This window comes from Quercus robur, chromosome 8 (genome assembly GCF_932294415.1).
Source record: "Quercus robur chromosome 8, dhQueRobu3.1, whole genome shotgun sequence".
Classification (NCBI taxonomy): Eukaryota; Viridiplantae; Streptophyta; class Magnoliopsida; order Fagales; family Fagaceae; genus Quercus; species Quercus robur.
In genome coordinates this window covers 63,271,696-63,413,592 of record NC_065541.1, presented here as the reverse complement: position 1 = coordinate 63,413,592, position 141,897 = coordinate 63,271,696, and the positions used below count along the sequence as shown (strand labels likewise).

The following is a 141,897-nucleotide window of genomic DNA, read 5'->3' as shown; positions in this document are numbered from 1 at the left end:
AGTCTAACTTATAAAAATTTGGCATGAATTAATAAGAGATAGTAAAAATAATGCTGAAGTGATAAGTAGAACTAAAAAAGTTATCTCAAATAGCTCCACATCCTATAAAACAATTTCTTGACTGACAATAGCAAGACCCTATATAAAAAAACCTTTAAGAAGCTTGACCAATTAATGCCTTCACTTTAGTCCCTCCTTAGAGCGTCTACATTAGTGGAGGTAAAAATTTAACAATTTAAGAGCATTAGCATTGGGGAATGCTAATGCCAAATATAAGGAATATTTGGCATTTCAAGCCTTAAAATGTATTGCATCAGGAAATACTATTACTAAGTATTGCAAATTTTTTTGCAATAATACTACAGTGCAATTCTATCTTTAGAATTGCACACAATTCTATAAAAAAAAAAAAACTAATATTTTATTGTGATGGTGATTGGGAGAAATATTATTTTATTATGTAAATATATTATTTTAATGAGTAGAATAGGAAAATAAAAGTTTGGGATGGTGGAAGTATTGTAAAATAAGATAGTATAATTAATAAAGTAGCTTTTTTGGAATGGTAAAATAGAATAGAGTAGCATTTCCTGATGCTAATGCTCTAATACCATGAAAAACTACTTGATCTATTTTACCACCTTACTTTACAAAACACTCAACATTAGTAATTTTATTTTAGCATTCAACACAATAAAATAACATATACAACACAATAAAATAATTTATATATATATATATATATATATATTTTTACCTTTTTAGCTGCTATGTACAATCATTTTTAACTGTACACTGTAATGTAACAGCCAAATGATATGGCTGTAACTCTACCAATACACTAACTTTTTTTTGCCACTTTAGTTATATCTAGTCGCTAAATTTAGCATTTTAAGTACAGGACTCCACCCATACAAATGCTCTCAACCGACCCAAAAATCTAAGCTCTCTCATATTCCCAAAAATATACACCACGTGTCAATCTGAAAGTGGAAAATGCAATTACCGCCTTTTAACACCAACTTTTTTATAACACCAACGTCAATCTTTGCACAATTGCACATCTGTCAGCACGCCAACCTGCACGAATATTCGCAATCAAACTAATCAGATATTCGACAGCGAGTATTATATTATGAGAGATGCTACGTCTACAACATTTTTACAATATTTTTACAACAAATCATGGGTGGTTAGTTGTTATTGGTTCAAATTTAAAACTAACACTAAGATTACTTTTTTGCCCCAACAAAAACAACCAGTAACAACTTGCCACTTAGGATTTGTTGTAAAAATATTGTAGAAATGTTGTAGACATAGCATTTCTCTTATATTATTGGCGGAACTGATTCTATTTTATCACATTGACAAGACTCGTGAGAATTGAGTTGAGATGCTGTAAGCACAAGTTCTAGACATCAGACCAAAAAGTGATTCAATGCATTTAGCAGTAAATGTAGACTTTGGTACTTTGAAATTTTGTTCAAATTCGTAATAATTCACCTGCCAGGCATCGAATTCAGCTTATCAAAAAGAAATTCGTTAATATCATAATTTAACAATAAAAAGTACTCAGCAAAAAAAATTTAATAATAAAAAGTAATAAATATGAAATGTACGTCACATATTTTAACCCTATCATAATTATTAGAAAAAATTACAAAATTCATTACTGTATTTCATTTTTAAGGGAATATTATTCTATTTATTTTATTTATCTATACTACCATTTAAAGAATTTTTCTGTTTGAATTCTTTATTTTTTTGGTCTAAAAATGCCCATATACTCTTATGTTTCAGCAAAGACAAAATTAAAGGACAATTAATATAGTAAAAATGTAACTCTAACTCCCACTAAAACAATACCTAAAAAATAAAATCACTCTCCTGTCGATTTTTAAATTGCTTTATCCACTTATAAATTAGATTCTCAAAAAAAAAAATACAAGTTTTTTTTTTTAAAACCTCATAGCACTCGTGAAACGCATATGATAAGACTAGTATATATAAATAAATTATCATAAGTTGTAACCCATGAAAGATGAAACTGTAAACATGACATGTTAAAAAGCTTAAGTAACTTCAAAAAATTAAAAAAAAAATTCTCAAAAATAAAAAACTTTAGTAATTTATAATAAATTTTATAACAATTGGACAAATGAACAAAATAAACACCTTTTAATTTTTTCAACAGTGAAGTTATAAGTTATAACCTTTTAAAATTGAAGAAGAAAGGTATATCTTTGACTAAATTTTAAAAATCAAAAGTATATTTCACCAAACAAATTAATAACGTCAAGATTATAAGTTCTCCTTGTGTATGCCCATTTTTATATCAAAGTTGTTTTTTATACAATATATTTATTAATTATGCCTTGCTTATAGTATTAGGATCATTGGAAATTCAAAATTTTCTTTTTTCTCACAAGACGGTTTGTATGAGAAAAATAAAAATAAATAAACAAACAAACAAAAACAATTCCTCACATCATGCCATTGTCAAAATTAGAAACAACGTCACATCATTTAATATAGGTCAAACTCCTTGTATCAGTACCATAATTTGTTTTCCTAAACAAAAAATCTTAACTTTGCCAATTCCTCACGTCACTTAATATCTAATGGTTTCCAGATGTTAGGAATCAATATCCTTGAGTAGGACTAACGTCACACCATTGCCAAAAATAATTCAAACTCAAGACTTATCCTACACTAATACCTTGACCGTTAAGACAACTAGGCAAACTTTTTTCTTTTTTCTTTTTTAATATAAGGGTCTATTTGGATACCGTTTACTGCTAAAAATTGAAAATATCGTAATAAAATAATTTTTAAATGTGTGAATAATATTGTAAGACCCAGTTTTAAAGTTTTTTTTTTTAATAAAGTACTTGCAGGTCCCGTAAACAGTGCACTAAACCTATTGGAAAAACATAATTTTGCTTTCTCTTCCTGCACTGTAGCCATGGGTCCCACGTCTGAAAACGTGAAACGCTCTTCCAAAAAACAAAAAGTGAAACGCAGACACAAGTTCTTTTCAGCACTATCCAAACATACACCAAGTGAATTCCCTTCTCTCACCTCTCCCCTCTCCCACCAAATTCCCTCAATTTGAGAGAAGTACAAATGAAGGGTTTGGATGGGTTCAAATCCTCATGGTGTTTCAAACAAAAATGTCTAGGGCTCAAATCTCCATCTATTAAACTGTAAAAAATTAATAATAAGGGATTTGAAAGGCTTTCGAACCAAGATTCTTTAAACCTTTCTCATTCTATTCCCTTCCCTCTACTTCTCCTCCATCCAAATACACCTTTAAATTAAGGGGGCATGACCCACTTTACCTTTGAGATGATATCGAATTATGATTGAAACCATTTGAGGGAATGTCTACATTCTTTTCTAATCCAAGCCCTTTAGGTTCCTTTGCATATTGTGAGCACTTTGTCAAAATTGATCACCTTGCTCTTTACTTATGAGAAAAATAATAATCATCCCAAAAGTTAACAAATTCGTGATTTCAAAATTCAATTAGTGGATTATGATTTTATACAAAATTATTAGATCAATTTCATTATGATTTTAAGAATATCATAAAGAATTTACTATAATAATTCTATTATGATATTCTTAAAATCTTATCCATATATTTCTTAAATAAATGGATTAAACTTTATCACATTATCAACATCTAAACAAATGTCAACTATCATTTAATTTCACAATGTTTATTATGTACAAAATCATTATATAATTGATTTAATGTAAAAATTTTCAATTTACTTTGATGGTCTAAATGGAAAAATACGTAGGTATTTATATATATATATATATATATATATAAATAAGATAGAAATTCTACTCTAGTCTAATTTAAGTATATATGTGTATGAAACTCCATTTTGGATACTTGAACCTCGGCCCTTGCCCCTAACACCCTACAACCACTTATACTTAAATACTTATAGAGTATATCAAAATGGTACTCTTTCCTCTCACATTTATAGTAGATTCCATCATAAATTTAATGAATAAACTTCATAATGAATATGAGAGAAATAAGTACTCCGAGAGTACCTAAGAATTACTCTCTAAACAATGCTAATATATATAATCAATCTTTAATGTTATCCTTGCATAAATATATAAATCTTGAATGTGGATAATTTCAAAATTTTAAGGAAAAAAAATCCACCACAGCACGTGCAAAGAGGCTAATTATTTAAATATCTATTAAAATTATTGATTCAATAGTAATATTAAATCATTCGTTTTAATATTTAAGATTTGAAAGAACTTGATGTGATGAAAGGTGAAAAACCATGCTAATCAGCCTAGAAAGTAGAACTGCCCGTACAGAAGCAAAATAGCCAAGGGGTCGGTGAACCCTCGCGCACAAGTCACAACGCATTCCCGTACAAGCTAGGCCCACTCCAAAACGACGTCATTCTAAAAACAACGAAAACGACGTCGGATCCTTTCGCTTTCCCAATTCTCTGTGCCCTTTCAAATTAAGCAGAGAGGCAGAGATCGCTAAAAGAAAGTACTAAAGAAGAGAGTACCGTACGCACTACGCAGAAGACCTGAAAAGCTCAACACAGAAACAAAATCAGATAAAGAAGAGAGAAATCAGGTTGAAATTTCTTAAATTCCAAGGGCACACTCTGAGTTTCTAGAGAGAGAAAGCGAAGCAAAGCTTAGAGAGAGAGAGAGAGAGAAAATGCAAACAGAAGCGAGAAGAGGAGTGGTGGTAGAAGGAGGAGGAGGAGGAGGAGGAGGAGGAGGAGGAGCACAGAGAGGTCTGAATTCGAGCCACGTCGATGGCGGTGCGAGGAAACTCTCGCAGATCGGAACTTTGTCGCAGCTTCTCGCCGGAGGCGTCGCCGGCGCTCTCAGTAAAACCTGCACTGCACCGCTCGCTCGCCTTACTATTCTCTTCCAGGTTCGCCCCTCGCTTTTCTTCGTTTTCACTGTTCGATTATTTTTCTTTTTTACAATTTTGTTAAAATTTAGGTTCTGAAATTGTATTGGTTAGGGAATGATGTGTAAATAATGAAATTTTGAATTACTTATTTTTAGTTTTAAGAATAAATTTCTGATTATGCTCATAGAAGTGGTTATGGTTTATTTGATTTTTTTTTTTTTTTTTTGAAACCGAAATTGAATTGTTTAGGTGCAAGGTATGCATTCTGATGTTGCAACAATGAGAAAACCTAGCATATGGCGCGAGGCGTCGCGGATTGTTGGTGAAGAAGGAGTTAGAGCTTTTTGGAAAGGGAATCTCGTTACAATTGCTCACCGTCTGCCTTACTCTTCTGTCAATTTTTATGCATATGAGCACTATAAGAAGGTTAGCAGAAATGTGTTACATATATATATATATATATAGAGAGAGAGAGAGAGAGAGAGAGAGAGAGAGAGAGAGAGAGAGAGAGAGAGAGGGCAAAGTTTAGCTACAAAATTAATGGTTGGCTAAGGCTACAAACTAACTTAATAAAATAGATATTATTATATATTTTGAAAATCTAACCGTTAAATTGCATGTTTTTTACACTTTTAATACACATGTCAAATTTTGTGTCAATCGGATATTATTTACTATATGATTTATAAGCTTATATTTTATGCATAATTTGCAATTTAAACAATTTATTGATAACATAGCTATTGATCTTTAATTTTCTATAAATTTTGCAAGCATAAAGGATATAAAAAGAAGATGTACTCCAACGGTAGATTTATCAAAATTCACTTCTAATAAAAAGATATTGGGTAAGTTTTTAGCCTTAGGCTACAACTAATTTTGTAGCTAAACTTTGTCCATATATATATATATATGTAAATATCATTGTATGAAGTTAATTACTCGAGGAATTTGCTTTTAGATAGTCATTGTTAGCTTGTACTACATTGATTAGGCTGTATTTAATGCGATACAGTTACTAAAGATGATTCCGGGACTGGAAAACCATAGAGATAACATCGGTACAGATCTTTGTGTGCATTTTGTAGCCGGTGGTTCAGCTGGAATAACAGCTGCTTCGGCTACATATCCGCTGGATCTTGTGAGGACACGCCTTGCAGCTCAGGTAAAGACCGTTTCACTCAAAGGCAGAGTTGCGTTTTCTTTTACCAGTGCCAATCATTCTCATTTAATAGGTTTTTTAAGCATTGATTGAAACAGTTCTATTGTTTTTTGGTTATTCCTGGTGTAGTTGCTGTTGTAATCTTTGTTGTCTTTTTTTTGTTGTTGACATTTTAAGTTAATGTTTAGGTTGCTTACATTGAGCCAAAAAAAAAAAAAGAGTTGCTTACAGTGTGACATAAACATGAGATGTGTTGACTGAGTGTATCGCTTTTCATTTTTTACTATGATTTTTTGAGGTTAAATACATCATGAGTAGAATCAGTACTCCTTTTACTTTTCCATATTTCTGAAAAAGTTTATGTAGATGTATACGTATTTTCCAATACTAATATGAGTTTTGTTCGGCCATTACACACAATTCATATATTATATAAATTATCCCTACAATTGCTTTGAAGTTTTCATATTGTAACTTGTTACTATTAATTTAAATGACCCCTTCATACAAGCCATTAGTTTCCAATTTTCACATCATATGCCTCCTTGCTAGGTTTTGATTAACCTTATTGAGAATGGGCTTCAGCACTTTTGGAGAGGGCATGTGTGATTAAATTATGTTATTTACTTAGATAGCAGTGATATGAATCATTTGAAGCTTTATCAATGGACCTTAAGTGATGGTCTTTCAGCCCAAGCCTTGATTTGGCATTTATTGGGAGATGTGGGGCCAATTTGGGACAGTACTCCCAACTCCATCCACTATTTATAAGCTGTTGTTGAAGGCCATATACTTTTTCCCTTATAAGATAGTTTTAAGTTGGAGTTAAGTATATAACTTTTGATATTGAAGTATCTATTCTCAAAATCCGAGTATAATAAAAAAAAAAGGAGTCAAGAAATGTTTGCGCAACTTTTTTCTCCTTGCTAGAAAGTCTTGATTAGCAGTTTTAAGTCTGATTTTCACTTTTGATATTGACGTATTTATTCTTCAAATCCAAGTATGATCAGAAAAAGGGAGTCAAGAAATGTTTTCCCAACTTCCAGTTTCAAATTTTCATTTATAGTTATGACTTGTTATTTTGCCTGTTCAATTTTCTTCCCCATTTACTCAATTAGTTGGAACTTTGCAGACAAATGTGATGTACTACAGAGGTATTTGGCATACTTTACAAACTATTACCAAGGAGGAGGGTGTTTTGGGCCTCTATAAGGGACTTGGAGCAACTCTTTTGGTATGCTTATGATGTTAATTATAACAATATCTGCACTGAGCCCCTTTTTGGTGTGTAGTTGATTGCTGTTCTGTTGTTAATGCAGGGTGTTGGGCCAAGTATAGCAATCAGTTTTTCAGTGTATGAAACATTGAGATCTTTCTGGAAGTTGCATAGGTAATCACATCATAAATTGATTCTGTAATTTTATCTTTCTGACATGACTTCTTTTGATTACTATTGCATGTATCCTGTTTTTAGGCCTAATAACTAATATTCATTATCTTTACATCAGGCCCGATGATTCTACTATCCTTATCAGTCTGAGTTGTGGAAGTCTTTCAGGAATTGCATCATCAACAGGTGAGTTGTCTTAGACCTGATATATCCAAGTTTCTCACAAGTTTTGAGAGAGATCCTAGTGTTTCTTGTTATTTATATGAGGGTGGTTTTTGTTTTTCATGCAAACTAAGTCCAATTTTGTTGTTGGGGATTTGGTATTTTGTCTGGTAAATGGCTTACTATCTGTGTGCTAGTTGCATATTTTCTCTGAATAATTGCCCTTTAGATAATATTTTTCTATCCTCTATTGGTAACAGAAACAAAAGACTTTGCTGTATATAACTGTCTTTTGCATTTCTGAGAATGTGCTTTGGTTTTATGATTCTTATTGTACTACTTTCAACTAAACTTTTTTATCAAATGCTAATTGGCAGCATTGTTTCAGTTAATGAGCTTTTGGTTAAACTATTTCATATGTTCAATTAGCGATTGTCAATATTTAATAATAGGAATTAATACATGCGGCTGTGGCTATGCTTTTGATGCAGAGAAACAGGGTGTGGTGCAGCCTCTGCACCAAGTATCTAACCAGATTGACTGACCCCTAGAGCCTGAGACCAGACTGGAGTTGTTTTTTTATCTGGCATTTGAGAATTTTAGTAAGGAAGTCAACAAAAAACTACCAGTTTTTGTCATTCATCTAACTTTATCTTTTATATAAAGATATTTCTTGGATTAACTTCATTTTTCAACACTTCCTCAATAACCTGTCTCCCCAAGCTTTGCAGTTGGTTCCATTATGGGGTGGCACTACTCTCAGATGAACCTATTTTTTCCTCAGTTATCAAATGTGAGAGGCGTCCTCTTTTGAGGTATGCTTCTCAGTCAGGCTTCCTTTGCCAATTGCTTAATGGGTGTTGGTAGCCTTCCAGCCTCTCCAATATGTGTGAGGATTCCATTCATTTGTTTCTTTCAGAAAATGAAGCAAGCAATGACTTCAGCAGGAATTAAAAACAAATCGGTTATGCAAATCCGCAAGTAAAATCCAAATTAAAACTCTTATCTATTTTTTTGGAAGCAAAAATCAGTTGCCTCTGATTGAGTAGATCTGTTGCATTTGTCAAAACCATTGCTATAGCAAATAAAGACATTGCATTCGTAATTTTTAATGCACTTCAAATTCTCATAGCCTGTCCATAAATTGTGTCAAAAAAATTCAGCTTCATTGGTTTGCCTGGAAGTTTCTGAGGTGAGTTTATGGTTCTGCCTTCACTTACGGCCTTATCCATGGTAGCAGTAGGCCTATTCCTGCTTAAGCCATACCGGATCTGGTTATTGTTCAAACACTAGTATTTATCTTCTGCAGATGTTGCAAAGTGAAGTGTCATATTATCTATGACCTCATCATCAAGTATCTAACCTAAATTTTTTACACATGCGCCCAGTAGGACTTGAACCCATGACCTTACCTTCCAACCAATTATTATGGGAGAAGGAAGTGCCAGTTGAACTATAATTCATTGGCAAGAATCTAACCTAAATTAGTGTGCAAATTTGAAAATCATTCAAAGAGTTATATTATTTGTCTTTATGTTGCAACAATAGTTTGGTAGAGCTTCAAAGTTTCTCAAAGAGTGCCATCTTGTTTAGCAGCCCAACCATCAATTACTTTTCTCCAATGACCATAATTTGCTTCTTCATTATAGGAAGCTGCTCATGAGTTCACATTTTTCCTGATCATACGAATATGATAGTTTTGTTACCGCATCTTCCATTGCATGGCATGCTGTTTATAGTAATTTGTATATTACTGCAGTTGAGAATTGATTGTGTACCACCTTTGTATTTGAGTTTCTCCTTTCTTTAGTAATATTCTTTTGTACTATTAAAAAAAAAACTAATTGATTTGGATGCTACATGTACCCAAAACATGATAATTCATATGTGAGGTCTTTTAGATAGTTTGTTTACTTCATAATATGGCTCTGTGGAATTATAATAGTGGTTTCTCATTTATGAACCTTCATGTTTGATGAGCTTCAATATTTTGTTTGCGTTGAGAAAATGAGATTGTCAACCATGAGACCTAAAGAGGTTTCATGACCTTGATAAATATAACATACAAATTTCAGTTCAATGAGTACCCGATTACACAAGAGTGTCTATTCATTTTTCTCCACCACAATATGCAGCTACATTTCCAATTGATCTTGTGAGGCGCCGTAAGCAATTGGAAGGGGCAGGTGGCCGGGCTCGTGTCTATACAACAGGCCTTTTTGGTATATTTAGGCAAATAATCCGGAATGAAGGCTTCCGTGGATTGTATAGGGGGATTCTGCCAGAATACTACAAGGTGGTGCCTGGTGTAGGTATTTGTTTTATGACTTACGAGACACTGAAGAAGCTGTTGACTGATACTACTACCAGTTTGTAGTTGGCTCATGTCATTGTTGGTAGTCTGATATGCAACTGAAATGATGGGATGGGCATTGTTATGTAAGCTCATTTCTTTACTTGGGTCTTCTCACGGTGGTTGAATTGCAAATGCTGTGGTGAGAATTCATTTTTGCAATGTATAGATACAGAACAGTTAATTCTATACCTAAGTGTACTGACAACGTGGTTTGTCTTCAAAATTGTCGTAGATATCATTCATCATTCTTCTCTTACAAGTTAGTGAGCTACAATACAGTACTTTTAAGTGGAGCTTTTTGCTGCTGCTTCTTTTTTTAATTCATGATTCCTTTGTAAACCTGAAATTGTAGTGTGATCTAATGTCAGAACAAATTGGGTTCAATAAGCTATATTCCATTGTTGGTGGTCTTCTTTTCAGAGCTGCAAATATTGTTTCTGCACTGCAAGGTACATGGGCATCAGTTGCAGAGTCTTGACTCTCGAGTTATTTTTGATATATCATATGTATTTGGCTATATACCTGAATAATTTTTTTCCTTTCTAATTGGCTAGTATTATTTGAGTTAAACCTCGTTGGTGAGTCCAAGAAAAATATGTTCTTTTTTAGGAAATGTAGCTGCATTCTCTTCTTAGATTGTTACATAGGTGATTTAGTATAGCTGGTGGTGACGGGACTCCCAAAAGGAAAAAATGATTTTTTTTGGTATCAATTATATCAAATTATTTACATAACAATCCAATAAGTAAATACACTAGTCAATATGTGATAAGTTGGTGGGATCAATTTTGACAGGAGTATAAATTGAATCACTCATGGATTGTTACGTACTTACACGGGTGACTTGGTGTAATTGTTACAAGAGCTATTGAGAGTCCCATCACCATGAAGTTCGAACTACAACAAGCCTAACTTCTCAAAGCCACGAGTTACTTGGTTGCTTACCTGATCCTATCCTCATCTTTTCCTATACATTATGTTTAGGAGTTTATAAAAGAATAGAATGAAATGAATAGACTGTAAAGAAATGGTATGGAAATAATGTATGGGATAAGTCATGCAACTAAAATTACACAAGGATCCATGTCTCTTTGATCACCATACAACAGGTTGAAAGAAGATGACTCCAATTCAACGGTTTGAACTGAATGGACTACAGCTAGTATTGAATGAGAATTTTTTTTTTTTTTTTTTTTAATGCTTGTCTTGACAGCCTTATGTAACTTATTGTCTTGTCTCATGTCTCATGTCATGTTTGTGAAGCACTGAAGTTTAGCTTTTATTGGTTGTGATGAATCTCAAATAGTCATTCTTTCATGTCATATCTTGACAACAGTTTTAATTGTTTATAACTTTATATCTATAATATATTGATTATTAGTTTTGGTACTTTGTGCTTTATGCACCTAGTATCAGGACGTAGTTTAAATATGTTTTTAGCGAATTTTTATAACGGGTCGGGTCATGGATTATCTGGATCGGGTCACAGGTTAATCCGTTTTTGCTTCAGGTAAAAAAATCGGGGTCAGGTTAGGTTTTTTGGGTCGGGTCGGTCAGAGTATTGCCATGTCTAGTTTGAAGCTAAACTTAAAACGAGATGCAAACGTACATAGAAGCGAGGCAAACGTACCACTCAGCCCAAAGCACACTGGAGAATTCTAATTGGGCTCTTTTTTATCTTCTTTCCCTTTCCTTCCTTTTTTAACTTTCGGCCCAGAAGACCGAGGCCTCGTTTGATACACATACCCCGATTAGAACTAATTTATTACTAGTTAAGACTTTAGACACTTCAGCCAGGGGAATCGGGAGATAATCATTCATACAAAAAAATCTTTACATCTCTGAGAAACCAAAGAGGAAAAATGGCTCCTCTAACTCTAATCACCTCCCAATCCAACCTCCTCCTCCGAACCCCTCTCCTCCTCCCACCACCAAACCTCACACCCAATATTCATACTCACTCCTCTCCCCTTTCCCTTTCCCTAAACCAAAACCCCAAACCCTTCTCTCTCCACCTCACCACCAAACGCAACCCAACAACCCTTGTTGTTCTCTCTTCTACTTCTACTTCTACTTCTTCTTCCACCATCCCAACCCCACAAATCTCTCACTCATCACCACTCACCAAAACTCTCACCACCATAGCTTCCATAGCCTTGCTTGTCCTCCCCAAAATCATTATGGGCCCACAATCTCACTTAGGCCTAGTAAGCTCAGTTGGGCCACTGTTCTTTGCGGCTCTGAAGGACAGGCCTTCTGGGTACCTGAACACGCCGCTCACGGTGGTGGCTGCTGGTTTGGCTAAGTGGCTTGATATCTATAGTGGGGTTTTGATGGTGAGGGTTTTGCTGAGTTGGTTTCCCAACATTCCTTGGGACAGACAACCTTTGTCGGCAATTCGTGACCTATGTGATCCTTATCTCAATCTGTTTCGGAACATTATTCCACCAATCTTTGATACTTTGGATGTTAGTCCACTTTTGGCTTTTGCTGTATTGGGCACACTTGGCTCCATTCTCAATAGTAGCAGAGGAATGTATTGATAATTGATTGGGTATGGAATCAATTAGGTGTTTTTTTCTTTTCTTTTCTTGTTTTGGGTTTTGCATTTTGTTATGTCTCAAATGTCATGTAAGTCATATATAAATAGATGAATTTTAAGAGGTTTAGAACTTGTGGTTTGATCATGTATGTGTATCATTATGGTTTTTGTTTTCTAATCTTGATTGCTCATATTGGCCTTAGTTTCTGATGTTTATGTGTTGGAAATATCAGCAATATGTAGGCCATTGTTAGAATTCTGAGGAGCTATTGCCTATTGGTAACAATCTTTAAGATATTGACTTTAATTTGTACCTAGAAGTTCTATGTTGGTTTTACTTCGAAAGATCATTCTCTTAGCAGAGGGGGACAGGAGGTTAACAGAGGGCAAGCAAGTCATAAAAGTTTAGGATCAGTTCATATAGTTTTATTTTGAGCTTGAGCCAAGTTCGAGCTCACCACCAAGTTGTACATGATTAGTACATTAATCCTAAGGTGTTTTTTGGATGGCATGGTCTGAAGACCACCATCATCTTTAGGAAAACTGCAGTTAATTTGAGCACTTACCAAAGCAAGTAAGCAACCTCAGAAAATCATAAATAGCCTACAGATGGCTCAGTGTCTCTATTTGCTTGTTTACACGTGTAAACTAAGGTTGTGACTCTCCATTTGCTAGTTTAAAAGTTGTGAAAAGCATTTAGGAACCTGTCTTTTTTTCTCCCAAAATATTTCCATTAACAAAGCAGACTTTGTCCCAAAATTGTATTTTTATAGTTGGTTATGAATCTCCAGTAGACTAGTTTAGGATTGACTATACATATTCTATCTATTTTTTCTATACTATTCCCAACGAAAGAAATGTTAGCGACAACCTGCAGACTTGTGAGTCCGTGACATGGAAGTTTTCCAAAAAATGGAAGTTTTCCAAAAAAGTGTATCGAGCAATGTTGCTCAATCTGGTAGGCAATTGTGATGCAGATTGTCAATAGAGTATTGAAATAGAAGATTTACGCATTTACTTTTACAACTCAAGTAAAAAAGGCATATTATTAGACGAAGTCTTATTTTGGACGTATGCCCCCCCTATGAAAATTGAAGGGGGGGTGTTTTCCGAGCTTCTGTTCTCAGCTCAACTCTTTTGAGGAGCAATCAGTGTCTTTAACGGGCATAGGGAAGGAGGAGATACAACCATTGAGAACATTTATTTTCATTACAATGGGAAATTTCTGGTTATACGAATGTGGTCCAGAGTACTACGTAAACCATAGTTATTAACAGCAGCCTGAGCAGCCCTATATCCTCCTCCATATGCTAGGGAAGCATCGTGGGCGATTTGGTGCAAGAAGAATTCACCCAGTTTATTTTCAACATCAGATTTTACACCTTTTTTTGATGATGATGACGATGATGATGATGAAGCTGCTGATGTAGATGGCATGCTTTTATCAACTGGCATCACTTCTGTCTCAAGCCACATGTGTGAAAGCACCTGACAGATACCTTCCTCTACCTCAGGGTTAAGATTGTGGTAGCCTGCATAAATCAAAGGTGAATGAAGATCCAATTCTGTATATCCAGAAGATGATCCAATGAGGGGATTCAGAGGGGCATACTACCTTTAAGGCGTAACCAGCCATGCATCAACTCGTGAGCAAGAATAGCACCTGTGAGTAATCTGCATTCAACAAGGATATCAAACATTATGTGAAGAAATGGATCTTGTTAGTGTTAATGTGTTTGTGAGCCTGATTTACATTGTTGGTTCACTGATTGACAACCCTAGAATAGATGGTTGCTAACATTATTGTCTGTGAGGTCCTGGACTCAAATCTTGATTAGTAATCCTCATTCTGTTACATGTAAGGCTCTCTGTTGTTTTGGTTTTGTTGGGTCACATGAGAGTGGTGTTTAAGGTTTTATGATAGATGGTGTAAATTTAAAAAGTACATGAAAACTTCAATAGAGAAAAGATTTGAAACAGAGCCGCTTTGTCTATGTCAACACATGGGCATTGCGACTCCATGCTCTATGTAGTTAATTCTTACATTTAACATCGATTATCCTCATATCACCATCTATATGAGATGCCACATTATTGTTCAATAGGACTTTTACACACTGAATAAATGACAGAAGAGCTTTATGTTCAGAAAGTATAACATGGAGGCACTCACCCAAGATCAGTGCTACTCCACTCTAATGTCATGCCATAAGTAAATTATAATTGGAGACTGGATAAAAATTTAGAAAGAAAACACAAAATGCAAGAAGAATTTAGAGAAATTTACCAACCCCCCCCCCCCCCCACCAAAAAAAAAAAAAAAAGAAAAAAAAGAAGAAGAGGAAATTCCCATTGACAATCACCTTGGAAGACCATATAGAACAAGAATGGCAGTAACTTCACATCTTCGAATCAGCTTTTGGGGTTGGGTTCTCATTCCTACAAGTCGGTGACCACCAATTCTCGGCCTTTTTCTAATCTGAATAACATATCAATACCCTTGTTAACTATTTTCAAATTTAAGAGAGTAAAACCACGTACAAATTTCTGATTACATACACTGGTGACAGTCTGCTCTTCAGAAAGGCATAAACCCCTTGTCTCAGGCATGTGATGAAGGCCCTGAAAAGAACCACTTCAGAATCAAAGGAATTCCATGAAATATATATATACACACAGACACACAGACACACACAAACATAGACCAAGAGTTCATTTATTACATTCTTCTCCCCAACAATGGCTTCATTAAGTGCTTGTCTTTCAACCAGAAGCATGGGAATTTGCTGATCTAGCCTCATGTTCATTCCTTCATAAAAATCTCTTATGGAATGGTAAAGGGGTTGACAATCACCGGTATCCATGATGGCAGATTCCATGCACTCTAAGCATAAACTCCGTCCATCTTCCAAAGAATAGAATCTTGCATTCCAGGACTTCAAGAGGGCGGAAAAGAAAGGGAACAAAGAGCAGTTACATGCAGGTCAATGTGATTCAATAGTCATTCTGTTTCATTTTATAAAAACAAATGGACATAATGTAATAATATGAAAACTCTATTCCACTGCTTATATTATTACCTCTAGACGTTCACAACTACAGCACCGAGCTGTGTTATCATGCTCATGTGATGGACAATATTTTTGAGTCCAAAATGGATGGCACCTATACTCGATCAAACCAGCAGAATTTGTTGGGATCTGGAAATTTTTTATATAGCAAAAGTAAGAATGTAAATAACCTAAATGAAACAAGATTTAACATGTATCAACTAAAAAGAATACGATTATTTTTTTTCAATCTGGCCTACAAGCTTATAAAAGAGATTAACTAGCATTCCTGTTTTCTCAAATATTACTAAAAGGATTTGATATATTTGTGACGGATATGATACAGATTTTCATACATTGCGGAGTCATTATGAAACATTATTCATTTGCAAGATATAAAATTTCAAACATCTCAAGAGTTCTTTCTTTAAACTAGTCCATTTTGTGTTGCAGTACACAAATGAGATGTTGAATTTGAATGTGAAAATTTTATTTCAAATTTAGTCCGGATCCTTGAGAACAATTATAAATCCCCGTCAGCATGCCCCAGTCAGGTAGCGGCAACCCAGTTCTAAAATTACACAAACATACTAGTATGATGCAATTTTTTTTTTTTCTTTTTTCTTTTTTTTTGACAAGATAGTATGATGAAAATTTATTAAAGAGTACTTTTACTTATTTGAAAACTAACATTATGGTTTAAAAATAACAACAACAAAAAATGGAGATCAAATACACCATAGTTAACTTCTCTTACAAATTGGTGGCAAACTTCACATTTGGGATGGTTCAGCTCTTTGAAACAAGACTTGTGATAAGGGTCCCTTCCTGACAAAGAAAACTTGGATCAACGGAAAAAACCGTAAGAGCTAGATGAAGGAGAAGTGTCATCATCATTACTTGTATGGTTATTTCACATCCTTCTAAAAACTTAAAAATCAACTGTTACAGTACAAGTCAAATATGGAAAGAAAATACTAATTAACAAAAAGAAAAGGTCTGGAGAAGGAAAGAGAATATTGATTACCTCATGCTCAGTAATTGGGTAACCACAAGCACGACAGCAAAAGCACTCTGGATGGAAAAACGTTCCCATGCATCCCAGATAATTGCCATAGCCTATGTCACGTTTGCAACCACCACATATCCTGCAAGTTATCCGCAAAAGTACACTTGACCAATCAGATTCAAGATTGTTAAGTTATGACTTTCAGAGTAACAATTGGATTTTGTATATTGCTATTTAAATCATTACATGAAATCAGACAAGTCCAGTAGCAACCTTTTGGAGATAAACATCAATCTGGGGTTCAAGCAAACCATGTACAGCCTAGACTATAATCATCAAAACTCTCAATAAAAAACTAAATCTTGTAAGCAACAATAGTAAGTTATCTTCTGAAGTTATTACAAGGAAAACGAAAAATAATAGTCAAATGAATTTAAACATCTGATAGATTGCTTATGAAACCATAGGTAAAATGGTGTGGTCTTACAGGATTATATATATATATATATATATATGCTAATTCTCATTAATGACATCCATGCAAAAAAGAAAGAAAAAAAAAATCTAAACAGAGCAATATACTTGTAAAATACAATTAATTCGAAGTTAAAACTACTATATAAAGAAAAAAGCATTCATCAGGATCAATTGGCAGAACACTAACAGGTTATTACTTACTAGTGCCACAGGTCAGTCAATCAGTTACGTGTACTTTTTATAAAAAGGGAAGAATCAGAGAACTTTTCAGGCCAGAAGACATTAATTTCTAAAAGTTGGCAAAAAAAGTGGCCCATCTTGGCAAACAGCAGCCACTCACAAACAGGGCCGGCTCTATGGTGGAGCAAAAAATGCAACCGCCTAAGGCCCCAAGTAAAAAAAAGGCCCCTAAATTTTAACTAATAGGATTATTTATAATCAATAAATAAAATAAATTTTTTTATTAGATGAAAAAAAATAAAAAAATAGAGAAAAATGCAACATCGTCCACAATATTTTTCACAACACTTGTACAACTAATGCTAAGTAGCAAGTTATTACAGCCTATTGTTGATGGCAAAAAAATAACTATAGTGATATTTTCAAATAAAAAACAAAAAACAGTTTAAAATCTAGGATATGTTGTAAAAAATATTGTGAATGTTGCACTTCTAAAAAAAAAGAATAATAATAAGAGTTTAATTAGCAAACTTTTACTAGTTTTCATCTAAATCTACCACTAACACCACTGTTTTACTTACCACTATCAATCTACCACATCAACAAGTATGAAAAATTAAGTCAAATTTTTTTTGTCTTAAAAATTAAAAAAAAAAAAAAAAAAAAAATTCTATGTAGTTCATGTTAATTAGTAGTAATTTTGCATCTAAATAAGATGATCAATTTTCGCCTTAGGCCCCCAAATGCATCAAGCCGCCCCTGCTCACAAACTTCAACTATGAATAAGGGATCTTGGTTTTTTTTGTAAACATGAATAAGATATCTAACCAGAAACCCCTGATGTTTGACATGCACACACCGCGCATAGTTACAACTACGACTAAGAAATCTAACCTGCCACATCTACTGGGATAATATGGTGTAGGGGCAAAGGGGGGATATGGATTTGGATTTAGGGCATCCCGAATTTCCCTAGAAATATCATCGTCATCATCTGTCCGCCATCTGTATCCTGGGGAAAAGAGAGCAAAGAATTAAAAACTTGACATTAAATCATGACTTTTTGTGTGTGTGTGTGTGTGTGTCCGTGCAAGTGCATGAGAGAGAGCATAAGTGTAATAGGGGAGCAACATTTGTGATCTTAAATATTAATAACAGACCATTTGATCTCTTGGAATCTTCTGCCAGGGAGAGTGCAATTGCACGTTCCAAGTCCTCTTTATCCTTTTGAGACCTAGCGCGATCATCCTGATCACATTAGAAGAATTAGTTATAATTTTTTTTTTTTTTAATTTCTTACTAACCGAGTGGTGAAAATGTAATCGAGTTCTTACTAGCGCAATCATCTTTTTTTTTTTTTTTTTTAATCTAGTTCTTTATTTGCTAAATGAACATCATCACTGAAGGAAATGTTAGATATGAACCTATTGCATTATTCGTGAGGGATTCTTTAACAAAGCAGAAACAAGCATATCTTACAGGGTTTAGTGAAAAAGAAATGGCAGAGTCTATCAGACATTTTTTTCATTCCATGTACCAGCTTGATTCTGGTTATACGTAAACATAACTCCACAATATGTGGACCAAAAATTTTTAAACATGACTACACTACATTAACAAAAGTTCATCCACAAAACCATGGTTCTCTAATCCAATTATAAATCACCACACCATCCCCAATAGTAAAAAAAGAGAAAAAGTGCAACCATTTATTTTAGACAATTTGCAAAAGTGTAAAGCATTTTGAAGACTCATATACTAAGAATGATATAATTTTCTCTTTACACATGCACCCAATGGTTTATGAGAGAAGGACGTGTCATTTGAGCTAAAACTCATTGCCAACCATACTTACATTCAAACCAACATCTAAGATTGATTAAAATAACGATAAAAAAAACAACAACAATGATAATGGAAATTAGCAAGACAAGGAAAGCATATTGTATTGTTTACCAAGGATCTAAACGGTGCACGCCAAGCCATGTTTTCCTCACCAACGAGCTGAGGATGATGGCTACTACCACTACCACCACCACGATCGGACCCACTCTTGAAAAGCTTACACAGCCATCTCATAAAGCGAGACTTTCTATCTGCATACGAAGAACCAACGTCCCCTGCTTACACAAATTAATTTCAACCAAAAAAAAACCAACCAACCAACCAACCACCATGTCCAACTATTAACAAATCAATCAATCATATAAAAAAAATAAAAATCTCTATCGAACAAAATTAAACTATTAAACAAGTCTCAGAGGCATTTCATCGAACACGTACAAGGCAAGCGTAGAGTGGGGCGTACCGTAAATACACGGCTGAGATAAGTGGTTGATACCAGAAGGAGCCATGCGGATCGAACTCTATGTATAGAGTTTCTCGGGAAGGCGAAAGGAGAGGGAAATGAAAAAGGACGATGAAGAGGAAGAGAGAGAGAGAGAGAGAGAGAAAGTGACGTCTTGGAGAGAAAGGAAAAGAGGGGGGAGAGAATGTAATAGACATCGTTAATAGTGGATGGAAGATTGAAAAAGGAAAGGAGGGAATCTCTGAGAGAGAAAGGAAAGAGTTTTAGAGGGGAAGAGAGATTCTTGGCTTGGAAAGGAATTGAAGGGAAAAACTAAAAAGTAAGAGAGTAGAGAGAGATAGCTGAAAGTTTAGGAACGAGGGAATCTGCTGAGGCGGAGAAACAATAAAGTAACGGTGGAGGGCTACGCAGAATCCAACTCTTTTTTTCCAGGATTTTGAAAAAGGAAATTCTCAAATTCTCAAATTCTCAAATTCTTGAGAAAAAGTTTTATGCTGTGTGCAGTAGTGTAGTGTGCACACGCATGGGGTTTAAGCTTGAAGGTTTTTTCTCTTTTCTTTGTTTGTTACTCTTTTTCTTGGGAATATGATCGAGTTTTGCCGGGAAAAAGAAGGGACAAGAACTTGTAAATTTTATTACACACACTTTATTGTAGGAAATCATGTTTTCGGCTACAAATTATAATCACTAAAATAATGAAGGATAAAGAATAAGGATAACAGGTGGCAATTGTTGGAGAAATGAGCTTTTGCTCTTATTTTTAATTAAAAATATTTAGCCAAATGTGTTTATTTTGAAACTATTTAAGAGAATGTGTTTTTGAAACTCGATTTTGTTATATGTATATTTTTAAGTGAAACTTGATAATAGCAATGTTGAGTTTCACTTAAATTTTCAAAAAAAAAAATTAAGTTACAAAATATGCATAGAATTCGATTTTTTTTTTAAAAATTGAATTTAAAAATAAAGACACAATGCTTAATAGTTTCAAAATAGGGATATTGTACTAGATATTTTAAAAAATGAGGGCAAAATCCCATTTTCACCGACAATTGTTAATAAGGGAAAAAGTTTTTCTTTTTTTAGCTTATAAAAAAAATGGAAAAAAAAATAAGGATATATTTTAGAAATTTTTATAGTAAAAAAATAAAATAATAATTTTTTTAAATTTTTTTAGCGGTGTCAAAACTTTTTTAAAATGATTTATTAATAAAAGATGGGTGTCATTAAGATAATTTATTAATAAATTATTTTTTTTATAAATGTTGACACAATTTTTATTGAAAATATAAAAACCTTTCAAAAAAATTAATTATTATTTTTTCATAAAAATATTACTTAAAAGGCTTTAGGATATCCATTAATATTTTTATGAAAAATCGTGTTTTTAGCTAACGTGGCATTTTGTAAATAACTGTTACCACTCCAACGAGTTTAATACTTTAATACAAATAGCTCCGTTGAACTGTTGAAGGACATAGAATATTTTCCGAATAGTATTTTTTAAGGAAAATTTTAGGAGAATAGCATGTGACTAAAGTTATTTAGTTATGTAGACTCTTTTTGGAACTTGAGTTTAACAAACTCGAGTTCCAACTCAAAATCGAGTTTAGCAAACTCGAGTTCCAATTTGTTATACAACGTCAGACTGCCATGTAATTTAAACTAATTGAAACTCAAGTTTATACGAACTTGATTTTGGGTTGAAACTCAAGTTTGACAAACTCAAGTTTCAAAAAGAGTCTACATAACTAAATAACTTAGTTACATGCTATTCTTTTAAAATTTTTCTTAAAAAGTACTATTAAGCAAATTTTGCCCTACATAAGTGCCATTGCATGGCCTTTATTTTATGGTCAACCCCTTTACTAGCTGGGCCACGGTTTCGAATGCCCGTTGCCCTTTTCCTTTTCTAAAAGAGATAAAAGATATAAAATGGAAATACTCCAAAAATGATAATGAAATCACTCTCAAATTTTCATTTATTTTTATTTTTTACATTGCTATCAGATGAATAAGGTTGTAAATAAGTTTTTTTTTTTTTGGTTAAAACTAGAGATAAGCATAAATTAGAAATTAATAAGTTTGTTATAAAACATATCAACCTTATCAAAGGCCAATAAACTTTCCACCACAGGCGGTGGTTTCATAGCACTCGATCCCATTTTAGCCAATACATCAGCAAATTAGTTGGCTTCACGCTAGATGTGCTCTATTCCATTGTTGCATGGGGATATGTTCTAAATAAGTTGAGTCAAGCCAAATATCAAGATATTTATGTTTAATTTATTGATTTGAAATGGAATTTATCTCGTTATCAATCATGTACCTACTCCATGATGGTAAGAAGTTTTGTTGATAGAAATAACTAAAACCAACCAATCTATATTCAATTAACTAAATAAACTAATTTAATGCACTTTTAAATAAGAAATTTATGTTTTTATTAGAATAATAGTTAATTGATTATATTTACCATTGCTTGTTATTTTAAAATTTTTTGTGACAAATAAAGATTTAATAAGATATTAGAGCAGGTGCTCTTGAGTGGTAATTTAACTATTTCTCTTTTAAACGCTGCATGTATTAATAATTAACTATAAAAAATTTCATCTCTAACGTTCACAAACATATCAAACTAAGCCTTTATTCAAGTTTGATTATGTAAACTATTCGAATTTCAAATTTGAGTTTAAACTTGGTTGATTTAGTTCATAAGGGAGTTCCAACGAACATCTTAACAAGTCCAGATCAAGTTATTCACAACATTTTATTTATTTTGGTTTCTTTTCTTTATGAGTAAACAAATAAAGAGAAAGTTTTGCTTTCGTAGGTACAAATTTTTGGATCAAACTTTGGACTATATACCTTAATAAAGAGATAGGCTTTTTTTTTTTTTTAAGTGCTGGGTATATATGGCCTAGTTCTGTTGAGAACCATACTATTAAATCTAGTGCTAGATTATATACTATGATCAGTTGTGGTCCATAAAGAACTGATTCTGCGCCAATTTCCCTTGTTTCGAATAATGCTAGTTTTTTCTGCCCCCTGTATTTTCCAATTCCTTTGTTTCCGCTAAGAAGGACAATAAACACTTGTTTACTTCATTTTCAACGAAGACTCATTGCTAATTTTAGTGTCAATATCTTCTTTTCTAGATTTTTCCACTTCCCAGCTGTGACATTCTCTAAACAAAAACAAAATTCCCCTCTCCATATACAGTTCAAAGACAGGATCTACTTTTATCACTTATTAGAACTTTTAGAGAAAGTTTCCTATCTGTCATGAAAACTACGCATTTTTTTTCGACCTTCGAATATTTTAAAAATAACTTCAAGAGGTTAGTTAAGTGTTTCCTAAAACTTCATGATATCTATAAAACTCTGGGTTCAAAACCTCTATCAATATGTTGGGCCACTCATTAAGATATTCTTCTCTATAATAACTTGGTATATATGGAACGGGGGATTACATACATTTAAGAGAATAGTCAAATACTTTAAAAAGTCTTAATACCCTCCTTTATAAAAAGAAATGCAAACTTTTGAGAGATAAAATAAAAAAATAAAAAAGTTTAGATTTGAGAGGCTGAGGAAAATCACCTATGTTTCAATTTATACTTTTGGTATCATTTACCAGCCTACAAAGTGTATAACCCATATGTCATCTTACAATTTTGTTCAGCACAATTTCAACTTAGATTCTTCCACAAGTATAGCACTATAGCTACAAGTCCAACTCCAAGATAGGGATGAAAAAGTCCATCTCTTTACTTGCAACAATCTTTTTGTGGTCAATGTTTGTGTTTGCCCTCTCATCTTAACACAGAAAAATGATTTGTTTCTCGATGACGCTGAAATTATCTGTAAGTAATGCATAAGAATTAATGTTCTCTAATTTTCAACTTGACCAAGGTAGAGAACTTTTTGATGCAATCAACCTTGAATAGCTATGACCTAGATCAGCATTTGAAGTGGTGTCATCTCAAGGCTCCAGGAATAGCGATGAGATGAAGATTTTGCAACATTCAATTAAAAAACCAACTTGCTATTCATGAGTTTTATTATACTATTTTAGCTAACTTTTACATTTATTTACAATACTTTTAGTAAAAAAATTTTAATTTCAGCAAAATAAACAGATTCCAAACAAATCCATATAGTATACATATAAACCCAAGTGCTAGTACACAAATACCATTTAGCTTCAACTTAAAAAGTGGTAAAACTCAGCAAGGAAAAAAAAAGTGGTCTGAAAAAAAAGGCTTCAAAGTTCAAATTAACAATCTCTACCGAGCAAGATTACAACTTCACAGTAGTTTCTACTTTCTACGATGAAGCTTGCAATTTAAAATTTTAAAGTAATAGAACTTATATGGTTGTCAGTAGCAAAGGAAATAAAGAGATAGTGTGATATTCAAGAAAATATTACAACATTTTTGGTGGACCACCAACAAGTTACAACTAGAATTTTTTAAAAGGAAAGAATAAAGGCTTTTACAACCATATTACGTCCCTTTTGAAGTTGTATAATACTATCTAATTATATAAAATCACATAGACCTGCCTTTTTTATTGAACAAGTAAACCTGCCTTTTAGGTTGTCATAGTTTATGAAAACTTCCATGTAAATTAAAAAAAAAAAAAAAAAGAACTGAAAATTTGTAACTTTTTTTTTGGGATATGATAATCAAAAGGTTATTATAAATTAAATTGTGTCTAAATGCTTTATTGCCAAAGGTCTGATAGAAGTTCATTGTGAGTTGTCCGATCTATTTCTTAAATCCAACTGATTCTTCGTCAAAGAACAATTCCGGCCAGTTTCCTACTTTTTAATGTTCTTTTGATAAGGCAACAAAGTCTCTGCAGATTTATTAGTTATAATATAAGGGCCTATGTCAACAAAATAAAAGCAAGTCTACGTGATCTTTTGCCTGTTGTATGAGGCTTTTAATTTGATGTGCCCCCTTCTGTTATGTATGCGGGACGCTTTTGCTTCATCAAAAAAGCCATAGTGAATGGAATGGCCACTTTAAAACATAGGTTTAGAAGTGAACCATTTTAAAACTTATGTCAATCTTGGTACAAGTTTGTTTCTCTAAAATGCACAAATAAATAAAGTGGTTCTAATTAGTTCAACTTATAAAATCTCTAATAGTTAAATAAGAAATTTAGGGTTTAATTTTTACTTACACCAAAAATTGATCGGTGTCTTTGTCTAATAACAAAGAGCATATTGATCAAAAGTGGACATCATAAGTTGAAATTCTAAAAAAAATATACACAAATATAAATATCAAATCTTTTTGCCAAGCTTGAGTACTTAATTTTAATCTTAATTTGGGTTTATAATACTTATTGATATGAACACGTTATGTGTCAATTTGGGAACAACTTATTTAACTGAAACTGAAAACATTTTGCTGAAAGTACTATAGATAAAAGTAAAAGCTAGTTGAAATAGTATAGTAAAACCTATGAATAGTGTAAAAAAGTGAAATGAAACTCATGAATAGTAGCAAAAATAAACGAAATAGTAGCAAAAAAAAACTAAATAGTAAAAAAAGCTGCACTTTCAACCAATACCAAACGCAACTATATAAAAAGAAAAAAAATATGTGATTTATCACATTTTTTATTCAGCCTTTATAGAACAAATTCTTGACTCCACATCTTCCCCACTTTTTAAAGTTTAAACCTCATAAGATCGATTGAAGTTTCTTGGAAGTTGGACTATAGAATTTCTAAAAATTCATATAATTCTTCATAATAAAATGTTTTCCAATTCCTACCTCTTTTGATTAGGTATCTAGTGCCGACGCTTTAGTTCACATTGCCTGCAATAAGAAAAGGTTGCTTTTATTTAATAATGCAATGCACAGTGTCATCGTTTGTTCATGCATTTCGGCCTCTTTTGTCACACACAAGAAAATGGAGCCCTTTATCATGATCTTTCCATTAAGGAACAAAACGATTCATGCAATTTTGTCTGGTTCTCTAACTCTTTGTCACTTTGCCTTGTAAAAGGCAAGGTTTTTCAAGTGTCCTTTTGTTACGTATTCAACACGTTCATCCCATTTGTCACGTAACTAGTTAGCATCAATGCTATTGCTAAATCCTCGTATGTTATTCCTTTAATTTGATTCTTACCATTTTGAGTGACAAATTGAAGCAACTGTAGGTTATGAACTGAACCATTGTGTCTGCGTTTGGTTATGTAAAATCCAGGGATTGATGTGAACCCTATACCTAATTGACAGCTGCGAACCTAGAAATTAACTTTCTGTGCTTGTGAAGAAAGTGTCGGGAACAATTTTATTCCCAGCTTTAGATTTCCCAACTTTTTCTGAAGGAAGATGGCGATGTAGAAGTGGTCGCGGTAGATGCCATGTTTCTGCTAAAAGGCAAGGCCTCTGACTCAGCCACATGTAACAGAGCGCACCGTGCAGATACCTTCCTCTATTTTATGCTATTCAATCTACGATAGAAGTGAACTAATTAGAAAAGAACATGAAAATAAATTATTACATTTTGATTGTATTGTAAGTCATTTTTTTTTTTTTTTTCTAATTAGAACTGAACTAAGTTTTCAAGCTTCTTTTTTTTTTCTTTTTCTTTTTTGCTTGTATTGTAAGTCATTTCTTTCTTTCTTTCTATTATGTAATGCTTCACATTTTTCACCCCCAACCAAAAAAAAAAAAAAAGAAGAAAAAAAAAGGCTCCTTGGTGATCCCCAACACACGCACAATCATCAATGGTGGAGCCAAAATTTAAGTTCGCGGGGGGGTGGGGGGAATTTATAAGCAATGCATACGGGCACAAACACAAAAAATAACATTAGTATATTTTCTATACTGTATTTTTCTATCGGGCCTCGGCGGGAGGCCCGCACGACGGGCTATTAGCTCAGTGGTAGAGTGCGCCCCTGATAATTGCGTCGTTGTGCTTGGACAAAGATTCATTTACACATGAATAATTTTTTAATTAAAAATTCCATTTTTAATTCTCATAAAAGATTTTAGTAGTTGGAAAACTCAAGTACAACTCATATGAATATGATATTGTAATATTTTAAAAACGAAATTGTGAACTTACACACACTTGAAAATTCAAAGTTTAACATGAAAACAGTATTGAGTTTTAGAATTTATTATATAATTATCTTTACATTTTATTGCTTACACAAATTTTATTAGCGAAGAATAAATTACTACATTAGAAATTTGTGATTCTTTTATCATTTTTATCAGGCAATAATAATATATTATTTCAATCTTTTCGATTAAAACATGTGTTTCTTAATAGTTCTTTTTTTTAATCTTTTTTTTTTATATATATATTTTGAGCTTTAAAACACATTGATAGATTATTAATGATTTTATTTTTCTTTCATATTTAATGAAGTTTCCATTAAAAAAAAATAGTCCAATGATTATTTTATAAATGAAAAAGAAATACATAAAGCAAATCCATACATGAAACAGAACAAGGAAATAAATGGATACAAAAATTAAGATGGGCCAGCCATATGGAGGGGAGGGAACAAATTGATAAAAGGACAAAAACTTTGAAACTCACACATCAGTAATTACACTTGAGTTCTATTTCCTCATATTCCTGTTATTTAGTGTAGGGTGTAGTCATATGATTGGAGGTAGCAAACTCATGACATATAAGTAAATCTCTTAAAAAAATTTGGGCGAGCCAGGGGGCGCAATTGCCCCCCTCGACCCCCTGGCTCCACCCCTGACAATCATATATATTTAGAAGAAGGCAATATTATCTACCTACAATCCTTAGCGAATCCATTCAAATTTAGAGCACTCCCATCAGGTGTGCTAAATGTGCCAAATGCCAAATATTTGGCACATTTAACACACCAAACACAAAAACAAGCTCTCATCAGCCGTTCTATATCTCAAAAAATTTAGAACATGTCTACAGTACCGTCTCAAATATGAGACGGTACGAACAAAAATGCTATACACTGTTTACCTATATTTAATTCGTTTTTTCTCTCTCCTCCCTCATTTGTCTCTCTCGGTCACTCCATCTGCAACCCATCACTCTCTCTCTCTCTCTCTCTGGCATTCTCGCCTCGCCGTCTCGCCGCGCCGTCTCACCAAGACGTCTCGCCACGTCGTCTCGCCAAGCCGTCTCGCCACGCCGAGAAACAGAGATCGCCCAGGATCGCCACTAGTCACTGACCCACTTCCATCAGCGACGGCGACGGAGACGGTTTGTCGCTCTTGAAAGGTAACAAACACTGAAGGAAGAAAAAAAAAATGGGTTTGTGCCGATTCAATTTATGATTTAAGTGTAAATTGTAATTAATTTTATAATTGATTTGGTGGATTTGGGATGTGGTTTGTTTAAGGTTTCTGCTGGTGGTGGATGTGAATTTGTGCCGGTGGTGGGTTTGGGTTTGTGCCGATCTCTGGTTGTGTTTTTTTTTTTTTTTTTTTTTTTTTTTTTTTGAGGCGGCGTTGGCGGATGTGGGTTTGTGCCGGTGGTGGATGTGGGTTTGTGATCTCTCTGGTTGTTTTTTTTTTTTTTTTTGGTTGAGGCGGCGTCGGCGGATGTGTATTTGTGCCGGTGGTGGGTTTGGGTTTGTGCCGATCTCTCTGGTTGTTTTTTTTTTTTTTTAAGGCGCCGGTGGTGGCCGGCGATGTTTGTGCTGGTGGTGACCGTTGGTGATGATGATGATGATGATAGTGATAGGGATAGGGAGGAGGAGGTAATATATTATTTTAATGTGTAATAAATATTATTTTAATGTATAGAATTGAAGAATAGAACATCTGATAAATGGTATGTTGTAAAATGATGTGTTAAAATGATAAAGTGGGTTTTTGGTGTGTCAAAATAGCATTTTTTTTTAGAGTGCTGATGAGAATGCTCTTAGTGCCACATGATATATCTATAAATCTATATTGATCGTACAAAACTCATCATATTGCTGCCACTTTAACTAACAAAAACCTTATAATTACATTATGGTTCTTATACCATAGCAATTGTCTAGCTTGAAAATAGACTATAATTACTATATTATAGCCACCGTACTCTTTATTCTCCTATCCTACCCCTACATGGCTCCATCTCCCTCCATCCAAAAATACTATGAAGTCTAAATAAATTGTGTTATGGTCAAATGTGTCTTGTGTTGGCAAACCGTTTCCAAAACTTCGGTTAAATGTAAACGAGTTGTTACTTTTTAGTGTCTAGAATAGTGATTGAAAACTTACATTGAAGACACAAAAAACAACTCAATAAACGGCTCAAAATGAAGAATTTATGCTGCCTCAAGGCCCTCGACACTAGGCTCAATTGCATGTCGACAAATTGGGCTTAATTAAGGTTTCACTCCCGTCAATTGATTGAGGGAGTGTTTGGTACATATACTTAAATAACAGTTTTCAGTTTTTTTGGAAATACGTGTGGGTGAAAAAATATGTGAAAATACGTGTAATGTTGTTTAAAAACTGAAAATAGTTGTTTGAGTTATGGTACCAAGCGGGCCCTCAAAGATTTTAGAATTTGTTTTCTCAAGTTGCATCCCAAGATGATCAAGAGGCTTTGGGTTTTGTGCACTAGAGTTCCGAAGGTGTATTTAAAGTCATATTAGGCTGTTGTTAACATATGGAGAATACTATGTGAAGTGGAGATCTTGTTACGATGACTATGTGCCTAGAGTTTTGTACCAAACATTATGTTCAAAGTTCCATTAAAGGTTAATGATTTTTTCATAGAAGACCTTGCATCATGACTACTGCAATTAAGCTATTGTGGTGAGTTAGACATGGATTAGGTATTCATGCATCAAAAAGATCCATAAGATAAAAGAATCCAATTGGATTGTTGCTACACATGGTCACGTGAGTAAATCCTATTTTAGGAAGCAATACTAGGATCGGGTTATATTTCCATTTTTGTCTTAGTGGACTTTTTAGTTGGTAGAGAGCTTCAAACCACCTGTTGGATTTTTTGCGTTAGGGTTTTTCATTGTAACCATATCATTGTATTCAGATTTATTTTCCATTTGCACCTTTGTAATTTACAATATTGGTTGTAGCAATCACATGCTAAATTTGGACATTTGCATAATTAGTATAATTAATCAACTTAAAATCAACCGAGTGATATAAAATAAATCCAATTCAAAACCGATTAGGTTTTACTATTTGACCATTTCAATTTACATCAAAGTAAAACTAGGCTAGTTCTAAAATCTAACAAACATAAGAGCATTTTTAGCAGGTTAGACAAATTTTTGTACTGTTTGGAGAATGAACTGTGATTTTTACCTTTTAACTACCCACTTTTTCAAATACACTTTCCAATAGATTCTCTATCCCATTCTCTATCTCATTTAAATATTATTTTTTCATTTATTATTTATTCTTTTTTTAACAACTACACATCTTCCAACATTTTTTTTATTCAATACTTGATTATTATAATAAGAAAAAAAAACATTTGAAGAATGAATAGTAATCCATCAGACTTGATTCATGAGCCAAAAAAAATTTCACATATATAGAGTCCATTGAAAACCTATCTTGTGGATTTACTCTCTACAATGGAGAAAATTTTATGTTTAGAGAGTCTATTAAAGATGCTGTAGCTATGTTTGAGATTTTTTTCTTTCTTTCTGGGGTCTAGTTGGACTTTTGCTAGGGCTCCTACTCAAGTTAGGTTTGTTTGCCATTATTTGGGCCCATGAAATGAAATCTACGACCCCATCCCCCATTTCCACAAGGTCCACAGCTCGATATGACTGATTTATCTTCAAAAAGGAAGTTTTGATAGACAGACAGAACAGCGCCTGTCCGTGAAATCCCAAAATTTTAAAAAATTCCCACAACACGACACCGTTTCATGACCGCTCCCCTTTCACTTTCAGTCCACAGATCCTTAATCAAATGAATTATAACACCGCAACATATGACTTAGCAGCCGTCTCTATCTTCAATGTTTTTTAAGAGTTTGACACTTCCACCTCTCCCTCTCAAAAGCTTAAATAAATTAATAAAAAATAGAATCTGTCATTTCCTTTCCTTTTTTCCACTCTTCTTTCCCGAGAAAATACTTTTTATTATAAACTCACCAAAATAGACAACACAAAAATAAATAAAGTCTCAAACACTGAGAGAGAGAGGAAAAAAACACAAAAAAACAAAAGTACCAACCAAACCAACCAAACCCACCCCCTCTCTAGGGTTTCCTGAAATCGTAGCCGTTCCAAGGGGGGAGGGGGGAGGGGGAGGATCTGAAAAAAGAAATCCAATGGCGGCGCAAGGTCAGGTTACGATGGACCTTGCCGTAGTGGATGATATAATCAGGCGGCTGACAGAGGTCAGATCAGCGAGACCGGGTAAGCAAGTTCAGCTATCGGAGAATGAGATCAAGCAGCTTTGTGGTGCTTCCAGAGACATCTTTCTTCAACAGCCTAATCTTCTCGAACTCTCTGCCCCTATCAAGATTTGCGGTACTGTCTTCTCTTTTTTTTTCTTTTTTTTTTTTGCTGAATTTGCGGTACTGTCTTCTACTACTACTACTGCTGCTGCTTTTTTTATTTTATTTTATTTTTTTTAAATTGAATTTTATAATGTCTATTAACTTTTTACAGCGAGTCGGTTAAACAGAATTTGTTTATTAGTTTTTGCTACTTACCGACATAAGTGGGACCGTTTGAAGCCGAGTTAAAATAACACTAGTAGAAATAGTTAAAAAATGACATGTATGAATGATAGAAAGTCTTGGTTGTTGTAGGTAAATTAGCTGATAGGCTCTTAGATTAGGGTGGTTTTTTTTTTTTTTTTGGCTTTTAGGAGTAAAGAAATATGTATGGATGGTGAATAATTTTTAAGAGGTTTTGTAGTTCTTTCATTCTTCCATAAGAATGGGTGGAGGGTGAGATCGTGAGTTCAAAATCTACTAAGTGTGAGTAACTTACCGATAAGAAAAAAGAGGATTTTGAATGAGTTTTTTGGCTTGTGTTGTGTTGTCATATGGTGTGAATTGGCAATGATAATTTTTGTGTGTTGATACTTGGTACTGCTGTGCAACATGAATATATATCTTACTCTATGCTCAAGATAGTGCCATGTAAGAAGTAGAACTTTAACTTCAGTGAATAGTACTTTTAAAGTTCTGGACTTATAAAGCATGAATAGTGAATTGGGGTTTTTTCCCTAAAAACTTGCTAACACGCAAATAGACGGGCTCATAGAATGTTTTTGTTCCTCAAGTGGTTAATGTCTCTTTTCGATTCGTTGAAATGCAGGATGTGTACTTTCTGTCTTTGTAAAAGATGGTGGTTTGTCTGCTACTCTACTTTCTTGTAGGAGATTATGATTATTTCCATGAGTTGAACAACCTTGATAATCTAACATCTTAATAAGTATGTTGGAACTTGGGTGATGATGGACCATGGACCTTTGTCTTGCTGGTATTTTTGGGGGGTAGGGGGTGCAAGGGCTTCATAAGTCATTAGGGTCCATGTCTACTGACTTATTGTTCAGTTTTTTTCTTCTCTTAGTTTAGTCTCTTGATTGTTTTCTGTGGTGTTCTGTTTTGTGCTTTGCTGTGTTCATTCTCAGGAACACATTGTATGTTTCTTTTTCCATTTTCATCAATAATAATTCTTATATTACCTATAAAAAATAAGAGTCCATGTTTATCGACACCTAATCTAATGTGGCCATGTTTGTTAATGAGTTTTTGAAGGAACTTTGGTGAATGGCAGCATGGATGCTTAGGTAGTAAGCCGTTGTGAAAGAGATCCTTGTTATGCTGTGGTTGTCAACAATAGAAGGATTAGGACAAGCTGATTCCTTTATCAGAATTTAACCCTCTTTTTTTACTTATAAAAAAAAAAAATTTATCCCTATTTAACTTTTAATGAGTAGAGTGGGGTTTGGGCTATATTTGACATTTTTAACAAATCCAAGAGGACTAAGAGTTAATTTGGCGCACATCTTCTCCTTGTAAGATCAAGGTATAGTGGTGCGGACACGAGGTACAAGCCCCCAATTATACGCATGTATAGGAGGAAAAGCAAAAAAAGGACGGCCCAACCTGTGGCCTTATGGATGGAGCCTATTAGTTATTGGGCTTGAGATTAAGCAAGCCCGAGTATTTAATAATTAGGGTTTCTTTATGCATTTTATTGTTAGCTATTTAAGCACTTTTTTTTATTATTGTAAGATAGCTTTTTCAGAATTATTAAAAATGTGTGTTTTCTTTACATTGGTGCCGACTCTAGTTTTGCTTGGTGTTGACTCCAAGCAACCCTTAGGTGCTGACTCCTAGGGTTTACCCTTTTGTTCTATTGTTGTTGTATTGTTCCATTGAAATAGTGTGGTTATCCTATGTCATATAGGGTGAAGTTGTGGGTTCAAAACCCACTAGGGTGCCATTTAAAAAAAATGGACTAATCTGCTCTAGAGCTCATGCTCAAGAGGCAATTATGATTATTCATTTTAATGAAATAACTGTCCTAATTTTGTGGATTTGAATCTCACCTTGTGAATTTCTTCTTTCTATTTTCAGGTGACATTCATGGACAATACAGTGATTTATTAAGGCTTTTTGAATATGGGGGTTTTCCTCCTAATGCAAATTATCTATTTTTAGGGGACTATGTGGATCGTGGCAAGCAGAGTTTGGAAACAATATGCCTCTTGCTTGCCTATAAGATTAAATATCCAGAGAATTTCTTTCTTCTAAGAGGAAATCATGAATGTGCTTCTATTAATCGGATATATGGATTTTATGATGAATGTAAGCGGCGATTCAATGTGAGACTTTGGAAAGCCTTTACAGACTGTTTTAACTGCCTTCCTGTAGCAGCTCTTATAGATGACAAAATATTGTGCATGCATGGTGGCCTTTCACCTGATCTGACAAACTTGGATCAAATTAGAAATTTAAGTCGTCCAACTGCTGTTCCGGACACTGGGTTGCTGTGTGATTTGCTCTGGTCAGATCCTGGTAGAGATGTTAAAGGATGGGGAATGAATGACAGAGGAGTCTCATACACCTTTGGGCCTGATAAGGTGACAGAGTTCTTAACAAAGCATGATTTGGACCTTGTCTGTCGTGCCCATCAGGTCACTGACTTTGCTCTTCTTCCCCCCCCCCTTTCCTTTTTTAAATAATAATTTCCCTCCTGTTCTACTCATTCTGGAGTTTGGATACCTGAATAATTATTATGGTATAGGTTGTGGAGGATGGGTATGAATTCTTTGCTGACAGGCAACTTGTTACGATATTTTCCGCCCCAAATTACTGTGGTGAATTTGATAATGCTGGTGCAATGATGATTGTAGATGAAGATTTGATGTGCTCTTTCCAGATTCTTAAGCCAGCAGAGAAAAAAACAAAGTTCATGATGTCAAACAAAATGTGATGGTAGCTATATACTGCTCCTTCATCTTTACCAAGGTCAGTCTTATTTATTGCTTCCTTCCTTTATTTACTAATAATGATGTGTGTTGCACACCTCCAGGCATAGGAGCATGAGGATGTGTGGGTGTGTGTCTCAATTGTATAAATTATATTTTACTATTGTTATCTTGTTATTTCCCATGCAGAAGAGTTGGAAGCTTTTTTTCTTTTTTGTGGGTGGTGTGGTTGGGGGAATCAAGTTGGTTGGTTAACTTACAAATACTTTAGTATCCATCTAAAGCCCTGAAAATATCAAACAGTGGGTACATAGTTGTTATTAAGAGAAAGTGTCTTTTCTCAGTTTGATTTCTTATAAAGAGAGATTTTTGAGAAAACATAGTTATCAAATATTATTTCTTTCTTGTATTATTTTTTTTGTTTCAATGTCTGTTTAATCTTAATTTGTACATAAATAAACACAAGGGTTTTGTTAGTTAAAGCAGGGATTGTGTGTATCGGCGTTGTGCTACAATAAGTGCACTATGTTTCCGAAAGAGTTCCCTGCAACATTGATCGGGGGAAGGTGGGCAGTTGTGTTTCATCTTAACCATTGATATTATCAACAATCATCTTCCCCACATTGTTTTTTATTCTTTCTACAGTCTTTATAAAAAAAAAAAAAAACTATTTCTTTCTTGTTTCAACCTTTTTTATTGCCACTTTAAATTATAGAATGTATCTTTGTTTGAAAGTAAAATTGTTTGGATGGGGCAAGACAAGTTGGGTGGCTCATTTTTGCTTGGAATACCACATAATGTACTTTGTTTATGCTGTACTCATTATTGAGAAAACAACCGAGTGAGCAGGACAAATAACTTTCTTGAACTTGGAAATTAATCGTACCTGACTCATACCTTTAATGAGCATCAATAATCTCATCTTTGAGTCAAAACACACAGGGGAAAGAGCCATTTGATATGATTATGTGTACTGTTGGTACTGGTTATGGTCTCTGAGATGTTGATCTGCATTCTAAATACATTATACGTGTGACTTGTATCTTATTGCTTGTTGTCTCTGCATTTAGTAAATTAAAGGTTCAACAGTCAAACATTCAATAATCACAGCAGCTCTGTTTCTCAACTATTGCCTCTTCTCCTTCATTTATCTGTTTATTCATTTTCATGCAGAGGTCCTCCTCTTTTTTCATGGTGAATTGGCTGAAAATGAAGATTTCCAACATCGTAGGTTCCTTCTAACTCAAGGAGATGCAAGTGCCGTCTGTTGTGCTATAACTCATGTGAGTTGGGGAGGAGGAAGTTAGGTCTTGGGACTAGTGTGGAGGGCACAAGGCAGAAAATTTTTATTTTGCTGGTTTACCTTTCTCATTACCTCATCATCTGTGACTGACACAATGTGTACATATATTTGATGGGTAATTCATAGTTGTGCTTTCCATTGTGGGCAACGGAAATTGCCTCATTTACATTTCGCACGGGGTTTGCTGAACTATTTGTGAGCTGTTTATCTCAAATATTTTAGGTTTTTTATTTTTATTTTTCTTGGTTAAAAATATTTTAGGCTTATTTTGATGTTGAAGAGGTAGTAATATGCGAGTGGTGGCTGTTTATTATTGTATTCCAAAGTGTGATTTTTATTTATGGATGTGGTCTTGTTGGCCATCCATGATTATTGCCACTTGGATGTGAGTGCCACTTGGCATTTTGATTTTGCTGCAGCAGGAATGTTGTGATTCTTGCCATTTTGGTCTGGCTGAGCATTGCCAAAGGCATCTCATATACACAATATTCCCAATTCTAGTTCTGTCAATCATCTAATTTCAAAGCAGCTTTATGCCTTTGCTATGCTTCAACCAGATCAGCTACGACGGGCCAGGTCTAGCGAATGTTATAGAGCTGGTATTTTAGTGACAATATTTTTAGCTTAAAGCACATTTTCAGTCTTAGGGTTTCGGGTTATATTTTATTATTTTTTAAGAATTGACCGATAAGTGAAATAAATTATTTTCGTTAAGACATATCACTCATATAATATGATTTTATTTCTGTCATTAATTTAGCTGTTAGCTTTGTCAGATAAGTGTCACCCGTTAGAACATGTTTTCCATAGTATCAAGTATCATTAGATTATTAAAGAAAATGGATAACATGTGCAATATGAAAATAAAATCAAATATAAAGGGTTAAAATAAAAATTTTGTAATGTTATGAAGCAAAATAATAATAATAATAATAATAAATTCATTCTCAAAAGAAAAGAAAAAAAAAAAAAATCCTTTGTAAAGGTTGCCTATAAGTAAAGTATTGGGCAAATGATGCCAAAAAAACATGACAAGACATCTCTATTCTGAAGAGAATGGTCCAGGGCTATTGCTTAGAGAAGAAAAATAATAGTTATGATTTTTTTACACTATTTATTTTCCAATTTTCTTTCAGGAAGATTATATATTTTCAATAAAGTCACCTGTGTAATTTTAAAATTTAGTGGGAAAATATTATTACCAATTTTGTTTTTAATGAAAACATTATTATCAATTAACGAAATGACATCCACAAAGCTTAGATTTGGCAACGAATCCCATCATAGTTCAATACCAATTTCATAAAATCCAATTCCAAAAAACACACTTTTTACTTTTTTCGTAGATAGTAATTTTTACTAAAGTAGATTGAAAGGAAATGCATTTTAAGGCAAATATCATCACGCAAAAGTGGGAAATTAAGCAAAAGATCATTTTACTGTTTGCAACCGACTACTAGGCCCAAGTTTGTTGTCAACATTATGATTACAATTTTCCTTTTCAAAAACTTAAAAAAAAAAAAAAGAAGATAAAAGGAAAGCTGGGCTCCTTCAGCATAAAGGCGCTCTCTCATTTTAAATTTTCGTCCCAACGGCCCAACCTCTCTCTCTCTGCCTCTCTCATGTAGGGTTTCTCAGGGAAAACCAAATCCCAAAAAAATTGAAAAAATGTTTGAAAAAACGAAACGAAGGAAACTCCATTTCCATTGAATTTGAATTATAATCAAAATAGAATGCGTTGATTTGCTATTTCTATTGCTGAATTGATTTTCCTGGGAAAATTTTAGTGGTAGGTGGTGCTTTATATTTTAGTAAAGTTCGCAGTGAAAGAGTAAAAGAGAGAAAAAGAAAAAAAAAAAAAGAAACGATGAATTTATCGGATCCAGCAATGGCGTTATTGGCGGCAAGCGGAGGAGACACTGTGAAGCTCTTCGATGTTTCGGTGAAGGCCGGCGATCCTTGCGCTTTGACCTACACTCCCTCTCCTGGTTGCTTAGTCAATTCAGTGAAGTGGAACCACACCAGTCAGTCTCTCTTTCTCTCTCTCTCTCTCTCTCTCTTTGGAAATTGCATTTCATCAATGTTTGATTTGTTAGGGTTTTTTTTGGTGGCTGAGAAAATGGATGGAAGTGTTTTTTGAGTTTTTTGAGAATTTGTTTCTAGGTTACTATTAAGTGATGGTGGCGAGAAAAATTAGAGCTATGAGTTGTTTGATCCATTTTGGTGGTATGTGATTGTTTTGCAGATTTGGTTGTGGCGAGTGCTGGAGATGATAAGAAGATTTCGTTGTGGCGTAAGAATGGGCAGAGCTTGGGGACGATTCCGGTGGCCGGAGCCGATAGTGGAGACAACATTGAGGTAATTCTGGTGTTTTCGGTGAAGTAGCAGACTCTTGCAGTGTTAAAATGCTGAAGATATTATTAGATTAAGAATTGCTGTTCCATTCAATTTGCTTTCTGCTTGGGATTGAGATATATAGGAATAGGACTAGTATTCAAATACACATTGCGTGTATTAGGAGATATGTGTATGCGTATGTGTATGTGTATGCGTATGCGTATGTGTATATGTTGGTGTTTGAATAAGTTGAATTATGCTTGATAATAAAAGGTAATAGCTGTTCAGTTGTCGATGTAAAACTTCTGAACTAAAACGCTGTAGATACTAGTAGGTTCAGAATTGGAGGTCCATTCAGTTATTCAAATTCACATGTGTGTATAAGGAGGTATGTGTATGCGTATATGTTTGTGTTTGAGTAAGTTGAATTATGCTTGATAATAAAAAGTAATAGCTGTTCAACTGTCGATGTAAAACTTCTGAATTAAAATGCTGTAGATATTAGTAGGTTTAGAATTGGAGGTCCATTCAGTTATTCAAATTCACTTGTGTGTACAAGGAGATATGTGTATGTGTATATGTTTGTGTTTGAATAAGTAGAATTATGCTTGATAATAAAAAGTAATAGCTGTTCAATTGTCGATGTAAAACTTTTGAACTAAAATGCTGTAGATATTAGTAGGTTAAGAATTAGAGGTCCATTCAGTTTGATTTGTGCTTGGGATATATAGGACTAGTATTCAAGTGCATGTGCAAGTAGATATGTGGATGTGTATATGTTTGTGTTTGAATAAGTTGAAATATGCTTGAGAATGAAATGTAGTAGCTGTTCAATTGTCAATGTAAATTTTATGACCTAAGACAAATAATTAAGCTTTGAAAACCAGACATGAAGGATATTTTTTCAAGAAATAGTGTGGAGTGATTGGATACCTTGCATAGCGTTGGTGTTATTAAGGGTTCAAGGTTCATTTAACTGATGAGGTCTCTTGGAACAGCAATTAAGAATGTTTGTATATCCCATGTGTGTGTATATTAAACTATGAAGCACGGGTGCGGGTGCGGGACTCGGCAATTTTTGAAAAAGTAGGGTGCGGGTGTGGTGAGACTCAGCGATTAAAAAATTATTAAAAATATTTTTATTTATATTTTCTATATATTTTTACAATTAAAATATTCTTAAAAAACACATTAATATACCTTGATTCACAAAACAAAGAAAGAAGAAGGCAAGAAACACATTGGAGGTCAGAATTTCGGCTGCTCCGACGAGTTTCAAGGCCGATTTCGGCCTATTTCGGCCGTATCCGTCGCCGGCTGATACAACTTGATATGGCTGATACGGCCCGATTCTGGCCGAATCAGCCCGGTTCGGCGTGAATCTGAGAAAAAAAAAAAAAAAAAAAACTCAGACGCGGCACCGACGCGCAGTCAACCGCGTCAGACTCGGGTGCGGCACCCTCCTAGCCGCGTCCGTGCTTTCTAGATATTAAATGTGAATGTTAAGATGGTTAAATGGAGATACAAGGAAAGAAAGGATTTGAAATGAGGAAATTTGCTTTAAAATAGGGAGGTCCCTATTGATGAAAAGATGAGGGAGAGTCGCTTGAGATAGTCTGATCATGTTCAGAGGATAGCAATTAGTGCACCACTGAGAAAGAGTGAGTTGATTAAAGTTAGGGGAGCAGAAAAAGGTAGAGGAAGACCTACAATAAGATGATTAGAAGTAGTAAAAAGGACATGTCAATTAAGAATAGAATACATGTCAATTAAAATAACATAGAGTATGACTTAAGATAGAATAGAATGGCAGAAAAGAATGCATGAAGCCGACCCTGACTAGTATGTTAAAGATTCTTAGCTAATGTCAAAATTTTGGGACTAAGGCTTGATGGTTGTTGTGATGTGTGTGCATAAAAGGTCTAGAAGCTGAAAAATTAAATCCTCAACAAAACTTGTGAACATTTCATTCAGGAAATGAAACAAAAGGAATTTATAGAAACTCCATCAATCCTTTATTCAATTACCAAAAATGTAAGCAAATTATGTTATACTTGTGGGTGGGGACCTCCATGCTTTTGGCATTAAAGTAGACACATGGAGCTTTTGTATATGTAAGACTGCCATGTATAATTTCTAGGATGAGTGATCCAACCTTGTAAGGGTTACAAGATGGGTTGATGGATGAATCAACTAATGTAGCACCTGGTGGAGAGAAGTTAGGGTGCTGAACTCTTGTATCATTATAGAAGATGATCTATTGATTGTGATCTGTGTGTGTTTATGCGTATCTATGTGTATGTTTCCTTTTGTATTTGCTTTTATGTGGTGAAAATCTTATTGATTTGCACCCATACAAGAATCATTCACTGTGGTGAGTCCTTGATGGTCATCATTGAAACTTAATCTGTACACCCAAGATAATGAATTTTCTTGGTTTAGTTTTATGGTCGTGGTTGATTATAAATAATTTTACAGGAGTCTATAGCGGCTATCAGCTTCAGCAATAAGGTATCCAGATACATATGTTCTGGTGGAAGTGGTCAAGTTGTAAGAATATGGGATTTGCAGAGGAAACGATGTATTAAATGGCTGAGAGGTCATACCAATACAATAACGGGTGCAATTTACAACTGCAAGGATGAACACTTGGCTTCCATAAGTCTTAGTGGGGATCTCATACTTCACAACCTTGCATCAGGTGCCAGGGCTGCTGAACTCAAGGATCCCAATGAACAGGTTCTTTGATTTGTTGCATCTTGGTGCTGTTGTTCAGGTGTTTATGGTTTTGAGTTCTGGTTTTCAAGCTAATTGTTTGTGTTTGGGATTGTAAGATCAGGTATTGAGAGTGCTTGATTATTCCCGGATTAGCCGACACCTTTTGGTTACTGCTGGTGATGATGGGACCGTACATTTATGGGATACAACAGGTCGCAATCCAAAGGTTCGCAGTATGTTACTGATTCATGTTTAAAACAACAAAAACTCAGTATCACTAAGCAAGTTATATGCTTCTTTAAATTTTCGTATTCAATAAACTGAATAAAGTCATAGTTATGCTGCTGCTTTGATTCTGGAAAATACCTGTTTTAACTGTTATTGCACTGCATTTTCTGAGCCTTTTTTAGATGAATGGCATTATGGTTTACTGCCACATATTTGCAGAGCAACATCTAGATATATAAAGAAATTACTAGCTTCCTTGGCAGATATTTTTAAACATTGTTTCTAGCACTTAAAAACAAAACCTGTGAAGCCCACTAAAAAAAGTATGCTCACTGTTTTGAAAATTCATCTTAAAATCATGTCCCAGAAACAGTGTGCAGATGAGTTTTTCGAGAACCTTTTCTTAATGATGAGAAACAATCTGAACCAATCAGGAAAGAAAACAAAAGGTTGGAAGAGGTGAATGATTCCATCATAGTGGAATGATGTTGCTACCTTATTTAAAAGAGAGAATATTTTATAACTTTTTTCTTCTTTCCATTAGTTTTGTGATTAAATTAGGTTTGCAAATGATGCTGTAGCCATTAATTGGACCCTCTTTCTTTATCTTTTTGCAGGTTTCTTGGTTGAAGCAGCACTCGGCGCCAACAGCTGGTGTTAGTTTTTCACCGTCCAATGATAAGGTCTCATTCTTATGGCCCTGTTATGTTTATATATATATATATATATATATGAATGTAGTTTTGTTTTATGCCATGAAATTGTGAAGATTTTTTCAGGGTCAGAATATGTATATATAGTTAAGCATTCTGCCATACCAAATTTTTTCTCATGACAGATAATTGCTAGTGTTGGTCTGGATAAAAAGTTATACACGTATGACTCAGGGTCTAGAAGGCCCTCATCTTGCATTCCCTATGAGGCACCTTTCTCGTCATTGGCTTTTAGAGATGATGGCTGGACTCTTGCAGCTGGAACAAGTAATGGTCGGGTGGTATTCTATGATGTCCGTGGAAAACCACAGCCCTTTGTAGTTCTCCATGCTTATAGTAGTTCAGAGGTACATTTCCTTTCCTCATTTATTGTGTCTTCATTTCTGGTTTTCACAAGTTGTCATGTTCTTGCAATTTTTTCTATATAATCACATTATGTTGCTTTCTGCTGACAAGTTTCTTTTCTGCTCAGTGTAGCTTTTGTCCAACATTGGCTTAGTGTACTAAAATTTTTCTTTTCTCTGTAACGCTGTTTTTAGGAAGTTTATATCTAGTCTTGTAAATGTTTGAAAAGTTTTTATAAGGTCCTTCCAAGTTCCCAATCACCTATTGTGCCTGTCATCATCATGACGGAGTCAGGTGATAAAGGGGAGATAAATGTCCAATGAACTGCTTCTATTAAAGAGGCATGATTCATGCACAATTACCATTTCAAGATTTTCCACCAATGTTATGCCATTTGTAGTTGTAAAGAAAATAAATAGAACTCGTAATTTTGATAATTTAAAAGATTGAAATTGAAACTTTATGGTAAATTATATTGTTATTGAAACTTTATAGTAAATTATACTGCTTAATTGAGTTGCATTTTCATCTCATACGGCTCCTTTAGAGCCATAAATACATCAAGGGACTGTACCATTTTTCAGCTTCACAACTCCCCTAGCTTTGCTTTGTAAATTTTTTGGAGTCCTTGTGTTCATCATCATGAACATGAAGTGTTTTTAATTTCAATATGTAAGGACCAAGTCTGTATTATTTATTTTGATTTGTAGGAGTGATTGTGTTCTTACTTTTAGACCATGGTGATGCTTTACACCTTTTTATCTTCACATTCATAGTTGATCTCCCAAAGCTCTATGCATACAAATAATTTGTTTAAATCATTAAATGTCAGAAATGGAGATCCAGCATGCTGCTCTATTTTAAATCTAATTGAACAATACCTTCAGTCCCGACGTTGGTACTTCATTAATTACAATAGCCTTTTTATTTTCATAAATTCATTTGATGCCGTGCTTAGGCTTTTGGGAGGTAGGGAATGGTGCACATCCTACTTATGCTGTACTTCATAATCATAAGTAGATGTCTAATGCCTTTCAATTCAAAGTAAATTAATTGGAAGCTAATGGTAGGTAAAACTATTAGAGTTTATTATAGGAATGCATTTCCCAGCAAATTGTATCCACTTGATCAGTGGCCATTCAAGAGTTTTGCCTCTAAGAAACAAGAAAAGGGGTTTTTTCCTTTTAAATAGTTCACATCAATGACATAATATTATTCAGTTCAGAGATTTGTGCTTCATAAACCTTAATGTTCTTAATCTTCATTTATAGTTTATACTAATCATTTCAAGTGTTTTTCAGGCTGTTACAAGTTTATGCTGGCAGAGATCAAAACCTGTTATCGTAAATGAAAGTAATTGCACTACTGAGACTGCTCTTGTAGGAAATGCTGTTGAAGACTCGATTCTTATGCCTGACCCACTTCCTTCTGTGACTTCATCGAGCCTTTCTCTGTCTACAGTAGTATCCAGTTCTCGAAATTTGGGCCGATTGGGTGCCTCCATGGAAGCATCTTCACTTACAGCAACCAGCAGTGCATTTGCATCTAGCACACTCCATACGTCTAACACAGAGGAAACACCACATCGAAGCCATTTAAGGGCAGGTGGTACATTGGCAAGGTTACAAGCTCCTCGTTCTAGTTATAACTTCAAGGATGATATGGAAGTGTTTTCCCCTCTTGTGGATGTTCAGCCAATAACACCCTCACTTGACAAGCTGTGGGATGACAATGAAGGAATCAAGAAGGATCATCTACTTGTAGATAAGAGGCCTCCATCACTGTTGTTTCCTTCATCCACCAGGAGATTCCCTATTGCAGATGATAGTGGCAATGACCATCCAATATTTGATTGGAAATCCAGCTCAACTTCCAAACAGGTCTGATACTCCTTTTAGCCTAGTTCCATTGGATGACTGCACTGCACAAACACCTATAGAAAAACTGGCACTTCCTCCTCCCATAATATTGGGATGGAGGGTGATGTCATGGGTTCAAGACCCCCTATTGGGTCTGTAGCTTACTAATAAAAATCCTCCGCACTGCACAAGATAATAAAAATATATTGAACTTTTGAATTTCAATGTAGAGTTTGAAGTATGAATCTTGACATACATGCTCATGCCCTTTAATTTTATGCTGTCTTTTTCATCAGCGCTTATCATTACAAAACTTGTGTGAATTAAAGAAATAATTTTTGTTAAAAAAAGCTTTATGCCTTGGACTGTGAATTGAATTCACTAAGATCACTTTGTTCAGTTGTCTCTTATTCTGCAATGCCCTAAAACTTAAAAGCCTTTCAGAGGAGAGTTGTAAGATTTAGTCCGCATTTTTAAGTAACCAGTTTTGGTTTCTACTTTCTTGCTTTTGAGTGAACAATTGAAATTCCTATAAGTATGATTTTTGGACAATAATCTCATTCGACAAATGTTGAACCATGAAACTGTAAAGTGATACTTAAATAAATATAGGGGCCATCTATTTTTTCTTTTACTCATTTCCAGGATTTCTCATATATTGTTTTGCTGAGTTTTATTGGCCCAATCAACTTTTTTTGTTATAGGTATTGCCGTATTGCCTCAATAAACTTGTGTTATGAGCACATCCTGTATTTTGAGTGGTTCCAAACTATATGCACTGTTGATTTAAATTCTGTTATAGACTTTATTGTTTTTATCTCTTTTTGTATGTTGTGATTAGAGCCTGTAATCTTTTAGGATTATTTTGTGTATACATCTTGTGTGCACTAAGTATCTCCTCTTTCTCAATCAAATTTGGTTACTTATGAAAAAAATGAAAAATCTTGGTCTGTGCAAATCCTCTATGCATCTGTAAATTGAATATTCTTAATGGTGATTTTTCTTTTATCACTTTGTGCAGGATGACACCCGATCTTCCTTTACAATTTTGGGTTCAACTCCTAGTCCATCTTCAAAAAGTGAAGACTCCTCTATCACTCCTCCAGAAGCTTGGGGTGGTGAGAGATTGTCTGATAAATATACTCACCTACGTCAGCCAATTCCTTTGCCATCTCGTTTTGGGACCTTGGCCTCTGGTGGCCAGTCATCAGGAGGGTCAATGTTTAGTGGATTACAAGATCTGTCCTCATCAACAAGTCAGACGAGTATTAGCTCCTTGACAAACTCAAACTTTGGTTATGCGAATTTTCGCGCCAAAGATGTCTCTTCAAATCAGGAGACATCATTTGGATTTCCCGAACACTTAACCTCTAGTTCCACATCTCTGTCCCTTGGTACAAAAGGCATCACCGGACAGACTAACCTTGATTTGCCAGGGCCAGCATCTTCAACCCTGCCTCGAAGATATTCTACTTACGCAGAGAGAATAAGCACAGCGTCTTCTTTCAGTGATGGCACATCTCTTTCAGTAGTTTCTCCAAAATTGAAGAAAACAGGAGCTGAAACCAGGGAGGAACTTTTGAATAACTTGTTGGCAAAATCCGATACAGTGTCTGCTTCGGAACTAGGAATTCTTCCATCAATGAATGTATGAATTTCATATGCATTAGATAAATGTTTGTTTATGCTTTTATAGAAGAGTGCAAGCATCGACTGATTGTCTATATGCTTTTGTTTTCGTAATATCTTCACTGTTGTGCTTTGCATAAAGAAACTGTGACCCTGTGGGTCTCAGTTGATATGGGTGGTGTTGATTGTGTGCTGTCATTAAAATTTAAAAGTGCAAAAGGGTGCTGACAAACATCACAAACATTTATGAAAGTAGTTTTGTTTATGCTTTTATTAGATTATGGTGGTTCATTGATTTGCAATTTGTGTGATAGGGAGTAATCTCACAACCCCAAAAGGCCCAGCAACCAGATGCACAGCAGGGATCCTCCTTTACACTTCAGCTTTTTCAACGCACTCTTGATGAAACTCTTGATTCCTTTCAGAAATCCATACACGAAGATATGAGGAACCTTCATATTGAAATTCTAAGACAATTTCATATGCAGGAGGTAAACACGGTATTAACTTCTTTGTTTCCTTGGCTTTTTGTTCTTTCCTCAAATTAATTTCTGGAATTATTGGGCAGATGGAAATGTCAAGTGTAATGAGCTCAATTTTGGAGAACCAAGCAGAATTAATGAAAGAAGTTAAATCACTCCGGAAAGAAAACCAGCAGCTCCGGCAATTGCTGTAAGCATGGGCGAAGATTGCATTATTTGTGGTTTTTATTTACCCTTAATTCTTTTGGAAGTATTTGGGGTCTGTCTGTTGTTTCATCTCCATAATTCACACTCCAGTTGTGGCCTTTTGTTTTAGTGGTGTACTAGGATTGCTATTCTCAGCAATAGTAGTGAAGTGGAGTTGTGTCAGTAAAAAAGGAAAAGGAAGTGGAAAAAAAAAATCAAAAGAAAATAGGGAAAATTTGCTTGCATTTTTGAGCTAGGGTTTCTGAAGATGTACAGAGATGTATATTTCAGCTAATGAACAGAAGCACTTGAATGGCTTCTATCAAGATTATGTGATATTAGTCTTAGTTGGTATGAAGATTTTTATTCTTTTTTAGTGGAAGATATGAAAGCTTTGAATAGAAATAGTGAGCTCTCATTTGGTTCTGTCAAATTTGATTGTTGAATTAAATCAAACTCTTAATATGATCGAGCCTCTTAATTAAATCACATTTTGATTGGTGTTCAAACAAAATTTAAGTAGATGGTGTTGGCTGTTGTAAGTTAAAAAATAAATGAAGCTACTCATTTGCTTATTGTGTCTCTGCACTGCCTAAACACGTTTTAGCTCAAGGAAATATGATTCTCCTTGAGAAAGAGGGGTGATATCAGGAAAAGAAATTGGTAGTTGCTTCAGAAGGTAAGACTTTGTTTCCAGTTTCCACAAGTAGCTTGTACCAACAAAAAAAAAAAAAAAAAAAAATGATCATTCGGAAATTTTTATTTCTTCATTTAACTGTTGGCTGATATGGCAAAGTGGCAACTAGTGCTCTTATTTTGAAAATAGAGGCATTGAAAGTATGTGCCTCACTTTATAATAATCCTTCCCTTCAATTCCGTCTATGATTGAAGCCTGTTTTGAAATGTTTTACTGACCTTAATTTTGATGAAATGCTGTTCTTTGGAGGGGTTCCCAGCTGTGCAGGTGTACAAATAGAGGAGGTTCTAGTGGGATCAAAATGCATTGTTACCCCCTACGTAAACTTTACAATTAGTATCTGAACCATCTAAAAGTTGCAAATACCTTCTGTTATATTTCATTCAAATTGATATCGGTAAGTTAGCACGTTAATCATGTGGCTATTAAAAAATAAATTTGATCCCGTATGTTTTCACTATTGTAATCCCGTTTATGAGGGAATTTATCTTTAAGAACCCCAGAAATAAGCTAAATTTCTTTTTTACCTGCCACAAACGGATGGATGAAATGCCTCCTAATCTATTACCAGATGGATGAGGCATGCTTGTTTCTTCCATTTTTTTTTTTTTTTTTTTTTAATTAACACTGGATGAGTTACCTTTAGCAATTTTAATTTGGACGAGGTTCCTAGAATTCTACGAACCCAATATCTGGAATTTCCTTTTTCTCTAGCACAGCGTAATCAGCTGATTTTCTGGAGGTAGTGAAAGAACGTGTGCATTGCCCTCATAAGTAACATTATTTTTAAAAAAAGGAAAATTTACATTATTTTTTAAAACTACAAGATGTTTCGATTAGCAAGTAGCAACCAAAAGATACTGCCCTGGAAAAACAAGGCATTAGAGAACATTATCAGAGGAAGAGAAGGGGCATCATCTCTCATGCCCAAAGAATGCTGACATAAAGAGCTAGTAGTTACAACAACACAGCATGCAGTAGAAGCACAGTAACGGGCACTAGAAATCACAGAGGCCGTTAAAGATAAGATGACCTGACTCTTATGCACACGCATCATGAAATACCAGAACATTTGCAGAGTTCAAGTGGTCCTGCTATTCACTTCTTGGCTAATTTCAACACGTCGCCCACAAGATGTATAGAACCAGTCACAAGAACCTGATGAATATTAAACGAAAATCAGAAGACAGTCAAACAAATGGAGTAAGATTATTCCAATTTACTAGGAAGTTATATTACCATAACAAGTTGCAAACTCATGGATTTCCAATGATACCCAAGTCAAGTGGCTATAGATAGAACAGCACACTTACGGTTTAATTCATAGAAATGTGGGGTTCCAAGTCTTAGAAATTACCCATCGCAAGTGTAACAACTAGCAAGTTGATGTAAGCCAGTCTTGAGATCAGATTACTAATGCTCTAGGTCAAGGAGATAATTTAAATTGGGTAACCATGGTTTTCAACTGGGCACTGCATACATAGCCCATTCAAGTAACATTCTTAAAATTGCACAAGCACTATCAATAATTCAGTTAAAACTTTTTCTTTTTTCTTTTTTTAAATTAGTCAAATGGAGATAGCCGGAAATTTATATGTATATATTCAAGAATTGTCTAAAAAGTTATGTTTGGTGACAGGCTTATAGGAGCATAGAAAGCATTCCACAATTGATATTCACGTGTACATTCCAGAATTGCAACAATAGAGAGGAACCAACTATGACCATGTGTGTCCGAACAGGTTATATAATATTAAACATGCAGTGTTCTCCAACAAGAAAAAAGCTCTACCTGAAAACGAATAGATTGGTTCTGTTGGACGTAGTCTCTGAGCCATTTAATAGCTATTGGGAGAGAAGAAAAGACTGCACTGTTCGCACAATTTTTAACACACAGTTCTGTATCATCTTTTACTTCTTCACAAACAGCATCCATGCTCTGGGCATCAACTCCTATTAAAGCCAAACCGAGTTATTCAAGCTGTGTACTCTGGTATATACGATGTATTCAAAGACAAATATAACTGGATAGAGATTGCCTCATATCTATAGATGTATTAAGTTTTGCAGAGCTTCCATATTATGCAATCCAATAATGAATATTTCAACACATTTCTAAAAATGAGTTAGTTCACCAAAAAGTTAAGGTAACATATTAATTCATTAAAAGACAAAAGGGAGCTATAAAACCTGTAATATAATAAGAACATGTACAATGTATTCGGTCAATACCTTTGTTACCCTGAACAAGGGTTTCCCATACTCTTTGAATAGTAAACTGCCATGACAAATCAACTTGAGAATCAGTTGATGATAAAGCATGGGATCCAACTTTATGATAAACCGATATATTTGGTACAAGGAGCGCCTTCTTGAAGTGGACACCTAAAATTTCAAGCAAATATTTGTTAATATTCCAAGATATAAAACAGATTTCTTTAAATTAAAATTTTTCTCGATATATCCCATCAACATTAAAGGAAATATTTTTCTTATTCTGGTTTTTGAGCATTCGATATTCTGCAGAAATTGCATGGTTCAAATTCTTATGTATTTACTGTACAATCACCTGGGTAAATGCCTTAGCACTTTATCCAAGCCATACTATTCCATTAACTAGGTCATTAAGTTCTACAAAATTGTTATATCTAAAGATGGTTCTTGATTGAGTACTTACCATGACTGGCACATGTTTTCAACAGGCGTGGAAGAAGTATCTGAGGATCTCGCACTGACATACAATTAAACAAGAGTATCTGCACGCATTTTTCAACAACTTTAGCTCAACACCACCAAAAGTGCAATAAAACATAATAAAAGTTTAATTTTTATCACCTTTTTTTTTTTTGTTCTTAGTAAAAGGGACCCCAATATGATTAATAAATTTCAATAAAGTATTCATTCCATTCTACCGTGGAATTGCTTATGTGGATTTCATTCCTATAACATCTAAATTCAAATTCAAAACACAAACTGTACAGTTGGAATCAGGGCCTTCAAAATCATCCATAAGTAAGGCTCCAATTCCAAGGCAACCAAATGCACCACAAGTGTTTTTCCAACTACAATAATAACATTTTTTTTTCAAAAAAATGCACTCAGATAAGTACACACAATAGATAAAATGCACAAAAGTGCAGAGATAAGTGTGGATGTGAATACATTATAAGGCTTTTGGTGAGGGTAACATTAGTTTCTGGTTTAAAAATTGGATGGAAGATAATGTCACACTTGATCTGTACAATAACATTTCTTTGCCTTTGCCCGATTTAGATGTATGAAAACAATCATGAATACATCAAAAGCTCTTGAGAAAATTAACATTCTCATTTGGAAAGGTTTTCGATGGTAATTAATATTCAACTCAATTACAAAGGTTTTCCTAATGGTTTTTTCCCCTCATCTGGCATTGGATATGTACTAGAAGAGATGTCCTAATTATCTGATATAAAAAAAAAAGAATACATTTGCATGATGTAATGATTTTTTGCAATCAATTGCACAGATAATATTTAGAGAAATAGAAGGATCTTCTTATATGTCAAATGTGTCTGCCTCCTGTATGCACGCTATTAATCACAGAAAGATGCAAAAGAACCTGATCCAGCCACTATGGTAACATAACTAGAGATGCAACAATTAGATTTTAGTCTGGGCATGCATCCTTCGGAATAAAATCTCTGTCTACATGACATGTTATGTTGAGATGAGTAGCAAATTGCGTTATCAAGATACCATAAAAATATCAAATTTTCTTAATCTCTCTTCATGGAATGACCAAAATGACATACTTATGTGAGGGACTGAGATCCAGTGAGCAGCAGTGAACTCAGCTATACCATTACCAATCAGTGCCAATAGCCAAGTGGTTTACTGTTTGCCAATGAAGCATGTGACTTAACCAAGCACTTATACTCGTCATTTCTTTCTTTAATGGTAATTTTCCTTAAATTGCAGCTTAGGTTTATTTAGCATCAGATAATAAATAATGAAACACAGCGTTCATTATAGCATTATTTCCCACTGCAGTTTTCACCTTATCTGTCAAAACATATATTAGGTAGCAAATTTAAATCAACTACATAGCCGGTGCCCAGTGGCGTTTTACCTCAACCTGATTTTAAGTTCTACTTTTCCACATATGTTTCTCCAAGTGAATATTTAAATAATAGAGACTTGACAGGGTTCAATAGTTCTGTGATCTACCTGGGTAGAGTTCTTCCAGGATCTTCCCCCAGAGTCCCTCTGTATCAATTTGTTTGAAGATCTAGTATCATCCTGTGGCTGATAGTTCAAGGTCTGTTGCTGGCTGTCTTCTTTAATGGCAAGAGAAAACCACCTTGCACATACTTCCATGCTTTCAGGACTATGGGCTCCATCCAAGTAGAACACCAGATCTCCTGAACGTTCAATGTCAATATGTTGATCAGGGACAATCTGAGCCCGTCCTTGCAAACTGGCTGTTGCTAGCCCTTTGATGAATTGCTCTGGCAAAGAGCTCTGCCCCATGAAGATTTAAAAATAAATAAATAAAATAACAATTGATATAACAATTTACAGGCTGGATATGAGAATTCTCATGTTAATTCTTACATTTTGTTGTAGATTGGCCACTTCAAGATGGCCAGTTCTCTGAAGCCAAGTAGAGCATAGTGCCACAGCGAGACCTGCATTTAGATATTGATGCTCACCTTCAAGCCCAAGTTTTATACCATTTAGTAAGTTGGCATCTAGCGGTGGCACCACTTGAAGATGTACCTGTAAGTGGTACAATATTCTCAGCTCGTTGAGGGATACAACCTTTTCTATCTTTTCCTTTTGGTATAATAACTTGATTTATTGGGACCCATCACGATGCAACCTAGTGGTTGGAGGCTTGGGATGATCTATAGTCTCAGACATCCTGAATTTGATTCTCACTAGGAGTTCCCCTGAATTACCTGATACAAGATTTTGGAGGGTAGGTTTGTGTAGCCGTGGTTTACTCCACAAGGGTGAGTCCAAAGGACCCTGCCTTGGTGAGGTTCCACGTCATCAAAAAATTTATTGGGGCAACCAAGACACTGGATTTATAAATGGTATAATGCACTTACTCACCTCATAAAGAATCTCACACACATTGAGATGCTCTTGAATAAATGAATGTTGGGGCCAATGGAAGGGTTTTCTCTCAATAAAAGACAGGTCTCAAGTTCTGATCAACTGTTTATCAGTTACCAATTTTTGGCAGTCCATAATAGATTTACTTTAAGAATATCAGGACTTTGACACAATATAAACCATGGCTGAGAAACAAAGAATCCCAACAAAAGTTTAACAAATTTTCAGCAATGTCAGTACTTTATCTTCTTTTTTTTCTTTTTTTGGGTGGAATATACGTAGTAGGATATGCCATTACTTCATCAAGCTTAGAAACATTAAAAAGGAAAAAAAATGTTCAGAAAATTTGTTGCAACACTTCAACCCGATTGTTAGACAACTCATAAGAATCTCATTAATAGACCAATTTTACATTTTTTTTTTTTTTAAATACCCAATATATTTCATTAAACTTGTGGCTTCACTAGTACATCAATCACTATAGTCTTGAGCCTAGTTCATAGTCATGCACATTCCAACTGTATGGGAAACAAAACTAACTGATGAAATAACTATGCAACTTACATCCAACTGAGAAGCCTTCTCTTCAAGCACACGCATTGCTTCATCAGGTTGAGAGACAGTAAAGGCTGGAACACCATGCTGCAAGAGGACAGACAAGCATGAAAAAGACTGATGGATGTGATTGAAAGTGTCACACACAAAAAGCAGCTCCATTAGGCACATGCTCTTCAAATACTAAAGAACACCTTGAAGATGCCAGCCTTCTCCCCAGCAATTTCTCCAATTGTATTTCCTGCGTAAGGTGCCCAGCATAGAAAATAAAGCACTTACGCATATTAGAGCTAAGAACTCTTGAAGCACCAGTTTTAAGCGTATGTTTACAATTAATTTTTGTACAACCATGAATCCTACCACAAACATATTATTACCTATGTTCTGCATAAGCACCTAGAAGACTAAAATAAAAAATAAAAATAAAAAAATAAAAGAGGGAAGAAGAAAACTCTGGTGCAAAACAAGTTTTGTCATTACTATGCCATTGTTTAAGTTTATCAGCCTCCAAGGGCCTACAAATTGACATTCTTGCCAGTACCATCCCTGCAAAATGTTATAGCTCACAGATTGCACACAGGGTTCTGACCCAAAAACTCATTCAAATAAAACTAAAATAAAATCTTATATAGACAAATAGCATCTTATTTTTGAAAGATATTGCCAGAGTTTTTAAGCAAACAACTACATTCACTAGTTGGGACCACAGTGCATGTAACAATGAAGGAATATAATGGAGCATCAGTATATTTTGCCAATTACTACAAAGATATTAACCAGTACTGAAGGAAAATATATAAATATATTGCAAATCAACTAGCAGTGCACATATTGCAAATCACAGCTCAACACAAAAAAGTTAGCTTTTTTTTTTTTTTGTACATATTTCTTTGTTACTCCATGCTCCTTGCATGAAGTAGCCTTGTTTAATAAAATTTTTCTTACTTATCAAATATATAGATATATAAATATATCTACTCAAACATTTACATTTGTTGCAACAGCTCCACATTAAATAGTACAAGCAATTACCTAGGTTACAGAATTAGAACACTAACCAAGAATCTCCATGTGGTCATAGCCAAGGGAAGATATACCACATACGATAGGTGCCTGAACCTGAAATGTTATAGCATCAATTCTCAGGTTATCCTTGATGTTAGCTTTATAGAAAATGCCAACAAGTAACCACATTCAAGGTGACTTTAATGCATAGACATCTTACTCAATCAACATTTCCACATACCACATTTGTTGAGTCAAACCTTCCACCTAATCCAACCTCCAAGATAGCAACATCTACCTGCATAGATAATTACACTAAAGGGGATGTTTCTGATTCCAGTTCTCTAATAGTAACAAAGTCCATGAATAGGAAAATCCATGCATAAAAAACACTGTACAGAGAAATCGAAAGATGATTCAAATCAAACCTGCTCCGCTGTAAATATCTTGAAGGCAAGTAAGGTAATAAAGCGGAAGAAAGTAGGCATTGGTACATCATCATTAGTATTTTCCTACATACCAACAAACAGAGAAGCCACCAGAATTAAGAATTTTAGGCAAACTTATCATACAAAAAATGTTAAACAAACAAAATCACAAACATTTTTTGTTCAGTTATACAAAATTGCAACAAATAAAACAATAAAAATAAAATTAAGATACTTCTTTTCTCCATTGGAACTTAACAGTGATATGACAGCAAGGAATGGCAGCTGAGATTAAGCTCACAATGGAGAATACAAATCCTCTATCCTACTTTTTGTGTTCTCCACTAATCACAACTTGCCATCAAATCTTTTACTTTCCTCATAAAATTACTAAAGTTTAAAATTGAAAAAAAATAAAAAACATGGCATACCATAATTGATGGAGCATAAAGTGGAACTATTCCACAATGGACAGGTTCGGCCATCCTAAGGCAATATGTACGTATGTATGTATTTATACACACACAAAAGCAAACCCAATCGCCAACCAAAACAGCCTATTCAGCTCACATTGGTCAGAGAATTGCTACTTCACTTAATTCAACAGACTTATTGGAGCAGGCTTCACAAGTCTGCTTTTACTTGATCTCTATCTAGCCATGTACTACATCCTTCAATTGATTTTGACATCAAAATAACCACCAAAATTATATATCTGGTGCTTTGTAGTACCACTAAGACTTATGATATCCCATGCTAACAATCTTCATTTTGTTTATGTTAGACACTTATAACAGCCTGCCACTTGGAATCATCTCACAGGATTTTATCTGCAATTATTCATTGATCTGCCACAAAAAGCAGCTGCAAGAGTGTCTAAATTGCATTGAGTAGCCAAACAATCATTAAGAAGCCAAAAATTATTAATTGTGATCTCTGATCGGCAGTTTGTATGTTTTATTAAATTCTAGCTTCAACAACATCTCACTGAAATAAACTGCTTGCATGATCAAGCATTTACTTATTGTATACAAGAATTTTGCATTAGTGGTGCAGCAAAAATGACCGTGTAAAGTTTCTTAGTTAAAAGAACATAGGGAGAGAATGAAAATATTTAATTTATCACTAGCAAATATCCTCTATATTACTCCCATCAATAAGTACTCAAATAATTTACAGTATACCATGTCCAAAGATAGAGTTTAAGGAAGAATTCAAAGGGGGGTCATATATGGGCACAAACATACCTTTAGTCTATCAAAACACCACCAGAAATATGCTAAAAATTTCTCTTCACATATGTCCACGCTGCAGCAGCCAACCAGAACAAGAAATATTAGCTATAGAAACTAAAGTTATGGTGCAAACATCAACAGGAAAACAAGAGAGGGAGGTGGGGGATGAGAAAAGGCACTAGGGGTAAACAGCATAGTATACTTAGTGTTTCGGGAGGCATAAGGCTCTAGGATATCTAGGAGGTCCAAAATTTTCTGAAGGAGAACGAAAGCAAAACAACTTGGAAGAACAAATGACTAAATAACAGGAATGAACCATCAGTTTTGTTTAAGATAAGACAGAGCATGGAATGTAGTCCAATGTACCATGAGAACCCGAAATCATATAATTTACGAGTATAAACACACAGTTAAGATATTAGACAGGTAATAACAGTGCTTCAAACAATAACCTGATTCTAAGAAAGAGAAGAAACCGAATTATTAAACTTCACCAGTTAACTTATGTATATAAGAGATCACACATCTATTTAGGAATTTATAAAAAAATAAAAAAAATAAAAAACTCACCCATCCAAACGAAATCTTTCTCGAATATCAATGAGGTGAGGAGACGTGAAAAGCCCAGTGTGGAAGCCACAATTACGTAATATGGCTTCTGTGAAGGTGCATGTGGATCCCTTTCAAGCCCCAAACAACAAAGATTAATCAGTGTGATAGCATATGCAAACAAACTTAACTAGTAGAATTAATCTCTACATAAATTTCTGCTACAAATTCGGTTTAATCAATAAGAGTAAAGCAGGAGGTAAACGCAACCATAAATTAAAATCACAAAGAGACAACAACAACAACAACAACACAGCCTTAGTCCCAAAATTATGGTCTCGGCTATGGATTCTTAACAAACTAATCAGAACCGGCCACAAAACCTAATTTGATCTCTTTAAATATGAAAAACTAGTACCTATTCTAATGCAATACAAACTTCATTCTCACACATTTCGAATTCGTAAGTTAAAAACAAGTGTGAAAGTAGCTAAAGGCTAATTATCACAATTCTACAACTGCAATAATTATTGAGGAACACACAGCAATAATGCTAAATCGAAGAACAAAGAAAAAATATATACAGAGAATTCTACAAAAAAATGTATAAAGAGAAATCAGCAAAATACAATTTCGTAGAGTACCTTTCCCTTAGTTCCAGCCACGTGAATAATCTTCAACTTTGAAATCGGCTCCTCCAAATCCAGAATCTACAAAAAACAAAAAAAAACAAACAAACAAACAAAAACAAAAACAAACAAAATGAATCTACAAAATTTCATACAATTATAACCAAAAATTAAGAACAGAACGTATTTGAAAATTTAAAAAAAAAAAAAAAATCCAAAACCAAAGGAGACTGAAGAAATTGCCTTAATGTAATCGAAGAGGAGGTCGAAGCGATCGCCCTTGATGCTGGGATCTGCACGACTGCGTTTCGTAATCAAAGAGGATAGAGCATCCAATACCTCTTCGTACGGAGTCACTGAAGCTTTCTGAGAGCCTTTTGCTACATACAAAAAGAGCCATGGATTTCAAATCCTATTCTTATATAATGCAATCTACTATGTGTGCGTAACAGATAGAGATAGAGAGTGTGGTCAATACCTTGGTCCATTGTGGTTTTTATTTGCTAAAACCTGAATTCAACAGAGAGTGAGTGAGTTGTGAGTTAAGAGCTGAATTCAACGTAGAGAGTGGGTTATATATAGAGTGAGCTGAAGATTCATATGAGAATGAGATTGGGTTCGGAGGGTCGAAAAGGCTTTCAAGGGAGTGAGTGAAACGAACAAGGACAACGGCATTGGTTGGAAACTTAACAGTATTTGAATATTTTATTTTCCCTTAATTTTTTTACTACACTATTATCGTTTTCTTACCAATAGTAGTTCGGTGTTTTGCTTATTGAGCGTAAGTTTGGCTTTGGCTTAGGCTGGTTTTTTTCAAAAATAACTATAAAAGCCAAACAATTTTATTAGTTAGCCAAGGTTTTGAAATTATTTTGGTATCTAACAAATCAAGTGCAGAAAACTTGATTTTGTTCTGTGCAATTTCTCATAGCAAGATCGAGTTCTCTGCACTCGATTTGTTAGATACCAAAATAGTTTCAAAACCTTGACTAATTAATAAAATAGTTTGAGGGATTTGATTATTTTGGAAAAAAAATCGCTTAGGCTTAAAATGCCGGTCTTTTTACTATTTAGCTTATTTTTATTACTATTCATGAATTTTATTGTACTTTTTGGTATTATTCATGAATCTCACTATACTATTTCAACTATTTTTTAGTTTTATCTACAGTACTTTCAGTAAAAAAAATTCAGTTTCAACTAAATAAGTTGTTCCCAAATGAACCATGAAGTCTAGAATTTTCAAAACTGTAGACAAGCTTGGGCTTGCAATTTTTCTTGGACTTGCAATTTTTGCCTGATTTTCAGGCCCAATGATCATTCTAATCTATGTTTAAATTTTGGTTCCTAGATACAAATAGTACTAAAATATGTTCATTTAAAGCTTAATTATCATTCCCGGTATAACCATAAAAAAGATCATTAAAAAAGCGTGAGCTGTTATTAAAACAGCATAAAGCTGATGATTCCCACCAAGAATTTGATTGTTGAGTCGTGCTAATTCCATATGAATCAATACTGAGAAGCATGTGCCCATCACTTTAGCAATAGCACCAAAGATGAAATATAAAGTCACTATATCCTTGTGGTTAGTGGAGAACACTCTCAATCTTTTTAATCTTTTTGGATAGAAAAGCCCAACACCAATCAAATCTTGATTAAATATCATGGGAATCAGATGAGCCTGGGTTGTTCCACTAAACCTTCCAATCTTTTCATTAAAATCTTAGCCTTTTTACCACCCTCATATCTTTTTCTTGATTAGAAATCACAGGTTCATTAGCATCATGTATTGGAACATTAGTGAAACTAGCTTGCACAACTCTATCGTTGTTAAAGAATATCATAATGCCACTGGGTGTAATAGATGACATACAAAATTAGTCGCGCATTTGTTTTAGTCATGTAGACGACTTGGGGATCATATTGTGATTGAAGCCAATTAGGGCTGCTGTCATTTAACCACCGCTCCAGTGTTTTAAAGATAACCATAGCGAAAACTGAAAAGAATATATAAAAAAAATCAACAATAGAGGTAGCAGAGGATTTAGGGTTTTGGCTTATGCTTATGCTGCGATGCGCGGTGCATTTTGATAAATTTTGTAAGAAATTATTTATAACCCATTGATTTCATGAATACTATTATTGTTAATCACACTTAATCTATGAGATTTTCTATTAAAACTAAATACATTGGGGGGAAATTCCTCTAATTCATGCAACCAAGAAATGTCACCAGATCATAGTGAAATTGTCACCTACAAACCTGTTGGTTCTTATGTGTCTTTCTTATATTATTTATGTTTTATATATCAATTAGCTATAAAAACTTCTAGAATTTCATGATACAACAATAGAAAAAATAATGTCATAGTGATGCAATAATATCACAATTTAACCTCCAAATTTTAATTGAACTAAAAGTAGCCAAAAATAGATCCTTACCAGGTATACGCATCATACAAAAAACCAAAAATATAAATTGGCACATATTATGAAAAAATAAGCCTAAATAAATTACAATGCTACATAAGTAAAACCGTATACATAAAATTTAAACAAAATATTTAAGATAAATGTAATATTTTGAAAATTAACATACCTTTTAGAAAGAAAAACAAAAATATTGTGAGAAAATTATGGAAGTTTAATTTTTAAGTCCAATGGAAATGGAGATTTATACCGGACAAATGTGGAGACAAATAATATTTGCCCAATGCATTGAATTCGACTTTTGCAATTCTACATTGAAGTTAGTCTTATGCAAAAAAATTGAAAAGTTTTTTTGATTCCTACATTTCCCATGAATTTTTAGATTCATCCGTATCAATTCAAAGCATGTAAAGTTATTAATGTATACGAATTCTTTGAATTTTATTCCTACATTTCCCATGACTTTTTAAATCCATCCGTATCAATTCAAAGCATGTAAAGTTATAAATGTATACAAATTCTTTGAATTTTATTAATACATTAAAATAAATGCATTTGTCATTACTTAATAGTTTGACATATATGCTAAATTTAGATGAGGTGGAGGCCTAAATGAGAAGGATGTCATACAATGTGCCACTTGGCAAAAACTCATACTTTCCCACGTGGGGTCTCTACTTTTATATATATTGATGTTATTGAATTGATGTGGAGACAAATAATATTTGCCCAATTCACTGAATTCGACTCTTGCAATTCTGCATTGAAGTTAGTCTTATGCAAAAAATTGAAAAGTTTTTTTGATTCCTACCTTACTCATAACTTTTTAGATCTATCCGTATCAATTCAAAACATGTAAAATTATAAATGTATACAAATTTTTTGAATTTTATTCCTACATTTCTCATGACTTTTTAAATCTATCCATATCAATTCAAAGCATGTAAAGTTATTAATGTATACAAATTCTTTGAATTATATTAATACATTGAAATAAATGCTAAATTTAAATGAGGTGGAAGCTTAAATGAGAAGGATGTCATACAATGGCAAAACATCGTGCTTTCCCACATAAAGTCTCTGCTTTATATATATATATATATATATATATATATTATTGATTGATTGATTGATTGATATGGAGACAAATAACATTTGCCTATTCATTGAATTCAACTCTTGTAATTTTGCATTGAAGTTAATCTTATGTAGAAATTGAAAAGTTTTTTTGATTCCTACTTTTCCCATGACTTTTTAAATCTATCCATATTAATTCAAAGCATATAAAGTTTTAAATGTATACAAATTCTTTGAATTTTATTACTACATTTCCCATGATTTTTTAAATCCATCCGTATCAATTTAAAGCATGTAAAGTTATAAATGTATACAAATCATTTGAATTTTATTAATACATTGAAATAAATGCATTTGTCATTACTTAATAGGTTAACATAAATGCTAAATTTAGATGAGGTGGAAGCCTAAATGAGAAGGATGTCATACAATGTGTCACTTGACAGATCCTCGTGCTTTCCCACAAAAGATCTATGCTTTTATATATATATATATATATATATATATATATATTGATATTGATTACTATTTTTAATGGAATAACCGACCTATTATTGAACAAACCAAATCATTACCCACTGATGCCCAAGCCCAAGCCCTATACAAATGGCTAATAAAACCAAAACCACCAAAGCCTATTGACTTTCTCTAGGTGCAACTGTGCAAGGCATTCTCAGGGGAAAAGGTTTTTTTTTTTTTTTTTTTTTTAACCTTCGAAGGGAAATTCTAAAAGTTTTATTATTATTATAAAGAATATGTTAATTTTCTAAAGGGAATTTTTAAAAGTATCTGTTTTAAGGCATTCTTAGGTCACGTTTGGTAGCAATTTTTTCCCTCAGTTTTCTGTTTTCAAGAACAAAAAACTAGTTTGGTTACTCACAAAAAGCAAAAAACAAAAACTTAAGGTCTGTTTGGTATATATGTTTAAATAACAGTTTTCAATTTTTTTAAAAATACGTATTGGTGAAAAAGTATGTAAAGATACGTGTAATGTTGTTTAAAAATTAAAAACACATGTTTAAACCCATGTACTAAACGGGCCCTAAAGGGCAGTTTCCAATTTTCTGTTTTTTAAGGCTTAAAAAAATACAGAGGAAACATCTCTACTGCTTTTTTAATGAAGTAGGGCAATAGTTTGAATTGTGACATGATACCAAAAATGTATTTTTATCTAAAATATTTTTTCTCCTTCTCTGTACCTAAAATAATTCTTCCCTCTCTTTCCCGTACACAAATCTCTTTTATGCACACTCCCTCACAAATCACAATCCTATTTATATTTGATTTTTTTATTGCAATTTTAACTTCACGATCAAACACGCCAAAAGCTTTATTTCTGAATTGGCACCTCCCCTTGTACAAAGTACTTGGGGGTCTAAAGGGGAAAGGGTTCGAGTTGCGGGGTTAGCAGCATGTTGTAATTATTTCTCTAAAAAAAAAAAAAAACTTCATGATCAAACACAACAATATATCTATTATTTAGAATACTTTTATCGTAGCGAAACAAAAGAGGTGATATTGCTATCTGTTAATTTCAAGTTAATACAAATGGTTTCTTTTGAATAAAAAAAATCTCCTTCATTTTGGTTTTAGAGCATTCTCATCAAAGATGCTAAATGCTCTGATATGCTATTTTTATAACTCTAAGCACAAAAAACGTGCTCCATCAAAGAAGGCAAATGCTAAATTTTTTGACACCCAGTTACAGTGCGTTGCTAGAGATAGCAGCGCACTGTAGTTGAGTATCAAACCCAAATATTATATTTTAATCTCCACAGGTATCCTCTCTCTTTCTCATACGCAATTTCCATCTTTCTCTCTTCTAGTTCTCCCTCAACCCACGCCCCATCAATCATTACGCTACATCTTTCTTTCTTTCTTTCTTTTTTTTTTTTTTTTTTTTTTTTGGTTCTCCCTCAACCCAAGCTCTTCTTTTCTCTCTATGGCCAAACCCCAAAAACCCAAGCTTGAGTCAAGGTTCAGATCAGGTTGAGTCGGCGTGGTCAATGTTCTTGGCTGGGGTTGAGACCGGAGAGGCTAGGCTATTGGGGTGGTGGTCATCGAAAAGGCTAGGGTGGGTTTTGGTTACGGTTCTATAGTGGGTTCAGATCGGGGTGAGTTTGATTTGATTTTGAGTCTTGATTTGGTTTTGGGATTGTGTTTTATTTTTATAGTACGAAGGAGGAAAGGGAAAGGAAAGTGAAGCCGCCGCCGTGGAAGAAGATGACAACGGGGAGGGAAGTGGTGTCCGTGTCAGTGGGAATGAAGAGGCGGAACCAGAGGTTGATTTGCAGAAGAAAAATGTGTGGTTTGTTTTTGTGTGTGAGGGTGCGTGCTACAAAGTTGAAGAAGGGATGAACTTTTTTTTTTTTTTTTTTTTGGTGGTTGGGGATTGAGGTTGTGGTTGGTGGTGGTGGTTGTGGTTGTGGCTGTGGGCGGTGTTGGCAATGGTAGTGGGTTTGTTGGTAGTGAAAGAGATGAGAATGAGAATAAAAATAATATTTTAATGAAGTTGTAAAAAATAGAAAATCTTTACTGTTGGGTGTATTGTAAAGTGAGTTGTTAAAATTGATAAAGTAGGTTTTTGAGATGATAAATACTAAATTTTTTGAAATCTTTAGTGAGAATGCTCTTAGTCTCTCCCACTTAAACTACTTTTTAAGTTTTATATAATCACCTCTTCTACGCTACCATATTATGGCAGACCATTTTTTTTTTTTTTTTTTTTTTTGGATAGATATGGCAAACCATTGATTTGAAACAAATACACTAATATAAATACTAAATAAGATTAAGAATAATGAATAAACAAAGATTATTCGTCCATAGCAGACCATTGGTTTGAAACAAGTCAATAATCACACTTCTCAAAAAATATACAAATATTAAATAAGATTAAAGATCGGAGTAGACAAAGAGTAGTGCTACAGATAGTAAAAGTTTTAACTTAAATATATCAACAGTTGTAGAAAGACAATTCAAAAATTCAATGATAAGGTAGTTAAAGTCTCAAAATAATATTCAATGCCACATCAGTGTATACTTGTAATACTTTTAACATTTTTCATAGATAAATGTTGCAAACATTTACCCAAAAAAAACTATTTTGAACTTTTTGAAAAAAATAGTTACCAAACAAAATTTTCTGTTTTTGTTTTTAGAAATTGTTTTTCCTTTTCAACTAATCAAACATGTTTTTTACTTTGAAAACATAAAAAAAATTTACTTTTTTTTTTAAAAGCAAGTTTTTAAAAATAGAAAACAAAAATAGTTACCAAACATTATCTTAAATTTTTTAGTAAAAAGGGAAATTATAATTTTTTATCCATCAGAGGGGAATTTCTAAATATGTTTGGGCATTTTTAAAAATTTATAACTCTTCGAAAGGAAATTCAAGCATGTATTAAGCTGTTTTGGAATTTGTTAATTGTCAAAAGAGAAATTTTGGGAGCATGCATGATGTACCACCAAAATGGGAGGTGGGAAAATTTTGGAACCAATGAGAACCTTTTTCCCGTCTTATTAGAGAGGGTTTTAGAAACATGTTAAGAAAATTTGTGGAATTTTGTAACTGTTTGAAGAGAAATTCAAATTGATTTTTTTAGCCAATAGACCTTCTTGATGAAAGATTTTTGTTTTAGGGTTTGATCTTTTGATCATGAGGACTTTATTAATGAAAATTTTCTAGTTTGAACTTGGATTTTCTACTATGGTAAGATTTTGGAAGGCAAAAAGCCTAACCAAGTTGGTATGTACAAGCAAAATTTTTCTTGACATGCATGTGGAATTCTTTTCATTCTTTTCCTAAAGGATGAATGCTGAATGCTGAATTCTAAGCACATGCAGAACAATTTTTTTTTTTTTTTTTTTTTTCTGGTGAAATCCTATAGATGATTGAGTCATGTGTTCCTTGAAAGATTCAACCTATGAACATGCAGGAATTTTCTTGGACACGTAGGATTATTTTTCTGGAAAGATATATGCCATACACATGAGGAATTTGAATATAATGATCATAACATACATGATAGAGGCCAAGGAATTTTTAGGCCACCTCTGTGTTTTGCTTGGGCTTGCAATTTTTTCCTGATTTTCAGGCCCAAGTATCACTCTAATATATATATATATATATATATATATATATAGAGTACTGTATTAATTTGGTTTATATAGAGTTACTACGCAAAAAAAATATGTTCATTTAAATTTAGATTCTAAGTAAAACTCACCGTTAGTTTGGATAGAGCAACCCAACACCAATCAAATCTTGAATAAATTTCTTTAAACAGAATCTAAGTATTTGTAGCTTATTGTCGAATTTGAGTTCTGATTGGTGTACCAATAGCTTGGGTTACAGTCAAATCTTAGCCTCTCTTTTGGGCTGGAATGCAAATTTTCACTAGAATTGTGGCTAGGCATCAATTATTATAGTCATGACAATTTGTGCCGTAAACATGTGAAATTGTAGGTTCAAGATGCACCAAATATCTTTGTAACTTATTAATTAAAAATTTTTTGGAGTTACTTTCAATAGCACGGCCTATTTAATCAGTTGATTTTTTGGAGGGATTGAGACATGTCCCTTATACGTTAACTATACTTTATTCTTTAACAAATATACAGAAGTTTCCATTGGAAACAGAAAAATATAGGCATCATAAAATTGAGACATTATAGAACTTTAGCCTCCAGACATAGGGTTTATCTCTCATGCCCAAAGAACACCAACATTAATAATTAGCAGTTTTAACAATATAGCAAGCAGCAATGACACATCAACCGTCACTAAATATCAGAGAGAACTCACTAGAAAGTTTTTTTTTTTTTTTTTGATAAAAAGACTTGTAACTTTATTAAGATGATGATAAATTCAATACCCTCTTCACATCATTAAATACCAGCATATGTAACTATAGGACTTTTTTTTTTTCCTTTGGAGTCAGTAAACCATGGGGTTTCAATTGACCACAATATATATATATATATATATATATATATATATATATATATATATGGGACTTCAAGAGGCCTTGCAGCTCACTTCTTTACGAATTTCAACATGTCGCCTATAAGATGTAAAGAACCAGTTACAAGGACCTGATGAATCAATTTAAACAATATTAGATGACAGCCAAATGAATGGAGCAAGATCATTCTTTACAAAGATGCTATATGACTATAAGAACAAAATGCTAAGACAAGCAGGGAACTCGTAGATGAAACAGAACAGCATTACAACAGTCATGCTTTTACTCATTGAAAGGTGGGCTTGCAAGTCTTAGCAATTTACTCAATGCAGGTGTTACAAATTGATGCAAGTTGATCCCATGATTAAATTAATCAGGCCGTAGGTCGAGTAAATAATTAAATTTGTCTAATCATGGTTTTCAATTGGGAATTGAATACACTGCCCATTCAAGTAACTTTTTAAATTTCACAAGAACTCAAAACAATTCTGTCAAACTCTTCGGTATCAGGTTGCAGGAAATATATATATTTCCAATTTTGAAGTATAATTTGAAAAGTTGTTTGGTGTACAAGCTTTTACCAGCAAAAATAGCAATCTGCACTAGTTATACATATGACCGTTCTTTTTCTGTCATTTTCTATATCCAACTTCTTACGTAGAGTTTCTTTTGAGTTGGTTAGTTTAGAGAGTACTATTGGCTTGTCTTTCCATTCTTTCTATCATTTCTTTTACTATTCCTTTCTTTAACATTCATTTTTCTTTGTCTTTATCAATTATGTCTAGGTTGTCTTGCACTATTTCAATATGACTATTGTCTTTCTTTTTCGTGAAAGTTGTCTTTTAAGTCTTTCAAGTCATGATTCTTGTTATCTTTCTCATCCTTACTACATCTTGTTTGCCTTTTTACTATGTCTGTTTCTTTGTGCATAGAATTATCTTCTTTGCTTTCTATACGTAGTTTTCTTTCCATTACTATGCCATCTTTCTTATTATTACTCTTTTGTCTTTCTATGTCATTTTTTTGTTGCATTATTTCTATAGCACTAGTTTCTTTCTTTTCTGTCAAAGTAATTTTTAGTGTCTTCAAATCTTCTTTCTTTAAGTCATCTTTTTCAAAGTCTTTCTTCTTTATATGTTATAGCTATAGGTCTTTCGGTTGCTTTTAGTTTTCTATCATCTTTTCTACTATTATTTATATGCCAGTTTTCTATTGCACTATTCCTTTCGTCATGCCAATTGCCTGTCATGGTTTTTACTGAAGGTGATCATACACATGAGGAATTTGAATATAATGATCATAACATACATGATAGAACTAAAGCCGAGGAATTTTTAGGCCACCTCTGTGTTTTGCTTGAGCTTGCAATTTTTTCCTGATTTTCAGGCCCGAGTATCACTCTAATATATATAGAGTACTGTATTAATTAGGTTTATATAGAGTTACTACGCAAAAAAATATGTTCATTTAAATTTAGATTCTAAGTAAAACTCACCATCAGTTTGGATAGAACAACCCAACACCAATCAAATCTTGAATAAATTTCTTTAAACAGAATCTAAGTATTTGTAGCTTATTGTTGAATTTGAGTTCTGATTGGTGTACCAATAGCTTGGGTTACAGTCAAATCTTAGCCTCTCTTTTGGGCTTGAATGCAAATTTTCACTAGAATTGTGGCTAGGCATCAATTATTATAGTCAAGCCAATTTGTGCCGTAAACAAAGTGAAATTGTGGGTTCGAGATGCACCAAATATCTTTGTAACTTATCAAATTAAAAATTTCCTGGAGTTACTTTCAATAGCACGGCCTAATAGGTTAACTCTACTTTATTCTTTAAAAAAAAATACAGAAGTTTCCATTGGAAACAGAAAAATATAGGCACCATAAAATTGAGACATTATAGGACTTCAGCCCAAGACATAGGGCTTATCTCTCATGCCCAAAGAACACCGACATTAATAATTAGCAGTTTTAACAATATTGCAAGCAGCCATGACCATTGACCAATGACACATCAATGATCACTAAATATCAGAGAGAACTCACTAGAAAGTTAAGATGACTCAACTCTTCCACTAATTTTTTTTTCCTTTGGAGTGAGTACAACCATAGGCTTCAATTGACCACAATATATATATATATATATATATGGGACTTCAAGAGGCCCTGCACCTCACTTCTTTACGAATTTCAACATGTCGCCCATAAGATGTAAAGAACCAGTTACAAGGACCTGATGAATCAATTTAAATAATATTAGAAGACAGCCAAATGAATGGAGCGAGATCATTCTTTACAAAGATGCTATATGACCATAAAGAACAAAATGCAAAGACAAGCAGAGAACTCGTAGATGAAACAGAACAGCATTACAACAGTCATGCTTTTACTCACTGAAAGGTGGGCTTAAGTTTTAGCAATTTACTCAATGCAGGTGTTGCAAATTGATGCAAGTTGATCCCATGATTAAATTAATCAGGCCGTAGGCCGAGTAAATAATTAAATTTGTCTAATCATGGTTTTCAACTGGGCATTGAATACACTGCCCATTCAAGTAACTTTTTAAATTTCACAAGCACTCAAAACAATTCTGTCAAACTCTTCGGTATCAGGTTGCTGGAAATATATATATTTCCAAATTTGCAAGTATAATTTGAAAAGTTGTTTGGTGTACAAGCTTTTACCAGCATAAATAGCAATCTGCACTAGTTATACATATGACCCATCCATAACTGTGACAATAGTAAGGAACTGACTTCAACCATATTTTCAAATGAGGAAAAATGTGTGTCAACAGGTAATATAACATCGAATATGCAATATTCTCCAACAAGATAAGGTATTACCTGAAAACAAATAGATTGATTTTGTTTTACACTGTCCCTAAGCCATTTGATAGCTAAAGGGAGAGAAGAAAACACCATACTATTCTCACAACTTTTAGTGCTCAGTTCTGAATCATCTTTTACTTCTTCACAAACACCATCTGTGCTTTTGGCATCACCTCCTACTAAGTCAAAAACAAAGCAAACTAAGCAAATCAAGATGACTTAATTATACTCTATGTATGATACACACACCAAAATGGGCAAGGAACTTCATCCCAAAAAATCTAACTGTAATTCTCAAAATAAGCTGGGAGTTGTTAACCAAGTCTACCAGATAGAAGATGATAGAGGGTATGTGTGAGAGTATGTGTGGGAAAAAACAATAAAAATAAATAGTGATTGCCTCACATCAAAGACATGCAGTAAGTTTTTGAGAACTTCATATTAGGCAATTCAATAATGACAACTTCCATACATTGCTGAGGATGAGTTAATCCAAACATTTGAGGTGATATATTAATTGATTAATTTTTCTTTTTTGAAAAAAAAAAAAGTAACTTGAAAGAAGGTCTTGAGGCTACACAACCAGTAATATAAGAATATTTAATATGTATTAAGTCAATACCTTTGTTACCCTGCGTGAGGCTCTCCCATTCTCTTTGAAGAGTGAACTGCCATGATAAATCAACTTGAGAATCAGTGGGTGGCAAAGCATGGGAACCAAACTTGAAAAATGCCGTCATATTTGGTACAAAGAGTGCCTTCTTGAAATGGACACCTAAAATTTCAACCAAATATTCATTATTACCACAAATATCGAAATGAAATTGTATTACAATAAAAAAATTCTTGATAAATCCAATTGACATCTAAATAAAATTTTATTTTCAGCACTTTTGTCCTTGTTTGTGGTTTCCAAGCATTCAATATTCTGCAGAAATTGGATGGTTCTGATCATTATTATTCACTTTAAGATCACCTGGGAATATTTTACAGCTGATTTTACATCCCATGCACTTTAACCCTTTTAATACTTTATCATTATTAGGTGATTATGTTCTATAATAATTTTATATCTACAGATGGTTCTAAGGTTCTTGCTCTAGAACTCACCATGACTGGCACATGTTTTTATTAGGTGCAGAAGAAGCAGCTGAGGATCTCGCACTGACATACAATTAAACAATAGTATCTGCAAATATATCTCAAGAAGTTTAGCTATACACCTTACTTTCAGGGAGGCAAGGAAAAAAGAAGTTTACATCAACATTAATTAGAAGGAATAAGGCAACAGAGCATCAAAAGTCAAAACATTGACAAAATTATTACTGTTAGCTTAAAATAAAAAGGACAAATATAGACAAAATATTACTAATCTTTTATACACATTTGATTCCACCATGGAATTGCTTATCTGGGCCTGATATCTGGAAATTAAATCAAATTCAAACACATACTGAGAATTGGAAATGAGGCTCCTGTCCAAGCAACCAAATACGGCACAATTGCTTTTCAAGTGCAAAATATCAATTCTGAAATTTAGATACACTCAATAAGTAATAATGTTTTGAAAACCACACCGTGCAAAGAACCAAAAAAGTGAGAGGTTTAGGGGGTAGAGGTCAACCACCTGCTTAGCTGGATTTTGAACTCAACCTGATTTTAAGTTCTACTCTCCCACCTTTTTGTTTTTTTTTTTTTTTTTTGAGTATCCAAATAATAGGGACTCAAAAGGGTTTGGAAGTTCAGTGCTTTACTTGTATAGAGTTCTTTCTGGATCTTTCATCAGGGGGCATCTGTACCAGTTCATGTGAAGCTCTAAAATTATCCTGTGGCTGGCTGTCTTCTTTAATGGCAATAGAAAACCATCTTGCACATATTTCCATGCTTTCAGAAGTATGGGCCCCATCCAAGTAGAACACTAGATCTCCAGGGCTCTCAATGTCAATATGTTGATCAGGGACTATCTGAGCCCGCCCTTGCAAATTGGCTGTTGTTAGACCTTTGATGAACGACTCTGGCAAAGAGCTCTATTCCATGAAATTTAAAAAATAAGAATGTATCAATTGGTATAACAAATCATGGCATAAAGGAGAGCTCTTATGTGCAAAACTTACAGTTTGTTCCAGGTTAGTGATTTCAAGATGGCCAGTCCTATGAAGCCAAGTATAGCATAGTGCAACAGCAAGGCCTGCATTTTGATACTGATGCCCTCCTTCAAGCCCAAGTTTTAGACCATTCAGCAAGTTAGCATCCAATGGTGGAGCCACTTCAAGATGTACCTGTAATTAACTTGTTTTTTTTCATAACATAAAGATATAGCCTTTTATGTTCTTCCTGTCTGACACATTGCAGGTTAAATAACCTGTTTATTAAGGCAACAAAAACAGCTAGATTTGAATTGGTATAATGCACTTCCTCAACTTGTTAAGACTCCTACGAGACATTGAAGATGTTCTTTGAACAACGGTCAGACAACTTGATATGTTGGAACGAAGCCTGGCCTTTTTAGATGGCCTTAGGCTTGCAATTTCTGGCTGATTTTCAGGCCCAATCATCATTCTAATATATATTTAAATTTGGTTTGTAGAGTTATAAATAGTGCTAAAATATGTTAATTTAAACTAATTAAAATCACCATCATTTTGGATAGAACAACCAAACACGAATCAAATCGTAATTAGATTTCTTTAAACAAATTCTAATTAAATTATGCATGTTCTTTCTATAAGATTTCTAATTTGAATTTTTATTAATTAATAATTACTAATATCTATCATGCATCTTCTTCTTTTTTGAACTATCCTAGGCATTGCATGGGTTAGCAACCTAGAGAAATTAAAAAGGCCAGACTTAGGCTAGGTGAACTGAAAAGCCCAACCCAGACGTAAGTAACAAACATCCCACCAATAGCCCTAATCATTCTCAACTTCTAATCAGCCACACACACACACACTCTCTCTTTCTCTCTCTCTCTCTCTCTCTCTCTCATGGTTTTAAGAGGGTGAGTACATAATTTTATTTGGTACTGGATGTGACAGGCAGAGGTGATGTGCAGTCATGACCAGGCCAATTAAGTCTTGAAGTATTGCAGCCATAGAGTTAGTATTGGATTTGAGTTCTGATTGGCATACCAACATCTTGGGTTACAGTCAATTGTCTTGTCTTTTGGTTGGAATGCAAATTTTCTTGGTGATACTGGATTTTCAAAGTATACCAGCATACAAGGGAATTTCACTCGTGTTTTATGTTCCAAAAACAAATACCAATAGTTTTCATTATTGTTGTGGCTAATCAATTGTTATAGTCAAGCCAAGTTCAGAGTCTTGCATATTCCAAATAATATGGGAAGAGAACTATGCAACTTACACCCAATTGAGAAGCCTTTTCTTGAAGAACACTCATTGCTTCATCAGGTTGAGACACAGTAAAAGCTGGAACCCCATGCTGCAACAAGGATAGACAAGTATAAAAAAGACCAGTAAAAGTGACTGGAATTTTGTTACAATTCCTGTTGGCATTTGCTTTAAGGAATTGTGGTTCTACAGAAAACCTTGAAGATGCCAGCCTTCTCCCCAGCAATTTGTCTCAGAGTATGTCCTGGTTAAAGAATCCAACAAAGAGAAGGAATCACTTATTCATATTAGACTGAATTACTCTTGAAGCACCATAGTAGTTGACTATGATCTAACAATTTTACCTAAATAAATTTACAAATAATTTTTGTACAATCACGACATATATAACAAGCATTTATTTGTTAAATTTTGACATAATCACCAATAAGGCTTAATCCATAAAATTCAGGTGCAAAATTTTTTTCATCATTTACTATGCCATTGTTCAAGGTAAACAGCCTTTAAAGGCATCAGTTTGACATGCTTCCCAGTATTCTATTCTCACAAAACATGACAGCACATACAAATGCAGACACAAGGTTCTGGCCATTAAAATCATTGGAAGAAAAATTAATAAAATCTTATATAAACAGATCAAGTGTCATGTTTAAGGATATTTGTCATAGTTTTTACACCATGTCAAAGCAACGCTCACTAACTGTACCACAGTGAATATAACACTGAAGGGGCATGATAGAGAATCAGCAAATTTATATAAATCTGCATATTTCACAAATTGCTACATGGAACATAAACCAGAAATGCAGCAAAAGGTCAAATTGTTTCCTAAATTTCAACTAGTAGTGCACGTATTGCACATTAAAAGTCAATACAAAATGATAGCTCTATCTTAGAAAACTATATTAATATATCAGCTCACTCACTTACATTTAAAATAGCTATGCATCAATTATTTACATGAATTACCAAGGTTATGTAATTAGAACACTAACCAAGAATCTCCACATGATCATACCCAAGGGAACATATACCACACACAATAGGTGCCTGAACCTGAAATGTTAGAGCATTAATACTCAGGTTATTCCCGGGCATTATCTTTGTAGAAAACTAATACTAAGCCCAATACAAAGGGTTAATAAAAAATTATATGTAACCTAAATAAAATCTTTCAATAATCTAATAGAAATTGAACAATGTAATAAATAACAGTAATAAAAAGAACAATAAGTACTTTAGGTTATATAGCGAAAGCATCTCATGTAATACCAAGTTGTTATCAAAACCAAAAATTATAATAGATTATTAGAATAACTTAAAATAAAAAAGTGAAAATCCATTTAAATATCTTAAAATTTTGGTACTTGACAGATTTCAAACTCCAGCTACCCCATTCCTCACCGTACTTCGCAGCTACAACATGCACCCACAAACATGTTTATTCCATCCCAAATATCCAAAACCATTTTTCCAAAACAACTTGGTTAAAGGTTTCTAACTTTTAATTTTGAAACAAAAATGATAGTATTATTCAAATAATTTAAAATAAATAATGAAACTTTTTTCAAATTCTAGAAAAGTATGTAAAATAAAGAGGCAAAAGGATTGTCATGTGGCATAAGGAGGGGAAAATAATAATAATAATAGAAGGAGAGGGCATCTATTTGGCACAACCACAGCTTGTAAGACACAACTTTTCTTGTATAGAATATGATGTCAACATTAGACCATGAACAAGCTGAATTTAATCAATAGATACCACAACAATTACACGTACCAAATTTGTTGAATCTAACCTTCCACCTATCCCAACCTCCAAGATAACAACATCTACCTGAAAAGAAAATTATATTAAAGAGGATGTTTCTGATTCCACTTCATTAATAGCAACAAAGTTCATGAACAGGAAAGATCTATGTGGGGAAAAGCCTGTGCAGAAAAGTTAGATACACATCAAACCTGCTCTGCTGTAAAAATCTTGAGTGCAAGTAAGGTAAAGAAGCAGAACAAAAAGGGCATCGGTAAATCCTCATTTGTATTTTCCTACACACAAACAAATATATAAACCACCAGGATTAATTTCATTATGCTAGCTCATTTTTCAAAAAAAAAAAAAAAATATATATATATATATATATCCTTTACTCAGAGATCAACAATGATATTTAAGCAAATAACATAGTTAACTTAAAATAAGAGTTAAGCTACTACTTCCCTCCTTCAAAACAGAAATTCATAAAAATGGTATGAGAACATGGAGTGGGTGAGGTTACTCTCACAACGGGTAGGTTCAACACATTTGGCCCTAATGCATGTAACATATGTACATGCATACATTCTTACATGTATACATAGGTACATATACATATATACATATCAGTACATGATATGTAGTGATATTTCTCAGATAAATAATTATAGTGACAATCAATCTGGTTTCAAGTTGATAAGGATAGATAACCTAATCAAACCCAACAGGCACTCAAAACTAACTAATCTTTTCAAGTTGTTTACAGATTCTAATTAATTAAACAAGACCTTAACTCCTTGACTCCAATTGCTTGAATCAGGCTTCACAGGTCCCCCCTTCTACCATTAAACTCTATTTAGCCCTACACTATACTCTAAAATTTCATTTTAACACCAAGAGAACCCCCAAAGTCATATATATCACTCTGGAGTATACGGTTGGTTTACTAGTGCTATTATTATATGAACAGAGTGCACTAAAAAGAAAAGAGTTATGATATTCTATTCTTGTAACTTGTTTTGTCTATGTTAGAAACTTATATGCATATGCCAGTATGCCACTTTGAATCATCTCAAAGCATTTTCTCATTACTCTGCCACAAAAACACTGCTGCAAGAATTTTTAAATTGCATGGCTAAACCAAAAGGTCATATAAACAAACCAAAAATTAATGATTTTTAATTTATGGCTGGCCAGTTAGTGTTCTTATAAATTTCAGCAGCAGCATCAACATCTGCTGAGATAGACTATTTGCATGACTCCATGATTTTGTGCTGCAAAAGACCTCTAAATTTATACAATCATTTTTTCAAAAGCTTCCTTGCATATTCAAGAATTTCGATGATTAAGTCCTGCCGCTATTATTATTCTGTATATATTTCTACTCAAAAGAATCAGAAAAAGAGAGAGAATGAACATCTTTAATTTTAGATACATCACTACCAAAGATCCACTCCATCTACGTAGGTATTACCCCAATTACATGTCCAAAGGCTATCCGAATTCAGGGAAGAATTAAAAAGCAAAATAAAATATGGGCACAAGCATACCTTTAGTATATCATAACACCACCAGAAATGTGCTGAAAATTTCTCTTCACAGATGTCTACACTGAAGCAGCCAACCGGAACTGATTATTAACCATAGCACCTATCGTTATGATGCAAATGATTTTGCAAAATCGAAAATGAGAAAAGACACTAGGAGAAGAAAACCAAAAAAAAAAAAAAAAAGTAATTTTTGTATTGGTAAGTCACATATGCACCCAATGACTTTTGACTTAAGGCTCAATGCCAAGAGATCACAATAATCAGGAAGAACAAATAACAGAAGTAAGTGTACTTGGCGCTTCAGAAGACAAAACGCGATAGGACTTGCCCAAAAGATTTGCTGAAGGCATGAAAGTGTAACAATAGAGCAGAACCTATGACTAAAGAACAGAACAGAATGAATACTTTGTTTTTTTTTTAATTTAAGTTTAAACACTTCATTGGATTTCTTTTCGCCAAAATAACAGGAAATCATGTAATAGGCTAAGCAAACAGAAACCAATGCTGTGTTCTTCAAAGAGAATAAGAAATCAAAACACCAAACATCATCCTTTTTACTTATAGTAAAAACTAAAAAGCACATGTTTATGGATTAAAAATCTCACCCATCTATACGAAACCTTTCTCGGACATCAATGAGGTGTGGAGACGTGAAAAGTCCAGTGCGGAGGCCGCAATTACGCAATATTGATTCTACAAAAGTGCATGTGGATCCCTTTTCAAACCCCAAATAAAAAAGATTAATTAGTGTCTTACTACATATACAAACAAGTTTATTGAGTGTACATTTATTCTTCACATAAATCTCTGTTACAAATTAGTATTAATTGATCACATAATTTAGTACCTTCCCTTTGGTGCCAGCTACGTGGATAATCTTCATCTTTGAAATTGGCTCCTCCAAGTCCAGAATCTACAATAAAGTCATAACATATAAAATTTGGACCACAAAAAAAAAAAAAAAAAAAAAATGTCATATTTGCCAAATTCAGAAATTACCTTAATATAATCGAAGACGAACTCGAAGCGAGAACACTTGCTGCCCTTATCAGCCGGACTACGCAGCGTAATAAAAGAGGACAAGACATCCAATGCCTTTTCATACGAACTCACTGAACATCAACAGTCAAATAAAAAAAAGTAATGGGTATGTTTTTCATATATTAAACACACACATGTTTATCAGATAAAAGATACACAGAGAGAGGATGGGAACTGGAAATTACCTTCCTCCATTGTGGTTTGACTATAAGACGGATTCAACGGAGAACGGTAACGGGTTATATATAGAGTGAGACGGAGAGGGTTCGTGAGCTGAGTTTTGATGGGATTGGGTTTTGGAATTTTGGAGGGAGTGGAGAAGCAAAAGTCGTTGGAATTGGGTTCGCTCTTCTGTTAGCGTGAACATTAATTAAGATTCTGGTATTCTTGTGGATACTGATATGATCCAAATTGATTGATTCTATAAAAATAAAAATAATAAAAAAATTAGAAAAAATAACAAATACTATTCAGGATTTATGTATTAACTTAAGAAAATGTAAATTTTAAATGTGTGGAATTTTTTGAATTGTGTATCTGAAACGTCTCTAGGCATTTCTTTTTTCTTTTTTTTTTAATTTTTTTTTTATAATTTATGAAAGAGCAAGAATTAGATATAGTATTTAGATGCTGTTCTTTATACTCTTTTTTTAAGATTCTTTTATGTGGATTTTTTCTTATAAGATGAAATTGTATTTTTTAATTAAGTAGTCATATGACTGAATTTTAAGAAAAGAACTTAGAGAACAGCATCTAAAGTACTTTACTAAATATATTTTTTTTAATTAAAAGTCATTTCATTTTATTTCGCATATTATGTTTAAAATAATTTATTTTCGTCACCTGGGTATACAATAGCACCTTCCAGTGCAAATATATTATTCTAATTTTCGTTAAATATGTCCGGATCCTTGAGATATTGCAATATTGCATGCACCAAATTCTAATGATTTTATGAGGTTATTGTTATTTTTGCAAATGGGTATGTGAGAAGTGGGATTTTTTTTTTCATTAAAAAAAATTATTATCGTTTTAGTGTGGAATTTATTTTGACAGATGAATAAATGCTTTGATAGAGGATGAAGTTTACTTCTAAACTTGTTTGGAATAATATTCTTCAAATTCACTTCCTGGTGATTTAAATTAGCATCTACTTGTTCTTTATTTTACATAATCTATTCAATACGTTTTTTTTTTTTTTTTTTTTTTTTTTTGAGGAAGAATCCAATCAATAAGTTGATCAGCTTGTTTAATTAATTTAATGAGTCGTATAATGTAATATATGTAGATAATTTATAGAGTTGTAACATAATAAGTTAAAAACAAATTCTCCTAAATTGGTTTGGATGAAAACTCGTTCATTTAATGTAAACTATAATATGAAGGAGAAAACCTGTTTCATACATTTTCATTCAAATACAACCCCATTTCTACCAAACTTTGAAACCACCCTCAAATCAAATCACAAACACTTTACCTACGCAACCTATGCCCTCCATTTCATCAACTCTACCCCCTTGTGTGAATGACTATATCCCCAACCCGATTCTAATCCATTACTTATTTCTATTATGTATTTTGTAGGGGCAAAAGCCCAAAGGCCCAAAATCATACAATGGGCCTTGAGCCCTATACGGGATGATCAACCATGTCCGATGAGAGGACGTAGATGCCAGAAGGGGTCCCAGTCCAATTCTCGTGGGCATGATGTCACTTAAAGGGCAGTCCGAGGAGAAATGTCTTCTCGGACGTGACGAGTATGGCTTAACATACACTCTACCTACTAAAAGGACCCACCCCAACGAACACTAGTAACAAGGATGAGTCCTACAGACCCGTGGCAAAGAAGGAAACGAAAGATGCCCAAGGAGAGGCTGCAGCTGCCACATTAAATGCGTTGCAGCTACTTTTCTGGCTGCATTAATGTGGAGAAGACCTGTGAACAGTGCTATCTTGGCTACCACAACTCACGAAAAGATGGAAGGGATGTCCGATGGGACAAGCACTCAAGTGGGAGTCTAGATAATCAACAGGTGTAAGGCCATGATGGCTTCAAGGAGACTATATAAGAAAGGGAGTCCTCATGAGGAAGGACACATGAAGAAAAGGAGAGGAATAGAAAAAGAACTGGAAACTTAAAGTAAGAACCAGCAAATATCTATCTCATCTCCTCGGACTGAGAATATATGGACATTAACGGGATTTTCTTGTGCCCAAGTGTTGTGTAGCCCAACCTTAGCCACTATCTACTTCACTAAGGCCCGATTCTGTAGCCCACTTTCTACAAATTCATTGTTTTTGGGCCCCTTAGACCAAGTCCCCATACTTGTTGAGCTTGGACCCCAAATTAAGACCCTAAAATTGGCGCCGTTTGTGGGAAGAACTTGTGCCTTAGCAAGTATGACCTTTAGAAATGGAAGGATCAGGTCTGTGATAAACGGGACCCGCAGACTCCCAATAGCAGGACAATTTTCTTAACCTCGAATGGGAAGGAGATCAAGACAAGCGACGAGAGGGTAGCGTAAATACCTCCCATACGAGCAGAAGCCGTTCGAGAAGGAAAGGTTATGCATCCCAAAAGCGAGGCAATAATAGGGCTTTTAAGCAGGAAATCGACGACCTGAAGAGGAAGTTGCACCGAGCACAGCGAAGACGTCCTTCCCCCAGTCCGGACACTAGCAATGAAGAGGACAACGAATACAGGCGAAGGTCGAGAACCCCACCAAGTGAAACCTTCTCCTATGAGGAAGAACAGCCTCACAAACGCGGCCATAAAAGTCCGTCTTACAAGGGCCTAGTAAACGACGCCATGAGTAAGGCCCTGGACCGCATCTCCCAGTCACCCTTCACACGCAAGATAGAGGGGGCTGAACTTCCTCGAAAGTTCCACCAACCCACTTTCGCCATATATAATGGTCGGACGGACCTCGTAGAGCACGTAAGTTAGTTCAACCAGAGGATGGCCGTCCATTCCAAAGACGAAACTTTGATGTGCAAAGTGTTTCCATCCAGTTTGGGACCCATGGCGATGAGGTGGTTTGACAGCCTCAAGCCAAACTCCATAAATTCTTTTAAGCAGCTAACCCAGGCTTTCGATTCTCGCTTCATAACGAGCAGTAGGGTTCCTTGGCCCTTGGATTCCCTCATGTCCTTATCCATGCGAGAAGGAGCGACCCTGAAGGCCTACTCGGATAGGTACTGGGAGATGTATAATGAGATAGAGGAAAATTATGATGACGTCACCATCAGCACCTTCAAGAGTGGCCTGCCGACAGAGCACGGTTTAAGGAAATCCTTGACTAGGAAACCAGTCACTAGCATGCGCTAGCTCATGGACCAAATCGACAAGTACAAGAGGGTCGAAGAGGACTAACAGACGGGTAAAGGTAAAGCGAAGATTGTCCCTCAGGAGAGGAGGGACTTCAAGTCAGACCGATTTAGCAACAACAACCAGCCGAGAAGAGATTGCTCAGAGCAATCTGGATCTACCGGGGCGCAGGCAGTCCACGCTGTGTTCTGGGATCCATTACATCAGATCTTAGAGAAAGTCAAGAACGAGCCATTCTTTAAATGGCCAAATAGGATGGTAGGCGACCCCGCGAAATGCAACCAGAACCTATATTGTCAATACCATCAGGAACCGGGGCACACCACCGATGACTACAGAAATTTGAAAAACCACTTGGACCAGCTGGTCCAAGAGGGAAAGCTGAGACATCTCTTGCATCATTCCGGTGGTTGACAAAAGCAGACAAGCGTCGAGGCAAGGCAAAGCACCTTGAGACCGCCTATTGGCACGATAAATGTCATTCTCGCCGCTCTAGGAAGAACCGGCTCCCATCCTTTCAGAGTGATGTCGATGGGCCGACTCCCCGCTGAAGCTGATGACCGTGAGTCTAAGAGGGCTAAAGGGATGGCCTCGCCCATGCTCGGATTCTCGGATGAGGATAAAGTTGGAACCATCCAGCCCCACGACGATGCTTTAGTCGTCACACTCAGGATTGGAGGATATGACGTGAAGAGGGTGTTAGTTGATCAGGGCAGTGCTGTGGAGGTAATGTACCCCGACCTGTACAAGGGGCTGAAGCTGAGACCCGAAGACCTGACGACATACGACTCCCCTTTGGTAAGTTTCAAAGGGAAAACCGTTACTCCGAAAGGCCAGATTAGACTGCCTATACAAACAGGCTCGGACATAGTGGAGGTGGACTTCATAGTGGTGGACGCATATTCGCCCTACACAGCCATTGTAGCTAGACCTTGGTTTCATGCCCTAGGGGCTGTCTCCTCAACCTTACACCAAAAGGTGAAGTACCCATCGGAGGGTCGGGTCAAAGAAGTGATAGGGGACCAAGCCATGGCTCAGCAATGCATGGTGTCCGCCATCTCGTGACAGCCGAGTGCCGAGCCCTCAACCTCTACCAAGAATGGCTTATAGCAATTAACAACCCCGGCCCCGGGTGGTGGGGGACCAACCAAGGAGGCAAGTTATGAGGATTTGGAAAAAGTTCTTGTGGGCTCCAATCTAGAAAGATTTTTTCAGGTCGGCTCGGAACTACCACCCTAAGAGAAGGAAAAGCTAATTGATTTTCTCAAAGAAAATGTGGACGTGTTTGCATTGGATGCCTACAAGGCCCCGGGGGTCGATCCGAACTTCATATGCCATCATCTTAATGTTAGTCCGGCCGTTACGCCTAAAAAGCAACCCCCTCGGCGACCGTCGAAAGAGCATGTTGATGCGGTGAGGGAGGAGGTGATGAAACTAAAGAAAGCAGGGGCTATCAAAGAAGTTTTCTACCCCAAGTGGCTGACCAATACAGTTGTGGTGAAGAAGAAGAGTGGGAAATGGCAAGTCTGCGTGGACTTCACGGACCTGAATAAGGCCTGCCCGAAGGATCCCTTTCCTATGCCTCGGATAGATCGATTAGTGGATTCAACCGTAGGACACCCTCGAATGAGCTTCTTAGATGCCTTTCAAGGATATCATCAAATACCCCTGGTTACCAACGACCAGGAAAAGACGGCTTTTGTCACCCCCATTGGAAACTACCATTATAAGGTGATGCCTTTTGGCTTGAAGAACGTAGGGTCCACCTACCAGAGGATGATGACCAGGATGTTTGAGCTGCAGATGGGTAAGAGTATTGAAGTCTATATAGATAACATGGTGGTAAAGAGTAAGTTGGTGTCCGAGCATTTGAGGGACCTCGGCGATATCTTTGAAGTCCTGAGAAAATACAGGCTGCGCCTGAACGCGTCTAAATGTTCGTTCGAAGTGGGATCAGGAAAATTCTTAGGCTATATAGTAACCCATAAAGGTATTGAAGTCAGCCTCGACCAGATTAGAGCTATCCACAGCCTGCAGCCTCCTCGGAACCCCAAGGAGGTCCAAAAGCTCACCGACATGATTGCTACCTTGAACCGTTTTATCTCTCGTTCGGTGGATAGATGTAGGCCTTTCTTTCTCTTATTAAACAAGTGGAAAGGGTTCGAGTGGACTGAAGAATGCACCTTGGCCTTCCAGCAGTTTAAAGAGTATCTGTCTCAGCCACCAATCATATCCAGTCCTGAAACCGACGATATTTTATTCACCTACATTGTCGTGGCCCCTCACGCAGTGAGCCTGGTGTTGATCTAGATGGACAACGGCATACAACGACCTGTCTATTATGTGAGCAAGTCGTTGCACGAGGCTGAGATCCGTTACCTCCCCCTAGAAAAGGCCATCCTGGCGATCGTACAAGTCACGCGAAAGCTCCTCCACTATTTCCAGGCACATATAGTTGTTGATTTAACCCAACTCCCGCTCAGGTCTATACTCTGAAGTGCCAATTACACAGGGAGAATAGCTAAGTGGGGGACCATTCTTAGCGCCTTCGATATTAGGTACGTGCTTCGCAACGCCGTGAAGGGCCAAGTCCTCGCGGATCTGGTAGTTGAGTTTGCTGAACCCTCACCAGAAGAAAGGGGAGGGATACCAAGCACGGACAAAAAATTGGTCGGTACAGTCTCTCAGCAAGGGCCCACCTGTTGGAAAGCATATGTTGACGACACAGCAAATCAAAGGGTCTCTGGGGTGGGACTCGTCCTAATTTCCCCCGAGGGGATTACCATCGAGAAATCACTAAGGCTGGGCTTTTTGGCCACGAATAATGAGGAAAAATATTAGGCCCTGTTGGAAGGAATGTCTATGGTCGAGAAATTAGGCGGGAAATCCATAAACATGTTCTCAGACTCAAGACTTGTTGTAAGACAAGTAAATGGGGAATTGGAGGCAAGGGATGAAAGAATGCAAGAATACCTGGTCCAAGCTAAGCGCTTGCGGACGCGTTTTAATTCTTTTAGCCTAATGCACGTATCCAGGAGCGGAAACACCCATGTCGATTCTCTTGCCACGCTAGCCACCTCCTCGGCTCAATGCCTGCCTCGGGTTATACTTGTGGAAGATCTACACAGGCCCTCGGTGGTGAAGGCCGAGTTGATGCATGTTCACAGCGTCAGGGCGGGGCCTAGCTGGATGGACCCTATAATACTGTTTTTAAAGAAGGACGTCTTACCCGAAAAGAAGAGCGAGGAAAGGCTTCTCGATTCTGGCTGTCTGAGGACTTGAAACTGTATAAGCGCTCATTTTTAGGATCATACTTGCTATGCGTACACCCTGATGCCACGGAACTTATCCTAAAGGAATTGCATGAAGGAATTTGTGGGAGCCATACAGGGGGCAGGTCCTTGTCCCATAGAGCCATAACCCAAGGTTACTGGTGGCCGAGCATGCAGAAAGAGGCGCACGAATACGTGATGAAGTGTGACCAATGCCAGAGGTTTGCCCCAAATATACATCAACCGTGCAGGACCCTCAATTCGCTGTCCAACCCTTGGCTGTTCGCGCAGTGGAGCCTGGATATCCTAGGACCATTTCCTAAAGCAGTGGGGAACAAGAGATACCTTCTCGTCAGCACTGATTATTTCACAAAATGGGTCAAAGCCGAACCACTGGCAAACATTAGAGATGTAGATGCCAAGAAGTTTATTTGGAGGAACATCATCACTAGGTTCAGAGTCCATCACACCCTAATCTCGGACAATGGTCTATAGTTCGATAGTAAAGCTTTCAGAAGGTACTGCAGCGAGTTGGGAATTGCGAATAGATACTCCACACCGGCTTACCCTCAAGGGAATGGGCAGGCCGAAGCCGTCAACAAGGTCATAGTAAATAGGCTGAAGAAGAGGTTAAATGACACGAAAGGGAGATTTGCCCATGTCCTGTGGACGTATCGCACCACGTCGCGTAGATCGACAGGGGAGACCCCCTTTTTGATGACCTATGGAGCCGAGGCCCTCATTCTTCTAGAAACCAACTTCCCAACACTGAAGACCAACACATTTTATCCTAATATCAACAATGAGCTGCTGGAAAAAAGTTTAGACCTCATCGAGGAAAGAAGGGAAAGAGTAATGGTCCAACTTGCCTACTATCAACACAAACTTAAGCAAGGTTATGACGCCAAGGTGAAACTAAGGCCACTAGTACCTGGGGATTTGGTATTAAGAAAAGTTCTGGGCACTGCAAAAAATCCTGCGTGGGGAAAGCTCAGACCAAGTTAGGAAGGGCCATATCTATCACCTCGATGGTTGGCATAGGGGCCTACTTTTTAGAAGATTTGGATGAGCATGTAGTGCCACGTCCTTGGAATGTAAATAACCTGAAAATGTACTATTATTAATGAAAGTTCGTACTCTTGGTGTTACCCACTGTGCATTTTATCTAAGTATTAAACAGAATCCAAGTCTTGCATGGCTCCTCAGACCACAGGCTTAGGGGAAATTAATCACTGTGCATTTTATCCAAGTATTAAACAGAACCCAAGTCATGCGTGGCTCCTCGGAACACAGGCTTGGGGGAAATTAATCACTGTGGCATTTTATCCAAGTATTAAACAGAACCTAAGTCCTGTGTGGCTCCTCAGACTACAGGCTTGGGAGAAATTAATCACTGTGCCATTTTATCCAAGTATTAAACAGAACCTAAGTCATGCGTGGCTCCTCAGACCACAGGTTTGAGGGAAATTAATCATTGTGCCATTTTATCCAAGTATTAAACAGAACTCAAGTTCTGCGTGGCTCCTCGGACCACAGGCTTGGGGGAAATTAATCACTGTGCCATTTTATCTAAGTGTTAAACAGAACTCAAGTCCTGCGTGGCTCTTCGGACCACAGGCATGGGGAAAATTAACCGCTATGCAGTTTTATCTAAGTATTAAACAAAACTCAAGTCATGCGTGGCTCCTCGGACCACAGGCATGGGGAAAATTAACCGCCATGCAATTTTATCTAAGTGTTAAACAGAACCCCGGTCCTGCGTGGCTCCTCAGACCACTGGCTTGGGGAAACTTAATCACTCAAAAGGGCGCAAAGTCATGGGGGAAGAGTCTTATTCTCTCATTCATACTTAGCCATATTACTTAAACTTTGAATAATGGATTATCATCAGAAATCTAGTAACACAGTCGAAATTCATTCACAATAAAGACAAAAGTTGAAGCAATAAAATAAGGTTCAGAGAAAAAATCATATCATTCATTAAGTTTCGAGATATGTTATCTTACAAACACTAACAAAAGCTAAGGAAATGGAAAACAGAACAAAACAACTACAAGAGAAACCTTATACTAATGTCCTAGACTTTATCTTGGGTTAAGCTCTTTGCAGCACCCTCAGCCTCAGGACAGTCACCTCCTGCTGTAGGTTTGGGCTCGGCATCCTTAGCTTGCGCAACAACATCCCTTATAGTGAGGGCGTCCTCAGGTGACTTGTCCTTAGCTGGTGGTTGGGCCTTCTTGTTCCCCCATTTCCTTTCAGGTATGACGGAATCAGGAACAGCAGTCGAGGTAGAAGGGGGCTCCTCAGGAGGATCCGAGCCTGGAACCTCACGAATACCCTTAGGGAAGAAGATATTCTTGATCCTCCTAAGGTCGGAGTCCGCAGGAACCGCCACCCGATCCATGGCTACACCCCAGGACTCGGTGACGTAGTCCCTGCAAACCACAGCCACCTCCTCGATCAGCCTGGCTTCAGTGTTCGCCACTCCGTGCTCATAAGAGGTTGCCACAGCCGCCTCCTTCGCCTGTAGCAGCTGCGCCTTGGGGTCCGAGACCATTTGCTTCTCAGTCGCAAGGTTTATTTCTGATAAATAAAGCTATTGGCGTATGTCCTCGGCCTGCTTCGTTGTAGTCTTAAGGCCCGCCTCGGCACTGTCTCGAGCCTTGACTGCCTCTTTGATCTCCTTGTTTAAGCGCTCTTTTTCCAACTTAAGAACACCCGCAGCCTTCTCCGCGGCAAGGTTAGACTGAACCTCAGCGTTCATCGCTTCCCAAGAATTCTTCGCCTATTCCTCGACCACGAAGATTTGTTGGGTGACCTGCACAGGAATAACGATAGAATCATTAAAACAAAAATGACAGATAGACGAGCACGGAATAAGAAACCTGAACAAGGGAAGTCTTCATTTTAGCATAGTAAGGTCTCTCTTCAATGACATGAAGAGGTCTAGTTGTCTGGTGACTCGGAGCCCATCCATGTCACGAGGCAAGTGGAGGGGCTGCTGCAGGACCTCGGCAAGGTAAGACGCCTGCCCACGCTGGGACTCCCAAAGAATTGCATCCCACGGGATGGGGGCGCTATCCAGCTCTAGGCGGGGAGACCAGGTGCGCTGCTCCCTCCTAATGGCAGCCTCCTCTCGGCTATCAATGGACTTCGTCCTTTTGTCCTTGGGCTCCTCGCCTTTCCTCTGTTGTTTAGCTTTTTGAGGGCCGACCTCACCCTCCTCCAGTTCTTCCACTGACCTTTTCCGCCTTAGGTTAGGAATGGGTTGTAGTGCGGGGTTAGTAGAAGGAGGAGGAGGAAGTTTAGCTGGAACCTGCTCTTTGGGGGCATTTTTGGAGGATTGCCCCTTGTTCCTATTGGACATAAGCCCCCTCAAACCAGATCTCGGCTTTAAGTCCATACCTTCCTCTTCAATTTTTTGGCTCGTGTCAATCCAAGCAACTACCAGTCCAGGAGAGTGAGCCGTCGAGAAGCGATCAAGAACTGAGCCGGAATCTGAAAGCTCTACGGGCCTTGTTGATACCTCGCCCTCCTCGTTGAGATGGAAGCAATCGATTTCAGCTTCAAGGGACAAATGCGAGGAGTCAATTCCCTCCCCTAGAACGACTACCTCTTGGAGAACGCGTTGAGTGGGCAGTTGGACTGGTGGTAGGTTTCTCCGAGCAAGGAAGCTCAGCTTAGAAACGTCAATATGGGCTAATCGGGGACTCCCAGCCCTTATCGCTTGACCTACGTCCACGAAAGCACGAGAGAGAGGCTCGTAGTCCAAGATGAGGTGAGTGAGACGCAATTGCCTGTCATCGCTCACAAAGATCTCGGACCTGAGGAGGTAGTTGAGAGCTTAGACGTTGACCAAACTTATCCTTAGAGTAGTGTGTGCTTTGTCTGCAAAAAATCCAAAGGGAAGGTTATATCAGTCCGAGAAGGCAAATAATCAAAACCGAGATCAAAATAAGTGAAAGGAGAACTTAAAACTAAGATCCCCGCTAAGGGATCTGACCCTAGAGTGCCTCACCTGTTGCTCCTGCCCTAACTGGGCAGCGAAGACCGTCGTGCCATGCTCCGAAGACAATCAAATAATCATCCTTCAAGCCTTTGTTGGACTTGGGAAGGCAAGATATCAGCCTCACCTTGTCGGACCTGGATTTCAGGTAATACGACTCATTAAGGCTGTGGCACTCGTACAAGTGAACTACATTGTGCCATGAGAGGCCGAAGTTCATCTGTTCGTTTAGAGCGTCTACGCACCCTAAGATCGGGAATATGTTAGCGGCGCACTGGTGGGGAGCCAGCCTATGACCGCGTAAGTAATCCCTAGTTATCCTCCCCATGGGAATTGTCATTCCTCCTTCTATGAAAGCGATCATAGGAATGACGACCTGCCCCGTCTCTCTCTTGATTAGGATTTGGTCTGAGGAGCAGTATTCTAGACCCATTCCTTACGGGATACGGCATTTGGCCCTAAATCCTTCCATGCCGACCGGAGAATCTACTAGGTTCTGAAACTTACCCATCCTACTTACCCTAGGTGGCATGAAAAAGGGGTTGCTAATGGAAGGAGGCCGAGGAGAACAACAAAGAAGGAGAGTTAAGGAATGCGGGGAAATGAACACTTACAGGGAGCGCGAGTTCTAAACCTCTCGAGCTTTCAAAGGATCCGCCAGGAATCCTTACAGAAATGGCTATGGACTTTTGAGTGTTTTGCGAGAGAAAGTGCTGAAGTGCTCTGGAACGCTTAAGTGTCTTTTCTAAAAAAGGGAAAGTAATTCCCCTCAGAAGCCTTATATAGCAAGGGAAAAAACAAACGGGATTACTCCTGCTCAAAGAATTGGAGGAATGCCTACCGTTGATTAAGTGTCCCACCGTTGGATGCGAGGAAACATAAAGCCGCCTGGTGCAATTAATGGCGCCTTGTGGGCTACGAAACGCCAGTAGCAATAACGAGGCATGTGAGACTGTACTCCCACACGCGTGAGTCAAGAAATTGTGATAATTTATCCAATAAATATCAAAATCCCACTTTTTCTCCTCGGATGAGAGGGAAAAACCAGAATTTTGAGGGGCTATTATAGGGGTAAAGGCCCAAAGGCCCAAAATCATACAATGGGCCTTGGGCCCCATACGGGATGATCAACCATGTCCGAGGAGAGGACGTAGATGCCAGAATAGGTCCCAGTCCAATTCTTGTGGGCATGAAGTCACTTAAAGGGCAGTCCAAGGAGAAATGTCTCCTCGGACGTGACAAGTATGGCTCAACATGCACTCTGCCTACTAAAAGGATCCACCCCAACAAACACTAATAACAAGGACAAGTCCTACAAACCCGTGGCAAAGAAGGAAACGAAAGATGCCCAAGGAGAGGCTGCAGCTGCCACATTAAATGCGTTGCAACTACTTTTTTGGTCGTATTAATGTGGAGAAGACCTGTGAACAATACTGCCTTGGCTACCACAACTCACAGAAAGATGGAAGGAGTGTCCGATGGGACAAACACTCAAGTAGGAGTCCAGATAATCAACAAGTGTAAGGCCATGATGGCTTCAAGGAGACTATATAAGAAAGGGAGTCCTTATGAGGAAGGACACGTGAAGAAAATAAGAGGAACAGAAAAAGAACTGGAAACTTAAAGCAAGAACCAGTAAATATCTATCTCATCTCCTCGGACTGAGAATATATGGACATTAACAGGATTTTCTTGTGCCCAAGTGTTGTGTAGCCTAATCTTAGCCACTATCTACTTCGCTAAGGCTCGGTTCTGTAGTCCACTCTCTACAAATTCATTGTTTCTGGGCCCCTTAGACCAAGTCCCTATACTTGTTGGGCTTGGGCCCCAAATTGAGACCTTACATATTCAATTAGGTCATATTTGAATATGTATAAGACGACCCATTTCTCTGAATCTCAAATACACATGAAGGTATAATAATGCAATCTATAAAGTCTACATGAAATTAGAGTTGTAAATGAATTGAGACGTTGTTCACTGACAACTTAAGTTCGACTCAAAAACAAATTATTTATGTTTGTTTACTTAGCAAGCGAATAAAACTCAAGCTTGGGTTTATGCTTGACTATTAATGAACCAAACTTTAATAACATTTTGTGAACAAGAACGTAAGTATAAGGTGTAATTTTAAGTATATATAATATGTTTTTTATATCTATACATGTGCGTAAATATACTTGTATGGACTTGAAATTAGAATATAAATAAGTTTGTAAGATATCAAATTATTACTTGTAATTTATTGATAATATAAATATTCCATTTTGTAATAAAAATCACACATAACATTTAACAATGCAAGGTTGATGAATCTAAATTTTTATAAATTCACAAATGAAAACAATTCTTTCTAATTAATTCAAACAATATAATTTCAATTAAACTTTAGTTGTTTATTTTTAGAATAGATTCATAAAGGAGTAAGCAATTTTAGTTACTATATATTGAAAAGGAATAGGGCTTGCTTAAAATTATAGATGGTTTAACTTTAAACAATGTTACACCACTAAATATCTTTTATTCAATATGATTTTTGACAAATCTACCATTAGATTACAAGTAATTCTTATACTCCTCATGCTTGCAAATTTCAAGACGATTAAAAATCAATAGTTATTTCATCTATAAAATGCTTAAATAACAAGTTTTAGTATTTTTAAAATTATGCATAAAAAATAAGTTTATTGATTGAATAGTAAATAATATATGATTGAAAATAAATATAATATGCATGTTAAGAACATAGAGAATATGTAATTAAACTATGAGATTTTCAAATTATTAATCAAATAAAAAACTATTAGGTGGTGTAATATGATTTAAAGTTATTACAAGTTACGGTAACTTAATTTGATCTAAATGAATAAATTAAAGGTCATGTTAATGGATGCCCTTAGAGCAATTGTTAATAAACCATATTAGAAAATATTTTAATACAGCTTTCATGAGAAATATAAAAAGCTATTAGAAAAATTAATTGCTTTATCACTTTCTTATAAATTTTTTGTAAAAATAGTTCATAAATCAATGCCCTTGGGGCATTCGTTAACATTTCTCATAAATTAATTAGGGTTAAACTCGTGTTTTAGTGCATCAGTGCATTGAATGTGTGTCTGAATCCCAACGTATCCCATCCATTACTGCATGTTTGCATTGGGGGCTTGTCCAATTAATTAAATAGGTTGTGAACAATTTCGAAATTGTTTAAAAAGAAAATAAACAACGGTTGAACATAATCTAGGTTGAAAATAATTTTTTCTTTTAGAATACTAAGTATTTTTAACACATACACGAATGTTTTAAAAAAAACTAACAGTGGTGTATATCTAAAAGGGTCTTAACCAAAAATAGATTGATGATATGAACTGATGATAAAGAGCTATCATTAAGAACGGACACCATAGGTTGAAACTCTCTTAAAAAATAAAAAATAAAAACTTGAATTCTAGCTTTGCACATATTTGTAATCAAATTAAATGAATTGATATCAAACTTTTGAGCATTTAGCTTGATTCAATTCGTTTGCCAAGTAGGACCGCACCTAGGCCATGGCCTAAGGCCCTTAACATGGAAACGCCCCCAAATATGGGGTAGTAAGGGTTTTTTTTTTTTTTTTTAATTAAAGAAAAATGTGAGTTAAGTACTTAAGTGTACATTTTTTTCCCAAAACCTAAAATATTAGAGTTATGCTAGTATATTACAAGTTTTATTATGTAACTTCTATAAATTGACTTGTTACTAAACACATGAAATAATTCAATACTCATTTATTCTTTTGTTGAAGTGTCACATCATTGTCACATCAGTTTGTAAGTTTTTTGTAATAAAATTTATAGTAAGTTTAGCATTTTCTCCACAAAAAAAAAAAAAATGAATTAATAGAAATGCAACCTAATTTCTATTAAGTGAATGAAAAATGGTAAAACTAATACAAATTTTACGATAAAAATCTTGCAAACAAATGTGACAGTAATATGGTCGGTGTTACTTAAACAGTATAATAAATGAATGTTTGAATCACTTTCTTTTCTTTATTGGTGATATGCTAATTTGTAAAACCTATATATAGTAAGTATCATTAGCTTACTTTGGGTTAATTATCCATATTATTAAGTATGAATTAGTAATAAATTTGAAAAAAAAAAAAACTAAATATTATTTAAGTGACATTTAGATGTAAAAGGCCCCTTTAAAATTTTTGTCTTAGGTCTCAAATTATCTTGGGCTGGCTTGTTACTAAGACAAGAAAATTTAAACTCCAAGGAAGAATTACTTCAATTTCTAGATGACATACAGAATGATAGTTGTAAGGACTCAATTTGTAGCGACTCCAAATTGGTTTGTTGGGTTCGAACGTTAAATGCCCAAACAATAAATTTGTAGAGAGTGGGCTGAAAGGCTAGGTCTTGATCACCAGACAGAGGTTAGTCGTGGTGTTCATGGTGGACGCACAGAGGTGAACTAAGTTTGTCCATGGACCTTGTCCATTGAGCTTAATGTTTTTTTTTTTTTTTTTTTTTTTGGCGCATAAATCCTTACATTATATAGCCCTTCTTAGTTGATCTTGACCTTCCATCTATCGATCAGGCTGGTAACTACTCGAGTGCCTGTCCCATAACTCCCATCAGCCACCTCCCCCCACCTTCTGTTAGTTGCAATAACCGAAACCACACTGTTCAGGGGTCTTTTCCCATCAATGTGGCTAGGACATTTGTTGGTGCATTCAATGTGGAGGTGACGTCGTTTCCTTGAACCACTCCCACATTGTACCCCCGTGCGAGTCATATTCTACTTGCCTTTTCTTCAGGAGCGCTTTGGAGGCTGCCTTTAATGATGTGTCGTTCTTCCCTTTTAGGCCTTGGGATGCCGAGGACAGGGTCATTCTCGGCTGCATCTTTAGGCCGTTTGGACTTTCATTACTTGTCTTCGGCAACTACTCTCCTCGGCGCGGACCTTGGGCCCTAATGGAAAGTGGGCCGAGACCATAAATTCTCTAACCCCACAATAGTATTTATTGCACACACCACCAAAACAACAACAAATAAAAAAAAACATAAATTTAAAGTCATAAGTTCAATACTTTTTGTTGATTAACCACAATCGAGTTGAAGTGATCTCTAATACATTATTTAACCAAAGTATAATTACAAAAAATGTCTAATATTTGTAGTTATAGATTGGAATTATAAACAGCAGATACTAGATACATACTACTAATGTGGGATAAACATTTCAGTTTAAAATACAAATATTACTATTTTCGCGTGCGTTCCAATAAGTATTACTGTTTGTAAAAAAAAAAAAAAAGTTGAAGTGATCTCCAATTCTCCACTACGGAAGTCAAGTCAACAACAATTATATAACAATCATAGTGGGGCCACGTACACATCAAGTTAGGACCCACAGATCCCAAACCCTACATTTTGTTGTAATAAGTATTACATTTTGCTTAAAAAAAAAAAAAAAAAAAAAAGGTTGAAGTGATCTCCAATTCTCCACCATGGAAGTCAAGTCAACAACAATTATATAACAATCATAGTAGGGCCACGTACAAGCCAAGTTAGGACCCACAGTTCCCTAACCCCACCGTGCGTATCTGATGGTATGCCGTCTCAGCCACAGCTGATACATCACCGTGTGAAACGAATCCAACGGCTGTGGCAGCTCGTTCCACACAAAGTGTTGACTCGCTTTTACGCCCAGCCCCTTCATTTGCTCATACCGTTTGCCCCCCGTGTCACCCAACGCACGCTTCAGCTCCTTGGCCCCACCGTTGTTATTCACGAACACCACGATCTCCTGCCACCTCAGCACGTCCATGAACGGCAGGTCCTGAATCGGACGGTCAGTAATCACCACTGGCACGCACCCAAAACTCAAGGCCTCACCTATTCCCGAAACGTCGCCTCCATATTCAAACAAACAAAATTTACTGCTCGCTAGTCTCATCGTATAGGTCAGCTGATCTGACGGCTCAGATTCTATCAGAAAGTTGGGATCGTTGACCAACTCATTTATCAAGCTTGACTCTTTCAGTTTCACTTGTCTGAAATAACCGAGAAACTTCGTGGTTTTGTTTTCCGGCGCGTGAGGCGCGTGGGAGGTTGAAACTGGAGGTAGAGCTATGTCTTTGTGAGGGACAAACTTGCCCTGAGAGGCAGGGAAGCAAGTGATCTGGACCGAGTTTTTCTTCAACTCGACGAGATTTCGGTCCGATTCGTAGCCCAAACCGGCACACGAGAGGTAGAAATGGTCGGCGCCGAGAGTTCGGTTCCAATATGGGAGCTCTTCTCTGTGGCGTTTGACGACACGCCCGATGGAGCGCATGGAGATAGTGGAGCGGAAAGGGACGAAGAAGAGGTGAGCTTCTTCGGGGTTTTGAGTGACGAAAGGGCAGTTTTGAAGAGACGAGTAGAAGAGTGATTCAGCTGGGGAGTTGAAAGTTAAGGCCTCGTTTGGTTTGTAGATGAAGATTTTGAAAGATTTGAGCATTTTTTGGTAATTGGGGAAGAGTGTGGTGGATGAGAGGTACGGTGAGGTGAGTGGTTTGGAGTGGATGGTGGTGGTAAGGGAGGTGAAGAGAGAGAGGCAGAGGAAGAGGAGGAGGAGGGAGAAGTAGGTGGTGGACATTTTTTGAATGATCAAACAAACAAAACCTTAAGGCTAGTTTGATTGAATACTCAGCCTTTGAGATCAAGTTGAGACGGTTGACTTGGAAGATGGAACAAAGAGGAGTTTTAAGAGGTTGAAGACTAAAGTGTGGTTTGGATTGGACTGAAACTGCGTTTACGTTTTCTATATTTTTTTTTTGTTTTTTTTCAGCTCGCATTTGTTGACGTTTTCATGGTGAATAGTATATTTGTGCACTGTTTATGGACCCACAAATTTTACTTTTTAACAACTTTTTCATAAAAATAGATCTCATGGCACTATTCACACATTTAAAAATCATTTTGCTACAATGTTTTCAGTTTTCAATTTTTAGTTTCAGTAAAATAAGTTTTATCCAAACAGACTCTAAATTAGAAAATGGCTAGTTTCAACAACCTTGATCTTAATACTTGTTAGAAGACAATGACTTGTTGGCTTAAACTTTTGTCTTTTTTTTCCAATTTTTGGTTTTTTTTCATGTCTTACGTTAAAAAGAGTAATATTCCTTTTAGCAAAGAAGAAGTTAAATAATTTGAGCGAAGCTAACAAATAGTCTGGGTGGTGTAGTTGGTTATCACGCTAGTCTCACACACTAGAGGTCCCCGGTTCGAACCCGGGCTCAGACATTTATTTATCAAAATTTTATTTTTTGTCCCCTCAATTAAATATATGCTTTAACCAAACAAAGCATAAGCCTTTTAAACCATTCATGTATTATTAAGGCTTCTGAGTGCATTTTTAAACCAAAAGTAATAACTCTTGGGGTAGATAGAGAATGTATGTTGTTGTTGTTCCTTTGTTACCTGAAAGGTTAGCTTCCTTTATTATTATTATTGTATTTTTTTTATATGATATACTATTTTTTACAAATAAAAGGCCCGTTTGGTAAGAGATTTTTAATAACGTTGTTATTATTTTATGGAAATACATGTGAGTGAAAAAGTATGTGAAAATACTTGTAATGTTGTTTAAACACTGCAAACTGTTGTTTAAACAATGGTACCAAACACTCCCAAAGTTTTGGCTGTCCTCCAATCATTGGTGCTGATAATTCTCAGACAAGCTTGTAGTTACTACCATTGCCCTTATGTAAATCCATACTATGATTGGTTACTGTGGGGATCAAAAACTAACAAAACCAGGAATACTGAAGCTATCCACGAGATGATGTTCAATTGACAGACACAACATATTTATACAAAAGAGAAACAGGGTAAAACACTTCACAATGGGAAACTCAAACAATTGATTTGAAGAACACTCATATATTTTAGATGAAACTAATGTATTATAGTAGGAAAAACTCTATTTGTTGTGGTGTTATACTACATCAGATGGGTAGTTCTTTCTCTTTTTTGTTTCAAGTCTCTATTTTCCAACCCCTTTCTATTTGCTTGTACCCTCCCCTTATATAGGTACATTTCCTACCCTTATCCCTACAACTGTCCTATCTCCAGCTGAATTTTCAAGGATATTTTCCTCTCCTTTATCGGTTTCCTCCCCTTCCTTATCTTGGAACATAACTTTTGGGAGTGTTTGTACTGTTTAGGTTGTCTCATATGCATTCAATGTGGCAGAAGTTAGGTAGAAGTCCTCTCATTAATGCGGAATTAAAGATCTCTATCCTTCTTACATGTTCTAGAAGATTTCCTATGGTTCTAGATGCCAGCTGTAAGCAAAATGTGGATCATCCGTGTACATCTCCTTGGATAAGACTTTGCTTCATGTAATTTACTACCTACCTCACAGGAACGGTCTACGAGGATCCCTTTTCCCTCCTAGATGCTCGGGCTAGCATTATTCCACTCCACCATATCCTGTAAGCTATTGGGCCATTCTGTGAGCATGTGGGTCTGGCCCATTCCACTCCATGTGGTCCAATAGGTATTTGGGCCTTAGGCTTGGGTGAAGACTTTTCCACTTCCTATAGTTACATTTCATGAACTTTGCCCAACCATTTTATGTGTTACCTTTCAGTGATATGTGTGGGGTCCAATAATTTATGGGTCCGGCCCACACGCTTATGGGAAGCCCACCGGTCTTAAACTGAAGGAGGCCAGGGCCCAAGCTCGAAACTAGGAAACATAAAAATAGCCCGAAGACATAGCCGAGGACGGTTTCGTCCTCGGCAGGCCCAAAACCTCAGGGATAGGAATGGAACACGAGTAAGCTAGAAAGATCAGAAAATATCCTGGGGAAGTTGTCTTTAATGCCCTTCCCTGACATGACACTACCCCTAACAGAGCCGGGATCTTAGGCTTTATGGATCATCTACAGTAATTTTGGGATTAGATTGATGGGACAGATATCTGTCCTGGAAAGATCGACCCTACACGTGAACGAGGGACAACAAACGTAGGCTAGTATAAAAGGAAAGGTAAACTAATAAGGAAGGAGGTCTCCCATCTAGCTTCTGAAAAAGACTTGATGAAAGAGAATGCCTGGAGAATACACGCCGGACACCACCTAAAAACCCGCCGACGGGTAACCGAGGACAACACCATCGCTCCTCGGACATGATCCGAGGAGCCAAATCCTCCTAGACACAAGATTGAAGGGCCTGAATATCCAGCCCAAAGCTTTATCTCATGTTGGTTCACCTAAAGTCCGGCCCGAAATGTCCCCCTGTGATCCAACGCTGGCCTTTTAATCCCACTCTCTACAAATATTATTGTGAGGGACTTTCCGTGTGCGAGCCCAACATCGTTGTTGGGCCGTTAAAGATTTTGTGTCCTTACAATATGGATTCTCATTTGCAGTCACCGTTCTTCACGCAAACTTTAAAACGCCTAATTAATTTGGTGGCACACTTGAATATGTTCTATGTAAGGAATTTTGTGCACTTTGGTGCAAGTGAGCTATAAGCAGCCATGAAGTTGTGATCTTTTGATGTGAGAGAGCCTGTCTTTGTTTTGTTTTTATACAAAGTTTGACTGTGTTTGAAAGGAAAATGATGTGTCTACAACATTTTCACAACATTTTTACAACAAATCCTAAGTGTCAGATTGTTACTGGTTATTATTGTTGGGGCAAAAAAGTAATCTTAGTATTAAGTTCAAATTTGAACCAATAACAACTAACTACTTGTGATTTGTTATGAAAATGTTGTAAAAATGTTGTGGACATAGTATCTCTCTGTTTGAAAATATCTTTTTTCAACTCATTAATTACATGATAAATTATAAGACAAAAAATGTGTATTATTTAAAGAAGTCACTTGATTCAAAAAAATCATGTGACTAAAACAATATATGGACGATTTTTTCATTATTACATAGTAATTAAGTTAGAGTGAGATAACTCAAAACATGTTTACCTAGTATAGCTTGTTCATTCTAATTACTCATGGTACTAAATTATTGAATAATTTTGTGAAGTATGCTTTGTTATTCTGTTTCCTATCCTTTTCTGCTTGCTCTCAGTCATGGGTGATTAGTATGGTAGTAGTCATTCCAACACTTTCTATTGGAATATGTGTTGGTGAATATATATTAGGTCCATATAGAACTTTTAGTGGTGATAAGTTGAGTGGGGTAATTTAATAATTTAAGGATTGAGATTGGAAGATCTTAGAGAAGTTATATCTCATATTCTTTTATATATATATATATATATATATAGATAGATAGAGAAGTACGCAATGAGTGGCAATAAACACTTCGAAGCTTAAGTTAGAGAAAATAGAAGTGGAAAAAGATTTCTCCTATGAGTATTTTTGGTTCTCAGTTGTGTGCCTGTTAAATGTGACAACTCCATGTCCATTTTGCTAAACTACATGCTTTTCTCAATTGATTGGAGTCTCGCTCAGAAATAAGTTAAATCGCATTAAATCTTGAGTGGAAGGTCTATGTGGGTAGTGGGGGAGTAATTAATGCAATATTGATTGATTTGGTCTTCAGTCTAGCTTTTGAGGTTAATGATCTTTTTCTTGATGAATTTTGAGGTTAATGATCAGTCAAATCAATTTAGGGTGATTTACATTGTTCTTGTAAATGGTTGATAACCTAATACCAATCTTTCTAAGTGAAGTTACAGAGATGTCCGAGGACATATATCTCCCGCCCACATAACTCAAAATACACTAAAGGATGGGATCTCATAAGTGGTTGAATGGGTTTAGTCTCATTTATTGGTTATGAGAAAAAACCTTAATTAGCTACAAATAAGGTTTCGGAATCCATAATTTCATGATTGGTTTATTTGGAATTGGATTCTCAAAAAAATAAAAAATAAAAGCTTTTTTGGAATTGAAATCTATTTTATATAATTCTCGAAAAAGTAAAATAAAATAAGAAATCCAATAGTTTATAATGGGAAAATAAAATCTTCTGATATTTATACGGAGAAATAAAACATGATCAAGAACATATATACTAAATATTCTTACTAGAATTAGATTGTGATTTACGGTTGATACACTTTATTACGTGTAAAACTTCCATAACTGACACCTAACCCTAGATTTTTTTAGTTACTTGGCCTTCACGTACGGCTTCACCTATATAAACGAACCAACCCTATATGTATTAACCTAAAACTTTAGAAAGTCATTTTCTTACAACATTCTGCGTTCAAGTTTAAGGTTTTAGAAGAAAACCTTTTGTCTCCTGTTATAGCAAGCTTCTTTTCAATGGCTATCCCCGGATACATGGTTAGTCATTTTTTATCATTCATCCTTAGCCTTTTTGTTTGTGTGTTTTATATCTTTTTCTTAACATAATATAGTGCTTTTCATATTACGTTTTGCAGAGTTGTTCTCTGAAAGTTGATACCAAAGCTCCCGAGTGGCACAAGACATTGATCAAAGTATTGAAGAGTGTTAGAGGTTTTTTTTCAATTTGCTCTCTTTCACTTTTGATATGGCTAGGATTTTTTTTCATTATGTGTTTTGGCCTAATGGGCTGTTTCTTATAATCTATTATTATTTTTCTTGTTAGGATTATCTTATGATGTTGATGTAGCAGAAGGGGTTGCACGTATTTGTGGTAAGGTAGATCCAAAAGTACTTTTGAAGAAGCTACGAAAAGCTGGGAAAAAGGCAGAACTCATTGAAGTTCATTCTGATGAGGATCCCTATACCTATAGGAATAGCGATATGAATATGATGATGTATAACTATGACCATGGTTATGAGTCTTACCATGACTATCCTTCTTGTAATTATCAGAATTATGGAAGAGTGGAGCCTTTGCCTTTACATCAGTATCCTTATTACCCATCTAATTATCATGAGCCACGCTACTATGGGTCACGCATTGAGCCTTCACGCTATGAGCCTTGGGCACAGCACCCTTATTACCTGCAGTATGAGCCACCGGCACAATGCTTTCCACAGCCACCATCGCCAATGAAGATTCATCCATTCTATGATCCAGACTATTCATGCTCTATCATGTAAAATTTGTTAGAAAATATACCTTGCTAAGGACTTAGTGAAATACTAAGTTTATTTGAGTTAAATATTTTATTTTTCCTCCGATTTTTTGAGGAGGAATTAATGGATTTTGGTTTGGATTTCTTAGAGAAGTAAAGGTTTTAAATTTCAGACTTGGGATTTGTTATATTTACGATATGAAACTTTATTATTTGGGATAATCTATTTTTGATATCCTTTTATAATATGTGAATCATTTTTGTTTTTGTCCCCTTTAATTTGTTTTATCCATTTTTCATGAGGAACTTCATATTGTATAGTTTGGTTTATGCAGTGTAGTTTTTTTTTTTTACTCAGTTTACAATAATGCTTCGCAGCTTTTTTATTTTATCTAGCTTAGAACGGCTAAACTTTGTTGTTTGTCTCGTATTACTATGTTTAACCTATGCGAATTCTTATTTACCATTACGGCATCTTAAATGTGTGTGTTCAGTGATAATAGTATGATACAACCACTACAAATTTTATCACACAAATTTTATAAACGAATGTCAACTTTTAAATTTAAACAACAAGATAATTTAAAATTTTAGATTTTATATTATTAAAATGAATTCAATTTAATTCGTTGAAACTTCCATTTGTGATTTTTTTTTTTAATATTATAAATGAAGTATGCAATTATATGATTTAATTTAATTTAATTATGTAAGGTAATGCACTTCAAGAAGTGTATTCAAATTTTACTTTTCTAACTTGGTTGGCTGTCATCAATTATTAATAAACTATGAGAAAGTCTTCGTATATTTCTGTTAGAAATAGAAACTTGCAGCGGAATATAAGTATCCAAACACATTTTGAATTTTAGTTTGTGTAACCCTCAAACCAAAAACGTTTCTCCGACAGTATTGCACACTACTAGAGTGATGCAAACATAACCCACAACCTAAGAGCCTCACAACACTCTATAAACACTCTGTAAACACTATGAGAAACGTAGAATTTGTTCACTGTTTAATGGGTACCATTCTTGGTGTTTATATACACACCACTTCATTAATATTGAGTGGGATAGTGGATTTAGTGGGGTAGTGTAATGGTCCAATACTATTACTCCATAACTTCTAGATGTTACAATCTGAGGCAAATAGAGGGACATGCTCACATTGGGTGTCTGTCATGGCCCTATTATCCATCTCTCAATGTATTTCTCAGTGTGTTCATACTGGCAAATAGGTTGTGAAACCATCGAGCACACTTGAAAACATATTTGGGAGCACTATACTAAATCTTATACCAAGACCAGCATAGCAACATCCCAAGTGTCTCGTTATGCCCTAGACATATATTAACACATCGAATCAAGCATCTCTAACCCCTTTTGAGTTTAATACTCAGACTTATGCTTGATCCGTCATAACTATCTAAATGTACTCAGGATTATTTTGCTACCATAAGCACTATAACATGTCGACAATGAGCACAAATATAAGGATGTGTTACAAAAATAGTCTTCCCTTTGCATTCATGTCCTTTAACTTTGGTTCAATCGCTTTCCCAGCAATGTTCCTTTAAACCGAATCCAACATGGCCATAGGTAACATGCCAAAGTAGCAAACATCAAAACCTCAGCTTCATGACATAGTCAAAAGTAACAAGGGCATAAGTAGGATCTTAATGAAAGATCCATGAGATTCACATGGTGAAGAAGCAGGGATTTATTCTCCCACCTCCGCTTTTGGTCAAGCAAGCACATGTAGTATGAAATACATGCTACAGTGGAGTTCTCTTAAGTAAGAGTGTATGTCTTAACTCAATACTCCGTACAAATCTTAGTCTAATCGCTACTCAAGCGCCTAACTTGAGTCCTTTATTCGCTTGCCACCTCAGGCATCAAATAAGGTCTCGCATCTAGCTAACCACAGGCTACATGGATCATGGGCTATCCATGTACGGTCTAATCAAGATAAATATATTATAGACCTCATCTGAGTCCCAACTAAGGCAATATCTGTTTGTGTCAACTATCTATATATGCTACATAAGTATTGAATGACACAATGTCTCATCTCTGCTCACTACTCAAGCACCAGAGGTGATCGCTCGTGTGAGTGAGCCGACCTAAACCTGCCGACATACCTTTCATACCATAGAACTCATCATATGGTATATGTGTGTGTAAACATATATATTATTAACTGAATAACATCATATGTATTTAAAACAAAATATCCCAAAAAGTACAATAAATGGTAACTAAAAACAACATATCATCATATTCTACATAACCCTAAACTCCTAACATGAGCCTGAAAGACATCCCTTCCTAGGCTTTGTTAGTGGATCAGCAATCATGAGACTCGTAGAAATGTGTTTTAGAATCACTTCATTGTGAGCAACCATGTCTCGAATATAGTGATATCGTATATCAATGTGTTTGGTTCTACCATGATACTTAGAGTCTTTAGCATGGGCAAGTGCTACCATGCTATCGCAACGTATTGTAACGGGATCTGAGGCATCCTTAACAACCTCAAGATTTTGAAAGAACCTCCTCAACCAAACTGCTTCCTGAACAGCTGCTGAACATGCTACATACCCTGCTTCCATAGTTGATAATGCTATAAAGGGTTGTTTCTCGCTACTCCAAGTGATGGCGCCATTATTTAGCAAGAAAGCATATCCAGATGTAGATTTGTGTTCATCTAGGTTACTACCCCAATCAGCATCACTATAGCCAATCATACGCAGATTTGAACCCTGATAACAAATGATGTAGTCTGCTGTCCCTTTAAGATACCTTAATATCCTCTTAACAGCTTTCCAATGAGCAAGTCCTGGATTAGACTGAAATTTGCTGACCAATCCAATAGCATAACATATATCAGGTTTAGTACACATCTTGTATACATCAAGCTTCCAATTGCATTAGCATAGGGAACACGAGCCATCTTTTCTTTTTCATCTTGAGTCTTAGGACACATCTCAAGTCTTAGGACACATATCAAGGCTTAAGCTCTCATTTTTTGCAACTAGAGTATCTATGGGTTTGCAATTATGCATTTGGAAATGCTCAAGAACTTTCTTAATGTAGGTTTGTTGTGATAAACCTAAAAGTTTCTTTGAGCGATCCCTAAGGATTTTAACCCCTAGAATATAATCTGCCTCATCCATGTCCTTTATCTCAAAGTTAGAGGGCAACCACCCTTTTGTGGCGATAATCATCTCCATGTCATTACCGGCCAGTAATATGTCATCGACATACAATGACAAAATAATGAAACTTCCCTTGGATCGTTTTACATAGACACAATGATCTTCTTCAATCATCGTAAACCCATTTGATAGAATGGCTCGATGAAATCTTAGATACCACTGTCTAGATGACTACTTTAAACCATATATGGATCGCTTAAGTTTGCATACTTTGTGCTCTTGACCTTTGGTCACAAAGCTAATAGGTTGATTCATATAGATTTCTTCATCTAGTTCTCCATTGATAAAAGCTGTCTTAATGTCCATTTGGTATAATTCCAAATTCAAGTTTGCAACAATGGCCAGAATGAGTCGAATAGCGGCAAACCTCACAACCAGAGAAAAGGTTTCCTCGTAGTCAACACCCTCCTTTTGAGTGTATCATTTTGCCACTAATCGAGCTTTATACCTTTTTATTGACCCATCTGCCTTGCGTTTGATTTTAAGAACCTATTTGTTCCCAATTGCTTTATGCCCTGACAGTAGGTCTACCAGATCCCAAACCTGATTAGTCCTCATAAACTCCATTTCATCATTCATTGCTTTCATCCACTCATCACTAACAGAAGATGAGAGAGCTTATTGCACAGTTTTTGGCTCATCATCATCTTGTGAAGCAATCATGAAAGCTTCCCCCTCAATCTTAAAACGAAGACGAGGAACATTACCACGGTTGCTTCTATGTGGCTAAGGTTGTTGTGGATCAACTTCTAGTGATGTGCTCCCACTAAGTTGTAAGTTGCTCCCACTGTCTCTAGGAGTTATAAGAATTTCCTCCTTGTCCTCTACTAGTCTACTTGGGGTGCCTACCTCTTGATCCATCATTTTATAAAAAGTCAAGTTCTTTTCAACCTCACCTATGTTAAGGAATTCACTTTCAATGAAATCTACATCATGTGACTCCAATTCAATCACACTTCCATCAGGTTGTTCACCTATCAACACATAGCCTTTGGAATGATCAGAATATCTTATAAAGATACACTTCTTTCCTCTAGGCCCTAACTTCCCATATCTATGAGAAGTGTTGTGAACATAACCTATTGAACCCCACGGCCGCAAGTTATTCAAGTCAGGTTTCTTGTCGGTCCATAGTTCATAAGGTGTGGAAGATACTGATTTAGAGAGCACTCAGTTAAGTATATAGGCTGCAGTCAAAAGTGCAACCCCTCACTACAAAATCGATAAGTTTGCTTGCGCCATCATTGACTTAACCATCTCTAGCAGTGTTCGATTTCTCCTTTCCACCACACCATTTTGTTGCGGTGTATAAGGTATCGTTAACTACCTTTCAATTCCCTTTTCATCACAAAGCTCCTTAAATTGCTCAGATAGATACTCACGCCCACGATCAGTTCTGAGAGCCTTAATGCTCTTGTCTAATTGATTCTCAACCAATCTCATGTATCGTCTAAAGCAATTTAAAGCCTTAGACTTATGAGAAATCAAATAGACATGACCGTAACATGTATAGTCATCTATAAATGTGATGAAGTAGAAACCTCCATGCCTTGCCTTCACATTCATTGGACCACATATATCAGAGTGGATTAATTACAATGGAAAAGATGCCCTTGTGGCTTTTTCAAACGGTTTTCTTTTTTACTTTCCCACAAGACAATGTTCACATGTGGACAAAGTTACCTTAGTGAGATTGCCCATAAGGCCTACTCTAACTAACCTAGTCATCCTCTCTTCCTTTATATGGCCAAGCCTAGCATGCCATATAATTGAATTATCAGAAGCATTATTAGATGAAGTCAAAAAAACTGAACTATCATTATTATAATATTCAATATCCAAAATTAAAAAAACCATTTGAAATAAAACCACGGCCATAATAAAATGTTCCCAAATGCAATAAAACATAATTATTCTAAAAAATAAACCAGAAACCAAGTCTTAACAAAGTAACTACGGAAAGTAAGTTCCTCCAGATCCCTGGAGCATACAATACGTCATGGAGTAACAAAGTGCGACCACCTCGCAATTCTAGCTTGTAGGTACCAATTCCAAGTACCTCCATGCTAACTCTGTTTCCCACCTTGATGTCTCTATTGCCAATAGGAATCCGATGGTACTCCACAAATCCCACTCTATCTCTCACTACATATTCTGTTACTGTTAAGTCTACAGTCCACATAGGAGCAGAATTAGCAACAAGGACATGACTAGTTACAAAAACAAGGTGAGATGTAGGATTAGATGTTACCTTTTTTGGCTCAGTGCAATCACGAGCAAAATGTCATTTCTTCCCACAATTATAACAAGTCAACTTAGACTTGTCCTTCTTTGCACACTTTCCTTTAGTATTGCGCTTGACAAACTTAGCCTTTTTATGTGGTGGCCCATTAGGTCTCTCTTGTCCAGGAGTATAATCAGGTTGCCTGCGTTTAGGCCTAGATGCCTTATGCGAGCTAGTCTCAGCCATGTGCACAAAACTAATCGGCTTGGCTGCTTCAAGGCTCTCAGCTTCAAGTTCCAAGTGACGAGCCACATCATCAAATGTTTTGATGTTCTCATTATGTGTCAAAAATTTTGACATATTGTCTCTTATGAACTTGGTAATGAACGAATCACTGCCTGGACTCACTGCCTGGACTTGTTGTCCGCCAGTAAGATTGTTTCCAGTTGATTTGAGCTCTCAAATAATGGAGGACATCGCCTAAAGATGCTACTTCATCATATGTTTAGAGCGCATCTTATATGAATCAAATTTCATTGTTAAGCCACACAGTCTAGTGGTTGATGTCCCTCCATATCTTAGCTTTAGAGCTTTCCACATGTCTTATGTAGTTGTATATTGCTCAAATTCACCAATCAAGTCATTATGCATGTTGCTTAACATTGTAAAGCGTGCACACAAATCTTTCTTGCGCCAACTTTTATAGGCAACAAGATCACGTTGGTGTTGCTCAGTGCTTCCCGCGTTGGGTTTACTTAACGAATGAGTTAGAGTCTCTAGGACTTCTTGCTCATTCAGCACATATTGGATTATGCAGTGCCAAATATTGTAGTTTTCACCATCCAGTTTCTCTCCTTTGTTAAGATCAGCAACTATATCTTTGGAAGCCATTTCACTACAAAATTTCACAAATGGGACATTACACACGCATTTCAAAAATTTTGACGTTCGATCTAAAATAAACTTAGATAATCAACACACGTTGCAAGATCGAAAATTCGCTAAGCTTCTTAATCATCTCTTATGCCACTAGTGTTTATTACTAAGTTTAATTTTAATCTATTTGTGTAAAATTATGTATGGGAGATAACACAACTCAACCATACTCCCATTATTCCATATTTCAATTCTAAACATATTTACAAAATATATGTATTGAAAATAATTCACCAATATTATCAATTAACTATTAAGCCAAACATGCTATCACAATTTAAACTCATGAGAACAATTCATATAGGCATCTCATTATTTCACTAAAAAATAATTATTGCTTTGTCACGTTAAATATAATATTTATCTTTTATACCATATTTCACTAAGAAATAATAATGGAATTAAACAATTTACAACATTAAATAAATTCCATATCATTTATGCAAATACCTTTTACGTTTCATGAGAAATAAATGTTAGGCTTGTATAATATATGTTTCAATGAAATAATTAAATGGATTTAATACAATTTTAATCCAAATAAATTATTGCAAATACATCACTGACCATGATGCCTTTTTAAATAATGGTGAAACAATGCAATAGGCTTAATATGCATAAAACAAAACTTACAAAGATCAAACACCCCAAACAGAGTACATGTGCACACTGAAAAAAAAAAAAAAAAAAAAAAAAAAAAGGTGTTTAAGAAGTAAGCAATTGTGGGACCTCCTTTTTTTTTTTTTTTTTTTTTTAATATCATTGGATGTCACTCTAGCCCTTTTGGCGAGTGGCAGACACGTGATGCCTAAAACAGGTTGTCTTCTACCTTCATCCACTCCTCTCAATTTCTTTCAACAAAAAAAAAAACGTGTTTCAGACATGAACTTCAAAATTTTATATCTTCTTCATTTCAAGTCCATTTTTAACGTACCATATACCGATTTAAAGATTATAACATATAGATTCATAATATGAAATCATATTTTGTAAACAAAAATCATATAAGAGCATTTTTGTCCTTAAAGTTTCGGTGTTCTAAGTTTTGTTAAACTATATCTCATGGCACACTTAGAGATTTGCTACGAAACTTAAGGAAGATATTAATACATATAATGTAAACAACATATATTAATTTCAAGGCACGAAATGCCCAGAATCAAAACTTGCCATTGAAGGCCATGTGAGGTGCATAGAAATTCATAACATATCTCAGAAGCATAAAACGCATTAAGGACTAATCATATATGCCTATGACATCGAGAACAACCTATAAACGCTCTGATATCAATGTTAGAAATAGAAACTTGCAACAAAATATAAGTAATCAGTTTTTCGGCATACCTCTCTTGGCCTAAACCAATGATCACACAGGAGCTTTGAGATCGTTTTACGCTGTCTAGAGCCAGCCTCCACACAGACCAGCTATCCAAACACGTTTTGAATTCTAGTTTGTGTAACCCTCAAACCAAAAACATTTCTCCGACGGTATTGCACACTACTAGAGTGATGCAAACATAACCCACAACCTAAGAGCCTCACAACACTCTGTAAACACTATGAGAAATATAGAATTCGTTTACTGTTTAATGGGTACCATTCTTGGTATTTATATACATACCACTCCATTAATATTTAGTGGGATTATGGACTTAATGTGGTAGTGTAACGGTCCAATACTATTACTCCATAACTCCTAGATGTTACAATCTGAGGCAAATAGAGGGACATGCTCACATTGGGTTTCTGTTTATATTCTTTCAGTTTCTAACAATTTCGATCACAATTGGTCCCAAATTTGAAAAAAATGAGGAAGATTGCGATAGGTTGAGAACTATTGCAAAATTTAGTTACTTTATTATCAATGGATCTATGGCGGAGGCAAAGAGAGGGACATGCTCACATTGGGTTTCTGTCCATATTCTTTCAGTTTCTAACAATTTCAATCACAATTGGTCCCAAATTTGAAAAAAATGAGGAAGATTGCGATAGGTTGAGAACTATTGCAAAATTTAGTTACTTTATTATCAATGGATCTATGGCGGAGGCAAAGAGAGGGACATGCTCACATTGGGTTTCTGTCCATATTCTTTCAGTTTCTAACAATTTCGATCACAATTGGTCCCAAATTTGAAAAAAATGAGGAAGATTGCGATAGGTTGAGAACTATTGCAAAATTTAGTTACTTTATTATCAATGGATCTATGGCGGGCGAAAAGTAAGTCAATTGATTAAGACTCGTTTTAATTATGTTATAGTTCACATACACAACTAATTTGTAGAGATGAGATGCAATGTCAACTTTAAAATACCCGTTGTGTAACAAAAGGCAAAAATCTGAGTTAAGTTCTTTATGCGAAGTGGAAATGTTCAACTAAAAATAGCATAAAAATTAACTAAGTATTCGTCATCAGGTTCAGTTTGAGAATGAACTTACAACTGAATGATTTCTCTCTCTTTTGTTTTTCTCCCCCAAACTCCCGTCCTCCCACAGGATCCATTACAGTGTCCCCTACCATACATTTCAATGAATGTAACTAATGTTCTTAAACAGTTGTTGAAGGCACGATTTCACTTTTTTTTTTTTTTTTTTTAAATGTCCATGTTTAAAACATGAAAAGTAAAATGAGTGTGTCTAAGAATCACTCAAAACCAAGCTCAATCCAAGTGTAGGAGTTCCATTAAGTCAGCTTCATGGGCAGAAGTGGATTCGAGTTTCCGATAACCCGGCCCATTAATATCAGGCTCTGATAAAAAAAAAAAAAAAACAACAACAACAACAACATGAAGGCCCAGGAGGTCCACGTGGAGCCCAGGTTACACCAAAAAATGCAAAACAAAGCACTCATACACCCACGTGTCCGTGGCTGTAAAGTAGAAAACGAATAAAATAAAACCGAGCGTTACCTCACACGCCATTTAGGCGCGTACTACAATTCGCACCCCTCTTTCCCTCCTCTTTCAGAGAGCTCTTTATTATACGTACCGGTCAGTCCAGTCTTCCTTCTCTCGTCTCGTCCTCTGTGTTCCTTCCAAGCTACGAAAAGCGACGTCGTCTTAGGGCTCTCTCGTTTCACCTCTCGTTCATTTCATTTCTTTCATCAAATTCTCAGATTCTCACTCGTATTCATAACGCATTGACTCTCTCTCTCTCTCTCTCTCTGCCATGGACGAGTCCTACACAAGCCTCCCTACCAGCCATTTGCTCGGCTCAGTTCCTGTATGTTCTGATTTTATATAATTTCTCTTTCTGATCAATTTTGTGTTTACTTCTCTGTAATTTTACTAATTTGAACCTTTTTTTTTTTGGTTTTTTATTTTCTGTATTTTGATTTGGGAGCAAATTGATCTACTGCATTGAGTAATCGAGATCGATCACTTTTGTTTCTTTTTTTATTTTCTCCGTTTTGTTTGTTTCCTGAGAAAGCTGAGGAAAACGGAAAAGAATTTCAAATTTCATGTAATTTCAAGTATTGTGCCTTTTAAGAGAACAAAAGTCAAAAACTGAAGTCAGCGAAAGGTTTCTACAAAGCAAATTTCGCATTACTAGAAGCTAGAGCTTTATTTCACAATGATTAATATATGGATAATGATCGATTATAATTTATGTTTATGGTTGAGTTTGTTACATTCTGTTTATATATATTAGCTTTAGTTAAGTTGAGTAAAAACCTAGAGACTATACCAATTAGGATCCTCTAAATTTCCTAAGGTAAATCCACTGTAGAGTTCTTAAAATTCGAACTGTTCATAGTTCAATGATTGCTTCGGATTTTGCCATCTTCAATAGATGCCAAAAGTAGTGCTAGTCTAGGTTTGTTTAAATGTTGATGACGTGACGAAATCTGAACCATTCGCTTAACTATAAATGGTTTGGAATTTTAGAACTTCTAGAGGCTTTACTGGAAAGTAACCTAATGAGGAATGTTTTTCTCTGCAGTTGAAGAAATTTCATAATAATTTTCCCTTTGTTGGGACTTGATAGGTTTTAATGGACCGTCGTAATTTATGTGTAAACCTCTTGATCTAATGTTTAAAGTAGATAACATTCAACACCAATCTATGACTATAGGAAGCAAATTGTTAGCTAATGCCAAAAGAAACTTCTTATCCAAGGTTACCAAATATTTACTTGTGCTGTAAATTCCTAAGTTAGGTTTACCTTCTTTTTTTTTCTTTCTTTTTTTTTTTTTTTTTTTTTTTTTTTTTTGTGGTAAAGATTAATCTGTCTGCGAATATTTTTATTTTAAAATTTTTTATAACATTTTGTTCTCGAGTTATAATTCTCATGTGCCAAAATGCCCAAAACGGTATATATATGTTGAAGTTGTGTTGAGTTGTAAAATTCTATATAATCTTGAATTTTTGTTGTTGCTGATGTTATCATTAATGAATACTCTCTTAAAACTGTTTTTTGGTGCATAGGCTGTCATCAAGGATGAAAAGAGCACTTTAAACTATGAGGGTATGAGATTCTATTTTCAAAATTTTTGCTTTGTGATACAATGATTTTTTTTATTTTTTGTTCGTAGTTACTGTTGAATCTGAATCATTCTACTTTTCTTCCCCTAAAACTGGTTTCTGAACTCATATGCAGTTCCCGAAGCAAATTTGCAAATATTCCCTCCAAACAATGGAGGAGGGGGAGGAGGAGGGCGGGGTTATCAAACTCTTGGAAGTACAGCTGGTATGGTTCTTAACTCTCTCTTTCCCAGACTTTTGGAGCTTATAGGATAACTACACAGTTTTTCAAGGAACATGAGCAATATGTTTGGTAATTCAATTGTTACAACAAGTAGGGAAGGGTAGATTTGAACCTTTGCTATCCTCATAAAGGAGATTAGACAATGCCACTAAGCTTGAAGGCTCCTTTATATATATAAGAACTTCAAGGCTCTTTATTGAATATGCTAATTGATGAATATGTCATCTTCTATTCACTCCTCCACTTATAATGAGATATCTTTATTGTTTTGTTCAATCTCTGTAGAGAGTCCAGTTCAGTTGTCATTTAATGTCATCAAAGCACACCCCCCCCCCCCCCCCTTTTCCCCCCTCCTTTATGGTCATAAAACTCAAGTAGTTTCAATGTGGGATTCTTCTCTTAAATAACCCTGCTGAATAGGAAAGAGGCAATATCTGTAGGACAATTGGATTCAATTACAGTGATCTATCTGGGACATCTATTGGTTTTATTCTGGATTTGTGGCTTCATGGAAGTATCATCATATTGCGTGGTAAATTTGGATTTGGGACCGTGGTAATTTGAGAAAAGGGACTCCTCATAACCACTATTATCTTTGTATACAATTGTTTTCTTGGCTGATTGAATCTCTGGGCCTGCTATTATGGGGAGTTTTTTTTCCCACCAACTATTACACGTTAAAAGGAATCACACACAACTTTATAACACACACACACACACACATAAGAGGTTTCATACTTGGGATGTAGACCCCAATTATGCTAACTGGGCCACTCACACAATTGAATCAAGATACATAGGATTGATCCCAACCCCTCTCAAACAAAAATTAAAAATAAAAGAAAGAAAAAATTCTGACAGGAGATTACTTATTAAAAAAAAAAAAATTCTGACAGGAGGTTGTTTTGTTAGTTGAGACAAGAAACATGTAGAGATCATTTCACTGAGGTCATATAATATATTGTCTTGAAAGCCAAATTTGTTGAATTCTAAGCAGCGTCTTTTTAAGGTTTTGTAACTAACTCAAAATTAGCATTAGAAGAGGATACATCAGAGATAAACTTTGGCCAAAATATCAGGAATAAGTTAAACTAGAAGAAAAATCAGAGAAATAGAGTCTTCATCCAATAGAATTATCTTTGACTTATATTATTTAGCTTGGTTGACTCAGCAAGTCTTACTTGCCTTCCAACACCCCCCCCCAAAAAATAAAAAATAAAAAATAAAAAACAAAGCAATTCATGGATATCAAATTGAGATGCGTAGGATTGACTGGAACAGGCATGCACAAATTCTGATGCCATTGAACATATGCGAGGCATTGAACTGAAATCTCAATGGGTAAGGTTATATTGAATGAGAGCTTAGACGGTAGTTCATTCAGTGACTTATCTGATAGCTGCATGTATATATGGTTAACCAATTCTTTGGACTTATTGGAACTTGCTTGCTTCTTCTTTACCTAGTGGATATATATATATATATATATATATTTTATAACATTGATTTGGTAAAATTTTAAATGTTTAGTCATTTTTCTATGCATATTTTCTGGTAGTGCTATTGGACCTAGCTGTCATTTTTATGGCATTTTTGTCATTCCAATGACTGCTGCTAGATTCACTTCATGTAGAATGATCTCTGTCTTTCTATCCTTGCAGAAGGATTTGAGCAACAACCAGCAAATGGCTGGAAGGGAATGTTTAATATCTTATCATACACACAATATTTCGATGTTGATACAGATGTTGTCGTAAACAGACTCATGAGTTCTTTGCATCCAATTGCCGGAGATTTTTTTAGAAAAATTGATGCTAACCCTGATCTGTGAGTACTGCTGCTTCTTTTCGTTTTTCCTTTTCCCCCTTTTGGCACTCCTTTATCGAAAAATTGGTACTGATATATTCATTCAAAACGATTATTTGAAACTAATAGACAGTTCATATCTGTACAAAAACATGTTTGAAGATAAATTCCTTTGATATTCTAACTTCCACTACAAAGTTATAAATAATTTTATAAAAGTACAATCTGGAAAAAAAAATGTATTAAGTAAATAAGCATTTTACTAAAAAGAGGAAAATGCTGTAGTACGCAGGAAGTATACCAGAGCAACTCCAATGGCCAGTGGATTATAATCTGACTTAAAATAAAATTAAAAAAATTATTTAAAAAAAAAAAAAAAAAAACTACCCCCAAAAAAAGAAAAGTGAAATGGACATTGCTTGGGACAGACATCCGTTCATACAGAGTTAGGACACTATGAATTAAATTAACATAAACTGGAACTAAATATATTCAGGATAAATAGTTGGATGAAAGATATTTAAGAACTAAGAAATTCCTTCAACAAAAAGCATGATTTATGGTAAAGCAGACAACCCTATTCAGGTCAACAAACTTACCAAGTCTAGGAGATTGTTTCCTTGTATGAAATGATTTGGGGCTATCAGAAATTGTTGACAAAAAAAAAGAGAGAAGAAAAAGAAAGCAGGTAGGTGGCTTGTCTTTTCAGGGTTTTTTTTTTTTTTTTTTTTTTCTTCTACCCTGGAAGTAAAAGAAATATTTGTATCTCTTGATATGATATGAGCCAAGTAGAGGATGTTTGATATCTATCTGCAAATATTTTCCATGCTCCTTTATATAGTCTGTGAATTCACACAACAACATTTGAAGAACTAAAGACAGTGACTGATGGGGAAGATGAACCAGGCTTTCATACTTAAATGTTTGATTCTGTAAATTTTTGTGTCTTTACATAACAAGGAATGAAGTTTCCAATCTTTTGCTTGGAAGGATGATGGTTTAATGTGCAACAGGTTATTTTTAATTCTCTGAAGAGTGGTATCTCATGAATGTTGTTGGTTAAAGGTTGCTGCACTTTCAAGCTTTCATTATGCTTACAGTTTCATGGCTCTTTCTCGTACTGTTCTTTGCAGATTCAAATTGCATACACACCACATGCTTTTCCTTTTCTTCATAAGTTATGCAAAAAGCAAAGTCTTTGAATTCTCATAAGGGATTTCCAAGAATTCTGTAATTGATCTTTCTATAAGAAAATTGGAATGCTGATATGATAACATTTATGGATTTCGAATGTTTTAAGTTTGTCTTCTTCTCATTTGCATAAGTTTACATATATGCAAGTACAATTTCTGGGAAGGAAATTTGACTTTAGAGAAATCACACATTTGGGAAAAACTGTATTGCTTATAAAAAGACACTTTTCTGACAAATATCTGAACTTTTTGAGAATCTAATTATTACATTTCTTTTTGGTTTTCTCTCTGGGTTCTGAATCTGATGGTTAGTTGACAACAGCATTGATTTCATAAGTATCTGACATTGACTTTTTCTCCTTGATGTGTAAGATATGGGCTTATCTGGATCTCTACTACATTGGTATTTGTGCTTGCTTCTTTTGGAAATTGTGCCACCTACCTCATAGAAAAACGCACCGATAACACTACTTCCTGGAGCTTCGATGTCAGCTACATGAATGTGGCAGCAGGTTCAGTCTATGGTTATGCAATAGTGGTGCCATTGGCATTTTACTTCTTGCTTCAGTATCTGGGTTCAAAGCCCAGCCTTGTTCAATTTTGGTGCTTGTGGGGATATTCCTTCTTTGTTTTTGTTCTGGCCTCGGTAAGTTGCTGTGCTCTTTGCTTTGCTCCTCCCCAACCCCCCCTCTCTTTGTCATCTCTATATAGATTTTTGAGGGTGCATATCTCTGAACTGCATACGTTTCCCTCTGGAGTATTTAAACCCCAGTTGCTCCATTGAACCAGTATAGCTTCTGTTTAAGCTTTAACTGTTTTGTTCTTAGTGGGTGGTGGAAACCAGGAGGCAACTTATATTATAAAAGATTGATGATCACTGAAGGCAATTTAATATTGTCAGAAAGCTTTTGTATTTGCAATTCCCAAGCTGAGAAACCCCCACTTCATAATTTGTAAACTCATGTATTTTTCAGTTTCTGTTGCTCATCCCTGTCGAGATTCTACGGTGGATCATCATAATTCTTGCTGGTGCTGCCTCAGCTTGCTTTGTTGCCTTCAACCTCAAATCTCATGTAGAAGAGAGGCCTGATCTTTCATTGACGGTGGTTGCTGCATTTTTGTTGCAAATGGCTTTGGCAATCTTCATCAAGGTCTGGTTCTTTCCATGAGCCTCATGCAGTGTGACTGTCTGTAGAGTCCAGGCTTATAAACAGTTGTATTTACTTTTATGGGACATTTCATAAAAACATTAGCTGGAGTGGAGTTTGTCTTGAAGATGAGTTTCCTGTGTGTTGGAATTACTGACTTGGTCGGATGTGTCATTTAGAGAAGATTCTGAGATACGGATTTGGAGAAAGAATTCTAAGAAGAGGTAGGTTAATGCTTTTGAGAGTGGTAGTGTTTTTTTCTATGGGTTGGACCGAAATAGCTTTAGGTGTTGTCAGCCTACAGTATCAAGAACACCAATACTAGCAAAGGGGAGAACTAAATCTTCGAATTCTGTTTTGACCCCGTGTAAATATACTTCAATTTTAATACACGAATTGTATTATGGTGACTGTTCTGAGCAGCATACAAGGCAAATTTTATCACAAAAAATAGAACCACATCTTTTTTGCGTCCACGTGCATATATTCACAAAAAGGAAAAGCGAGAGGTTGTACTTGTTTATCGAAAATTATTTTGTAAGACAATACTGTGGCTCTTTGAGCGGGTTCAATTTTGCCTCAATCAAGAGGGCAATGGTATAATGGGCCAGCCTAGTAGATGAATTGGTTGCTAGCTCAAAGAATTCAGCTCCTTTCTTGAAGCACTCTTCATGAAAGTTAAGGGTTTACTATTCCTTTATGAAAGATGACGAGATTTCGAGCTAAAAATAGCTAAATACTATGTTTTGGCAAAATTTGTGGCAAACTAGTACTGTTTTGAAAATATTTAGCAATCTACCTCTTTTTTAGTACTTGAGTTTCACAAAATCGAGTTCTAAATAGTACTCGAGTTCATTGAACTTGAGTTTCTAGGTCGCCAGCGTGACACTGATGACTTGGAATTTGAGGAATTAAAAAAACACAGCGGTACTCAATATTGCGGAAATCGAGTACTTCTTTATAGTACTCAAGCTTAACAAAGTCGAGTAACTTGTTTTTTTTTTTTTTTTTTACTTTTTGTTTCGTACAAAACTTTTATTTATTTCATCTTCAATTGCTTGTGATTTTTGTGTCCACCATGTTAGGTGCATCATAGCACCATGGATCCAACCCACACTTGATAAAACACCTCATTAAAGATGTGGTTGGACAAGCACAAAAGTCAGCCTATTTTCTTCTTGGGTAGTGATTTAGGTGTGTTGGACACACTAAGGAGAAAAAGAAAAAAAGAAAGGGGGATGCATTAAGGCTATTCGGCCTAACTGAGAGTTGAAGGAAAAAGAAAGTGGCTAAAGCAAAGTCAAGGCAAGTGAGTTGTATTTATTGTGATTTGATGTCAAGAGTGTGAAAGGACGAAAAGAAAGAAAAGATGAAGAAATAAAAGGGGAGGCCATTTGGCCAGTGAGCAAGAAAGTGAAGTCCCAGAGAAAGTGAGGACGAAGTGCAGTCTAAAAAAACTATGTGAGCGAGTGAGCAAGCAAAAGAAAAGAGAAAAACAGAGAGAGTAAGAGAAAATTGTAAGAAATACACTGAGTGAAAAGAAAAAGAGAGTTTTTTTTTTTTTTTTGCTCAAGTTGTATCTCTAAGTGTTGTAATCTCTATTTAATAAAGTGAAATATTTGGAGTTTGTCCCGTGATTTTTTCCTTCAAGGAGAAAGGGTTTCCACGCAAATCTTTGTGTTCTTGTGTAGTTGTGTTTCCACTGTGCTTGTTGAAATTTATTCACAGTTATATAGAATTTTTCCCAACACACCAAACTAAGGTGGGGCCGGGTTAGCCACGTGGACGATGTGTTAAAAAAAACCATATTAAATTTTGCTGACACATATGTATACAACAAATAATTTTTCACGACATGGTTTCTAACAGTGATGAACTGAAAGGTCCGATCCATATGTGTCTTTGGTGATCTCTAATTATGAACATCAAATAAAATTACCAACTCTTATAATTTTTTTGTGTAGCACGTTTACAACAGTATACTCAATGAGACCTCTTCCATCCGGTCCTTTGTTTAGGTGTTATCCAGGGTAAGGGTCATTTTGCATTTTACTGACTTCCTAACATCTCATGGGCATCTTTAGTGAATAGTTACTGCCAGACTACTTTGTGCTTAGCTAACTGCAACTCTAGTTACTTGCACATGAACTTTTTCAAGTCCAGACACTATACTTAGTTTGGTGGATACAACAATCACAAGCAGTTGAAGATAAAATAAGTAAAAGTTTTGTACAAAACAAAAAGTAGAAAAAAAAAAAATTAAAGTACTCGACTTTGTTAAGCTTGAGTACTATAAAAAAGTGCTTGATTTCTGTAATATCGAGTACCATATTACTTTTTTATTTCCACAAATTTCAGGTCAGCAGTGCCACGCTGGCGACTCACCTAGGAACTCGAGTACCAAAAAAGTGGTAGATTGCTAAATATTTCCGAAAAAGTGCTAGTTTGCCACAAATTTTGCCAAAACGTGGTATTTGACTATTTTCGCTGAGATTTCGATGTAACTAAAGCTGCAAAGCGCCCATGGGGAACAGAACGTTCCATTGGATGTAAGAATTACCAAAACGATAATAGGCAGGAAATTTTAATCTGAGCCATGGTAAGGCTAAGTTCTTGAGATTTGAAATGGGAACACCTTCCTATTCAAATAAATATATTAAAAGAAATTTGGGAACACCCAATTTAGCCCAAAAAAATCTAGCAAAGGAACATTCATGTGGCAACAACTTTATTTTGGGTTAAACATGGGTAATTTTTCTTTATATAATTTGATAGTGGGGTAGAGAATTGAACCTTGGACATTGCTACTGTAATTTTAGACTTCATATTTATGAATATACGAGGATGTTGACAAATGTCGACAAACAGTTCATAAAAAAAAGAAAAAGATAGACATACTTGGTTTGAGCAATAACCGAAAATTGTAGCAGACAAAAGAAAAAGAAAGACTAGCAGCAGCAGCTTCACTTTGCAGAGGATGGACAATATTGTGCAAGAATGATAGTTATATTTTTTTACAGCTGAATGAGAAAAAAAGGGCTGATATTAAATGGGGTATTTTAGAGATTTTAACAAAAATTTCATTAAACCTAAATCCATTCCCTCTCATTCCTCCCAATTTTGAGGGGAACAAAAATTTGAGATTTTGAGGGAAAAGGGAGGAATGAGCATTCCCTCCTAACCATTCTGTTCCCTCTTACTTAAACTCCCAAATAAGGGAATAAACTTTCCATTCCCTCCATTAAAACTCCCAAATAAGGGAAGGGAAGAATATTCTAAATTGATTTTTTTCATTCCTTTCCATTCCATCCTCCCAAACGGACCCTAAATTGCAAGACTCATACTAGAGGCAACAAAAGAATGGCCATGAAACATGGTCATGCAAAAGCGAGATTGTTGATTTACGAGTATTTTGCATGAATTGATTTAGGAGAATCTAATTACACCCGTCCAAGCAAAAGCAGACAGGTCGAGGCTCAGAGACAAAATCATTTTAGTTGGAGATAAGATTTGAAGGGTCTTTTTCAACTAATAGCATATACACCTATATGTTATCTTCTTCCATAGTTCCACCCTTTTTTTTTTTTTTTTTTTTTATTTTATTTTATTTTTTTATAATGTAAAATTCTACACAGCTAAGGTTATAATTTGTGGACAAAAGTTTTAGTTTCCTCATCCATTACCATCCCCTCTCTTTTGTTTTTTTGCCTATGTGGAGGGTGACTTGCTATGGAAAGCATAGAGATATAGGTGTCATTATCAAAAAAATAATGTGACTCAACGATGAACTTAATTTTATGATTATGACGAGATATGAAATTGACTAAACAAACAATCGGTGATCAATTTGAATTTTGGGTAATATTTAGTGACTAATTTAGTAATTTAACCAACTCCTTTTTATAAAAAAAGATGTTGCTCTCTTGTTGTTTTCCTTTTTATGAATAAGAACTGAAACGGTGAAACCAAGTGGAAGAAACACATGATGGTGAACATGAAGGCATGTGTTCATGTTGCTCTTCTTGTTGTGTTTTTTGTTTCTTGAGGAATGAGAACTGAAACCAAGTGCAAGGAATATACAGATTTAAGGGCAATTAGGTCGATGTTTATTTAATCAGCATAAGAGGCAAGTAAAACACTTCTGGTCCTCTGGATTCTTGATTTCTTTTCCTACACGTATGTATTCATGTATCCTCTTACTCTTTTAATTGAGAAAAAAATATATTGTAGCAAAAGGTGCACCTGGAGGTCCTGGATACTGGATACCCCTCTCTCTCCTCCACGAAGTCTGAACTCTCACCCCTTTTGTTTTTTTAGCAATGTTAGAGATGTAATTTTTTCATAATATTTTTCATAAGTTGTTAAGAACTAAGATAATAGGTTATGATTGGAGACATTCTCATATGAACTCACCAATTATACCAGTTTATTGTGCATGAAGTTTTGCGCTTACAAAAACATTACTTCTAGAGTTACTTTTAGTTTATTTAATTTTTGAAATTTTATTTCTTTAGGGTAGAAATGTATTTAACTAGAAAAAATTGACACAACGAAAAATCTAATAATATTTGAACACAATCTGAAGTATCAACTTTACCTTAGTAACTAAAAAAATATATATTATAAAGATAAATTGACATTTTGTCATGTTCCTAAACTTTCAAAAAGGAACAAAAAAGAAAAAAAAATTGACAAACTAAATAAGTTAAAGTTATTTCAAATCACAACCTTTATTACACTATTTCTTGTAACTATGTTATATACCATAAGATATATGATTAACTACTTGTCAATTTTACATTAATCTACTATCTATAATTTGCCAAATTGTGACAAAAATGCGACACAAAAGATTATATTGCAAAATTTTCTCAATAAGTTAATGCTAAGACTGACAAACTCTACCTGCACATGACAATGAAAAAAGTCTCAATAAATTGATACTTGTTACTTTCACATAAATCTGCTAATCGCAATCTACAAAACTGTGGCAAAAATATGATACAAGAGCTTGTGTTGCTAAATTTTATCAATAATAAGTGGATGCTAGAAGAGAGATACTCTACCCACACATAACACGAGTCTCAATAAATTGATATTTCATTTCTCACCTAAATTGATATTTGTTACTTTCACATAAACCTACTAGTCGCAATCTACCACATTGCAACAAAAATATGATGCAAGAGCTTGTGTTGCTAAATTTTATCACTAATAAGTGGATTCTAGAAGAGAGATACTCTACCAACACAACACATAACACGTGTCTCAGTAAATTGATACTTCATTTTCACGTAAACTTACTATCAATCGCAATCTACTGACAGTACAAATAATGTGACGCAAAAGCTCGTGTTTGCTAAAATTTCTCAATAAGTTATGCTAGGATCGACAGAATCTGCCCGCAAAAAGACACGGATCTAATGTTAGGCAAATGTAGAGCGTGAATATCTATCTAATAATGCACGGATCTACAGCTATACAAAAGTCATATGAATTTTGTCGTGACGCCACGTCGCCACCAACCCAAAGGCGCCGTGCGCTGCTGTAACAGTTTTACAAAAACATATAAAAATAGTAAATAATCTTGTCTAGTTCGTATTACCAAATATTCCATGTGCCATCCAATCCCGAAAAGCCACATAATAATACTATTAAACACTTGCAGAAAATGAGAAAAAAAAAAGTATTATTATTATTATCTTTTCTTTTTTCTTTTTTTTTTTTTTTTTTTAATAAGTTGAGAAAAGTATGATATAATTTCAAGTTTTCAACATGAGACTGACAAACAAGCGGTTTGGGTGGCTGAGAAACGGGGAAGTAGTACATAATCACCAAATTAACTAGTAGTATTTGTTAATTAAATATCTATATATATATATATATATATATATTTTTTTTTGAAAATGAATATCTATACTTTTTTTTTTTTGAGAAACAAATATCTATACTTAATTTGACTAATTTTTTCCCATTCTTATAAATGTGTTTATAGTCCTCAACAATTTTCGTGTGACAATTTCGTTCTTATTTTTTTCAAACATGTTTTGATGTTATTATTGTGTGCCAATTACCATCATTGATTCGCCAAATTTTTTTATGGTTGATGAAATGCTTACGTGCTACATTAAATGGTTTAATTATAACCAAAAAAAAAAAGTTATAACTTGTTTAATTGGAAAAGAAAAAGAAATAAACTACATCAACTAAAAAATTATCTCATAAAACAATAAAATTACCCCTTTTTTTTCTTATTTCATTTGTTTTCTTTTCAACCAAACCGTTAGAAAACTATTTAAGATTTAAGATAATATTAAACAAAAATCTCAAGCCTCAGACACAAAAACAAAAACCAATAATCAGGGAAATCTCAATTGCTCTTACACCCAACACCTGTTGGAGGATAATAATAATAATAATAATAATAATAATAATAATAAACCCTTTTGGAGAAAGATCTCAACCTTAGAGTGAGAAATTCAAAATGACATCCTTCATGGAATACCAACTTATCCATCAAAATTATTTGAAGTTAATGGCGTCTGGTTCAAGAATTTAAGAGATTGTTTGTTTGAAGGTGAAATACGGTGGATGAAAAACTTTAGAGAGAAAATATAAAGGTAAACTTTTTGAATTGTGTTTAGTTGGATGAAGAGGAAAAAAAATAAATAGTGGGGTCTAGGTGCTTTATTTCCTAACCCACCGAAAAGTTTTCTTTTCAAATTGAAAGAAGAAAATAAGACTATTTAATAGACAAAAATGCCCATGTGCTTCTACACGTGAGAATTCATCCAATTCCTTTTTTTTTTTCTTTCTTTCTTTTTTCTTTGTGCTGTAGGACGTTGCCTTTTTTTTTTTTTTTTTTTTTTTTTTTTTTTTTTTTTTTTTTTTCATGTGCTGGACGTTGGCTTCTTCTTCTTCTTCTTTCTTTTTCTTTTTTTTTTTCTTTTTTTTTTTTTGTGGATTTCCTAGGCATTGCTTTCTTCTTGGTTTTTTTTTTTGTTTTAACTAGACAATTTTTTTGGGACATGATTTATATATTTTTTAAAATTTGGGTGATTTTTTTTAGTTGTTTGTCACTTTTTTGTTTTAATTGGCTATCATTTTTTAACAAATGTATATAAGTAAATTTATACAAACTCACTTTTTCCATTCTTCAATTTTTCCACTCCCAACCAAAACAAAAAGGAAAGAAATTAAAATATTTTCTATCATTCCTCTTTTTCATCCTCCTACCATTTTCTACCTTCTCACTTTTCCACCTATCCAACCAAATGAACCCTAAGAGTTGTGCAATGAGTTTTGCATATCAGGTCAAGCAACCTTAACTAGCCAAAGGGGTGCTTTTATGTTGCCAACTTGATCGATGACTTGAATAAGTGGATTAGTTAGGACTTAGGAGTTCACCAATGGTAGCATCTTCAAGCCATTACATAGCAACTTAACAAGACTGCCTATGTGGGGTTCAAGCGGTAAACTAGTGGTAATCGAATTCTTTAGGGTGACTCGTGTATGTGGGTTGAAACCCCACATCTTTTGCACAATTTGCTTATCTTAAAAAACAAAATAAAAATCACTTTTATGCATACTTTTAGTAACATGACTTAATATTTAATATTTAATTTATTTTTTAAAATGACTTAAAACACACGAATAGTCTTATGAATCACCCAATAGTCATAGATTGGAATAGTCTTATGAGTCACCTAATATATGAAGGAGGTTATTTCAACACGATTTAGAAGAAAGCTTTGTCCATTATGAATATCCAAATCGGTTTTAATCACAAATTTAATGGATGATATTTGAAAATTGAAATAGATTAGTATTAAGTTAATTTTATCCATTTAAACGAGTATATAACTCAATTTTGTTATAATCACAAATTTAATACTCATTTAACCTATCATTAAATGAATCAATATCCACACCACATATATTATTTAAACAAGCAACAGTATATGATTTATTAACAAAATTATATAACTAAAGATATATGTAGATTTTTTTTTTTAATTGCCATGTAATGGGTTGAAGAAAAATTCTTCTAAATTAGTTATGAGTTAACCTTTTTCCACTTTCAAATTTTAATAAGGTGTGGACAGATAAATCCTACTCTAAGTTCTACAATTATATAGCTGTAGCCTGTAAGAGTAGGACCTCTTAATCTACTTCCACAAACTTTGTCCACCCTATATTTTTTTTATTAAATAAAAGAAAAAGAAAAAGAAAAGGGAAAAAAAAGAGTAGTTCTAGGATCACAGATTGGATTATTCGAATAGTCTTATGAGTTACCTAATAGATGAAGAAGATTATTTCAACATGATTTAGAAGAACGCTTTGTCCATTATAAATATTCAATCGGTAATCATTTAGTATTCACTTTGATATTATATATATATATATATATATATAAAATTAAATTTGAAATTGAATGGATGATATTTGATAATTGAAATAGATAAAAAAAGATTAGTATTAAGTTAATTTTATCCATTTAAATGAGTGTATAACTCAATTTATTTATAATCACAAATTTAATACTCATTTAATCTATCATTAAACGAATCAATATCTACACCACATATTATTTAAACAAGCTATATGATTTATTAACAAAATTATATAACTAAAGATATATGTAGATGTTTTTTTTTTTTAAATTTTTTTATTTAAATTGTCACATAATGGGTTGAAGAAAAATTCTTCTAAATCAGTTTGGAGTTTAACCTTTTCTCACTTTCAAATTTTAATAAAGTGTAGACAGATAAACCGTACTCTAAATTCTACAATTATATGGCTGTAGAAGTTGGACCTCCTCATCTACTTCCACAAACTTTGTCCACCCTATATATTTTTCATTAAATAAAAGAAGAAGAAAAAGAAAAGGAAAAAAAAAAAAAAGAGTTTGGCTTACGTACTTTTCAATTGGACATGTCATTTTATTTTGAATATACAATAGTAAGTGGTAGTGAATTTTAATTTTCACATTTTATTTAGTTAGTGGGTGATGTAGCAATTTCTCGTTAAAACAAAAGGAGATTGCGGCAAAAAAAAAAAAAAAAAGAAGAAGTAAGTCAAACCTAAAAAAAAGGGAGTAGTTCTAGGATCACAATTTTGATGCGGGAAACCATCAATAATTGTCTTGTCTTTTTATGGACATTGGACATACTATATTTTCTCTATGAATCATAATTTACCACGGTACAGTTATGGTAAAAAGAGTTGGCTGTTCTAAATTTTCGCTATAAAGGCCTATAGCTTTTTGGTCAGGACCAATGCATGAAACAGAAAGGGCAATTTACAGTCCATGTTATAAAATTCGGCATCTGGCATCTGAAGTCTTTAAAGTTTAACTAAAAAAAAACTAGAAACTTGTAAAACTTGAAAGCTATAGCTAGCCACTCTTTAAAACAAAACCCTCTCTCAAAAACAAAAAAACTCAACAAGGCTGCGCCGTCCGAGTCGCCTCGTTCTTTTGACCGAGTCGGACTCGCCCAGTGTTCGCCATGGACGGCCTCGATCGCTCTCGAGCTTTCTTGAAAGAAGTCAAGCGCCTCGTTATCAAGGTTTCTCACATTTTCTCCTTCTTTAATCTTCTTCTTCTTCTTCTTCCATTTACATTTCCATTCAAATTTTTCTATAATTGAGATATTCTTCCTATTTGTTTTTGCTTAATGAAAATCTCCCATTTTCGGCTGTAAATAAAACGAAGCAATGTTTGGTTGTTTATACTCAATTGCTCTGTTTCTCAGTTCTATGTATATATATGCTTTAGCTTTAGCTAGCTCTGTGTTTTCTTAGCCCAGAAAATTGTACAGAGAAGGTTTTAATTTTATCATTTCTCACTTTTGGTTTGGCATTTAGAGCATATTGTGCAAGCTAACTATAATCCAATCTAAATGGAGTAATGGGCTTTTTTTTTTTTTTTTTCCCCAATCACCACAATATTAACTAAAAATTCCACACATTGTTGTTTTGTTTTCATGGATTTATTTTCTTGTGCAATTAAAGAAAGCATATGGTTCTCAAAATGTGTTTTTAGTTTTTTTTTTTTTTGGTGTGTGGTCAAAATACATTGTTGGTCCCTTAACCATAGGCTATGAGTGATTTTAGTCTCTGAAGTTTAAAGATATTGCTTTTTAATTCTTAACGAACTTAAGGTCCCCAAAAAAAAAATTTAAAGTGAATGATTTTTTAGTCCCTAACAAACTTAAAATGATTGCTTTTAGTCCTTGTGGAGAGATGATCTTAAGTTAGTTTGGCCACGTCGTCAAAGAGACTAAAAATGACTTTTTTCCTCTCAAGTAATTATGAGAATTGTCATGTTGGTATGCACGACTAATTTGAAACCTTGATGCTTTTTACACATTTGTTGATATTGTGCTTTTAACTAATGAAGGTAGGGACTGCTGTTGTTACTCGAGCCGATGGAAGACTAGCGCTAGGAAGACTAGGAGCACTATGTGAACAGGTATACCATTATATATTACCTTATGCTGCTCTAAAATTGGGAATGTTACGATATTATTAAATTTTGAATGTGATGCAGATTAAAGATTTGAACGCTCAAGGTTACGAGGTTATTGTAGTGTCGTCGGGTGCTGTCGGCCTTGGCCGCCAACGGCTTAAATACAGGAGATTAGTTAACAGCAGGTTGGACATTGCTGCACATTCAAGGAAAAAAGATTTTGGAATGCAGCCTTAAAAATAAAGCAAGCTTTAGAATGTGTTACAGCGTTACCAAGATTTTTTTTTTGGGGGGTGGGGGGGTCGATTTCCTTTTTGAGCTAGTTCAAATTGCTTATGAACTTGGTAATTATTTATTGCTTGCAGCTTTGCTGATCTCCAAAAACCACAAGTTGAGCTTGATGGAAAGGCATGTGCCGCTGTTGGACAAAATTGTCTTATGGCTCTCTATGATACATTGTTTAGTCAGGTAATTAAAATGTTTGACCTATATATATATTTTTTTCTACCATGTTCCTTTTTGTGGTTGTTTTGGATTTAATGTATTAGTCTATTTTCCCCATCTGCAGCTGGATGTCACATCGGCTCAGCTTCTTGTAACAGATAATGATTTTAGGGACAAAGCTTTTAGAAATCAACTTAGTGAAACTGTACAGTCATTATTAGCTCTCAAGGTTATTCCAATTTTCAATGAAAATGATGCAGTCAGCACCAGGAGAGCTCCATATGAGGTATGTTACCATTTTTAACTGCTTTGTTTCTTGCTTGGAAGTAAATTTTACTATTATTGTCAAGAAATAGCAGTATGTATAAGAAGCCATTCAGCCAAGAGCCTAATGGCTCAACTGGCACTTCCTGGTGTTCCAAAGGAGGCTTCTAGGGTTCAAATCCCCCTTCCCCCTTCCCCCAACTATTGAATTATTATTTATTTTAAAAAATGTATGTAAGAAGCCATTTAACCTAAGTTGATAATGCTATAACATGATCAAACTGTTTAAAAAGACTCTTACAATACTTATATTTTTTGGAGATCTCCTCCTTCATCTCTGAGCTATACTTGCTTTGGTTGGCATCAATTATGTCCTGGTTTTTGCTTATATGAATCTTTTTGGACTTTATTGCCTTAGGTTTTTTCCTCTTAATCGGTTTCAACTTTCAATTCAGTTGCTTTTAAGACTTAGTAGTGCTGAGTATAGGCTGTTACACATTATATAAATAAAATTTTTTACTAGAGTAAAGAGGGAACCTTATGTGCACAGTCCTGATGAGTTTAGCTTGACAAGAAATGGAGACAATGTTTAGGATTGTAATCTTATCTTTTTATACATTAAACTGACTGGCTTTTGCCGGCAAATATACTTGCATGTGTGCGCTGACCCCTATACCAGCAAGAGTACTTTTGGGTTGGGGTACCAAGGGGGAAGGATGGTAGATTCAGGCATTTACCCTTGATTATTGGAAATCAGTATATTGTATCTTTTTGGCATGTAAGGCAAGTTTGAAAATGTGTTTCCTAGACTCTCTCAACCTATCTCAGTATTTAATGTGCCATTTACTCGTGGTTCTGATTAAGACCTTTCTTGTGCAGGATTCTTCTGGTATATTTTGGGATAATGACAGTTTGGCTGCTCTGCTAGCTTTGGAGCTAAAGGCTGATCTTCTTGTTTTGTTGAGTGATGTAGAGGGTCTCTATAGTGGCCCTCCAAGTGACCCAAAGTCAAAGCTAATCCATACATATGTTAAGGAAAAACATCAAGGTGGAATTACCTTTGGAGACAAGTCCAGGGTGGGAAGAGGGGGCATGACTGCAAAAGTAAAAGCTGCTGTCAATGCAGCTTATGCCGGCATCCCTGTTGTTATCACCAGGTATGCTTTTGTCCTAGAAGCCTGTCCTTCAATAATTGGTTAAACACAATGCAAGGACAAATGTTACATCTGGGAATATCTTTATTTTGTCCAATTTATCAGAACATTTTTGGGCCATGTGATTGCAAGAGGGAAATAGAAATAGAAAAAACTAACTTTCTAATTTATAGAAATAGAAAAAAGTATTAAATATCTATTTTTGATAAAATATTAATGTCATTTACTTTTTTTTTACTCATATCTTGCTCATGTACTACAGTTCTTCTATTTAACAAGTTTAGATTAAAAAAGTTATAGCCCTCTACTTCCTCCCTCTCCCACCCTCTTTCTCAAGTCTGGTATCTTATTCCAACAACTTAAATAACTAGTACAACTTTTCAGTCAAGGGAAGGTATTTATTTATAAGCTGTCTGCTTTGCATGATTATGCAATGATTTCTTGGTTGTTTCTTTTGAAGTGGGTATGCTCCTGAAAACATTATTAAAGTCCTTCAAGGAGAGTGTCTTGGAACCCTCTTTCACCAAGATGCACATTTATGGGCCACAGTTAAAGAATGTAGTTCACGTGAGATGGCAGTTGCAGCAAGGGAAAGCTCCAGGCGGCTTCAGGTATCATCAAGTTGCTTCATGTTTATCGTTCTTCTGCAAATTGGGTCACTCATTCTTCCATTTAAGCATTGTGATTCAGAAGCATCATTACACAGTAATATCTTGTTCTACAGGCCATTTCTTCACATGATAGGAAAAAAATTCTGCTGGACATAGCTGATGCCCTAGAAGCAAATGAAAAACTGATTAAAACAGAAAATGAAGCTGATGTTACTACTGCACAACAGGCAGGATATGAAAAGTCCTTGATAGCTCGGCTGGCTCTAAAGCCTGGGAAGGCAAGACATGCAAAATAACATAAGTTTGACTCTATTGCAATATTAATATATTTCTCTTTTAAAATTCCTGTTACTGCTTATCACTTTGGATTCTGTCCATCTTTATTTTGATCCTGTGGAAATGGTGCCATGTGGGTGTAATGGCCTTATTGGATTACATGTCTTTATCTTGCACATTGCTCGTTTAAATATTTTGTTCTCAGCAAATCAATTGTACTTGACAGATTTCAAGCCTTGCAAACTCAATACGTGTGCTTGCAAACATGGAAGATCCAATTGGTCGCATTCTGAAGAGAACTGAGGTATGCAGTGGAGGTTGTAATGATATTTTCAGGCTTTGGGTAGTCTCACACACCAATTCCAAGGGTATAGATAGGCCAATGATCCTTGGCGCAAACGACACTTCCTTCTCTCACAAGTTTTGGGCGTGGTGTGATTCAAAACCCATTGGGTGTATGTGTAACTTATCAATACAAAAAATGCTAAGGAGAAACAAGCTAGATATTTTTTTCAGATTTATTACAGATAAAAGTCCAACAATCTATATTCCAAAAAGATATTTAGATCTTAATATTGACAATAGGTCTATGATGTTGCTGATGATTAATTTTGCATCCAGCTTGCAGATGGACTTGTATTAGAGAAAACATCATCTCCCTTGGGTGTTCTCCTGATTGTTTTTGAGTCACGTCCTGATGCGCTGGTGCAGGTATACAGGACCTAAATTGTGGACTAAAATTTGCATTATTTTTTATTTTTTATTTTTTTCTGGATATTGTGAATGAGTTAATTTGATTTTGTTATAACTTTGGGGCATATTGTTCCTTTATTGATTTATATGATAACCTATCTAGCAAAATGACAACCTTTGTTGGCATTGTTGATTGGGAATATGAAGTAAAAAGCAAGCAAATATTGGGTTATGATGTTTGCAGGGCTCCAATGTTAGGTTGCCTGACCTAAAAATGTTTGTTTCCTTGCACAAAATGTGCTTTTAAGGTAGTATGATGGGTTAAAATCTCTGCAGTTGTGGTCTGGTTTGTGTAATATTTGAAAGAATCAACAGACCCTTCAAAAATCAGATTAAAGTTTTGATGGTTCATATTCTAGAACTGTCATTGTCGATATATGTACTGACATATAAAGAAATTAATAAGTAATATGTAAGGTTAAAAGACAGTGACAGTTAAAAAAAAGAATTATAGATTACTTGTAGAGTAGAGATTAGTATCCTATTAAGCTAATGGGCATTAGCTCAAATGGCACCTCCCACCCTTGTAAGAGCAAGGTGGAGAGTGAGGTCTTGAGTTCAAAACCCATTGGATGCATGTGGAACTTACCAATTAAAAAAAAACAAAAAAAGGGATTGTTATCCCAAGAAGTTTGTGATGACACTAAAAGCAGTGGTGTTTATGACTTTATGTACCTTGCTCGAGTTACATTGGTTATTCATTGTCAAGTAAACTTGTTACATAAAAATAGTGTATGATGCATTACTGTGTGGTTTGTACTTATTCATTTAACTATTTAAGTCATATGAGCTGATTTGGTGAAGAATGACAACAGGCATGGTGCTCACATGTTTTGAACCATAAATGTTGGCCTTTTTTCATCATTATAAGACTGGCATTTTTTTTTTTTATCATTTGAATAGATAGCTTCATTAGCAATCCGGAGTGGGAATGGACTTCTCCTGAAAGGAGGAAAGGAGGCCAAGCGCTCAAATGCAATCTTGCACAAGGTGTCTCCCTCGTTAAATGACTTTTTTCTTGGGAATAGATTTGTTTGTAATATCAAAATTTTACTTCATTGTTGGTGAAATTAGTTGTTGTTAAGTCACCGTTCTTTGTGAATATTTGTAGATTATCACTGATGCCATCCCGGATAGTGTTGGTGGAAAACTTATTGGACTTGTAACTTCAAGAGAGGAGATTCCTGATCTGCTTAAGGTGGGCAGAGCTAATAACAATAACTGATTTTCTAGACGTTAATATTTAGACCTAAGTTAAAAGTCAGCCTTTACATTTGTGTGCCAGCTCGATGATGTGATTGACCTTGTAATTCCAAGGGGCAGCAATAAACTTGTATCTCAAATCAAGAACTCTACTAAAATTCCAGTTCTGGGTCATGCAGGTTAGGCAAGCTACGTATATCTGTTTGTTCATATATAATCTACAGTGTGTGCTTGATCAGGATTAGTAATCTTCATTCTGCGAGAAGAATATGATAACTAAAGCTGCATTGTTTGCTACCAGATGGAATTTGCCATGTTTACCTCGATAAGTCTGCTAACATGGATATGGCAAAGCGAATCGTTGTGGATGCAAAAGTAGATTATCCAGCAGCCTGTAATGCAATGGTAATTTGTTGTAGGCTTTTGTGCTGATAATTTCAATTTCAATGACCTTATATAGTATTTCTGTAAATGAGGGTCTACAACTTTTTTTGGTTGATGTCTTTTACTTTTCTTAGGAAACACTTCTTGTTCACAAGGATTTGAGTCAGAGTGAAGGACTATCTGAGCTTATTGTTGACCTTCGGGTTGAAGGTTGGACTTTTCTTGCAAACCCTTTTTATTTTACATGTGAAAAAAACTTCATACTTTTTGTATCCCTTTTATTGCTGGGGAGGTTGGAAGGTATTTGTAATCATGCTAAATTTCTCTTTATAGTATAGAACCCTTGAACCATCAACTGTGGGTAGTCTTTGTTAGTTTTGACCAATTTAGGTATAAGTCGTGTTTACATGAAAATTTTTCGTCACCTCTTATTTAAAAGCTTGAGTTTCCCATAGCTCAATAATTCAAAAAATCAATTAAGACACTAATTAAAAGTTGCATAACCTTTGGTCAGTTTAGTAAAAATTGTATACTTTGTTTTCTTAATTAAAAATTTGTGTCGTTTCAAACCAACACACTCAAATTGAAATGGCGGAAGTATCAAAATTATGCCATTTAGGTTTTGCATTCCTGTAATTAGATCAAATTTGACAGCAGTTTAGAAGGTTGAAATTTCATTTTGATATCTTTTATGACTGATATGATAGCTTACCAAAAGCTCAAAACAAAATGGTGGAATGGAATTATCACTGATACTGCTCCTTCACCCTATTTTAGATGTCTTCAAGTTTGGTATTCTGACTACTGTTACGCAATGCAGTAACCTTCAGGACAATCGAGAAGGTTAAACAACTGATGTGCATCTTTTGCAGGTGTTACTTTATATGGTGGACCACGGGCAAGCTCCCTGCTGAATTTTCCCGAGGCCAGGTCATTTCATCATGAGTACAATTCACTGGCTTGCACTGTTGAAATTGTGGATGATGTATATGCAGCCATAGATCATATACATCAACATGGAAGGTATGTTAGCATTTCCGTTTTGATAAGAATCATATTAATTCCCTCTCTCTCTGCACACATCTAAAGTTGTCTAGAAGACATTGGGAGATGAATCGATTTTATTTCTAATTTTTTTGGCAGCGCACATACTGATTGCATCATTGCAGAAGACCGGGAAGTTGCTGAAGTTTTCCTTCACCAAGTTGACAGGTTGGAGCATGCGCGCGCGCACACACACTATTTACTTCTACTTTCATTGCTTCTGCATTTTTTTTTTCTTTGAACTGTTGAATTTGATATACCAATATGGTACTAGTTTGATCTTTGTTAAGAATTTATTCTGTAATCCGTGATGATAACAATTCAGTCACTGTGGTTTGTTTGGCAGTGCTGCTGTTTTTCACAATGCAAGTACCAGATTTTGTGATGGGGCTCGGTTTGGACTAGGTGCCGAGGTATAACATCATTTAGTAGTTAGCTCAAAAATTTACTTAAACTAGTAAGTTAACCGTGCAATGTATGGATAATGTTGTAATATTTTATATAAGATGGTTTTGAAGAATTTTGTACATATATTATAGCATAGTTGTTATAGAATTTTGTTAGTAATGAGTTCATCATAAGAAGAAACAATTATAAATTTTACACACATATCCATTATAATTATTCAGTTCAAGTAATGAGAAATAAAAAAACAACTTTGGAGGAATATTGTAAATAAAAGTTAATATAAAATGTGTCTCTCTCTTCTAAAACAAAATACACATCCCAAACACCCACAATCAATCACATCCTTTACAAAACTCACAAATCTACAACGTTTGACCTTAACATCAAAATCGTAATTACCATTGTCGCTCAATATAAAATGCATGCCCCCTTTCTTGGTTGTAGCCAACTTATACGGGGTAGGATTAGATGAGACAAGAATGAATAAGCTAGGTAGATATCATCAAAAGATTGAAGGTAAATGAAATCATTTTTGTTCTGTTGTGACATGGGATGGCATGAAGGGCCATGGGTAGGTATATATAAAGGAGTAGAAATGCAAGAGGTGAAAATGATTAATTGAAATGCAAAGAATTTTGTGTGTATATTTGAGGGAGTAGTCTTAAAACATTGAACCAAAAGATACAAAGAATATTTACATTTTAATTAGAAAAGTCTTGAAATATTGAACCAAATGAAATAAAAAGTCAATATTTAATTTGTTCTTATTTTTGATGTGGCATTTGAAAATATTTCAATTCTTTTTGTATAGAATGCGTCACTTAGTAGAATCTCATGCTTTCTCACGTGAGGTCTTCGCTTTTATATATACATTGATTGGTGTTATTGATCTTGTATTTGATTCTCTTTAATGGTTTGTTTAGGTTGGGATAAGTACAAGCCGGATTCATGCTCGGGGTCCAGTAGGAGTTGAAGGACTGTTAACAACACGATGGTATGAACTGCTGATCTCTGTTGATATATTTAATGACATCAAAATTCTTTCTTTTTGTCCCTTTGGTAAATTATAGAAGCATCCCTGATGAGAATATAAAGTTTGTGTTGCAAAGATTGGTAAAGATAAAGAAATCATGCCTCATTTGGAAATAAACATTATAACATATTTTCTTATAACATGATGTAGAGGGGACAACTTGAGGATTGCCTGTGCCTTGGTTGTTAAAGATTGAACAAAACTTAGGTATAGTACCTTATGTACTGTTCCTTAGGTTCCTCTCTTAAAATTTAGCTATGTAGTTATTTAATTAGAAAATACACTTTCATCCCAAGCAAAAAAATCCGCATGACAGAATTTTAAAAATGAAACCTAAGGAATAGCAGCTAAGTACTGTACCTAAGTCTTGCTCTTAAAGATTAGGTGTCACTTTTTGACTCAACTGTATAACATGCGGATAAAATTTGAGTGAAAAGTATTATTAAATGCAGAAATATATCCCACTGGCATTACAAGGAACTGTGAGGTAAATTATAAAGTAACTGACAATTATTCATCCAAGAAAGAAAATAAGTAGCTAACATTTTTTAAATTTGTAAGTTACACATACATCTAGTGGTTCTTGTCTTGACTTCATGACCTTTTCTTCTATACCATTTTATTATTGGAGAAGGAAATATCAGATAAAGCAACTGATATCTTATCATGTGAAACTGCTTAGTTTTTGAAAGTTACAGCTATCCCTACAAAACGTGAGGCTTTTTAAAAGTTGCACATGAGTAGATTAGCTAATAAAAAAAAGCTAATCCAAATGCACATAGTTGGAGCAATTTATTTTCCTCTGCTATTTTCACATGCCTTTAGTCATAGACTTCATTTACCCCTTACTTCCCGAAAGGTAAAGAATGCAACATCACAAGAAACATGTTTTAGCAAGGAGAATCTACATAGGTATAAGCATGATACTTGTGGCATATGCAGGATTCTCAAAGGAAGTGGACAAGTGGTTGATGGTGATAAAGACATAGTTTACACCCACAAGGACCTCACAAACGAATCCTGAGTTTGTGGCAAGAGCTTCAGCTGTTCAGCCCACAAGCTGGAAATAAGGGAAAAGAAGAAGTGAGAGAATAAAAATGTTGTGTTGGCTGTTGTTTCCTATATATCAGTAGTGTATTATAAGGTAGGTTTGATATTAGTTTCTTAGTTCAACTTGGCAAAGAAATAGCCGACCCTGATGAAATCATAACCATCTCATCAGTCCTTTGGCCTGATAATTACTGGTGCAGTTTATTGATTGACTTTATTGCTAGTGACCCCAAATATTTATCTTAAACAACGCTTATTTACAATGTCTCTCAAACTATAAATTTTTGTACCTAAATTTGAGATTGATTTGTAATGTTTATATTTTTTTTGTCCGAGTAAGGTCAAAATTACAGATTAGTAAATTGGGGTGGGATAGGCGTTACAATTCAACAAGCACTAATCTTTCAATTTGACACGAATCTCTCAATTTAGGGTATTAAAATTTATTTGCAAAAATTTATAATTTAGAACTTATTCTAAATAATCTGTAGTTTATTGTAGGATATATATAGTTACAATCAACCCAAGAATTAACGATCTGGCCTCTCTCTCTCTCTCTCTCTCTCTCTCTCCTATTTTATAAATGAAATAAAGAAATGAATTTGTAGCTTTTGATTTTTTAGTAAATGAAATAAAGAAATGAATAGTAGCCATTTTATCAAAGAGGTATGCCTGTATATTCTCATGTTTGGGGTGTTTAATTGTAAATCACGTGTAGATTCAGTGAGAATAATAATGCATATAACTGTTGCATGATGTACTTTCTAGTTCATCTAGTAATCGCCTAGACATAATCTCTTAAAAAAAAAAAAAAAACAATGTTACATGGAATCCCAAATAATGATTCAAGAGGATCTCCATTGATTTTTATTTTTTATTTTTTCAGAAAATACATCCAGCGGAATGCTCATGTATAAGTAGAGCAAACGTATTAATCTCAGCGCATGCCTAGGCTCTATCTCAAGCGCTGGTTTGGCAATGCTGTTTTTACCACTAATGCAAAAAGATCCTCTTTTTTTTTTTTTTTTTTTTTTTTTTTTTTTTTTTTTAAATTATCTTTTTTCTACTTCACTTCCTCACATATGAAACAGCCCATAAACCGCCCAAAAAATAGAATCACTTTAGTCACATGTAGAAGGCTCCCATCAGAACTCAGCCTGAAAATCAGAACCAAAGGGCTTTGAGAAAATGAGTGCATCTCTAATAGTGAAGGTTCTCCTCAACTCTCCTCTCATTTCCCTTTAATTCCATTTTTCAGGAAATAAACATATAGTAAACAATATTATTCTCAACGGTCTTGTTTCTCAGCCACATACTTGCATATATACTTGCACACTCCAACACGGATGGTAAACAAAGCAGCACATCAAGATATATCTAGAGCTAACAGGGAAGAACAAAAATCAAAATAAAATACCAAGCCCTCCGTGTGACAACTCAATGAGTGAATAATATGTGAAAAATTATTGGGACCAACCTTGATAATAGAGTATAAAATTGAATTACACGACGTTCATTCGTTGATTGTTACATGGGTAACTTGGTACACCTGTCACCACAAAGCAACTTTCGATCATCTTGCACCATCAATCTCTATTTGGGAGAAAACTCCACTTATATCCGAACCATTATCCACTCTTAAGGGCTCTTCATTACATTCAACACCTCCCTCATCAAGGATGATTTCAGGAAGCAAACCCAAATTTTGAGTCAAATGCAATTCCAAAATCGCATTTGTTGTGCTATCCCCATTTGGTACTCCTTGCACTGCAGTTTTTTGAAGCTGCAATGCATATTCCAAGTCCCACAGCACATCAAGCATAGTAGGCCTTTCAGCTCCATTTTCCTTCAAACATCCCACAGCTGTTTCACCAAATTTTCTCAATGAATCAGGGTTAATGTCTCCCACTAAAAGCGGGTCCATAATCTTTTCAAGTTGTCCTCCTTTCTTTTGCCATAACATCCCCCATTCAGCTAAGTTCACCTCCTCCCTCTTCGGTGAGTCAAGAATAGCAGGTCTGGCACAAAGCACTTCAAGAAGTACTACACCAAAGGAGTAGACATCAGACTTGTCTGTGAACTGAAAGGACCTAAAATATTCAGGATCCACATAACCAAAGCTACCTTTTATGCCAACACTGAAATGTTCTGGATCATCAGGACCGGATCTTGAAAGGCCAAAATCTGCAACTTTTGCAACATAATGTTCATTCAACAATATGTTTGTTGACTTAACATCACGGTGGATGATTCCCCCATGTAAGCAAGTGTGAAGGTAATGAAGGCCTTTTGCTGCACCAATACAAATCTCAAGCCTTTGCTTCCAGGTCAATGTGGGCCTTTTAGCTGATCTCTGAGAAGAGTTCTCATTGGAATCATACAAATGTTCTCTCAGACTTCCTTTTTCCATAAATTCATACACCAGTATCATCTCAGACCCTTCATCACAATATCCAATCAAGGAAACAAGATGGCGATGGCGAATTCTGGATAAAACCAAGATTTCTGTTTTGAATTCTGGAAGGCCCTGGCCATGCTTTGAATCACTTCGCTTCACAGCCACTTTCATGCCATTCTGAAGACTTCCTTCATAAACTTTCCCAAACCCACCCTCACCAACCAACCGTTTGGAATCAAAGTTATGAGTAGCACCTTGTACTTCAAGAAGAGGCATCTTCAACTTCAAATTTAAATTACGAACGAGGGAGGCATTCGTCGATCCTTTTCCAAGATGAACCTCTGGCTTTGAACCCACCCCATCAACATGCTTTGCTCTCATGCGTTTTAACAAGAACAGCACTACCAAAATGAAAATGAAGGTCACACCACAAACTGTACCTACCACAACAAAAATTAGTTTCTTTCGATTGACTGGAATATGGACAAAGTCTGATTGTTTAATAAATTCCATGATCTCCACCCCATTTAGATAGGCAGTTTTAGTTATAGAATCTTCCCTAGCCCCGACACTTATGTTCATATATCCTGAATTATCTGAATCAACCACAAAGTCCCAGTAAAATGGAGCTGCCACCTGATCAGTTTTTTCGTAAGGATATATCATCTGACTGAAATAGCTATAAATATAGAGATTGAACTTGAGAAGATAAGGATCTTTGCTAATGATATCACAAAAGTGCAGCCTAACCATATGCCTGGAACTCTTACTCACACCAAATTGCCAAGTTATGTTAGAAGAATTTGATCCCTTGTTGACAGTTAAATTCAATTCTTTGCAAGTCTTGTAGACAAGATCCGGGGCACTATAATTAGTTCCTCCGATAACATCATAGTTAAGTGTACCATTATGAGTAGCACATGTTTTTGCAGATCCTGCAGAAAGTAGATACTCATCATCAGGTATCCAATTCCTCCATAGTGTGTCATTAGTCTTTGGACCTCCGACATTGACCCTGTGAATTGTATGTAAAACCTGAGATGGTACACCATAGTAAGTACCATTTTCCCCAATAGGAGTAACATGAGGGAAACCATCCATTGTGAAGTTTGGTGGAGCAAGAAAGACTTCTATGGCACTAACGAAAGCAAAAGAGTTCTTATGCGGAGTGAAGTGGATGCTGAACTTGCTTCCATTGATAGTGAGTAAGAATTCCTTAATCACTGGTGAAGTACTAATGTTGTTAAGAGAAGCATTTGATAACAGGGAAAAACTAGAAGCCGAAACATCAAATAGAGCTTCAGCCAGATTAGTCCTACCAGACATGAAAGGAAAGAAATGGATACGTACAAAGTAGGTGCCATTGTTAATGATATCAAACTCATATAAAGATTGATTTATGAATACTCTTGCAGTTTGATAAAGAGAAATATTTGTTGATGAGTTGGTGTCACTTACAGTAGAGCTTGGTCCAACAGAGAATGAAAGTGAGCTTGAATTCGAGTCACCGACAAAGTTCCTACCATTGACAGTAACGTCGGTCTTTGATCCACAATTGATGAAGTACTTATTTTGAAGGGTGTAAGCTGATGAGAAAAGTAGAAGAGAAAGGAAATATAGAAGGAAGAGAGGGAAAAGGTGAAACTTTTCCATGGAAAATTGGTAGGAATTGCTGCTTTTTAGTTAGTTCCAGTGGGAGAATGGAAGAGAACCTTATCAGCATATATGGAGGAAACTAATGGTGGATGGAAATAATTTGTATTGAACACACACATGATATTAGAGGTGTAGGAGAAAGTGTATTGTTGACTTTGACGTTTGAAATGTACATGTTCGGTGTTCCGTTCTAATCATGACTACAGTAATTAACGTAATGCGAAGGATGCGTTTTGTTAATTTATATGTCTACATCATGTTGAATAAGAGTCCAAGACATTTCGAGGATAGAAAAGTCTCCCCAATTATTTGCATCTACCAGACCGTGTGGAAGGAGAAGGAGTAAATTAATCTGGTTCTAGTCAGACGCAAATTCTTAAAACAATAAAGAGGTTCTTGAAAACATAGGGAAGAGATATCTGGAATCTAACAGGCAAAAAAAAAAAAAAAAAACTCAAATTTTATTTTCCAAGTAAAAGTTTTCTTAAATGGATTTCAATTAATATAGTATCATAAGAGCACTCCTATTTGTTCTGAAATCAAACTGAAATAAAATCTTGATTTCTAAAATTTTGAGAACTAGCTTGTGTTTCCATGCCATTGGGTTTGAATTTATATTGATTTGTCTAGTTGTTTATTTTATTTTATTTAGAAAGGGTAATATTGTATGTATAATTATTAAGTGATCTTGAGTCAAAAGCATATGAATTGTTTTAAGGGTAATATCAATTTTTATAGTTGTTTGACCATGCATATGAATTTAGTGTAAATGCAAGTATTGCTAGGAAGCATCTTGTTATGTCGTAATGTATGCTTTTTTTATTTTTATTTTTTTTATTGAATAAAGAGTCAAAGTAAGTAGGGGAAACTTTTCTAAATAAAAAAGAAAGAAAAATTAAGTAGGGAAAAGAGGAGGAACGTAGCACCTTGATGGATGAAATGATTTCTTCCTTCCTTCATCTTCATGTGGAAGCACTGTTGTGTTGGGCACCATTTTTGCTATATTGTATCTTTACCTCCATCGCTTTCATTTTTATACTAAAAGCAACTTAACTAACTTCTCAATAAAAACCTGCCATAAATACAACAGTTTCTTAGTTCAACTTGGCAAAGAAATAGCCGACCTTGATGAAATCATAACCATCTCATCAGTCCTTTGGCCTGATAATTACTGGTGCAGTTTATTGATTGACATTATTGCTAGTGACCCCAAATATTTATCTTAAACAATGGGGTTATTTACAATGTCTCTCAAACTATAAATTTTTGTACCTAAATTTGAGATTGATTTGTAATGTTTATTTTTCTTTTCATCCTATTAAGGTAAAAACTTACAGATTAGTAAATTGGGGTGGGATAGGATTTACAATTCAACAAGCACTAAGATTTCAATTTGACACTAATCTCTCAATTTAGGGTATTAAAATTTATTTGCAAAAAATTATAATTTATAACTTATTCTGAATAATCTATAGTTTATTGTAGGATATATATAGTTTCAATCAACCCAAGAATTAACAACCTGGTCTCTCTCTCTCTCTCTCCCCTATTTTATAAATGAAATAAAGAAATGAATTAGTAGCTTTTGATTTTTTAGTAAATGAAATAAAGAAATGAATAGTAGCCATTTTATCAAAGAGGTATACATGTATATTCTCATATTTGGGGTGTTTAATTGTAAATCACCTGTAGATTCAGTGAGAATAATAATGCATATAACTGTTGCATGGTGTACTTTCTAGTTCATCTAGCAATCACCTAGACATAATCTCTTAAAAAAGAAAAGAAAACAATGTTACATGGAATCCCAAATAATGATTCAAGATGATCTCCATTGATTTTTATTTTTTATTTTTTCAGAACATACATCCAGCGGAATGCTCTTGTATAAGTGTAGCAAACGTATTAGTCTCAGCGCATGCCAAGGCTCTATCTCAAGCACTGGTTTGGCAATGCTGTTTTTACCACTAATGCAAAAAGATCCTTTTAAAAAAAAAAAAAATTTTAGTTCTCTTTTTTCTTCTTCACTTCCTCACGTTTGAAACAGCCCATAAAGCGCCTAAAAAATAGAATCACTTTAGTCACATGTAGAAGGCTCTCATCAGAACTCAGCCTGAAAATCAGAACCAAAGGGCACTAAGAAAGTTAGTGCATCTCCAATAGTGAAGGTTCTCCTCGACTCTCCTCTCATTTCCCTTTAATTCCATTTTTTAGGAAATAAACATAGAGTAAACTGATGATGCCGAAAAAATAACCAGTGGTGCCGGCCAAATACTCTCCGAAGGTCAAGTTAGAACTTTTCACAATTCTAGAGTGCTAGAGCTGAGGTAAATTATGCTTACCTTGGTTTGTGAGGGTTTTGGGGTTTTTATAGTAGTAGAGGGTTGGCATCTCTTCCTCGGTTTAGAAGTCCTTTCCTTATAAGAGCCTTCATAAGCGTATTTTGTAAAACCCATTCCATGTAGGAGTCCTTTTCATTAGCACTGAGCGTGGGATACAAGATATTTCCTTATACATGCATGTGTGGAGACCAAGTTAGGGCCACGTCAGAACCGTCAGAGTCTCGCATACCTCCTTCAGCTTATTGGCGTAAGCTTTCCATCTTCCTTGCCCAAGGTGCTCCCGTCAGCTTCGAGGTGAACCCGTAGACCTCCTACAGTCGTCACTTGTCAATGGACACAAGTAAGACCGACGGGTTGGTTTGGAACGTCGCCTTATACCTTTTCATCGGTAAGTGTTAATATTACAGTTTTATCCTTATCATAAACGATATTATTCTCAACGGTCTTGTTTCTCAGCCACATACTTGCATATATACTTGCACACTCCAACACAAATAGTAAACAAAGCAGCACATCAAGACACATCTAGAGCTAACAGGGAAGAACAAAAATCAAAATAAAATAACAAGCCCTCTGTGCGACAACTCAATGAGTGAATAATATGTGAAAAATTAGTGGGACCAACTTTGATAATAGAGTATAAAATTGAATTACACGACGTTTATTCATTGATTGTTACATGGGTAACTTGGTACACCTGTTACAAGAGATACTTTCTGGACCTCAACACAAAGCAACTTTCGATCATCTTGCACCATCAATCTCTATTTGAGAGAAAACTCCACTTACATCCGAACCATTATCCCCTCTTAAGGGCTCTTCATTACATTCAACACCTCCCTCATCAAGGAAGATATCAGGAAGCAAACCCAAATTTTGAGTCAAATGCAATCCCAAAATCGCATTTGTTGTGCTGTCCCCATGTGGTACTCCTTGCACTGCAGTTTTTTGAAGCTGCAATGCATATTCCAAGTCCCACAGCACATCAAGCATAGTAGGCCTTTCAGCTCCATTTTCCTTCAAACATCCCACAGCTGTTTCACCAAATTTTCTCAATGAATCAGGGTTAATGTCTCCCACTAAAAGCGGGTCCATAATCTTTTCAAGTTGTCCTCCTTTCTTTTGCCATAACATCCCCCATTCAGCTAAGTTCACCTCCTCCCTCTTCGGTGAGTCAAGAATAGCAGGTCTGGCACAAAGCACTTCAAGAAGTACTACACCAAAGGAGTAGACATCAGACTTGTCTGTGAACTGAAAGGACCTAAAATATTCAGGATCCACATAACCAAAGCTACCTTTTATGCCAACACTGAAATGTTCTGGATCATCAGGACCGGATCTTGAAAGGCCAAAATCTGCAACTTTTGCAACATAATGTTCATTCAACAATATGTTTGTTGACTTAACATCACGGTGGATGATTCCCCCATGTAAGCAAGTGTGAAGGTAATGAAGGCCTTTTGCTGCACCAATACAAATCTCAAGCCTTTGCTTCCAGGTCAATGTGGGCCTTTTAGCTGATCTCTGAGAAGAGTTCTCATTGGAATCATACAAATGTTCTCTCAGGCTTCCCTTTTCCATAAATTCACACACCAGTATCATCTCAGGCCCTTCATCACAATATCCAATCAAGGAAACAAGATGGCGATGGCGAATTCTGGATAAAACCAAGATTTCTGTTGTGAATTCTGGAAGGCCCTGGCCATGCTTTGAATCACTTCGCTTCACAGCCACTTTCATGCCATTCTGAAGACTTCCTTCATAAACTTTCCCAAATCCACCCTCACCTACCAACCGTTTGGAATCAAAGTTATGAGTAGCACCTTGTACTTCAAGAAGAGGCATCTTCAACTTCAAATTTAAATTACGAACGAGGGAGGCATTCGTCGATCCTTTTCCAAGATGAACCTCTGGCTTTGAACCCACCCCATCCACATGCTTTGCTCTCATGCGTTTTAACAAGAACAGCAGTGCCAAAATGAAAACGAAGGTCACACCACAAACTGTACCTACCACAACAAAAATTAGTTTCTTTTGATCGCCTGGAATATGGACAAAGTCTGATTCTTTAATAAATTCCATTATCTCCACCCCATTTAGATAGGCAGTTTTAGTTATAGAATCTTCCCTAGGCCCGACACTCATGTTCATATATCCTGAATCATCTGAATCAACCACAAAGTCACAGTAAAATGGAGCTGCCACCTTATCAGTTTCATCGTAAGGATTTATCTTCTGACTGAAATTGCTATAAATATAGAGATTGAACTTGAGTAAATAAGGGTCTTTGCCAATGATATCACAAAAGTGAAGCCTAACCATATGCCTGGATCTCTTACTCACACCAAATTGCCAACTTATGTTAGAAGAATTTGATCCCATGTTGTCAGTGGGATTCAATTCTTTGCAAGTCTTGTAGACAAGATCCGGGGCACTATAATTAGTTCCTCCAGGATTATCATAGAGAAGCGTACCATTATAAGTAGCACATGTTTTTGCAGATCCTGCAGAAAGTAGATACTCATCATCAGGTATCCAATTCCTCCACAGTGTGTCATTAGTCTTTGGACCTCCAACATTGACCCTGTGAATTGTATGAAAAACCTGAGATGCTACACCATAGTAACTACCGTTTTCCCCCATAGGAGTAACATGAGGGAAACCATAAGTAGTGAAGTTTGGTGGGGCAAGAAAGACTTCTACGGCGCTAACGAAAGCAAAGGAGTTCTTATGAGGAGTGAAGTGGATGCTGAACTTGCTTCCATTGATAGTAAGTAAGAATTCCTCAATCACTGGTGAGTTACTATTGTTTTGAAGAGCAAAATTTGATAGCAGATAAAAATCAGAAGCCGAAACATCAAATAGAGCATCAGCCAGATTAGTCCTACCAGACACGAAAGGAAAGAAATGGATACGTAGATAGTAGTTGCCCTTGTCAATGATATCAAACTCATACAAAGATGAATTTGTGAATATTCTCGCAGTTTGATAAAGAGAGTTATTTGTTGATGAGTTGGTGTCACTTACAGTAGAGCTTGGTCCAACAAAGAACGAAAGTGAGCTTGAATTCGAGTCACCGACGAAGTTCCTACCATTGACTGTAACGTTGGTCTTTGATCCACAGTTGATGAAGTACTTATTTCGAGGGGTGTAAGCTGATGAGAAAAGTAGAAGAGAAAGGAAATATAGAAGGAAGAGAGGGAAAATATGAAACTTTTCCATGGAAGGAATTGCAGCTTTTTAGTTAGTTCAGTGAGAGACTAGGCTTGAGGAGAACCTTATCAGCATATATGGAGGAAACTAATGGTGGATGGAAATAATTTGTATTGAACACACACATGATATTAGAGGTGTAGGAGAAAATGTTTGTTGACTTTGACGTTTGAAATGTCCATGTTCCCTTCTAAACATGACTACAGTATCGTAATGCCAAGGATGCGTTTTGTTACTTTATATGTCTGCACCATGTTGAATAAGAGTCCAAGACATTTCAAGGATAGAAAAGTCTCCCCAATTATTTGCATCTACCAGAACGTGTGAAAGGAGTAAAATAAAATAAAGAGGTTCCTTGAA

At 35.2% G+C, this 141,897-nt stretch overlaps 13 protein-coding genes and 2 non-coding genes across 30 annotated transcripts; 10 read left to right on the top strand and 5 right to left on the bottom strand.

The window, feature by feature from the left end:
• The first annotated feature begins 4,454 nt into the window (after positions 1 to 4,454).
• On the top strand, positions 4,455 to 10,412 carry LOC126697595 (uncharacterized). Of its 7 annotated transcripts, none has more exons than XR_007646231.1 (9): positions 4,455 to 4,939; positions 5,171 to 5,347; positions 5,937 to 6,086; positions 7,216 to 7,317; positions 7,403 to 7,473; positions 7,592 to 7,659; positions 8,127 to 8,237; positions 8,367 to 8,450; positions 9,771 to 9,881. XR_007646231.1 is itself a non-coding variant. In XM_050394665.1 (7 exons), the coding sequence occupies exons 1-7, from the start codon at positions 4,718 to 4,720 to the stop codon at positions 10,010 to 10,012; spliced, it is 1,032 nt and encodes a 343-aa protein (XP_050250622.1). In that variant the 5' UTR covers positions 4,458 to 4,717; the 3' UTR covers positions 10,013 to 10,412. The 7 variants fall into 7 exon arrangements, 1 of the variants encoding a protein (XP_050250622.1); XR_007646227.1 differs by having other exon boundaries at positions 8,367 to 8,616; XR_007646228.1 differs by having other exon boundaries at positions 8,359 to 8,450.
• A 1,357-nt stretch (positions 10,413 to 11,769) lies between these two features.
• LOC126697594 (ylmG homolog protein 1-2, chloroplastic-like) lies at positions 11,770 to 12,735 on the top strand. The gene has a single exon (XM_050394664.1). It carries the CDS (start codon positions 11,854 to 11,856, stop codon positions 12,532 to 12,534), a length of 681 nt encoding a protein of 226 aa, XP_050250621.1. The 5' UTR covers positions 11,770 to 11,853; the 3' UTR covers positions 12,535 to 12,735.
• Positions 12,736 to 13,509: 774 nt separating this feature from the next.
• LOC126697593 (protein DA1-related 2) lies at positions 13,510 to 20,021 on the bottom strand. Of its 2 annotated transcripts, none has more exons than XM_050394662.1 (12): positions 19,558 to 20,021; positions 19,206 to 19,369; positions 18,410 to 18,497; positions 18,144 to 18,261; positions 16,611 to 16,731; positions 16,341 to 16,424; positions 15,614 to 15,733; positions 15,257 to 15,469; positions 15,093 to 15,155; positions 14,897 to 15,012; positions 14,149 to 14,207; positions 13,510 to 14,065 (listed from the first exon to the last, which is right to left on the bottom strand). In XM_050394662.1, the coding sequence occupies exons 1-12, from the start codon at positions 19,601 to 19,603 to the stop codon at positions 13,743 to 13,745; spliced, it is 1,515 nt and encodes a 504-aa protein (XP_050250619.1). In that variant the 5' UTR covers positions 19,604 to 20,021; the 3' UTR covers positions 13,510 to 13,742. The 2 variants fall into 2 exon arrangements, with proteins under 2 accessions (XP_050250619.1, XP_050250620.1); XM_050394663.1 differs by having other exon boundaries at positions 19,206 to 19,345.
• A 10,662-nt stretch (positions 20,022 to 30,683) lies between these two features.
• Positions 30,684 to 35,648, top strand: LOC126697592 (serine/threonine-protein phosphatase PP1 isozyme 4). Its single transcript, XM_050394661.1, has 4 exons — positions 30,684 to 31,047; positions 33,114 to 33,673; positions 33,784 to 34,007; positions 35,141 to 35,648. Exons 1-3 carry the CDS (start codon positions 30,846 to 30,848, stop codon positions 33,970 to 33,972), a joined length of 951 nt encoding a protein of 316 aa, XP_050250618.1. The 5' UTR covers positions 30,684 to 30,845; the 3' UTR covers positions 33,973 to 34,007; positions 35,141 to 35,648.
• On the top strand, positions 34,447 to 34,593 carry LOC126697966 (small nucleolar RNA snoR135). Its single transcript, XR_007646338.1, has one exon. It is a non-coding gene; the product is annotated as a small nucleolar RNA snoR135 (small nucleolar RNA).
• A 1,171-nt stretch (positions 35,649 to 36,819) lies between the features above and the next one.
• On the top strand, positions 36,820 to 46,256 carry LOC126697588 (protein NEDD1). The gene is made up of 10 exons (XM_050394654.1): positions 36,820 to 37,294; positions 37,516 to 37,628; positions 40,086 to 40,346; positions 40,447 to 40,551; positions 41,171 to 41,236; positions 41,392 to 41,613; positions 42,913 to 43,491; positions 44,492 to 45,118; positions 45,414 to 45,590; positions 45,668 to 46,256. Exons 1-10 carry the CDS (start codon positions 37,138 to 37,140, stop codon positions 45,773 to 45,775), a joined length of 2,415 nt encoding a protein of 804 aa, XP_050250611.1. The 5' UTR covers positions 36,820 to 37,137; the 3' UTR covers positions 45,776 to 46,256.
• A 988-nt stretch (positions 46,257 to 47,244) lies between these two features.
• Positions 47,245 to 56,653, bottom strand: LOC126697590 (folylpolyglutamate synthase-like). Of its 2 annotated transcripts, XM_050394655.1 has the most exons (16): positions 56,444 to 56,653; positions 56,209 to 56,345; positions 55,981 to 56,046; positions 55,358 to 55,467; positions 54,800 to 54,860; positions 53,553 to 53,636; positions 53,366 to 53,422; positions 53,178 to 53,238; positions 52,314 to 52,360; positions 52,129 to 52,206; positions 51,058 to 51,222; positions 50,671 to 50,964; positions 49,142 to 49,220; positions 48,697 to 48,849; positions 48,257 to 48,417; positions 47,245 to 47,622 (listed from the first exon to the last, which is right to left on the bottom strand). In XM_050394655.1, the coding sequence occupies exons 1-16, from the start codon at positions 56,451 to 56,453 to the stop codon at positions 47,563 to 47,565; spliced, it is 1,623 nt and encodes a 540-aa protein (XP_050250612.1). In that variant the 5' UTR covers positions 56,454 to 56,653; the 3' UTR covers positions 47,245 to 47,562. The 2 variants fall into 2 exon arrangements, with proteins under 2 accessions (XP_050250612.1, XP_050250613.1); XM_050394656.1 differs by lacking the exons at positions 55,358 to 55,467; positions 56,209 to 56,345; positions 56,444 to 56,653 and having other exon boundaries at positions 55,981 to 56,025.
• Positions 56,654 to 64,497: 7,844 nt separating this feature from the next.
• Positions 64,498 to 75,374, bottom strand: LOC126697591 (folylpolyglutamate synthase-like). 3 transcript variants are annotated; one of them, XM_050394657.1, is made up of 16 exons: positions 75,157 to 75,374; positions 74,930 to 75,042; positions 74,778 to 74,843; positions 74,536 to 74,645; positions 73,931 to 73,991; positions 72,590 to 72,673; positions 72,408 to 72,464; positions 71,623 to 71,683; positions 70,825 to 70,871; positions 70,641 to 70,718; positions 69,389 to 69,553; positions 69,029 to 69,301; positions 68,385 to 68,463; positions 67,897 to 68,049; positions 67,290 to 67,453; positions 64,498 to 64,572 (listed from the first exon to the last, which is right to left on the bottom strand). In XM_050394657.1, the coding sequence occupies exons 1-16, from the start codon at positions 75,164 to 75,166 to the stop codon at positions 64,513 to 64,515; spliced, it is 1,581 nt and encodes a 526-aa protein (XP_050250614.1). In that variant the 5' UTR covers positions 75,167 to 75,374; the 3' UTR covers positions 64,498 to 64,512. The 3 variants fall into 3 exon arrangements, with proteins under 3 accessions (XP_050250614.1, XP_050250617.1, XP_050250615.1); XM_050394660.1 differs by having other exon boundaries at positions 67,290 to 67,450; positions 75,157 to 75,373; XM_050394658.1 differs by lacking the exon at positions 64,498 to 64,572 and adding an exon at positions 66,359 to 66,676 and having other exon boundaries at positions 75,157 to 75,373.
• A 3,450-nt stretch (positions 75,375 to 78,824) lies between these two features.
• LOC126696608 (uncharacterized) lies at positions 78,825 to 79,364 on the top strand. Its single transcript, XM_050393310.1, has one exon. The coding sequence runs from the start codon at positions 78,825 to 78,827 to the stop codon at positions 79,362 to 79,364; it is 540 nt and encodes a 179-aa protein (XP_050249267.1).
• An 11,548-nt stretch (positions 79,365 to 90,912) lies between these two features.
• On the bottom strand, positions 90,913 to 92,351 carry LOC126697587 (probable glycosyltransferase At5g11130). Its single transcript, XM_050394653.1, has one exon. It carries the CDS (start codon positions 92,208 to 92,210, stop codon positions 91,158 to 91,160), a length of 1,053 nt encoding a protein of 350 aa, XP_050250610.1. The 5' UTR covers positions 92,211 to 92,351; the 3' UTR covers positions 90,913 to 91,157.
• A 432-nt stretch (positions 92,352 to 92,783) lies between these two features.
• Positions 92,784 to 92,857, top strand: TRNAV-CAC (transfer RNA valine (anticodon CAC)). The gene has a single exon. It is a non-coding gene; the product is annotated as a tRNA-Val (tRNA).
• A 4,004-nt stretch (positions 92,858 to 96,861) lies between these two features.
• Positions 96,862 to 97,629, top strand: LOC126696607 (uncharacterized). Its single transcript, XM_050393309.1, has 3 exons — positions 96,862 to 96,882; positions 96,981 to 97,056; positions 97,169 to 97,629. The coding sequence occupies exons 1-3, from the start codon at positions 96,862 to 96,864 to the stop codon at positions 97,627 to 97,629; spliced, it is 558 nt and encodes a 185-aa protein (XP_050249266.1).
• A 9,328-nt stretch (positions 97,630 to 106,957) lies between these two features.
• Positions 106,958 to 113,244, top strand: LOC126697586 (uncharacterized). Its single transcript, XM_050394652.1, has 6 exons — positions 106,958 to 107,201; positions 108,407 to 108,446; positions 108,579 to 108,668; positions 110,348 to 110,513; positions 112,058 to 112,331; positions 112,660 to 113,244. The coding sequence occupies exons 1-6, from the start codon at positions 107,148 to 107,150 to the stop codon at positions 112,852 to 112,854; spliced, it is 819 nt and encodes a 272-aa protein (XP_050250609.1). The 5' UTR covers positions 106,958 to 107,147; the 3' UTR covers positions 112,855 to 113,244.
• An 8,914-nt stretch (positions 113,245 to 122,158) lies between these two features.
• On the top strand, positions 122,159 to 132,191 carry LOC126697585 (delta-1-pyrroline-5-carboxylate synthase). The gene is made up of 20 exons (XM_050394651.1): positions 122,159 to 122,402; positions 123,236 to 123,307; positions 123,386 to 123,489; positions 123,670 to 123,772; positions 123,873 to 124,034; positions 124,892 to 125,169; positions 125,627 to 125,777; positions 125,891 to 126,055; positions 126,280 to 126,357; positions 126,675 to 126,764; positions 127,710 to 127,796; positions 127,918 to 128,004; positions 128,092 to 128,188; positions 128,311 to 128,414; positions 128,528 to 128,603; positions 129,266 to 129,416; positions 129,537 to 129,605; positions 129,784 to 129,850; positions 130,769 to 130,839; positions 131,821 to 132,191. The coding sequence occupies exons 1-20, from the start codon at positions 122,343 to 122,345 to the stop codon at positions 131,900 to 131,902; spliced, it is 2,154 nt and encodes a 717-aa protein (XP_050250608.1). The 5' UTR covers positions 122,159 to 122,342; the 3' UTR covers positions 131,903 to 132,191.
• A 1,167-nt stretch (positions 132,192 to 133,358) lies between these two features.
• On the bottom strand, positions 133,359 to 141,683 carry LOC126697584 (probable receptor-like protein kinase At5g24010). 6 transcript variants are annotated; one of them, XR_007646225.1, is made up of 2 exons: positions 138,950 to 141,683; positions 133,359 to 133,405 (listed from the first exon to the last, which is right to left on the bottom strand). XR_007646225.1 is itself a non-coding variant. In XM_050394649.1 (2 exons), the coding sequence occupies exon 1, from the start codon at positions 141,544 to 141,546 to the stop codon at positions 139,069 to 139,071; it is 2,478 nt and encodes an 825-aa protein (XP_050250606.1). In that variant the 5' UTR covers positions 141,547 to 141,683; the 3' UTR covers positions 133,370 to 133,477; positions 139,022 to 139,068. The 6 variants fall into 6 exon arrangements, 5 of the variants coding, with proteins under 5 accessions (XP_050250606.1, XP_050250605.1, XP_050250604.1 ...); XM_050394649.1 differs by having other exon boundaries at positions 133,370 to 133,477; positions 139,022 to 141,683; XM_050394648.1 differs by having other exon boundaries at positions 133,370 to 134,766; positions 140,334 to 141,661.
• Between the last annotated feature and the right edge of the window lie 214 nt (positions 141,684 to 141,897).

Bases quoted from the DNA above. Each gene is read 5' to 3' on its own strand.
- LOC126697595 (XM_050394665.1), top strand. From the start codon at position 4,718: ATGCAAACAGAAGCGAGAAGAGGAGTGGTGGTAGAAGGAGGAGGAGGA. The intron at 7,474-7,591 runs GTAATCACATCA...TCTTTACATCAG, and splicing joins TCTTTCTGGAAGTTGCATAG to GCCCGATGATTCTACTATCC. The intron at 7,660-9,770 runs GTGAGTTGTCTT...CACAATATGCAG, and splicing joins AGGAATTGCATCATCAACAG to CTACATTTCCAATTGATCTT.
- LOC126697594 (XM_050394664.1), top strand. From the start codon at position 11,854: ATGGCTCCTCTAACTCTAATCACCTCCCAATCCAACCTCCTCCTCCGA.
- LOC126697593 (XM_050394662.1), bottom strand. From the start codon at position 19,603: ATGGCTCCTTCTGGTATCAACCACTTATCTCAGCCGTGTATTTACG. The intron at 15,734-16,340 runs GTAAGAGAAGTT...AAAAATTTCCAG, and splicing joins GTGAAGTTTGCCACCAATTT to ATCCCAACAAATTCTGCTGG. The intron at 14,066-14,148 runs GTAGTATGCCCC...TGATTTATGCAG, and splicing joins TGGCTGGTTACGCCTTAAAG to GCTACCACAATCTTAACCCT.
- LOC126697592 (XM_050394661.1), top strand. From the start codon at position 30,846: ATGGCGGCGCAAGGTCAGGTTACGATGGACCTTGCCGTAGTGGATGAT. The intron at 31,048-33,113 runs GTACTGTCTTCT...TTCTATTTTCAG, and splicing joins TGCCCCTATCAAGATTTGCG to GTGACATTCATGGACAATAC. The intron at 33,674-33,783 runs GTCACTGACTTT...ATTATGGTATAG, and splicing joins TTGTCTGTCGTGCCCATCAG to GTTGTGGAGGATGGGTATGA.
- LOC126697588 (XM_050394654.1), top strand. From the start codon at position 37,138: ATGAATTTATCGGATCCAGCAATGGCGTTATTGGCGGCAAGCGGAGGA. The intron at 45,119-45,413 runs GTATGAATTTCA...TTTGTGTGATAG, and splicing joins GAATTCTTCCATCAATGAAT to GGAGTAATCTCACAACCCCA. The intron at 45,591-45,667 runs GTAAACACGGTA...ATTATTGGGCAG, and splicing joins GACAATTTCATATGCAGGAG to ATGGAAATGTCAAGTGTAAT.
- LOC126697590 (XM_050394655.1), bottom strand. The intron at 56,047-56,208 runs GCAATTTCTTCA...TGTTTTTTGTAG, and splicing joins TCCTCTTCGATTACATTAAG to ATTCTGGATTTGGAGGAGCC. The intron at 53,423-53,552 runs GTTTGATTTGAA...TTATCTATGCAG, and splicing joins AGATATTTACAGCGGAGCAG to GTAGATGTTGCTATCTTGGA.
- LOC126697591 (XM_050394657.1), bottom strand. The intron at 68,464-69,028 runs GTAAAGCACTGA...ATATATTTGCAG, and splicing joins CCAGAAAGAACTCTATACAA to ATACTATTGTTTAATTGTAT. The intron at 68,050-68,384 runs GTGAGTTCTAGA...TTGAAATTTTAG, and splicing joins AAAAACATGTGCCAGTCATG to GTGTCCATTTCAAGAAGGCA.
- LOC126696608 (XM_050393310.1), top strand. From the start codon at position 78,825: ATGTCGATGGGCCGACTCCCCGCTGAAGCTGATGACCGTGAGTCTAAG.
- LOC126697587 (XM_050394653.1), bottom strand. From the start codon at position 92,210: ATGTCCACCACCTACTTCTCCCTCCTCCTCCTCTTCCTCTGCCTCTCT.
- LOC126696607 (XM_050393309.1), top strand. From the start codon at position 96,862: ATGGCTATCCCCGGATACATG. The intron at 96,883-96,980 runs GTTAGTCATTTT...TACGTTTTGCAG, and splicing joins TGGCTATCCCCGGATACATG to AGTTGTTCTCTGAAAGTTGA. The intron at 97,057-97,168 runs GTTTTTTTTCAA...TTTTCTTGTTAG, and splicing joins AGTATTGAAGAGTGTTAGAG to GATTATCTTATGATGTTGAT.
- LOC126697586 (XM_050394652.1), top strand. From the start codon at position 107,148: ATGGACGAGTCCTACACAAGCCTCCCTACCAGCCATTTGCTCGGCTCA. The intron at 108,669-110,347 runs GTATGGTTCTTA...CTATCCTTGCAG, and splicing joins AACTCTTGGAAGTACAGCTG to AAGGATTTGAGCAACAACCA. The intron at 112,332-112,659 runs GTAAGTTGCTGT...TGTATTTTTCAG, and splicing joins TTGTTTTTGTTCTGGCCTCG to TTTCTGTTGCTCATCCCTGT.
- LOC126697585 (XM_050394651.1), top strand. From the start codon at position 122,343: ATGGACGGCCTCGATCGCTCTCGAGCTTTCTTGAAAGAAGTCAAGCGC. The intron at 123,490-123,669 runs GTTGGACATTGC...TATTGCTTGCAG, and splicing joins AGGAGATTAGTTAACAGCAG to CTTTGCTGATCTCCAAAAAC. The intron at 130,840-131,820 runs GTATGAACTGCT...TGGCATATGCAG, and splicing joins GGACTGTTAACAACACGATG to GATTCTCAAAGGAAGTGGAC.
- LOC126697584 (XM_050394649.1), bottom strand. From the start codon at position 141,546: ATGGAAAAGTTTCATATTTTCCCTCTCTTCCTTCTATATTTCCTTTCT.